The following is a 101,761-nucleotide window of genomic DNA, read 5'->3' as shown; positions in this document are numbered from 1 at the left end:
AACATTCAGTGACTGGAATGGCGATGGAAGTTTATAGGAAAAGTTTTCTGGAAAATACTAGGTGAGATCAAAGAGAGAGCTTCTGCCACCTCGCAGGCATAAAAACCTCCTACTTTGGCCCAGCAGCTTGGCTTCCGATCACACTAGGATTCCTGCCTCTCCCCATGCCCAATCAGAACCAGCTCTTCTCTCTGATGCCAAATACAAAGAAACAGTCAACATTTGCCCCGGCACTCTCCATCCATTAATATGGACTAGAACCCATCTCCCCTACCCCATGTGGATTAGGACTATTTCTACTTCTTCTGCTCCCCTCAATACAGATTAGGACCATTTCAGCTTCTGTTCACTCCCTCCCTCCCAACGTAGGCCAGTGCCTCCTCTGCTTCTGCATTTCATCAGGGACATTACTCAAAATCTGTTTGGAACCAAAGCCCACCCGAGACACGGTTGCCATTGTGTCTATGACTCTAGCTAAAACAGTCATACTCTGGAGCCTGAGCTGGAGAATGGAACTAGGACAACCCCCCCACACACACACACAAGTTTGTGCCCACACCTTGTTCCATCTGAGTGTCTTGGGTTTTGTTTGTTTGTTTTGTTTTTTGATTAATTATTTTTACACAAATGGAGCACAACTCTTCATTTCTCTGGTTGTACATGATGTAGAGTCACAGCATTCATGCAATCATACCTGTATATAGGGTAATAATGTCCATCTCATTCCACTATCTCCCTCACATCTTGTTTTTTTATAACATCCATAACCTGCCCCCCCAACAGTGATCATCAGAGAAGTGAAAGCTGAGAGAAAAGAGAGGGCTTAAGGGGGAAGAGGAGATGAGGCTGAGTGGATTCCTAGCAGGTTGGGGCTCTTCCCCTGCCCTGCAATAGTTCCTTATACAGGAGAGGTAGGTAGTCCTCTGAGCCTACTTTTCCAAGGCTGGCAGTGGGCCTGACCCAGGACTGTCCCTCCCATATACTGTGTGTTTATTTGTGACTGTGACTGAGTGGTGGGAAGGAGAGTGTATAGCAGGCCCTTAGGGACTCATTAAGGTTTCTCCCTCATCCCTGGGGATCCCTGGTGGCGTGAATGTAGTGCCAAGTGGATTGGCTGGCGCCTTTGCCCTTCCTAGAGACAGCAACAGGCCCCCGGGGTATGGTGAGGAGTGACTGCTGGGTTGGTTCCTCCAAAGCCCTGGGGCTCTCGGACCAACCCCCAGAAACAGCCAGAGCCAACAACTACAAAAATAAAAGAGTTTATTTCCTATCCAAAAGTGAGCCCAGGGTGCTGGGTGGGAAAGGAAAGCTGGAGACCAGGGCAGGTTTTTGAGAAGTCCAGGTCCTGAATGAGACCATGTGGATATGGGGAAGAACAGGCTTGGCTGGAGTCTGGGGTTGGGGGCAGGATAGGGAGTGATTCTGGGAATGTTTTGAGTTGCTGGCAGCAGAAGAGACCACCTTGAGTGACAGCCTGTAGAGAGACAGAAACAAATGTTGATAGACCTAATCCCAGGGGGAGAAACAGACATTACTGGGCCCCCCAAACACCCAAAGGGCACAAGACTTGGGAACCTACTCTAAGGTAGGGATTGCAAACTCCAATCACACACAGAGACCAGACAAAGAATCTAAACAAGAGAAGGTAACTAGGTGTCAGGAGATGATCAAGAAATGTGGGAACTGCTATAATCCTAGCTACTTAGGAGGCTGAGGCAGGAGGATTGCAAGTTTGAGGACAGCCTCTGTAACTTAGCCAGGCCCTGTCTCAAAATAAAATAGAAAGGGTGGGGATATAGTTTATGGTAAAGCACCTCTACATTTAATTCTCAGTATAGGAAAAAAAAGAAAAAGAAATGTGGAGCCACAAAGAAATGGGGACTTTAGATCCCATCTAGAGAGAACAGCTGTACCAAACACCAGGTGATTACTGATTATTGATAGATAGATGTTGGCAAAATGTGGCCAGATGTCCTACATTTTTTTTAGAGAAGCTGGAGTACTAGATTTTCATGTGATTCTGTCTTGATTTTTAATGTTGGCAGCTAATTTGTATTTTTGAAAAAACAAAACAAAAAAACCTCTGAGAGCCAAAGAATACATTTCTGGTGGTATCAGTTGGTTTCCTGTGTGTGCTATGGGATGAGGTGAGCCCCTCCAGTCTAGGCTAACAGTGGGAGGTTTAAAGTGTCCTGGGTTGCTTAAATACCAACTAGAATCTGAAACCTAACCCTCTCAAAGTGACACTGCTCTCAGGGTCTCCAGCAAAGGATCCAGGAACTGGGACAGAGACCTCACAGGGTCACTGAGCTGTGTACCAAATGGAGTTCTACTATCTATCTCTCTTGCTGAGTCCTGGACTCGCCTCAGCCTTCGTTTCCCAGATTGGATCTGGGGCCCCTACCCATCCCCACTGCTCCCCAATCTCTACCTGCCTCCAAGTCCTGGAGAGAAAATAGGACATCTCATCTGCCCAGCCCAAAGGCACCACAGTCCATCTCATGCCTGCTGGATTCCACGGCCTCAGGTGGCTCCCCTCACAGAGAAAGACGAGGGAAGATTTGGAAAAGGGAACAGGGTCGAGGTGACCACGCTTTGTTAAAAAGTCCAGAGAATCCAGAGCCAACCAGACCAGCTGGTGGCTGCTGACCCCGAGGCAGGAGGCCAAGGGGCCCAGCTCCTCCCTGGATAGCAGGCAGCAATGCCCACCCCAGATAGGCCTGGGCCTGGGGCCGGGGTCAGTGGAATGTGTCTGACCTAGACTGGTAGCTTTGCCTCAGAAGGCTTGGGGTAGGGGGTGAAGCTTCTGGCGTTGGGGAGGGTCCCAGAGGGTCAGGCTCTGAAGGATAGGGGGCCAACATGGAAGGTCTCAGGTCCATCTCCTCTGTCCCCACACTGGCCGGGCAGTGGACCTCAGCAAGCGTAGTATCCTGGAGGTTGGGTGGTGGTCCAGACACACAAGGAGAGATGTGTGGTGGTCTCTGCCGGGGATAAGGAGGGCACGGGGGCCAAGCTGAGACTGCTGGGTGGCCTGGGGGACCCAGCCTGGCCTGCAGCAGGCCCATCACGTGCCGCAGCTCCTGGCTCAGCTGAGACACTTCCTGGTTGAGGCGGGAGATCTGTTGAAAACACAGCAAATTGTTTCACAGATGCTACAACAATAACCAGACACATCTCCCCTCCCCCTACAGTTTGTAAAGCTCTTCAATAAAAGATCAGGCCATCCTGGGAAGAAAGCAGGTAAGGGGTAATTTTGGACTAGAGGTAAATAACCCAGGCTCTTTCCAAAAAGGATTTTGGGCAGCAGACACTGCAATATTATCCCCTCTCCCTTGCTTTTACAAAATGTAGAAAAATGTGCTCAAAGAGACCCATGTAGCTGTGAAGCAACAGACACATCAAGTGAACCCATCACACGAGCTCAAGTGTTTACATCAATGCTTTTCAAAGTAATGAGTGCAGAATCAATTGAGAAACTTATCAAAATGCAGATTTCTGGGCCTCGCCCTAGACAGCCCAAATTGGGTTCGGCCCTGGAATCTGCATTTTAACAAGTGGTTCTGAGAGATACTCAGGTTTGGGAACCACTTGCCTAGAACCTTACAAAACAGGGGCTGGCCTCACTCAGGGCCCAGGACCCGCCCCAGCCCAGGCTCCACCCTCTGGGGTGCCCGCTGTTTGTCAGAGCCCAGGGAGAAGGAGTCCCAAGGGCTGGGTCTGTTCACTCTGTCGTGACAGCACTGCAATCTCTTGGGGAGGGGGTAGAGGTAACACCTTGACATAGAGGATCTGGGCTCTTCCCTGTCAGGACTCAGTCATCTGGGCCCAGATCCTCAGGCCTGAAGACTTCTTAGCCTCCCTGTTCTCTGGCCCCAACATACACAGCTGCTAGACCCTCATTTCCCAGAGTTGGGTAAGGGAAAAGGACTTGAGTATCAGATATAGTTGGATGGCCCCAGGCAGGAGAGAGTCCTGTGGGGGCCAGGGAGATTGGAGAAGAGGTCCTTTTTCTTTGCAGGTTGGAAACCCTGAGCTGGTTGGAGGGGTCACCAACTGTTACTGAATATCTATGATGAGCCAGGGACTAGACCAGGCACATATGCACTCTCATCCTTATAACTCTGGGAAAAACATGTTATTATTTTTCCCATTTTTTTAGGTGAGAAAAATGAAGTTCAGAGTGGTTATGTGACTCGCCCAAAGTCATCCAGCTAATGTGACTTTCTGAACTCCAGAGCCAGACTTGCTTTCCAATTCAAGGTTGGAGGGGGAAAGCCAGCCCCAACCCACCTCCTGGTTCAGCCTGCAGACCTTTTCCTTCACCTCCTCAGCCTCAGTGGCCAGTTCCTGGCTTGGTCTGGTACCTGCAAAATGAGATGAGGGAATGCAGGCAAGTTCATGAAGCATGAATATCTGAACATACAGCTTGGGTTAGACCCCTCTGTCACCAGGCAGGCAGGGAGCAAGAAAGAGAGAGTTCTGGGGTCAGGGAGCTGACCCTAAATTCCTTAGGCTGGTCGTAAGGCCCTGTAATTTCTCCCACCCTCCCCTGCTCTTCCATGCCTGATCCCACCCCCAGTTCTACACATGGAGCTTCTCTCTGTCATCTGAACAAAATAGTCCTCCGGTTTGCCTGCCTTCATGTCTTTTAACAGTTATGCTGTTCCACCAAAGTCCTACCCACCCTTTAAGAAGCAACTCAAGTGTCCCCTCGTCTCCTATTATACAGTCCTGTTCTTGTCTCAATCACCGAATTTAGCACCTAGTTCTAGAATTGTTTATCTGTGTACACTGGTGTCTCCCCACTAGAAAGGGAGCTTCACAAGAGCAAGGGCCGGGTCTGGTTTATACGTGCGTTCCCAGGTGGCGCCTGACACAAGATCCGTGCCTACTGCATGTGGATGGATGGAGGGATGAAAGGATAAATGGATGGGTGAATGTGAGCTGAAGTGACTGCTGCCCCTTACCTGTAGAGGGGGCCTGCAAGCGGGGCCTTGGGGGCTCAGCCCTCCTGCTGAACCGGAATGTAGGGGCCTCAGCTGTGCTGCCAGAGTCCTCAATGCCATCCACTATCCTGAGGATGGGGCAGTACTCATCAGCCCCGTGGGGAAGGCACAAGGGCCAAAACAAAGCAGGCGGAGAGCGAACGGGGCAGCAGAACGGGGGAGCTGGGAAGAGCAGTGGTCAAAGCAGGATGGGGCTGTAAGCTGTAGTTGAAAGGGTAGGGTGGGCCAATGGGGCAGAGATAGGAAGGAGCGCTGGTTGGAATGCTAGGGATGGAGGCCATAGAAGGTTCTGGAAGCCAGCAGGGATATGGGAAAGGCAGGGAAGGCTGGCATCTCACCGGGGACTGAGGTCCGGAGGTCCAACGGTTCCCAGTGGGGGAATGAGAAGCTGGGGAGGCTTCCAGGCAGTAGTGCACCTGGGGGGGGCATGTGGGGAGGGGCTCTGGCCCTGGCCAGCCAGGGCAGGGGAAGTTGATGGGGACAGGGAAGGAGAGGAGACAAGGGCTGAGAAGGGGGGCAGCTCTTCACCCAAAAGGCTGACCAGAGAGCCCCGGGGCCGTGCTGGGCTGAGATTGGGCAGCAGGAGAGGCCGGCGGGGTCTGGGACCACCCCCAGGCTCCATGCCACCCTCAGCTTCTGTGATAGATGGCAGAGTCTTGTCTGAGGAGGAGCCAAGGCTGTCCGAACGAGGCTATGGACAGAGGGTGCAGCCAATGTCACAAGAAGGTGAACGGACCTCTTGACTAGGTGGTCACAGCCTTTTCACTACCACATGCTGCCTCCCCTTCCCTTTCCCTTCTCCCTGCATCAGAGAAGCCAAGGAAAGGAGGCCTCACTCCCCACCTCTTCCCAGAGCAACCTCACCCCCACCCAGGAAGGAGTGTTACCTGGGAGAGGCGAGGGGATCGGGAAAAACGGCTAAGACCCTGTGGGGACATGGGGGGGATTCAAGTTAACTCCCACCTCCTCAGTTCCCTAGTGCAGCCCCTCCTAGTCCCACCCAACAGTGTTAAGGGGTTGAGAATTGTGGGGTCTTTTTGTGGAATCGAGTCAGACACCACAAACTCTGACTTGGAGGAATCCTAAGTGGCAAAGTGAGACTGAGAAGTAGCAGACAAAGCCCCTACCAAAGGTTGGTAGGAGCTGGGGATATAGCTCAGTTGACAGAGTACTTGCCTCACCAGGCTCTTGGTTCAATCCCCAACACCACCACCAGGAAAAAAAAAAAAAAAAGCCTAGGGTATAAAATCCAGGCCAACCCAGCCTGAAACAAAGTAGGCTCAGGAGACACTGGGACAAGAGTGGAGAAGAAGAGGCCTCAGGGTAGTGGCAATTCAGGGAGGAATATGAAGGAGAGGCATTGTGGAGGACGGAAGTAGTGTGGGGTGAGGCCAAAGGGTGCTCAACAGACATGGGCAGCAGAGATGGTCCAAGGGCTGGGTGATGGCCAATGGAGCAGTGGGTTGGAAGATATTAAGCAGGTAAAGAAGGTGCCTGATGTTGAGAAATGACATTTTCAGGGTAGAAGGAGATGCCTGAGCCTCTCTGAGGCTGAGGGAGATCTGCTTTGAAGGAAGGGAACTTGGAGTGGGTGGAGACCATAAGAGGTCTACATACATTGGTGTCAGAACCCTGGCGCAAGTTGAAGGTAAGGTCCCGGGGCAGGCCAGCCCGGAAGGCAGCCCCGTACTCAGGATACAGCCGCAGGACCTCAGCCAGCCCTCGGCTGCTCAGCTGCTGCAGGCCACAGTAGGTCAGAGCTTTCACGTCAGCGCTGGTCTTCAGCACACAGCTTGGGCCTGCTCCCGACCCAGTCTCCTGCCCAGGCTCAGGGATATCTGCCCCAATCAGGTCCCCCTTCCCTGTGGGTAAAGGATGGGGACAGTCAGCTGAGGCAAAGGAACTAATAGGATATCAGTGGGAGGTAGTCAATGGGTTAGAGATGCTCAGTGCATTTGAAGGATGGTCGAAGGTGGGTCAATCAAGAGGATTGGTGAATATAATCAATGGAACTGAGAAAAGGTTGAATGAAGAATGACTGGTGAGGTTGGGAGAAAAATCTATGGGGATGTGAGCTGGAGGAATGATCAATGGAATTAGGTGATCAATGAAGAATGACCAGAGAGGTCAGTTAAAAGGAAAGGTCAATGGAGTTTTGGGCCAACAGGGAAGGGCAATGGAATTGGGAAATGGTACAACGGTAAAGGATTGATTGACTTGAGGGACAGCCATTGGAGAAAGATGGATAGGTTGAGGGACAGCCAAAGGCATTAGGAGAGAGTGGGAGGGGAATGGTCAAGAGGGACGGTAATAGTGTGAAAAGACCCAGTGTGCTCCTCAATTGCATTCCAGATATCCATTAGAGGCATCCCATTATCTAGACTCCTGGCCATCCCCAAGCCCTGTGGAAAGTTCCATGGTAGGTGGTGGGTGATGGTGGGGTCCTCACCCAGAATGGCCAGCACCATGTTGTCTCGGAGCACCTCCAGCGAGCCGGAGCAGACGTAATAGTGTGCCTGCAGGGCATCCCCACAGCGCAGCAGGTACTCGCCCGGAGCACAAAACGAGGTCTTGATGTGCAGGGAGAGGGCCCGCAGGCAGCCCCTGCTTGCTGCTCCAAATAGCGGTAGCTGCAGGATCTCCCGATTCAGGTGCATAGCAATGTCAGCTCTCAGCTCGTCTGGGAAGTCACGCAGTAACTGCATAAGGGGCATAGGTCATTCTGGCCATCCCCCTGCAACTATTACTTAAGTCTACAAATGTGTTACACTGTCTTCAAGGCAAGGGTGCCAACTTGCCCTGTGCTTTGAAGTCATTCATTAGAGATCTTCAGGAGATTTTCGTGTGTCTAACCTGGCAGGTGCTTGCTGACAACCTTCCAACCTCACTTCTGGGACAGAAACCAGGCTTTATCCCTTTTGTCCATTGCATATGGCTACCTACACACATTGGTCCCTCATGTGTCTTAGTTACTGAACCCCACAAAGTCAAGAGCCATCCCTGGTAGGGATGGCTTCAACTGGAGTCAGGAGACTGAGTCAACTTTGCTCTTAAATCCCTGAGGACTTTGGTCAATTGATTTCCTCTCTCTAGGTCTCAGTATCCCCATCTGTAAAAGGATGATGCTAGATCTTGAACATTACCAATGATCTCCCAGGACCAAACTTACTGTCCATATTTCTGTCCTCATATAATTGCCCCTTGGCCACTCTGGTTTATTGAACTTTCCCTCTTGTCCCCTCTGGGTCCTTGAAGGACTCCCTCCCATTTCTCTTTCCATCTCTCTGGCTGCCCCTTCCTGGTTTTCTCCCAGGCTCCTTGCTTGGCTCATCAGCTTGCTTCTCACTTGCCAAAATCTCCCTGCATCATGGCAACCAGCTCCTGGCTTCCCCTCTACCTGTGAGCCCCAACATGGGGTCCAGATCTATATTTCCAACTACTCTCTGGGCAACCTCCACCTGGATCTCCCACAGGCACCACACCCTCTTCGTGGCCTAAGCCTGGACTCTCACCCTCACTCCTAAGCTCAGTCTTCCTCCTGTAAAGCCTCCATCTCACCCTTCTGTCCAAGCCAGACAACTGGGAGTCACTCTGAGTTCCTCTTCTGCAACCATCTGGAAACCACCCAGTCCTAGGGATCCTTCCCTCAGAAGTATCATACCAACTAATTCCCTTCTTCGTCCCCGTGCCAGGTCCAGCCTAAAGATTCAGCAGGATAAAATTTAAACTCAAGGCCATCCATGCGCTGAGGCTACAGCCTCCCCAGTCCCAGCTGACACTCCTTCCCGCCTCACCCCCACAGCATTCGCACACTCCTGAAGCCTCTCTCAACTACTTGCAGTTCCCTGAAGAAACAAACTCTGCTCTTTCACCAACGCTTCCTGCTCTGTGTTCCCATTTTCTTTTCTTTTTCTTTTTTGCCTGGAATGGCCTTCCTGTTAGAAGGCTGATTTCCTTCTTGTTCTTTATGATGTCCCCTCTTCTGGGCTACTTTCCTTACTCTGGGCCCAGACCCAGCAAGGGCCCTACTGCACCAACATCCTCCTGCATAGTACTAGCCACAGGTTGGTTTTCTGTTTACCCATCTCCCTCTGCCACCATTCTAAGGACAGGGGCTGGATGTAATCATCTCTAACCTCCCTACTTCCTGCACTGAGGCCCCAGAGCAGGTGCTCAGGAAATGTGGACTGAGTGGAGAATGGCATTAGTGCAGTCTAGAGCTCCCTTTTGGCTCCCATATTCAAGTGCAAAGGAAAAGGGATTTGGACTCAGTTTGGGTGCAGTGCCTTTGGGAAGAGCACTCCCCTCCTTGGGCCTTATCTGCCTCCATTCCAAACCTGGAGAGGCAGTGGCCCAGTTCCCCCTGCACTGCCACATGTAGGACCTGGGATGATACCAGGAACCCCAGCTGTACTACCTCATTGGCGTCGATGCCACTGTTGACCGCCCACGTGGTCTGGAAGTATTCAAGCATGCGCTGCTTGAGCGGGCGCGGCAGGCGGTGCACACGGATGAAGTCCTTGAGGTCCTTCATACGACTATGGTACAGCGAGCGGCGCGAGTACATGCGCTGGATGATGGCTGTCACGTTCCCAAACACTACGGCATGCATCAGCGCTGCGGCAGTGATAGGCAATGTGTCAGGGGCCGCCACCCCTGAGGTGGGTTCCCCCCGCCGAGGTAGCCTCCCCATGCTCTCACACCCATCCTGCCCTGGATGGGTCTGCGAGTCCAGGAGAGCAGCAGGCTCCCACATGCCCAGCTGGCATTGGATGCAGGAAATAGGGGGTGGGTCACAGAGGCGTCAAACTGGAGGCTCCTCCATGATCCCCCCATTAAGTCATGAACTTGGGTTTCCCACTGGTTCAAAAGAGGCCACGGCTCTTTGTGGACTCAGTCGTGGGCACTGAGGAAACGTCAGTGAAATGAATACACCACGGTCAGGACTCGGGTGGACAGTTTGCTGTCCCTGGGCCTCAGTTTTCCCATGGGCACACAGGGCTTTGCAGGGACCCCGAGCATGGTGGGCTTCTGTCCTCACCACCAATGAGCATAGTGCAGATAGAGAAGATCTTCTCCGCGTCGGTGTTGGCGCACACATTGCCGAAGCCCACGCTGGTGAGGCTGCTGAGCGTGAAGTAGAGCGCAGCGATGTAGGCGCTGCGCCGCGACGGGCCGCCAGCCGAGCCGTTCACATAGGGCAACTCCAGCCGCTTGCCCAGCTCATGCAACCAGCCTGCGGGTGGAGGGAAGGAGGGAGGCCCGATGGCATGAGCGGCAGAGAACCGAGTGTCCCTGAGCTGCCTGTGCTCGACCTTGGGCAAGTATTTACAGAGGCAGAGGAAAGCAGGGCCCCTTTTCGAGGGTTGCCACAGAAAATAAACAGAGCAGCCTATGCCCGGGCATCGCCAGGGTGAACTGGCTACAATCGAAGTTCAAGGCTACCACTCCCTACACTTCTGACTGTTCGGGGTGCCCCTTCAACTCTTTTTGCTTTGTGCCTCCCTGCCGTGGTACAATCTAGAAGGGATAGAGAATTAAGTAAATCGTCACCGGTTTAAGGAAAGTTACTGAAGCATAGGCTGTGTTTAGAATCATAACAGATGAGGGAGAGCCAACCCAGTCAGCAGTTGGGGGTGGGGATTCCTGGGGGTTACCTTAGGACAGGGCATTTTGCTTGAGATTGCAAGGAACAGAAAACTCACCTAGGTGGAGAAGAGATGAGGGAGAAGAGAGGGCAGATCCCAGGGAGAAAAGCATGTTCAAGGCCCAGAGAGAAAAGCAGTAAGTCCTAGGTCCAGGAGGGAGGCCAGAGTGGCTGCAGCCCAGAAAGCATGGGATACAGGGAGGGCCATGGGAACAGGGGGTGCTGGGCTGTCCAGGGAGTGCAAAGGGTGTGGACTTAATTTAAGGGCAGTGGGAGCCACTGGAAGAGTCCAAGCCAAGGGTGGGGCAAGTCAGCATTGATTCTTGGGAGACCACTTTGGCTTAGAGAGGAGGGTAATTGAGAAGGGATAAGATACGGGCAGGGAGATAGTAGGAGGCCATTGTAGAAGCCCAGGTAAGAGAGGGGGTGAGGGAAGGGGCAAAAAAGATGGAGAGAAGAGGCCAGACCCAAGGAATACTGAGAGGTAATATCTGACATGGTAGGCCGGGTGTGGGGTGAAGGACAGAGAGGTATCAAGGACAATTCCCCAGGATCTGACCTGCCCTCTAGGGGAACACTGAGGGCTAGCTCCTGGTCAGTGGCCTTTAAGCCTAGATAAGGAGGAAGTGATAGGGACAGGCCAAGCTCTTTCTGAATCTTTGTATATGCCACTTCCTTTGTCCAAAATACACTCCCCCACCATCAGAGTGTTTCCCATACTGTGTTTTGGTCACTTATCGCTGACCTTACTTCCCTGCTATGCTGAGCTTCCAGAAAGGCAGAGCCCTTAACTTTATTCCCATGCCTGATCCAGAAGGAGCTCAGGGAATGTATGCTGAATGAATGGGGAATTGTGGTTTGGGGGGTGGTGAGTCCTAGTGGAGAGTATCAGTTTGGGGATCAGGCGGGACAGGTGGGAAGTCTGGGGTTGGTGGCTCACCAATGTCCCAGAGCAGCGGGTCATTGGCCTCCATCTCCCGGCGCCCGATGACATACCAAACGCAGGCCATCCAGTGAGCAAGGAGTGCAAAGACGGACATGAGCAGCGTGAGCACCACAGCGCTGCACTGCGAGTACCGCTCCAGCTTCTGCAGCAGGCGCAGCAACCGCAGCAGCCGCACCGTCTTCAGCAGGTGCACCAGCGAGGTCTGCAGGGGTGAGGGTGGTGGCCCAGGGAGGATGTCAGCAGGCATGCCTCCTCAGAGCCCTCACATAGCCCTGGGTCCCCACCCAGGCCCTTCCCGCAAGACACCCTGGAGACAGGTGAGGCTGCAAGAAGAAAATTATCCCTGATGTCCGGAGAAAATAGCCAGGAAATGCAGTGGGGAAAGAGCATATTTAGCCACCAGGTAAGGACTTCCTGTGTATGCCAGACCCTGTGCTAAGCATCTGTCGTTCTCATTAAAAAAAAGTGTGCTTTTGATTTGATTATCATTGTTCCCAATTTGCTGATGAATAAACTAAGGCTCAGAGAGGCTAATGATTTGTTCAATGTCACAGACAGGAAAAAGAAGCTGAGACTCAGATATTGACTGACTGACAGCAAAGTGGGATGGTTCAGGAACCAGTCCAAATGATCTCTTCAAGAACCCTGCTCAAAGTTCCAGTGTCCTAGGCACCATCAACTGTGGGCAAGAGCTGTTTGTCACTGGTGGGCAACTGACACAGAGAAACATGGTGGGGAGGGAACAGGCAAGAAGTTTCAGGACTAGAAAAGGTTAGGGACCCTTCCCTCTGTGGATCAGCTGCAGATGACAAGGAGAGCAGGGATTGAGGGCTCCTGGGCTAAACTAGAGGTGGATGGAGCCAGTGGCTATTAGTCCGGGTCCTGTGAGCCTTCACTAATACTACCCCAAGTGCTATTATTATGATTATTATTATTTAGCAGTATTGATGCTTGAACACAGGGCCTTGCTGTGCTAGGCGAGTGCTCTACCACTGAGCTACACCCCAACCCCCAGACTCCTATTTTCATTATAATAGTTATTACTTCAATTTGCTCTTCCAATCTTGGAGATGGGAAGCAGGTGGGGCTCATTTTGTGGGTGAGCGCAGCTTGGCAGCTGGAGCTGGAGGCTCTGGGATGTGATGTGAAGACCCCTACTGCCCCAGCAGGGACCTCCAGGAGCATTCCCCACAGCCCTGGCCCTACACTGCTCCTGGACCACCTCATGCCATTTTCTCTCATTTTAGGTGAAAGAACTGGAAAGGAGTTGGCCTTGTTTCTCCCGTGTGAGCCATGGGCTCTCCCAGCCCCCAGAGTTCTTGGCTCCAAATCTGAGTCCTTTAGGGATTCTCCCAGTCACCTGCCCCGGGGCCTCACACCTTTAAGAATCCTCCTCTGAATCTCTTCAAACTGGAATGTCCCTGGTTTAACTCTAAGTCTCTGGATCTGCTGGTGCCTTGCCTACACCTCCTCTATTTCCACTCTCTCTCTCTCTCTGGCCCCTCAGCATTGATTCTCATCTCCCCTAAACCACTCACTTAGGTACCCAGGTTACCTGGGAGGTGGGTATACCAAACTACTAGACTTGGAGTCTGAAGATCTGGTTCTAATCTCCTGCCTGCCACTGCTAACTGTATGACCTCCAACAAATTGCTTAACCTTTTTGAGCCTCTTGTCAACACCTGGAGAAGATAGATAAGAGAACCTTTCCTGAAGAGTTACAGTGAATCTCTCATTTGATGATATGAGTGAAAGTAGTGAACTCTAAAGTGTTCCTGAAGGTATCTGAGAAAGCAGGACTGCATGAGAGAAGGGCAGAGGCTCCTGCAGCTCTGGCTCTCCCCTAAGGACAGCCATCTGCCAGGCTGACACTGCCTGGTGGGCACAGAGGGGTGGATGCATGCCTGGGGATGGGTAGGGAAGCCCTGTTCAGAATGGCCGGAGCCTTGGGGAGACTTACACACACACACACACACACACACACACACACACACACGTGTGTAGGAGCATGCACACACATGTGCACTGCCAGGAGAAGAGGCCCACAGCCCGTTGGCGGCTAGTTAAATCCGGCTGCGTGTAGGTGGTTTCCTGCTATAGCTGAGTGCAGCAGGGAGAACACAGGGAAGCTGCTCTCCACCTCCCCTCCCAACAGCCAAGGGGGGCCTGGGGACACAGGGTGGGACTACCTCACCTGGATTCCAGGAGACCTACTATCTGCTGACCGGGTGTGTGCCAACCACTTAGGGCATCTCCAGGCAGTCCCAGGTGAGGATCCAGGTCCTGGAATGCTGGGTCTCCAAACCCACCCCATAGCCTCTACCTCCTGGGCTTGACTTACTGCACTCCCCCAACTGCTCTCTCTCCTTGTCTCCTGCCAGCCAAATCCTACTCACGGTTTAAGGCCTAGCTCTGCTCCCACCTCCCTCAGGAACCCTGCCTTCCCAGACCACCCCAGCCTCTGCCCAGTGGGTGCTCCTGCCTCCTGGGCACTGGCCAGCTTTCAGATCATGTTTGCACAGGGTCATGTTCCATCCTGGATTTCCAAGGTCAGTCCAGCTCCCATGCAGCAATACCCAGCCCCCATCTTCTACTTCCATTCACTCTCTTCTGTCCCTGATGTCCCCCTCACCTACACAGAGACTTGGAGACTAAATCCTTGTCCCTTTTCCCCACAGTGACCATGCCCCACATAGTGCTTTGCAGACAGCTAAATGCTCATCATTTGTTTGTTAAATAAAAAATGTGAAAAGTACCACTCATCTGGCATCAGACCAATGCCGCCTTGGTAGCCATAGTTAGCTTTTCATTTGTCTCAGCTTCCCTCAAAGATTGTGAGCTGAGCTCTCCAAAAGCACAGACCCTCTCAGATCCTTTCCAGTACCCAGCCCAGTACCTACAGCAGGTGGCTGATGAAAGTTTGCAGATGGGTTGACGGGAAGGAATACATCTGAGTTTGGGATTGATGCTCTATTGGGAGATTCCATGCAGAAGTTCAGAGGCTAGGGCACATGGTTGAATGGGGGTCACTCACCACGGTGATATTGAAGACATAAAGCAGGTCAAAGGGCAGAGCGGCAATAAGATCCACAAAGAACCAGGTGGCTAGGTAGTGGAGGCCAATGGAACGAGGAGCAGAGATCACCTGGCCGGATTGGGACACATAGGTGGTACGGAAGTTCAGGATGATATCTGAGGGAGCAAGAGGTTGTTACTAAGCAGCCTTGGCCTGCAAAAGCAGGCCAAAGGATCAAGGAGCTGGGGAAGATGGAATGAACCTTGGAGAACCCAGTATGGAGGAGGAAGCAGGAATGGAGAAAGATTGGGCTCTGGCTGGTCCTTAGGAAGGTGAGGTCACAAGGCTGAAGGCTAACAGGGGCAGGGCACACAATCAATGAAAGATCCAGAAAGGGATAGGTCTGGGTCCTGCAGGCCCACGATGGAGGGAGGCTGGGTTGAATGGGTCCCCACAGCCCACCCTCCAGGGTCAGCAAGGCAGGGGGTCTGACCCAGGATGAAGAGCATCTCCACAGCAATGTCACTGACAAGGGTGTGTCGTGAAGTGATGGGAGTGTCGTCATCGCCTGAGAAGCAGACGTTGTAGGGGACGGTGACCGCAACATAAAAGGTGGCAAGGAGGATGAGGCCATCCCAGACAGCCTTGGGGACGCTGTAGTGGAGGAGGAGACAGCGGGATCCCCCCACGGAGGCCACTTTGTACTCAGGCACTGATGGCTTTGGCTCAAACACATTCTAAAGGGAGAGAGATGGCAGTTGGGAACTCTTAGGGGGAAAAAGAGCCAAGGCTGGGGGAAGGGAGGGGCAGGGGATGGGGGAAGGGCGATGGTGGGTATTGCAAGGGCAACCATGAGAGTCTGAGATAGAATGTGTGGAGAGAGATTCTGAGGCTAGCACCTGACATTTCCTTCTCTCTGTTAAGCTACTGCCCAGACCCCCTTTTTAACCAGTCATATTTTGTGGGGAGTATCTATAAGGATTGACTCTCACCCTACTTGAGAATGAGGTTATCACAAATTGGACGCGAGCCCTAGCTTGAAGGGTCACTAATTCTCCCTTAAATTCCTCCTGGGTTCTGGGGTCCTGGTGGGTGACGGGCATGTCCCAAGGGGAGGGGAGGCTAGCACCACTTACCACACTCCCTAGATCCTTAACAGACTATAGAGAGGAGACTCCATCCCCTGGCTTTATCAGGATCTTTGGAGGTGGTGCACAGGGAAAGATGCCAGACCCAGAAAAAACGGGGGCTTTCTCCCTAGGACCACAGCAGCTTGTGATTTTAACCATCTCCCTCCGCAGCCCACTGACATAACCTCATTGTTCAGGGTGAGATAATGTAATACTGCTAGAGCCTCATCCCAATCACATCACTGGAGAAATGTCAGTCACCTAAGGAAGCAAGGAGGTGTGGGGGACTATGGGTTGGAGCAGAGGGTAGTATAAGGGAAGTGGGTGGACAGAGGAATGAGCCAGTGGAGAGAGACTGCAGGCAGGGAAACAGGGAGACAGTAGCAAGGAATTAAGGCTGGATGACTTGGCAGATGTTGGATGGGGGGGACTCACATTATTGGCCTTGATGCTTCCCTGGCCCCTGCGACCAAAGTGACCAGTCAGTCGGTGTAGGACAGTCCGGTTCTGCCTCCTGGTGGACCGAAGTTTTGAGCTGGCAGCCCTCCGACCAAGGGAGTTTTCTGTTGGGAAGAAGGGCATGGAGATAGGTTGGGACACATCTCAGGATGCTGTGTGGGAGAGGTCTTATGTGACCTTAGGCAAGGACTTCATGCCTCCTGCCCAGGCTTGCAGTTACCACGATTACTGTCCCCATGGGCTCCTGGAGGGTCAAGTCCTGGGCCTCCACTTTGAGTGATGTCCTTGAAAGAAAAGAGGAACAGCACAACTTCCCCCATCTCATTCTTGATGGGCATCATGTCCAGGAGACACCAAAAGGCTGAGCCTGTGGGCATGGAGAGAGGGAGGGAGGAGTGAGCAGCCTCATGCCACATCTTTCTCCCTGGTCCCCCTTGTTTGCTGGACATAGTCAAAGGCCTTCTTTGGAAGGTTCACCTTCCTTTTGGGAGATGGAAGGGACCCCAGAGATTTTTTTTTTTACCCCAGAGATTTTGTTGGTTAATTTTTTTCATTTTCCAGATGGGGAAACAAAAGTCCAGAGAGGGTTAGGAATGCACTCAGTCCCATAGTCAGCTTGTAACAGTATGAGGAGCGCTCCTAGGCTTCTACTATGCCCAGTGCACTCCGGGTGAGGTCTGGGCAGGGCTACAGGGCTGGTTGGGCCTCTCACCATCCTTTCTGTAGAAGCAGATTTCAGCTCGGTGCTCCTGGTGGCCCTCCAGGGCTTTGTGCAACCGCTGCAGGGCTGGCTCACTGGTCTCTGGGCCATAGAGGAACCGGCAACTGCAGGTTTTCTGCATGACCTCAGTACGGCCGTAGCCTGTGAGTTCACAGAAGCCGTCGGAACAGTAGACGATGGGAAAGCCTCGTGGGCCCTGTGCGTTGGCCAGGAGGAAGTTGCTGTCTGTGGAAGGTAAAGATCAAGGTAAGTCCAGGCCAGGAGAAGAACTAACTTCTGATGGGGCAGCATTTGCCCCAAGTTGTAGGTAGGGGTCACTGAACCAGCTTCCTGGGCTTCCATGTGGTTCCTGATCCTCCTTTGGGATATTCTGAAATGAGGACAAGAGACAGAGCAAAGGGATAAAAACTGAAGCCTAGAAATGAGGCAGGGATACTAGAAGGTTGGAGAAGAAATCCCAAGAGGCCATGTGGTCCATCCCCCTGCCTTCAAGCTGGTGAGCTGTGACTGGAGAAGGCAGCTTAGCATGGTGGGTAAGAGCATGAACTACAGTACACTTCCCTGCCACATACTGACTGTGACCTGGGTTAATTACATTTCCTGTGTCTCAGTTTCCTTATCTGTAAAGGGGGACACAATGTACCTTCTTTGCATGGTTGTTGTGAGAGTTACATCAATTCGTTTGGGGAGGACATGCCCTGGCATTTAATAAGTGCTACTGTGAGAAGGTAAAATGATTCCCCCACATTCACTCAGCTTTGGAAGGACATCCATAGCCACCATCCTGTTATGCTATTATAGGGAGCAGGGCAAAGATTCTGATGACATCACACCCTTTTATTGTTAGGAAACCAAAAAGCAGGAATTTTCCAAACTCATAAATTTCCTTAGTGTGGGGGTAAGACAATGATGAGAAGTGTCCTCATTCCTGTCTTCCAGGAAAGGCCCACTTTTAAGCATTCCTTTAGCTATTTTCAGGGGATCTGCCCCCACTGCTCAAAGTCAGACTGGAGAGGGCATTGAGAGTGGCATTTCAGCAACCTCCAGAAGCAGAACCTGAGCTGGCCCCCTCCTGCTCCAATGGGTGGTAGGTTGTGGGTCATCCAGGGACACAATCATTTGAGGGATGGGCCCTAAGACACAGCTAGTTCTGGGGCCTTAGGAAAGGTGACTTTCAGGGGGTGGGATGGCTGACGGGGACACTAAGGGTGCCTGGGAGGCACTGGGCCCTGGGCGCAGCCTCCTTCTTCCATCCCAGGGCCCGTTGCCTCGGTGATGGGCGCTATGGAAACAAGGAAGGTGTGTGTGGGGGGGAGGCGGGTAGGGCACTGGCGGCTCGATTTCCGCCCTCGGGTACCGTTCCGCCACCCTCCTGATCCAGGTCAGGGTTCCCTAGGCGGGCAGGGGGAGATCTCTGGGCTTCAGAGTAGAGAGAGGGAATGGTGGGAGAAGAGGCCGGGAAGGAGTTGTGTGGCTGTCCAAGGTGCTGAACCTGGGACCCGAGCTCCGGTGGGCGAGCTGGGAGTTCCCTCCATCGCAAGGACCGCCCCCTCCCGCCTCATCCATCTTAAACACAGACGCCCCACGATTTGGAGGCGTGTGACCTTAATCCATGCTAGGTCCTGCCGAAGTCTGATCTTTTCACCTTTTTGTGGGGTAAAAGGGAGCTGGAATCGTCTAGGAGTCGTCCCTAGAACGCCTGGCCACTTCGTCTCACCTCCAGGTCTCAGATAACCCCCCATACACGCCCCCAAGCCCAGCTCTGCCCGGAAGTAGGTGATTCTCAAATCTCCTCTCAGTTTTGCCGCCTATAGAGCCTCTGGTGTCTCCAGTCACACCTCCTAACCTTGACCCTCCCATCTTCCCTGAGCTCTTGGCCCTTTCCCCTCCTCCCCTCAAAGGGCGCTCCGCTCCCTGTTTCTTCACCAGGCTTCAGGAGTCTCTCGACCCTTAACTCCATTCTCTCTCCTCGATTTCACCACATCCAGGAGACCTGACCTGGCCCTAAGGATACTTGGCCCCCAGCTTGAACCTCCAGCCGCAGCCTCCGCCCCACTCACGCGTGCCGTCAAAGCGGGTGGCGATGGTGTCCAGGAAGGTGTTTTGCGGGGCCAGCAACCCCTTCATGACCGGCATGGCCTCGGGGCGAGGGTTCGAGGCGCTGAGCGATCAGCGCGGCCGGGCCGGAGGGGGCGCGCTGCCGGCGGGACCTGGGCACCCCATGCGCCCGCCTGCCTCCTTCCCTCCCTCTCGCCGCCGCTGCCGCAGCAGCCGCCTCTCTGCTCAGAACCCAGTAGCTCTGAGCTTCGCTCGGCGCCGCCCCGGTCCCCCCACCTCCCTGCGGGTCAGGTTCTTTCCCCTGGGTTCGGCCCGCTCCCGCCACGTGCCTCACACGGGGAGGGGCCGCCAGCGATACCAGCACCCCTCCTCCCAGAGGGGAGCGGCCCACGCGCGTCTCTCGGGGAAAGAATTGGAGACACGCCCACCGGGAGGGGAGGCCAGAAGTGGTGGGGCAGGGCTTGGTTAGCAGACACGCCCTCCTGCCATGGTGGCCACGCCCCCACGCGTGGTTCCCTGGCTGTTCCTGTGGCTCCACCCCATGGGTTTCCCCCGCGTGCTGGCCACGCTGGAATTGGTATCTGATACACAGTGCCGCCTGCCGGAGTTGGGATATTTCACAGCATTCCCCCTATGCTCCAGTGTCAGATACCAAGGGTTAAGAGGTTAGTTTTGTGGATGGGAATACACAGGGGATGATTTGGAACCCCAACTCCTAGAAAACGCAGGTAGCTCTTGCCTTCTGCCTCATTTTACGTAGGGCACCCTGGCAAGCTCTACTTCTGAGCACAGCGGGCTGAAATGAAAAGAGTTTTGGAGTCTGCCACATAGAATCCTAGATCTGGACACTATTTGTCTGACAGCCTTTCAGAGACTTGCTTTCCTCATCTGTAAAATGGAGCTCATAATTCTTTTTTTTTTTAATATTTATTTTTTTAGTTTTCGGCGGACACAACATCTTTATTTGTATGTGGTGCTGAGGATCGAACCTGGGCCGCACACATGCCAGGCGAGCGCTCTACCGCTTGAGCCACATCCCCAGCCCATCATAATTCTTACCTTATGCAATTATTGTGAGTATTTTGAAGCTTAATGTCTATCATTGGCACAAATGAGTGTCTTGAAGGGGGAGTGCCTCTTGTTCTTCCTCTTCTTACAGTCCTAATTTAACCCACTTTCCTCTGCTGCCTTTCAGGTGGAAGAGAATCTGGGAGGCAAGTTAGGGACAGCCAAAGGTAGTTTTGAAGTGTAGAACAGAGACACGGTTTGCAAATCTTCAAGAGTGCACAGGTGAAAATTCTTTTTTCTTTAATACCAGGGATTGAACATAGGGTCTATGCACATTCTAGGCAAGCACTCTATCACTGAACTACATCCCCAGCCCATGAATTAGAGTCTTTAATTTTCTCCAAGAGGACCCAGTATAGCCACAAGAGAAAATTAGAAGACCCAGACACAAAACTTTTTCACTACCTAAACAGAAAATTATTGGGAAAGCAGAGTTCTATGGCTGAGTGTGGTTGCTTCCTGGGACAAAGCAGCTTAAGCCAGTAAAAATGGGAACCTGGATAAGCAGTTTAAACACCTCCCTCCAGTCCCCTCTTAGGATTTAAGCTGGGCATTATCTGGGATGTTAGATTGCTAAAAAGTATCACATCTTTTTGTCTTTACTTTTGAATGTCCTAATAGTTTCCTAGGCTGCCATAACAAGTTACCACAAAGCAGGTGGCTTAAACAACAGAAATCTATTGCTTCACCGTTCTGGAGGCTAGATGTTGAACCAAGATCAAGGTGAAGGCAGGGTTGATTTTCTCCAAAGGCTGTAAGGTAGAATCTGTTGCATGCCTCTCCCCTAGCTACTGGCAATCTTTGGTGTTACATAGCTTGTAGATGCATCACACCAATCTCTACTTACATGTTAACCTGGATTCTTCCTGTGTGCATTTCTGTGTCCAAATTCTCCTCTTTTATAACACCACTTATAGTGAATTGGAAGTTTACTCGATCCTAGTATGACCTCATCTTAACTGATTACATCTGCAAGGAACCCTGATTCCAAATACTGTCACATTCTGAATGCTAGGGGTTACGACTTAAACATGTTAATTTTGGGGAAATGGGCATCTTTGGCTAGAGTTGCAGAAAAACCTTGCCTCACCTCTGTTTAAAATCTTTTTATGACTTCCATTACTGCAGAATAAAGATCAAAGCCTGATGATTTGTGAGGGCCTTCACAATCCAGGCTGCACGAACTTATCCACCTCCCTTTTGGTCTGTCACTGCTTTTCACACTCTATCCCGCCCGGCAGCCACTCTGGAAGATTCATTGTTGAAGCTCATATGCCTTCCCTTTGGGGCAGACTGAGTCCCACAAGTTCCATCTGGATTCCAGACCATTCCATCTGGATTCTGTTCTCCTGTGCAGCCGTCTTGCTCTCCCACCCCTCCTGGGTGTCTCTCCTAGGAGCTGCTTCCCAGATCCTCTTGTCTTTTTTTTTTTTTTTTTTTTTTTTTTGTAGATGGACACAATATCTTTATTTTATTTATTTATTTTTATGTGGTGTTGAAGATCGAACCAGTGCCTATTAAGTGCCAGGCAAGCGCTCTGCCACTAAGCCACAATCTCAGCCCCCCACCCCTTTGTCCTTACTCTCCCGCCCCCTGGAGGGCTGGACGTGACACAGAGGAACAGAGACCAGTCACATGAACAGACTCATCTTTATTGCCGTTTCTCTAGAGGCTGACATTGGAGAACAGAGGGGAAAGGATGGGACCAGGACAGGGACTGAAGAAGGGCTCAGACTCCAGACGGTCCCCTGGGAGCGGTAGCTGCGGCGACTGAGGTAGGACAGCGGCGCTCGGGACAGGGAGGCAGCGCTGGCTCTGCCCCTGCGCGGCGGCCCATGGTCAAGATGCCCGCTGCGTGGTTGCCGCTGGCCTGCAGGAGGCGCTGCAGTCGGCCCTGGAGGCCCGGGGGCCCTGGCCGTCGCTTGCCCAGCGTGAGGATGCCGGCTGCGTGATTGCCAGCGCCGTGCAGCAGCTCGTAGAGACGGCAGGAGCAAGTCTTCTGGCGACAGCAGTCGGGCAGAGGCTGCGCAACCGCCCCAGGCGACAGCAGCGCGGGTGGCAGCAGCAGCAGTAGAACTAGAGACACAGCGGCCCCAGAGACCTGGGGAGGTGGAGAAAGGGTGCTGAGGGTCTTCTCTCCAGGTCCACAATCACACCTCACACCCAGGCCCTACACTGCTTGATTTGCTGATTCCTCACTGTCCCTTAGTTTTCCTTGCCCTTGCTGTCTAAACTGGCTCCTTTGCCAGCTCATCCTGAGAAAACCAGGATGATGAGCATTTCCTCGGGAGTCGGCCTGGTCAGAATGAATCTCCAAAGTTTACCACCTGAAGACAGGCATTTCTGTCTGCACAAGAAGTTGGATACTTGGAGAAAACAGAGGCCCTATTTAATGTCACTCCCCTCCCCCAACACACACATTTTGCCTCAAGGTCAACATGTGGAAATTGGGGACAGGCAGGACTCCAAGCTGTTGTCTCCTCTGCCTGCTCCCTTGCAGGAGAAATTGACCACCATGGCATTGAACCAGCTTCCCACAGTCTTCAGACAAGGTTTCCTCACTTGTAAACTGGATAGTAGATAATCCCTACTATTCAGAGCTGCTGGGGGGATGACAAGATGACAGGTGTAAACCCAGCACCTGACACATAGTAGATGGTCAATAAACATGAGCTCTTAGGAAACAGAAAATGACCCAGTGACAACTAAGGCAGATTTACTTCTAAGAGTCTAAGAAGAGTCTCTGCCTCAGAGTCCCCATAGGAAAGATCAACAGTGGAGACACTGTTGGTCTTGACAGCTTTCTTGTCATCCTACAGCGCTTTGAGCAAGCACTTTCCTAGCCTCCCTGGTCCCTGGGTCTTTACCTTTGTGGAGGGAAGGTTCATGGTGTCTGGAGCTCTCCGTGGGGTCTTCTAGAAAGGAGGTGTCTGCAGTGCAGTGGTCCAAGTAGCCAGGAATCTTGAGGCTGTCAACTGCAACCTGCTACCAGGGGCATGGGGTTTATAGTGCTCCGAGGTGGCAGGCAAGGAATGAGTACTTGCGTCCACTCTGGAGCTAGACAAAGGCGAATCTAAGATTAGCATCGGGCAGGGGGGCCGTCTCCAGGCTGGGCCCAAGGAATGGCCCCTGAGGCGTGCATTCAGAGGCCAGCGCTGGATCACTGTGCCACTGGTCTCCCTCTTGCCTGTCTGCCTGCTCCCTGGAGATGCGGTGGTCTCCGGGCACTAATTAGGCCACCTTGCACCCAGGAATCTGAGTGCACAAAAGAGGCCTTGGCTGGGGTGCTGGCCTGGGACAATGGGGGAGGGGGCAGCTGCTAATTAAGGGTTGGAGAAGAGGCAGTGGTGAGACCCACTATCCACCGTGTGTTGGGGGAGTGCAGTCACAGCAGACTTCTCCCCGCATTACTTCGTGTCACTGGGATCTGTCAGGCTCCAGGGCCTTCTTCCTCCATGGAAACGGTTCCTGAGCTGTCCTTCCCCCCCCCCCCCCCGCCCCCCAGCTCTCTTTCCCTTCTGCCCCTTCCACCAGCCTCCGCAATGGAAAACCTTGGAGACTTATGGTGGGCAGTGGGAGGAAAGGAAGCCAAGTCTAGTTTCTGCCAGAAGCTGGTAGAAAGCTTCTTCCTCCCTTGCTGTCTTCTGGGCCAGGCAGCCCAGAGGGGAGGGATGTTATCCCACTCTTCCATCTCCAGGGAGTGAGCCCCCTTGGGCTGAAGGGTGTGACCACCTCCAGGCCCAAGCTTCTCTCATTCAGAGCACTGTTATTGAGCTTCTGCTCTGGGCTGGGCCCCATGTGGACTCAGAAGCAACTGTGTGTCTAGGACATGACCCTGTTTTTAAGGAGTGTATAAGTCCAGGTGGGATAGCAGTCTGGGCATAAGGAAAATTCCATAGAAGGAAGGACTACTGCAGATGTCAGTAAAGTTGGGCCAATTCCTTCCACCTGGGTGGGGTAGGAGTCCTTGAAGGCCTTGAATGAAAAACAGATTTCCTTCAGGTAGGTTGGGGGAGAAGGGATGATGTGAGCAAATACCTGGAAGTGACAGTGCTTCCCCCACATGGGATGTGGATGGGCTGGTCCTCACAGTCCAGGCTTTCTCTTGAGCAAGGGGAAAAAGGTGGCTGGACAAGTGAGAGCCTGGGTCAAGGGTCTTACAGTCAAGTTGATTGGTATTCCATCTATGGGTGAAGGGGAGCCACCAAGGGAGGATTTATCAGGAGTCATGGGATAATGTGGGGGCTGGTTGGGTAGGAGGAGGGCCTGCCTCTAGGATCATGGGATTGAGAAGCAATTCAGAGGCCCAATTAGAAGCTGGATGGCTGATCCAGAGCAGTGGTGCTCTTCTTTTTTTTTTTTTTTGGAAATTTTTAATATTTATTTATTTTTTAGTTTTCGGCAGACACAACATCTTTGTTGGTATGTGGTGCTGAGGATTGAACCCGGGCCGCACGCATGCCAGGCGAGCGCGCTACCGCTTGAGCCACATCCCCAGCCCCAAGTGGTGCTCTTCTTGAGGAGGCGCTGCAGGGCCTGGGGTAAGTCTCACAGCCTCAAGAGGATGTTTCTCCATTGCTATGGACACTTAACCCAGATGACTCTGGGGTTGCCTCCTACAGTGATACTTTGTGATTTGAATTATAGCTCCCCATTGCCTACCATGAAAGTGATTTGTGGGTGCTGGGTCAGGAAAGGGACTGGTGCTAAGGCATGGTAGGGGAAGTTGGGAACAGCTCCTTTACCTTTAGGTTGGGGTAGTGGCAACAGGCAGGGCAAAAGAGGGCTCCGTATCTGCTAGGTTGTCCTAGCCCCTGGTGGGAGTCCCTGAAGGATCCTATGTCACACACTCCTGGGGCCTAATCCAGTCTAGAGCAAAGAGTAGGGGAAAACCCCAGAGCTCAGAGCAGAAAGGTGACCCACTGCAAAGCAGCTAGCAGGCTGTAGTAGGAGCAGCATGAAGGGATCCTATACAGTTTCCCCAAAGCAGAAACAGAGTCAAGAATCTGGGTGCAAATGGTTTATTTGGGAGAAAATCCAGGAAATACAATGAGGGAACAGGGAAGAAGAAGAACTGATAGCAGAAACATCAGTGAATGGGTTATTGCTGTAAAGGACAGGGACACCACCTGGAAGGTGAACCCCAAAAGATAAAAACTGTCCCACTTAGGAACAATGGTGCTGAGGTCTTTATTCATCAACTCCTGTTGCTCCTGGGGCCATGACCCCATCCCCCTACCTTCAGCCCACCCCATGCACTAGTCAGGCCCAAGGCTATAGCCGGAGAGCACTGTCAAGCTGGGACACAGGAAGCACTGAAGTGTCCTTTAGCGGGGCCCAGAGGGATATGGGCAGGGATCTCTGCTATACCCTTCAAACCTTCACTTCAGAGCTGGCCAACTAGGCGAAGGTCTTTCTAAGGCCCAGCAGCTCTGAAAAGCTGATGGCAGGTGAAGGTCTCTGATCAAGAACTCCCCATGCAGGGAGACCCCAGAGGAAAGAGCAAGGCGACCTCCAAAGACAGCCAGGCAGTATAGGTGGGCCTCGGTTAGGACACCACCCTCCTCTGCAGGAACTGGGCCAGATGCCTGTGCCTAAGGACCCGGGGCATCTCAGGAGGGAAGGAGGACGAGGGGCAGGCAGCAAGCGTTGTCCGGAGGGCTCTGAAGGCCCCCTTCCCCACCAGGTGGACTCTGGCAGGGCCCACACTGCCCCGGAACCGCAGGGACTTGTAGTGAGGGGAGGCTTCCTGAAGACAGTGGTCAAGCTGGGGGCAGAATGGCCTGAGTGAGGCTGATGTGTGGTCACAAGGGTGTGTATAAGATGTGCATGACTGCGCCTGGCATGTGTGTGTGAGTTTAGTGTGTGCCAAGAGGGTCGTGGGACCCATCTCTCCCTCCCCAGAGCTCCAGAAAGGAATTTCTCCTCCCCTACCTCCCTCTCCCCATCATCCCCTGTCTCCATGGCACCCTGGGGCCATGCAGTCGGACCCCATCCCTGTCTCTTTTACCTTGTCTCGATTCTCCTCCGACAGATTCCTTAGCCCCCTCAGCTCCACAAACACCTCATAGTGCGGAGCAGAGCCCTCAGAGGAATCTGTGGACAAACCCCACATGCACACACACTTCCTGAGAATAGGGCGCTTCCAAAGCCAAAGCCCTCTGCTCCATCTGTTCTTTCACATTCTGAGGTTCATGGGGGATAAGAGAATTTCTTGGGTAGGGAATGGAGGGGAACCTAGAGCCTAACTATAAATAGAAGACAGACCAGAAAAGAAAATGGGTGGAAACTACAGCAGGAAGGACGGGAGTTAGATATGGAGAGGGACTTTTGTTAGGCATGGCAAAGGAAGCTGAGTCTTATCTCCTTCTTAGAGGTCTCCTAGCACTGTAGGTATGGGTTGAGGGTTCAGCCAACTCAAGAATGGGAGGCAGTAGCGAGTGGAGACGCTTACCCAGAATGCTGCTCTCCACACAGATATGGTCCAACAGCTTGGCTCCTGGCCATTGGCCCACCGCCTGGCCCAGGGCCTCAGAGAACACATTCTCTCCAGTAACTTCTCCTCTAACACTCAGGGCCTGGCCCAGCCTGGGGAGGAGGAAGCATGAGGCAGTAGAGCCCAGGCACAGGGACAACCCCTCAGCACTCCTGGGCTCACCTACCTGTAGACGAACCTGACGATCGGACACTGATTATAGGCACCAACCACTTGTACCACATCACCCAGGCGGCACCTGATGGGGTGGGATTGGGAGGGAGGGTGAGCTCAAGGCCCTGTCCCCAGCAGAGTGCTAATGAGGGCATCAGAGAGCCTGAGGCTGCAGCAGCTGGGCAGGTGGTCACCTGGCAAGCCTGATGTGGTCAGTCAGCACCAGCTCATACTCCTTGTCCCTTTGGGCCTCAGCCAGAAGAAGGGTAGACGGGGCCTCCTCTTGGGCTCCTTCCTCGACTGGAAGCAGCTCAATAAAAGGGGGTCCAGGGGGAAGCACGTAGAGCCCCTGGGGCTGTTCTGGCCATAGGTTTAGGCCCACCACCCCTGTGGGGAGCGAGAGCAGCTCTCTTGTCATCTGGTGGGGCCTCACCCTGGGACCCAGGCCCTGATCCTCTGAGCTGCTAACCTTGTACCCCTCATTCCTGTCTCCCTGGGGCTCAGGCTGCTGCCTTTAGGCCCTAACTAGAAAAGGCAGCGCGTGCAGCGGCTCCGCAGGCAGCTGAGCTGGAGCATGTATTGGTGCTTGCAATACTCCTGCCTGGGGAGCCTTAGAGCTTCTATCAGATAGACGAGCTGCTGAGCCCCACTCCACAGGGTGCTGGGAGGATTAAAAGATGAGCATGTGGGGCTCATACATGGCAGCTAGCTGCATGGCCTCTGCCCCGACCCCACCTCACTGCCCTTGCGTCCAGCTGACCTCCAGAAGCAGCGTAAGCAGGAGAGAAGAAGGCTAGCCCTTGGCACCACAAGGCCCCAAGGGCAGCCACAGCCTCAGCCTGGCCTCCTGCGTCCAGAGTCACCACCACCTGCAGATTTGGCCAGAGCCGAAGGGCCAGTCCTCGGGGTCCCTGCTCTAGAGCCTCCCGTAGCTCAGCTGCCCGACCGGGAAGAGGCACTCCTGAGGTCCCAGCAGCTATGGCCTCAGCCAGCTCTTCACCATCAGCCTCCAAGGCCAAGAAGACGTCCAGGAGTTCCACTGCTGTTCCGGCCTCCAGTGCCTTCAGCCCCGGGGACCTCAGTGCTTCCAGCAGCAGGGCCCCAGGGTCCTTGGTTCCAGGGGGGCTCACCTGGTCCAGGATATGCCCAGGCCAGGGGAGGGGGCTGGGCCATGGGGACGTAGGGGTCACACGGGCAGTGCCTCCTGGAGCCAGCACTTCTGGGTAGGCCTTGTTTAGGGCTACCAGACCCAGCAAAGTGGCCTGGAGGGAGAGGAAAGAGGCTGTCAGCCCAGCCACAGGGCCAGACCCGGAGCCACCAGTTTGGGCATTCTTTGTCTATCATAATGGGAGGCTTTGGCTGTAAGTAGGGGTTTCTGTGGGGTGGGCTCTGGCCATTCCAGTTTACCTGCAGAGAGGCCTCCCCATGGTACTGGTTTGAAGTAGGGGGCAGGAGCTGCCCCCCATTTTCTTCCTCCGGAGCCTGGCTGACTTTGGTCAAAGGGAGATGATTCCGGAAGATGCTCATATCTATACCTCCAAAGACATCAGAAACTCCTCAGGAAGCCACAGTTTCCCAAGAATTTCAAGAAAAATTGTTGAGACCCAGGAATAGGTTTGGAGAGAGGACCTACATACAAGGCCCTGCATGGGAAAACCCATCCTGAACAAGAAAGCCAGTCCTAGGGCCTGGTTAGGTCTCCAGGCCAGGCCACAGGCAGCGTGTTGGAGGCAGGGGAGGGGGCTTCAGGTTCTGGAATATGACTATCCTGTGGGGTTTCTTTCTGTTTGGCTCACCTCCCCAGACCCTGTGAAACACACCTGTGCTCCCTGTGGGGAGACAGAGGGGACTCTGGGCTCTCTGCAGACACCACATCAGGGCCTGCTGCTGGCTCTGGCCCACGTGTAGTGTATTATGTTCCAGTCTCTGCTGCTGCCAGGTGGCTGCCCAGCTCAGGACCCTCCATGCTACACAGTGCTGGAGGCTGGCAAGCCAGGACAGGCCAGCCTCCTGAGACCTCTGTCCTAGCATGGCCAATGGGGGCAGCAGCAGCAGCAGGAACAGCAGGACGAGCAGGAACAGCGGCGACAGCAGCAGCAGCAGCCATAGCAGCATCTCCAAGCAGCTCCTGGGAGGAGAAAGGAGGTCAAGTATGGGGGCATGAGGAGAGACCCATTCCTTCCCCATGTGCTACTGCACACAGGAAAGCCCAGGGAAAAGAAAGTTTGGAAAGAAGCCAGGACCAGGTCCAGCAGGTGATGCAGACAGACCACCAAGGCTTTGGAGTTTCACTGGCCAGAGTTCAGATCCTGCCTCTGGCGCTTGCTAGCTGTGGGGCCCTGGGGAATCCAGCTAGCTGCTCTGAGCTCACCTCCTTATCTGTACGGGGGTGGGGGTGAGGGGGGAGAATAATGTCTCCCTCAGAAGGGACAGAGAGGGCTGGCCACAGGGCCTGGCACATCATGGCTGCTTAGAGTGGCTTTGCTTTCTCTCGGGATCTTCCCTGTCCCAGCTCCGTGTCCCTCTTGAGCCCTGGGTAGTGGTCCACACCCAGGTGTACCTGTCACAGCTCACTTCTGCCTACTGCTAGCACCGGGGCCCCTCAGTGCCTCCAGCTAGACACACATCCGCAGATCCGGCTAGAAGGACGGCGCTGTGGCTTTAAAGGGCTGGGCCCTGATGAGGAAATCCGCCCAAGCAGGGAGGAGTAGGGGGGGTGCTCTTAAAGGGACAGGTCACCTAAGAGCCGGTTGGGAGCTGGCTCAGGCTGGCTGACCAGGGAGTTGGGGCCAGAGTAGCATGATCCTCAAATTTGTTGGGGCAAAGGAAGAGAAAGCTGAGTGTGGAAAAGAATGCTATTAAACAGCTTGAGCTGTGAGTGAGGCACGCTCCATCCGGGAGCAGGTTCAAACTTGAGAACTGTGAAAAACCCAAATCTTCTCCCAATGCAGAAATCCTCTCCAAAAAAAAAATAGTCAAGACAGAAAACACTTTTATTATTGAATAAGCATTAAGCCAGAATGTGATGTGTGTCATAGGCAATCTGTTAAGAAATTGCCAAGACCGAAAGAATTCTCATCCTTTTCTATTGACAAGTGGGTACAATTGATTACACACATTCTGAGAGAAACAACTAGTCCTTAAATAAGACAACTTGACAGCACTATTGGTTACATTGGTTCATTCAGACTTTACCTGGAAATTGGAGTTGTGTTGGCTTATTGGCTTTATCTCAAGGAAAAACAAACTTCCTATATCATTATGATAGGAGGTAATTTTTCAACTTGGAGCAAGGCATTCACAAAAGTGGAGCTCCTATACTCCCGAGTTCAGGTAGGAGAAGCAGAATGCCCTTCCGTCCATGTTAAACCCTCCCTCCACTTGTATTACTGTCTTGGACCCTCAAAATACCCTGCTTCCAACCCTTCACCTCCAGGTTGCTGAGAATCCCAGTTTTCTTCCCTGCTGAATCTCTTTATTTTTTATTTTTTGGTACCAGGGATTGAATCTGGGGGTGCTTAACCACCGAGTCACATCCCCAGCACTTTTTATTTTATTTTTTAAATTTTGAGACAGGGCCAGGCTAAGTTGTTTAGGGCCTCTTTAATTGCTGAGATTGACTTTGAACTTGTGATCCTCCCGCCTCAGGCTCTGGAGTTCCTGGGTTTGCAGGGCGTGTACCTCCACCCAGCTGGCTGAGTCTCTTTAAACAGATCTGCTCTCACCCTCTGGCAGCCCCACCTCACTTTTGCTCATTTTTTTCCCCTTGCTTTTGCTTTCGTTTTTTTTTTTTTTTTTTAAACAGCAGTTTTATTAGATATAATCTAGAGAGTATGAATCACCCATTTGGTGTACAATTCAATTCCAGTATATCCACAGATAACATGCAGCTATCACAACATTTTTTGGGTGTGTGTGCGACTGGTGAAGCCAGAATTAGACAGGCAGTCAAGTATAGATTGGTAAATCGAGTCAGGTCAGATCAAGGAGGCCAATTTTGAGTGAGTGGTTGGGGGGGGGGGGAGTTGGAGACTGTCCCCTGAGGGACTGAAGTGTTAATTCCTTCAGAGCCCTTCCTCCACCCATAACAAGAACCTCCTACTGCTCCCACCTGTTGCTAAGGTAACCTGTCCCAGGAATTGCCCTTCCCTAAAGGGAGATATAAAGTTGATAATTAATTTGTCCTGGGGCTGCACCATCCTGTCCTTCCCCCTTCAGCCCACCTGTTTCCCACCTTTTAGCCACCCCACCAAGCATTCCTGGGCCTAGTCACTACTCAGGAAGGAGGAAGATAAGGGGAAGAGGGCAGGAGAACAAAGGAAGCCTGGGACATATAAAAAGGTCAGAACACCCGCTTCTTGGGATACCAGGATACCGGCGATGGCCCCCTTCTCTCTCCCAGGAGAAGTCTATGTTACCCCTTCCTAAATAAACCCTGCTTTCTATGCTTGCCTCGGCGTGCTTCTCTAGGGTTCAGACTTCAACATTTGAGGGAGCCGAACTCAGTCACCGATAACCAGCAGTATCACTGGGGATCGAACCCAGAGACCCTCTACCACTGAGTCACACCCCGGGTCTTGCTGTGCAATCCAGGCTTGTGATCTTCCTGTCTCAGTGTCCTAAATCGCTGGGATCACAGGCATATGCCACCATGCTGGGCCAGTCAATTTTATAATATTTTCATCATCTCAAAAACAAGCCCTTGGGGCTGGAGTTGTGGCTCCGTGGTAGAGCACTTGGCTAGCACAGGAGAGGCACTGGGTTCTATTCTCAGCACTGCATATAAATATGTAAAATAAAGGTCCATCAACATCTAAAACAATTTTAAAACCCTTTACCTTTTTGGGGGAGAGGGGTATTGAAATTGAAGCCAGAATTAGGCAGATAGGCAAGGGTCAGACCCAGAGAATGGAGGAATTGAATGTTAATTCTTTCAGAGCCCTTTCTTAGCCCTTATCAAGCTAACTGGCCCCTGCTCCAATCTGTTGCTAAGGTAACCTGTCCCAGGGATTGTCCCTCCCTAGAAGAAGTTGTTAATCACACCCCCTTCCTGCCCCCTTCCTTCCTGGATCACTCCTCCTCCGCCACTCCAGCCCACCTGTTTCCCACCTTTTGGCCATCCCACTCAGCACCTCCTGGGCCTAGTTACAAAAGCAGGAAGGAGAGAGATAAGGGGTAGAGAGCAGAGCAGGAGAACAAAGGAAGCCTAGGACATATAAAAAGGCAGAACACCTTCACTTCTTGGGATACCGGAATACCAACTATGGCCCCCTTCTCCCACCAGGGAGAAGTCCATGTTACCTCCTTTTAAATAAACCCTGCTTTATATGCTTGCCTCAGCATACTTCTCTAATGTTATACTTCACCATGTGAGGGAGCAGAACTGATAACCGGCAGAATCAAACTCAGGGACACTCCACTGAGCCACATCCCCAGCCATATTTTGTATTTTATTTAGAGACAGGGTCTCACTGAGTTGCTTAGCACCTTGCTGTTGCCGAGGCTGTCTTTGAACTCGTGATCCTCCTGTCTCAGTCTCCTGAACCTCTAGGATTATAGGTATGTGCCACCACACCAGGCAAAACCCTGTATCTTTTAACTATCATTTCTCCCAAACTTCCTATCCTCTAACCAACCAAAAATCTACTTTCTGCCTCCATGGATTTGTCAATTCTGGGCATTTTATATAAGTGGAATCGTAATCCTATGCATTTGACTTCTTTCACTTAACAGGATATTTTTTTTTAAGAGAGAGTGAGAGAGGGGAGAGAGAGAGAATGAGAATTTTTAATATTTATTTTTTAGTTCTCGGCGGACACAACATCTTTGTTGGTATGTGGTGCTGAGGATCGAACCCGGGTCGCACGCATGCCAGGCGAGCGCGCTACCGCTTGAGCCACATCCCCAGCCCGAGTTACAGGATATTTTTAAGGTTCTTCTGGGTAGTACTGAGTATCAGTACTTCATTCCCTTTCATTGCGAACATTCCAGTTATGGATATTTATTTTGTTTATCCATTCATCAGTGGGTGGACATTTGGATTGTTTCCATTCCTTGGCCATGATATATAATGCTGCTATGCACGTCTGTGGACAAGTTTTTCTGTGGATAAATGTTTTTGTTTTTCTTCTGTAGATACCTATGAGCAGAATGGCTGGGTCATGTAGTAACTTTGTTTAACTATTTAAGTAACTGCCAAACTGGTTTCCAAAGAGACTGTACCATTTTACATCCCTGCCAGCACTATATGAGGGTTCTGATTTCTCTACATTCTTGCCAACACTTGCTATTATCTAACTTTTGGATTATAGCCATCCTAATGGGTGTGAACTGGTGTCTCTGCAGTTTTTATTTGCATTTTACTGATACTGATGTTGCTTATCTTTTCATGTGTTTATGGCCATTTGTGTATCTTTTTTTTTTTTCTTGGTACGGGGAGTGAACTTGGGGGTACTCGACCACTAAGCCTCATCCCCATCCCTATTTTATATTTTATTTAAAGACAGGGTCTTACTGAGTTGCTTAGTGCCTTGCCATTAATGAGGCTGGCTTTGAACTTGTGATTCTCCTGTCTCAGCCTCCCAAATCACTGGGATTACATAGGTGCCAGGTGGTTCACACATTTGTATATCTTTAGTAGAGAAATGTTTGTTCATATAATTTACTCACTTTTAAATAGCTTAAACTTTTAAGCTATTTAGGGAGCAGGAAGTGAGAAGGTGGCAAGACAGGTTATAATTAGAAGGATAGGTGTAATTAAAGCACAATATATGCATAAGTGGAAATGTCACAGTGAAACCTATTAATTCGATAATTTGATTAATGAGTTCATATTTATGATAAAAATAAATTGGGTTGTCTTATTATGAAGTTGTTAGACTTTTTACATATTTACATACAAATGTTTTATCACATATATGATTTGCAGATATTGGCTCCCATTCTGTGGGGTGTTTTTCATTTTCTTGCTAGTGTCCTTTGAAGCACAAGCATTTTTAATTTTGATGAAGTTGATGCTTTTCCCCTAGATCAGGAATATCACTCTCACCGCTTGTGTTCTTTTTCCTCGTCTTATTCCTGATCCTAGGAGAAAGCATCCAGTTTTTCATCATTATGATGTTATGCCAGGTGTGATGGCACACACCAGTAATCCCAGCCAGTGGCTTGAAAGGCTGAGGCAGGAGGATCCCAAGTTCAATGCCAGACTCAACAATTTAGTGAGACCCTGGCTCTAAATATCAAAAGGGTTAGGGATAAGGGTCAGTGGTTATGGTTTAGGTGTGTTGTCTCCCCAAACTCACAAGTGAGACATGCAAGAAGGTTTGGAGGAGAATGATTAGGTTATACCCTTAACCTTTCAGTGGATTAATCCCTTGATAGGGATTAACTGAGTGGTAACTGAAGTGGTAGGGTGTGGCTGGAGGACATGGACATTTCGGGTATGGCTTTGGGGTTTATATTTGTATCTGGCAAGTGGAGACCTCTCTCTGCTTTCTGATCACCATGTGAGCTGCTTCCCTCTGCCACACTCTTCCACCATGACATTCTATCTCATCTTGAGCCCCAAGGAATCGAGCTGGCTGTCCAGGGATGGAGACCTCTGAAATCATGAGCCCCCAAATAAACTTTTCCTTCTCTACAATTGTTCTGGTTGGGTCTTTGAGTCATAGCAGTGAAAAAGCTGACTGAAACAGTGGGTAAGTGCCCCTGGTTCCAAAAAGAAAAGAAAAATAAGTATGATGGTACCTGTGGGGTTTTTGCATCTATTGAAATGATCATGTTTTTTTTGTTTTTGTTTTTAGTATTGGATATTGAACCCATTGACATCCCCATCCCTTTTTGAGACAGGGTCTGGCTAAGTTGCTTAGGGCTTTGCTAAAAGCTGAGGCTGACCTCAAACTTGATCCTCCTGCCTTAGCCTCCCAAGCCTCTGGGATTACTGGTGTGTGCCACCACATCTGGGTTAAAAAAAAAAAAGAGAGAGAGAGAGAGAGAGAGAGAGAGAGAGAGAGAGAGTCCTTGGAATAGAGGATCCATAGAATGTTAACATGCTGTGGTCCATGGTTCATTTGAAACCACACTTGCACCACCGTGCCGGGCTGGTTTTTGTTTTTTATCTGATTGATATGGTATATTACATTAACATTTTTTTTTCCAGGTGAAGTTTAAACTCAGCTTGGCACATGAGGCCCCTGTGGCCTGTTCCCTGCCTGCTTCCCAGTCCTCCCTGCCATGTTTCCTAAAATGTGCCCTCTGGACCAGCGCCCCCTGGCAACTTGTTAGACATATGAACTCTGGGGCTCTACACCAGACCTGCTGACCACAAACTCAGCGGTGGGTGCGGGCCAGCAGCCTGCACTTTAAAGCCCCACAGGAGATGCTGACAGGCACTGAAGTTCCAGAACTTCACACTGAATACCCTTTACTGCAGCCAGATCACGCTCCCCTCGCCTCTAGGCCTTTACTTGCACTAGTTCCTCTGGCTGAATGCCTTCACCTTCCTTAACTCCTCTTTGTCCTTTCAGAGTCAGCTTAGGCTATTCAGGGCCTTCCTGCACGTTCTTTTGTATTTCATGATGATCTTGGGATACCTTTGGTGTGGCAAAAACCAACGTCTGATCATGACAGATTCCCCCAGCACAAGCCTCTCAGGAAGGAACTCTCCTTTCACACACACACAGGGGAGGCGTCCTAATGTGCGGAATTTGGAGAATGGGTTTTCTAACCAGAAGAGTGTGCAGAGGCTCAGAGGTGAAGGCTACATGAACAGGAAGGTAAGAGACACCCCATCTGCCAGGGGGTGTGGGGAAGCACACCTGTAATCCCAGCAACCTGGGAGGTTGAGGCAGGAGGATCACAAGTTCCAGCCTTAGCAATTTAGTGAGACCCTGTCTCAAAAAAATGAAAAAAGGGCTGGGTGCTCGAGTAAAGTGCCCCTAAGTTTGATCCCCAGCACCAGAGAGAGAGAGAGAGAGAGAGAGAGAGAGAGAGAGAGACAGGTAGAGAAAGAGAACTCCCCTATCTGCCACCAAAGCTGAGACACCCTCCAATACTGACTCCCAACTAGTTCCCTTTTCCAGTCATATTGATGACTTAGAACTTTTTCCTATTGAAGTCACCCTCCCTTGCCACATGAAGGAAAGCAATAAAAACAGGGCTCAATATTGTCCTTTGAGAGGAAGCCTTTATTGTGACATAAAATACACAATACTTTTTTTGGTGGCTATATACTATTCTGCCTTGACACTAAAATATGTATCTGAAATAATTTCACAAAGTTTTTTTTAAATTTTTTTTTATTGGTTGTTTCACAAAGTTTTAAAAAAGAAAAATTATAAAAAGTATACTTTCATTTTAAGTGATATCCGCTTTGAGTCTCCCTCCACCCCCTACAAAACCCTGCGCGTGTGCTGAGATGTCTGAGGGCTGGGGGTGTGTGTGTTGGGAGTGAGAGAGAGGTGGGGTCAAGACTTGCCATGGCCTCTTGTGGTTGCAGGAACAGGGCAAAGAGAGAAAACAGAATGCAGACAGTGAGCACACCTTTCAGTGAAGAGCCTCTCCCATCTCTAGGCACAGCCTCAGTAAAATTGAGGACAGCTCAGCGACTGTATGGAAGCCACCCTTCAGCACCCTTCCTCCCAACCCCACAGCCCAACTACAGAATGAGTTCGGAGCTGCCTGTGACTGCCAGGCTGCTCTTCCCTCCATGGGCCGTGGGGCTGTGTCTACCACCAATCTGAAAGTGTGTCAAGCCCCACATCCCTGTCCCTGTCCCTGCCCGGGTTGCTGGCACAGAGATTGCCACTCAGAGGCAGGTGCTGGGAAGCATCTGAGTGACAGCAGGGAAGGGCTCTTTAAGCCTGGGTCCTGGAGCCTTCGGCTTTGGTTTTCACCTGTCCCCAACACACCCACTGTGATTTGAATCGGATCTTGAGGGGGAGGGAGGGCTTCAGGACTCCTCCATCAGCCATTATCGGGTAACCACGGAGGGTCAGCCTGCTCCAGAGGCAGTCTACTGCCTGGCATAGAAAAATAAATCAGTGTATGAAACCAAGCCAAGGCAAACAGCAGCTTTTAAAAAGTCATCTTCCAATAAATAATTTACTACAGAGGAGTATTTTCCTTTAACAGCAAAACACTGATAAATTCAGAAGTTATTTTTGTAAAAAAAATATCTGTTTATTTACTCACATGTATAAAAATAAGGTTTTAGGGCCATCCTCTCCTGGGTGTGGTCCTGCCCTTCTTTTGGAGAGGGGGCGAAGGGGGCCTTGAAGGCCTTACCTGTAAGCTCTACCCTCTTCCCACCTGCCTGCCGCAGCCCCTCCCTTCTGGTGTACTACAGAGGAAACGGTTTGTTTTATTTCTATAGTTTACCAAACTTCCCAGCCAACCTGCTGAGTGCATTTCCCCAATTGCCAACTTCTGACACCAGCACCCTGCAGCCAGTGGCCCACCTGCTGCACAAGCTGGCCCCAGGCTCAGGCCACACTCCTGCTACCTCCTCCTCAAGACATGGTGTGTGACAGTGAAGGGAAGAGGTGAACGGGGTAGGAGTGGCCCAGTACCTGGTGCAGGGAGAAAGAATTTTACTGTCAAATTAGGGTGGGAAAGGGAAAACAAAGAAGACCCAATCCAGAAACAAAAACATCATTAGACATTTGCAAAAAGTCATTATCCAAACCAAGCCTTTAGAAAGCCTGGGTAGGGCCTCCACTCATGCAGAGGAGGGGCAGACAGCACACAGAGGAGCAGCTGCCCGGGCAACGAGGCAACACTCTGGGTGCCAGGCTGGGCATGCCGTGCACTCTGGCCAGAACACAAAGGACATCACCCTGTAAGCTCTCAGTTATGTGACCTTCTTTCCTTTCCTCTGTTTTGCCAAACGTGTCTGTGTGTGTACACACAGAAGAACCGACTGGCAATTCCAGACAGAGACAGAGACAGAGAGACGGAAAGGGGAGGAAGGGAGGAGGGAAGAGAAGGACAAAGAGATTGTTAAGATGGGCTCAGTGCTGTGTAAAAAGCCACTACCCATCAGCAAACCTGTGACTTCCCTTGCCCCATCTTGCATGCTACCCCTTTTCCCATCCCTACCCGCGAATACAGGGGTGGGGCGAGGGGAGGAGGGAGGACTGGCTTTCTCGGTCAAAAGGCAGTTCTCTACATTTTAAAAGACAAGCAGAGATGGTGATGGTATCAATTGCCTGGCAGAGTGACAAAGGCTCCCTAGAGAGGAGGTACCTTTTCCTCCCTTTGTCCTTCTCTTACTTGAACCTCAGCATGTCCAAGTTCAGCCACCCTTAAAACACACGGCCAAGTTCCAGGGTCCACAGAACTAACTGCCTTTTTGCACAAGGTAAAAACAAGCACAGCCTCATTGTGGCCTCAATGCTGCAGCTAGACTCTGGACAGCAAGGGACAGAAACACTACAACGTGCAAACACACACATATACACACACACATACACACACACACTCACTCCCTTCACTGGTGCCACCATGCACAGAAACACTAAAGTCACGACTAGTATTAACACTTCACATTATGAGTATTGTATCCAAGGAGAAGCGGTTCATGGAATTAAAACATCCACAAGAGTAAATCCTCGGGCGAGGATGAAGAAGCTGAAGTTGGCGAGATCGGGTCACGACTGTGCGTGAGGGATCCACTGACTGTCCATGGGCCGGCCTAGGAGTTCTTCCACACGCCGGGCCACATCCATTGTGTCTTCCAGGTCGAAGTCCCCATCCGTGTCAAGGACGGCATCAGGACTTGGGAGGGGAAGACAAGAGATGAAGTTCAGAGGCCACCTTGAGCCCCAGAGCCTACCAGGCAAGTGGCCTAAGACCACCTACTTCCTCAGCCTAGGGCCTCACAGGAAAAGAACTACTTATCTGAACGCTAGCGAGGAGCAGCCTTTGTGGGCAGACAGACCCCAACCCCAATACCCACCCCAGCAGCCCCATCACTGGCTGCCCACACCCAACAAAAACCTACCCAGTTCTTTTAATTTTTTTTTTTTTTTACAGTGCTCGGGATTGAACCTAGGACCTTGTGCATGCGAGGCAAGCACTCTACCAACTGAGCTATATCCCCAGCCCCCCACCCAGTTCCTATATATAGCAAAAAATTTCTCCATTTTTAGAAAGGGGAACAGATGCCATTTGCCCCATTTCACTCTAAAGAACCAATATTTTCTGGTGGAATCTTTCCCTCCTATAGTCCAGAGCCCAGGCCTAGCCTGGTGGTCGCAGACCTAGAGGAGCTCTGGATTCCTTGGTCCCACCAGCCCTCCAGGGCTCCAGCCTGAGGCCAGGGCCCAGTTCCTCCCCATAGACCCCCAGAAGAACACAACTTACTTCTGTGGGTACATATTGTAGTGAGCCTGGGGACACACAGACGGGGAGGGGGCCTGGTCCATGTACGTGGTGCTGGCCCCAGCGTCTGTATTTGCGTTCACAAACCTGCAGAGGGAAGCAGAACACGGCCTCAGCTGCCAGGGGGCCAAGTGGCAGCTGACCTGGGGAGGGGCTCTGGGGCGCCTTTACATCTTTTTTGGTGTATAGAAGGACAAAGTGTCCCACTGGCCCTAGGTCCCCAGCTGTGGATGTGTGCTCCTGGGTGTTGGCCATAGCATGACTAAGCCCAATTTCCTCCCAAGACCTGAGCCAGGCTTACTAGGGGATGGAGATGCTGGCCCAGGGTTAGAGGTGGCAGTGTCAGGAGTGGGGTCGAGACTGGGGAGAGCGGAGAAGTAGTTGGGGGCCTGGCGCTGGGCCCCAACACTTACTCAGGGACGACTTGCTTGATCTGTGGCTTCACGTATCCATCGACTGCTTTAGCTGCCAAGGAGGAGGAACGGTGGTGAGAAGCAAAGTTCCCAAATGAAATAAAAATGTAATCCTCCTTAAGAGTCACATCTTTTCTTAGGACAAGACATAGCCACCTAATTTTATCTTAGGACATGACACAAACACTTCACATTTCCATCTGTTGGGAGATCTGGTGGAGGAGAAGCTCAGCACCCAAACTGAAAAGCCAGGTTGGCTGAGATGTTTTAAAATATCCTTCAACCCAGAAACTATACACTTTTATACAAATCTAAGTCAATTATTAATTGGGTAAATTATTGGTTATTTATTAAAAACCTAAAAACCTTTGAAAGTTTTAAGTTAAAGATGTAGCAGGGACAGGATTTATTCTGCATATCTGGGGGATGGGCAGCATTAGGACCAGCAGTAGAGGCCGGAAGAGGATAAATTTCCAGCCACATAAGGAAGAATGTTACCATAAGTAGAACCGTCCCTCCCTGCAACAGCTGTCTTGGGAAGAACTGCTGTCCGTTCACTGCAGATTGAAGCAGAAGGTGTCTAAGTCCTTCTTAGGGATTACACAGAAAAGCTCAAGCACTAGAGAGCCATAGATCTGACCTGACAATCCCCGAGGTCTATCTCTTGAGGATCTAACTCAGAAAGGAATTTTATCCCTCCCAGCACTGGCAGGTTTGTTCATTCTGTGGTTTCTGCATCTGGGGGGCAATTTGATGACCACTCATCCAGGTGAGAGCTGTCAGTGCCAAGGTTGGCTGAAAAGTGTGCTGATGTGTGTCCCTCATTCTCTGCAGAATCCCCAGGGGGACATGATGGACTGGGGGCAAACCTGAATGTGGCCTGGCAGTAGTTATCTTTTTAAGAGATTGATTGTGGAAATTATGTTAAGTGGGTGAAAAGAATGTGATGATCTGATGTGGGTGAATAAAGTCTTGTTTCTCAGACATGTGAGTGTGGGAAATAGTACAATCTGAATCTGTTAGTCAAGAGAGCTATTCTGATCAACAGAACCAAGGGCTTGTCAGCTAAGTAGCCAAGACAGGGAAATGCTACATGGTTCACAAACCGTTTCTTATCCTAACCTGCTGCATCTTTGGCTTCAAATGTCAAGTGTTACCTTTTCATGACATCTGATGCATTTGTGTTTTACAGTCTACAGAAAACTTTTTAGATTGGCAGAAAAGATAAAAACAAAGGAAGGCCGGGTGTGATGGTACACGCCTGTAATCCCAGTGATTGAGGAGGCCAAGGCAGGAGGATCTCAACTTTGAGGCCAGCCTCAGCAATTTAGCAATTTAGTAAGTGTGGGGAGCCATTCTGACACGTGATTAGGTGACTCCCGTTAAGGGCCTGAGGCACTCTGGCTGTGTCGGAGCTATCCCGACCCTTTCCTGATGAGAGAGCCCATCCGTGTGGGGGTGTGCGTGACCACTGACCCTGGAGACCCAATCACTGACCCTGACCTTGGAGTGCAGCCCCCCCTCAACCTTCATTGGATGGAATTCTCCCCTGAATCTCTTGTCCCCCAAATAAAAGGCTGCTCCCAGGCGTGTTCGCGCTCTCTCTCTCTCCTGCTAGCCCTGAGTAATCCTCGCTGCCCTGCTGGGCGGCTAGAGGCGGGAACCAGGGAGGCGAGCCATCTCGGACCTAGCAATGTAAAATAAGGTACTGGTTTGTGTGTTTTATTTCGATCTCTTCTAACTAACTTAATGCCTAGAACCTCATTAATGAAACCACTGCGCAGGCCGCGTGGTAGAAGTAAGGTCCTGTTTGAAATAAAAGGGGTTGGGGTGGCTGGGGATGCAGCTCAGTGGTAGAGTGCCCCTGGGTCTAATCCCCAGTATTGCAAAAATAAAACAAAAATAAATAAACAAAACAAAGAAAGCTGTAAGAAACAGGATATTAAAGTCTAGATTAGCTGTGCTAACAAAAAAGAATGATGTAAATAATCCAAAATACCTCATAAGTCTAAACATAGAACTATAACCATCATCTTTGACTTTGAGAAGGCAAAATACAAAAGACAGGGGATGGAAATGTAGTTCAGTGGTAGAAGCACATTCTGAGGATGAGAGGTCTTGGGTTCAATCCCCAACATTGAAAAAAAAAATTCTACAAAGGAAAAAGGTTTATAGATTGTACTTCTACAGAAAAAAAATGAGCCTGCATTTCAGCAAAACTTATATGTTAAAAGCATAATAAAACATGGAGAAGACATTTGTTATATATAATAAGGAATTAATATATTTCCCATATAAAAAAAAGCAATTTTAAAAGAAAAATGAGGGGCTGGGGATGTGGTTCAAGCAGTGGTGCGCTCGCATGGCATGTGTGCGGCCTGGGTTCGATCCTCAGCAGCACATACTAACAAAGATGTTGTGTCCTCCGAGAACTAAAAAATAAATATTAAAAAAAAATTCTCTCTCAAAAAAAAAAAAAAAAAAAGAAAAGAAAAGAAAAATGAACTGGGCACAGTGGTGCACACCTGTAATCCTAACAGCTTGGGAGGCTGAGGCACGAGAATCACAAGTTCAAAGTCAGCCTCAGCAAGTTGGCAAGGTCCTGTCTCAAAATAAAAAATAAAAAGGGCTCAAGATAGAGCTCAGTGGTAAAGCACTTGCCTAGCTCAAGTGAAGCACTAGGTTCAATCCTTAGCACTGCATAAAAATAAATTTAAAAAAAAGTATGTCCATCTAAAACTGAAAAAAAAAATTAAAAGGGTGGGGGGGCTGGAGTTACGGTTCAGTGGTAGAGCGCTTGCCTAGCATGCATGAGGCACTGGGTTCAATCCTCAGAACCATATAAATGTAAAATAAAGATATAGTGTCCACCTAAAAAAAACTAAAAAAAAAAAATAAAAAAAAAAGGGTGTGTGGGGGATGCTAGGGATGAAGCTCAGTGGTTAAATGCCATAGAGTTCAATCCCTGGTACCAAAAGAATATATAATAATAATAATAAAAATAATAAAATAAAACAAAGAAAGAAAAATGAGTAAGAAATACGAACATGAACTTCACACTTCACAGAAAAATGCAAATGGTCAGTGATATAGTGGTTAAAAAATAAAGGCTCTTGAGGTGGATTGAGTTCAAATCAAGGCTTGGCCAATTTCCTAGCCATGTGATTTTTGGCAAGTAATTTTACTTCTTTGTGACGCAGTTTCCTTATCTGTAAAATGGGGCTATACCAGTCCTTCTAGAGTAGTTCTGAGGATTTAAATGAAAATGTGTATAAAAAGTACTCAGAAAAGTTCCTAGTACACAGTAAATATTAAATAAATGTTGGCTGTTATTTTATTATTCTATTTATTATCATTATAATCATATGAAAAGATTTTTGAGATTACCTAGAGTCAAAGAAATTAAGACCAATAAGATGCTTTTTTTCTTTTTTTGTGTGGTAATGGGAATCGAACCCAAAGTCACTTTACAATGGAGCCACATCCCCAGTCCTTTTTTATTGTTTGAGATAGGGTTTCACTAAATTACTGAGGGTCTCACTGAATTGCTGAGACTGGCCTTGAACTTGTGATCCTCCTGCCTCAGCCTTCCAAGTTGCTGGGGTTACAGGAGTGTGCCTGGCTCGGATATCATTTTTATGCCAATCAGATAGGTAGACCTGAAATGGATGATTAGCGTCTATAGGTGGCAGGAGGAAGAAGCAAATGTCCAACATAAATACATGGGAGTGAAAATGAATTTTGCTTTCTGAAGGGCAATAATGAAATATGTATCAAAAAGCTTAAAAAGTATATATTCCTTGACACCAGTTCTGTTTTAGGAATTTATCTCAAGGAAAGAGTTGAACAAGATACATGTACCAGGTTATCTCAATGTCAATCATAACCAAAAATGCAAATAAATTATAAATATGCTAACTAACCAACATGGAAAACCACACAGAATCATTATATAATGAAGCTCTCTACAATCATTAAGATGAAGGTAGGCCAGGTGCAGTGGCGCAGCCTGTAATCCTAGCAGCTTGGGAGGCTGGGGCAGAAGAATCCTGAGTTCAAAGCCAGCCTCAGCAAAAACAAGAAGCTTAGCAACTCAGTGAGACCCTGTTTCTAAATAAAACACAAAATAGGGCTGGGGATGTGGCTCAGTGGTGAAGTGCCCCTGAGTTCAATCCCCAGTACCCCCCCACACAAAAAAAAAGGAAAAAAGATGAGGGTGGCTATATTGGATATGTTTGTTAAGGGTGTGTGAGTGTGTGTGTGTAATCAGGGCACCCAAAGATTACCTATGGTCTAACCCAAACCTAAACCTTTCACCCTGGACTCCATGTCAGAGTAGCCCTGACCTCCGCCTCCCACAGCTTCTTCCCTGTTCTGCAGGCTATAGCCTCCTACCCTCACAAAGCTTTCAGATGTACCAAGCTCACTTCCACTTTTGGACTTGGACTTGGCCTCACTTTCTCAGCCTAAGATGTTTTTCCCCTGGATCTTTGTATGGTCAGCTTCCTCACTTTGTTCTGTCCATTCAAATATGGGTTCCTCAGAAACCTCCCCTGACCACCCTGATGACAGAGTGTCACTTCTCTATCCCTGTACCTTGCTAGTTTTCTTCAGAGCATCCGTTGCTAAATAAATCAGTTTATTTATTTCCTTGCTTATTGTCTTCTTTCTCTAACTAGATTGTAGCCTTCACACAAAAAGTGCACAATAAGCAACTGGACACAAGGAAGGAAGGAAGGAAGAGTATCAACCTGAAGAGAGTGGAGGAACAGTCACTAAACTTATCCACAGAGGCTCTTCCCTGGATGAGAGATGTGTGATGACTTTCTTATGCTTTTATGTTTTGTGAAAATTCTACAATAAACATGAAACATTTTCTAGCTCGGAAAACCATAAACCCATCTCCCTTAAAAATTTTGTTTTGTAGTTGTAGATGGACAGAATGCCTTTATTTCATTTATTTTTTATGTGGTGCTAAGGATCCAACCCAGTGCGTCATGCATGCTAAGCAAGTGCTCTGCCACTGAGCTACAGCCCCAGCCCCAAAACCATCTCCTTTTTGAAAAACAAAATTTTACCTTTCTAATTTTATTTGATCTAAACTTTATTAAAAGTAATTCATTCCCTCTGATTTGGTATTTGGGATGGCAGATGTATTTTTGTGTGACTAACAAATGCAGCAAGGGGCTTATGTCTGCCCTGGATAATACCAAAAAAGCAGTGACTGAGTGTTAACTGTGTGAATTTCATGCACATAAATGCCTGCGCACACATCCCAAACTAAACCAAACCGAAACAAAACCGAAGTCACAACAAAATCAAATCAGAATGCGAACATTGTTACCAGTGGCAGGCTCGCATGGAACTGGTGTGTAATATTTGGAGTACACTTCATCTTTTGGCCGATCAGGAAACACGTATATAAGGTAATTCAAGTCCCCTAGACGGTCGGCCAGAGACCGGATGGAGAAGTCTCTGGTGGTAAAAGGCATCAGATTCCAAAACATTCTTTCCTCTAGATCAATAAACAGAACAATCACATTCTATCCATGATTTCTGAACACAGAATCTTAAAATCCAAATATACCACAAATTCAAGCCCTTCATTAAAATTGATCAAATGGAAATCTCCATTTTAAAATAACCACGGGTTGTAGGTAAAGTAGTTTTTAAAAGCATGGATAGATAAGCAGGTAATGCACGCATCACTTCCCTAGAGACTGAATGATCTCAGGTCAGTTCAAGTTCAAGCGGCATTCCATCCCTCTCTAGAAGGAACAGTTCTTATCGACCCCAACTCCTGATTCTCTGTATGAAGGTATATAAGAGAGCTAGGAAGCATGCCCATAGGCAGAGAAAACATAAGAGCTATTAAAAGCTATTAAAATCATTAAAAGTCTCTCTCTCTCTCTCTCTCTCTCTCTCTCTCTCTCTCTCTCTCACACACACACACACACACACACACACACACACAGATCCAGCAAGGTACTTTTATATTATTGTAAGAGTCAGAGAAAAAAATTAACATTCTTGGGTGGAAATGGTCAATGGCAATACCCTCATGTTAATTAGGAAAAGGGAATGATTGAAATAGCACATTATTAGTACTTTGAGGACTCCAAATCATCAAAGTAATTCTTCATTGAAATAAGTTCCAGGCTGAGAAATAATAGGGAAAATATTTCAAAAGGGAAGCAGCTGAGATTTTATAGACTGCTGTATTTCATAGTTATACTTTTATGTTTCCCAAAATTAATAATTATGTTTCCCATAATAAGATTTTTCATAGGCGCCATATTATGAGCAGCCATGTCATGGTTATATGACTATGTTTTCTGTAATTAGTACTGGCCCCAACAAATAATAAGTACTCAATAAACTGTTAAAGTAATTTTGCAACAAAAGCAGCTGACTTTGGATGAAAACCAAGATGTGTCTTAAAAAGGGTGGAGCACTCACGAGAATCAAACTTCCAAGCAATGGTGATGCCGCCAATTTCTGAGTCGCTGAATCTCAGTAGGAAGGTTCCATCAGGCTTGTTAATGAGTAGGTCATGGGCCTGTTGCTTGTTCACAAAACCCAAAATGGCCCTGGATCACAAAGGCCAAATGAACAGAAGCAGAGGGTGATGTGTTAATGCTAGGAGGAAAACTTTCATACTCTACTTTAGACTTAAAAAATAATGATTCTAGCCAGGTGTGGTGGTGTGTGCATATAGGCCCAGCTACTCAGGTCGTGGAAGCAGAAGCATCACTTGAGCTCATGAGTTTGAGACCAGCGTGGGCAACACAGTGAGACCCCCATCTCAGAAAAAAGGAGAATTACCCATCATTCCAATGAGGCTTGAGATGTTTTTTTAACACTTCCATCACACCGTCAAACCATTGCCAAAAAGTATAATTCCGTCCTGGCAAATTCTCCTGGTTGGAGATACAACAATGAACACACAGAGAGAGAGAGAGAGAGAGAGAGAGAGAGAGAGAGAGAGAGAGGAAGAGTTGGAATATTAACTGCATGTACTTTAACTGGAAAACAAATACCTGCACTGCCAGAAGCATGCAACTATTTCTGCCTACCTCAGTTTTACCAAATGGTCCTCAACCAAAAAGACAGAATGAAGAAGAAAAGACAATTAAGGGGAAAGGCCAATGTGCTACTGTCAATACCCAGTGGTCCCTGAGTCTTCCACCTGGATCTGAGCTGACTATTTTTGCTGTGTGGCCTGTGACTAGCAACATCAGCATTGCTCAGGAGCTTCTGAGAAATGCATGTTTTCAGGACCCATCTCAGCTGAATCACAGCTGTGTTTTAATAATATGCCCTGTTGCTTCATAAATTTGATCTGGATTAGATCACAATCATAAGGCCACAAAGATGGTCACATCATACAATGTTTCCAATGGTCATCAGTCAAATGCAGTTACCTGATCCTATTAGAAGGCAGGAGCTTTAGTGTAATGGAAAAGATAGACCATGAGACCTCCTGATTCCCCTATCAAACCTCTTTTGACTACCAGCAAATTGTTGGCCAACTTGTTAATACAAAAACCCAGAAGACCAATAGCTCTCTGAATGAAAGGCATTTAAAACACTGGAGGTGGAAGTATAGGAAAGGAACTCAAGTTTAATTGAAAATCAATCAAAGATATGACATCTGAGTACCAGACACTACAAACTAGAAAATGTTTCTTTCATCAGCATTCTGTTCTGTGGGTTAAGGGTCTCATGGGAGTCTGAACTGGCATTATACATCATGGAACATCAGAGAGTAAGTGAATGGGACAGAGTCATGGATTTATTATCTTAAAGCTTTCTTTCCCATGAGTTATGTTTATGTTTGCTTTCTTTATTTCCTTTATATAGGAAGAAAATGCACTAACTGAACACAAAGCCCAACTTACTTAAAATATGGAAAGATGTGATTCTCAACATGAGACCTGGATAACTCTGAAGTTGGCCATCTATTTAGAAGCTTCTATTATTTTTGGTACATTTTATTATAAATATGAAGAACAGAGGCCTAGGACAGGGAGACTCCTGAAGACATCTGGTTTGGAGGGATTGACCTAATATCAACTGGAGGCCTGGATTCCTCACCCTGTTAAACTGGGACCAGGACACAGACATGCTGTTGTAGTCCTCGAGGTGGGCGCTGCTGCTGTTGAACAATTTCTGCGCCAGGAACACGAGGTTCTCCTTGGTCAGGCCTCGGTTGCTCTGCACTTCGGCCTTGAATTTCATGTTGAGAGCTTCGCACAGCTGTGGCCACAGCACTTTGTCAGGCACGGCAAATGGCACCCTGCCCTGAGAGGGAGAGAAGCCAGATTCTTATGAAAAAAACAGTTGCATGATTGATTCCCTCCAGCCACAAGAGAAAAACAAGGATGGCTGGAAGTAGTTATAAGCACTGGTCTTGCCAAGGACATTCATGCTTCCTTGGGGTATATGGTTCTGTGAGATGCAGAAGGTTCTGTTTTACCTTCTTCATGCATAACTAGAAGCTAACATTATGCTATGTATGTTATGCATAATGAGCTGCTGCTGATCCTGTGGTTCAACCTGAGGTTCTAAATCCATGAATAAAAATAAAAATAAAACCAAGGTCTGGCTCTTATGTTATTAACTCATGGGGAATTTAGAAACTGAAAAGACTGGTAAAGAGAGAGAGAATGTGCACATACATGTATACATATGCACGCATACACACATATGTGCATATCTGCCCTTGACGTCTGCCAAGAACTCTATCACAATGTGAAATAACTTGGCATGGTAGAGTGAAAATTTCAGGTTGGCAACTTAATTGAGAATAGAACAGAATATGAAGTTTTTAAAAAATTTCATCATCAAGTATTATTATCAGAATATGAACTTTCAATAAATTGCTTTTCATTCTATTCAACCATAGTACTTACAATTCTATAAATTTTTTTTCAGATGGACATTTCCTTCACATAATAAAAATTAAAAAAACAAAGAAGTAAATATAGTGAAGTTGCTTTCCTATCCCCATCAGTAAGCCAATTGTTCTCAAATGCATCTAGTGTCTTGTATATATTGCCAAAGATATTGCATGTCAGCAATTATTCTTTTTTTCTTTAAACATAAATGGTAGCATAAAATCCACATATTCTGTATTTCCTCTTTTTTCCACTTAATACTATATCTGGGAAATCTCATATCAGCACATAAAGAAATTCCTCATTTCTTTATGAGAGGAATGAGAAGAGAAGGGGAGGAGGTGAGGTTGGTCACTTGTTCTTCAAGCTACTTCAGTGGCATTCATACAGCATTCAGGTGCATAAGCCCTCAAAATTATATCTGATCTTGCAGACAAAACATCTCATTCTCTCTGAGAGATCTGGAATGAATTAGAGACTGTGAAATCAGGAAAGGACATTGAGTGTCATCCTCATTTACTGGAAAGAAGATGACATGAAGCAATGCCTCTGCTAAACTAATTTCTAGAAGGAGCCTGGGAGTCCCCTACCCCATTCAGGGTATCCCCCAAGAACTCAAAAATATTTACTGACCATGGGGGTTGTGACAGTATTTCTCTGTTATTCAATGTAAGCATCCCAATAGTGCCATTATGCTTCTGTTGCCGGAACTGAACGGAAACTCAAGCTCAGAGAGGCAAAGAGAACATTCCTAGATCACAGTCATGATCACAGTGAGGAGGGGGTAGAGCCTAACCCTGGCCTGACATCAAGCCATGCCCTTTCCATATTTTCTATTCTGCCTTTAACTAAGGAAAATAAAATTTTTCCTGTGATTTTTAAAAATTTGTTTTAGTTGTAGATGGACAGCATGCCTGTATTGTATTTATTTGTTTGCTTCTTTGTTTGTTCATTTACTTATTTATTTATTTGTTTGTTTATTTTGGTGCTGGGGATTGAACCCAGGGCCTTGTGCATGCGAGGCAATCATTCCACCAACGGAGCTATATCTCCAGCCCTTCTATGCTTTTTGAGGGGATACCACATGGAAAAAACTGGTGACACCATTGTGATCTTGAGACCCACAGGCCCAAAGGATCCACTCACAGGCTCTGCAAAAGCATTGTCCCAGAGGACGGTAGCTGTCGCGTTGTTGTCCTGGCTGCCGTGCACAATCACCACCACCGGGAGTGACAGGGTCTAAAAGACACAGGAGAAGGGCTGAGCACCCACAGCCTCAAGTTCTTTCCCTTCCTTCTTTTTTCCTTGTCATTGCAACACTATCATTCAAGTGTCAATAAGTGACTCCCTAAAATGCAGAATGGGAATGGCTCCTGGAGTAAGGTGACTTTTCACAATACTGGCACAACTTTAGAAATTTTCAGATATTTTAAAGGCAATATTGCTTATATGTTTCTGAAGGACAGAGTAAGTTTCTTGAAGTTGTAAGGAAAATGATAAAAAGAAAGAGCATAAAGAGACATTTCTGGAAAAAGAAAAATGAAATGTTTAAAACGTACTGTACACTCCTCATGCTGAGTAACACTTCCTATCATTCATTTTTTTAATCTATTCCTCCAGCCATTTCAATTCATTATTGTTTATTCATGACTTAATAGAATCTAAGAGAGAGCACCTGTAAGGATGAGGTCTCCCCATTTTCTGTTTATCAATGGTTAAAAAGAAGATACAAGGTGATCACCATTCTTTTTTATAGTTGTATACAGACATAATACTTTTATTTATTTATTCTTTTTATTTAATGTGGGGTTGAGGATCAAACCCAGTGTTTCACACGTGCAAGGCAAGTGCTCTAACACTGAGCCACAACCCCAGCCCATGATCACCATTCTTTTGTGATATAAAATGCACAGCACACGTGAGCATGCATACCCAGCTATGGAGGGGGCTTTACCTTAACTTGAAAAACCAGCTCATTTCCACCAACACTAAACTGTGATTCAAACAGGATTGTGAATTTTTCTTCTGTCACGGACTCTGCTCCACGGCGATCAGACCTCTTAATTCGTTTCAGGGACTGCAAAGGAGGAACATGAGATGACAAAGCCCTCAAACACAGAGGGAGAATGCATCTTTCCTCTTCTCCCCTCCTCACCATGTTTCTGAAGTGGGCGCTGAGGGTGCCCGTGGCCTGGTGATACTCCATGACACAGCAGTTGTTCAAGATCTCACCACTGTAATCACTGCAAATCAGAGAGACCAGCTCCAAATCTATCTGGGTCTCAGTACACATGGGACAAAGAACATGTTTGGGGTAGGAGGAAATAATACAGAAGGCTGCTAAAAGCACATATCATTTAGGGAAAATGTTAGCTATATTAATAAAACATATAGGGGTTGGGGTTGTGGCTCAGAGGTAGAGCGCTTGCCTACCACGTGTGAGGCACTGGGTTCAATGCTCAGCACCACATTAAAAAAAAAAAAAAGATATAGTGTCCACCTATAACTATAAAAATAAATAATTTAAAAATAAATAAAACACACAAGTAATTTTCATATCCCTACTGAATGAAACTATACTATCTTCAAAAAAGAACCCCCTTATATTCATTCTCTGATCCTCAGAACAGGCCAGAGGGTGAGAAAGGATCTGCAGAGATGGCAGAATTTCTATCTTCCCATTGCAGGGACCTGAAGAAAGAGCCAGAAAACTAGAAACTGAGGCACACTCACTTGCGGGTGTTCTCGTTCTTGAGCAGGGACTTGGCCTGCTGCTCACTGATGATGGTCGCCTTCACCTGGGGGGGGTTCATGTGCACATTCAGCTTCCCGCCCACCAACAGGCGCACGGTGGCCGCAAACTTGGTCTGCGTCTTCAGGACCTGAGGGGGCTGCTTCTCAATGATGAATGTGCTGCAGGGGACATGAGTGACCAGACACACGATGAGATGCAGGCGTGGGAGTGGGGGAAGAGTCTCTCTCTGAGGAAAGGGACCTCCCACAGGACTAGCAGGCGAAGGACAACACGAGGCTTCTGTTCCCAGAAAGAAGGGGAAGCCAAGCAGAGGCACCTCCCTCAGTGTCCACACCAGAAACTGGGCCAGGGCCGCCCCAAGCAGCCAGAGCAACTGGAGATGCAGTGGGAGAGGATTCGAGGCACAGCCTGTGGTCTGGATGGCACCTGCGGCCTCCCACATGCCAACCCCAAGAGAACTGCTCTGCCCTGGGCACGGTGGAGAGGCAGCAGTCACCTGGTGACCAGGGCAGAGATGATATCTGTGATGGTGGCATTGACTTCGGCCAGCATCTCCTCCACTGGGCCAGGGATGGGCAGCTGTTGGCAGAGGTGCTCGGCTCTGCGGATCTGCTGCCGGTTCTGCCAGATGATCTCGGCCAACTTCTCACACCTGCGAGGAGTCCCAGGGCCCACATGGGAATGATGGCTTCTTCCCCACCCTGGGACAGAGCCTGGGGGCTCCCAGCCTAGGGAGACCTCCCCCCAACACAGCTGCACCTGCACAGCAAGGACCCACCCAGGATGGCACAGCAATTCCCCACCCCATGGTCCACGGGTACACAGGGCACTCCTGCCTTCCAGAAGTAGAGGATGCACCGGAGGCCACCCTGATTTGGGTCCAATCAGCCCAAGAGTCACTGCATACCAAAGCCCTGTCCCTTTCCCCAACATGTGACTGACTGCGTCCCTGGGGAAATGGAACAGGGAACAAAGTCCATATCTAAACCAGGACACTGGTGAGATGAGGGCTGTCACAAGACAGAAGGAGCCTGCTGCTCAGGCCAAGGCAGGAGGCAGAAGAGGCAGCTGGCAGCACACCCTGAAGCTCTGCCACCCTGCTGCCTCCCCACAGCCCTCACCAGGACTGCAGCACGTCCAGGCTGCCCTCGGGGGGCCCTCCGTTCCCGGCCAGCTGCTGCCGCCGCTTCCACTGGATCAGCTCATCATCCAGGATGATGGTCTGTTGCTTCCGCAGCAGCTGCAGGGTCTTCTGATGCTTCTCGGCCAGCTCCTGTGGGAAGGGGGACAGCAGCCCTTCTGGGCTCCCAGGGAACAGCCCTGCAGGGCCTCCCCTACAATCCCGGGGAGCCAGGCAGGCCCAGCAGTCCCTTCCCTCTCTGACCCCTGCCCTCACAGGACCCCAGAGAAGAGGGTCTGGCCCCCTGCTCTCCCTGGCTCTGTCCCTCCATCCAGTCACCAGAGAAGCAGGATCCTACTCACCACGCGGTACTGCTGCAGTGTCTGTGCCTCCCGCTGCAGCCAGGCCTCCAGGGACACCTGCTTCTGCTGGAGGGCCGTCTCCCGGCTCAGGCGCTCCTGGGGGTTCAGCTGGGCCAGCTGGGCAAACTGAGCTGGAGGAGGAGACACGACACCCACCACCATCACTCCTGGCATCCCCAGGAAGCCCATAGCATTCCCACTCACTTGTTCTGGAGCAAGACCTCCAGGGTCAGACACCCCACTGATGGCAAGTGGGGCTTCCTACCTACAGTCGCCGGTGCCCAAAGATGAACACGCTCCCTCAGAAGGCAGCCTCTGGGCTCTGGTCACTGGCCTCCTGACCCAGCCTCCCTTTTGGGCAGTGGGTGCTCAGGACCCTGCTGGCCCCCAAACCCCTCTGGGAGAACTCTGCAAATCACTTTCTTTCCTGTGTCTCCGCTCCCCACGCGTAAAATGGGAGAATCCTGGCAAATGCTCAGTGCCTTGCCGTGGACTTTAAAGGAATGACGATGCAGAAAATGCTCAAGGAGCAGCCAGGCAGGCCTGAATTCTATGTAGATTGGTCCTTATTGGTGACTGGGGGGTAGGACGAGAATAAAAGAGTGACAGAGACAAGCAGCTGCTGGGTCCCACCCTCATGTGCAGGGGACCTTGTCTGGGAGGCCCTGCTCCCTTATTTTGTCTCATCCCTGAACTGGCAGTGCCTCCCCAGTGGTGAGTCTCACTAGGGGTTGCAAAGCATCTGACATGTCTGTCCAGGGTAGGTCAATGCAAAGGGACGGGGAGAGAAGGGGGTGAGAGGAGGGAGGAAATCAACAGAAGATGGGGACAATACCCAGGGCCTCCAGGACACAATTCAGCAAGATTCCCTTAGAAAGGGAGGGTGGAGGGAGGCATCACCAGCTGCTGGGAATCCCACTGATGGCAAGAATAGGGAGGGAGGGAGGCCTTCCTACCTTTTTTCAAGATATCTCTAAACAAATCCTTTTTTTTTTTTTGAATTTTTTAATATTTATTTTTTAGTTTTCGGCGGACACAACATCTTTGTTTGTATGTGGTGCTGAGGATCGAACCCGGGCTGCATGCATGCCAGGCGAGCGCACTACCACTTGAGCCACATCCCCAGCCCTAAACAAATCCTTAAGACATGGTGGAGGTAGAAAGAGTAAAGCAAGATATACCTGAGGATCCATAACCTCAAAACATGCCCATAGTTAAAGCCACCTGTGCATCTCCCCAGTTTGCAAACCCCTCTGCCTCCCCAAGAAAACAGTCTCCCCAGTGCTGGGATTATTACTCCCTTCCTATCTCTCTCTCTCTTTTAATATTTGTTTTTTAGTTTTAGGTGGACATCATATCTTTTTTTTTATTTTTTAGTTGGACACAATATCTTTATTTATTTATTTATTTTTATGTGGTGCTGAGGATCGAACCCAGGGCCTCGCACATGCTAGGTGAGCGCTCCACTAATGAGCCACAACCCCAGCCCCCATATAGCTCTTTTTGTTAAACAGCCCAGCATCTTTACTCAGCCTGAATCAAGATGTGTTTGTTGGTATGTCTTGGTCAACTTCCTGGTTAGCTTTGAAGGCCATGTCACACCAAACCAGTCCCCGCCCCAGGAAACATACAAGCTAGGACAGATAAAAGCAATGTTGAACAGCCAGGAAAAGCCCAGAACTAGAAGTTGGAAATACGGTATCTCTCATTGGAGGGTACTGATTGGGAAGAGTAGTCCCAGGCCTGGAACATAGCAAAGGGGCCTGATGGCTACCCCATGATCCTGCTGGCCCACAGGGCAGGGGACTGGTGATTTCAACACCTACACCCAGCTTCTCCATGCAAATGTCCCACTTAGATCTCTCCTAGTCATTTGCAGTTTTTTTCTGGGAAGGAGCCAGGTAGACTTGAGGCAATGGCTATGTTTCTCAGGAGTTGGGCCTTCACTTGAACAAACAGATCAACAGTCTGTGGTTTTAGCCAGGCATGGTATCCAAGCAGCTCAGAAGTTGAGGAAGGAGGATCCCAAGTTCAAGGCCAGCCTCAGCAACTTAGTAAGGCGAGACCCCCATCTCAAAATAAAAATTTTGGGTTGGGGCAGTTGTTCAGTGGTTAAGGGGCCCTGGATTCAATTCTCAGTACCAAAAATAAATAAAAATAAATGTGTTTTTTTGCTCTGTGTATATTTGTGTGTAGTTGTGTGGTGCTTGAGATTGTACCCAGGGCTTTGTGCATGCTAGGAAAGTGCTGTCCCATTGAGCAATTCCACCAGCCATAATCTGTGATTGTAATGGTGAGGCTGACAAATGAGACAGAAGTGACACCATGTGATAGGTGTACACCCATCCAGAATCCAAACCTAACCCATTCACAGGCTAGTGAAACCCATATCCAGGATCATAAATGCTGCTGACAATGGACTTGGGTAGAAACCACAGCCTAAATCTCTGTTTCCACTGCAGGAATGGGCTATTCCTTTTCTTTGGGTGAATTCAGTTGGAGGAAGACATGTTAGAATTATCCTGTCAACACTGACATTTCAGTCATTGTGCTGTCAGGGTATAGAGATAAAAGACACAAACCCCTCTTAAGGATTTATAGTCTGGGAAGACAGAGTCAAAAAATAGTGTCAATAAAGTTCTAGTCTGGGAAGACAGAGTCAAAAAATAGTGTCAATAAAGTTCTGAGATGGAGCCTGCCACACACACTCTTACAGGAAGGCACACTGTGTGAGTGTGTGTGTGTGTGTGTGGGGGATGGGCACTGGCTGCCAAGCCATCACTCCTCTGAGATTCTGAGCAGTGGCTGCCAAGCCATCACTCCTCTGAGATTCTGAGCCATCACTCCTCTGAGATTCTGAGAAACCGTAAAAGTTCAAACTGCCGACTTCCTACAGTGTCAAGAGGGGGCGCCAGTGGGGCTCCACAGCCTCAAGACTGACAATGAAGTTTCTGGATGCCTCAAGCAGCAAGCAGTATATGGTGCTAGGGAGATTTGTCCACAAGGATGCACTGAGGCACAGAGTATATGCAGTCACAGGAAGCCCTCTCTGAATAATTACACAGAATATTAAACACTGGTCACCAGAAACACAGTCCCTTGGCCCTTATAGAATCCTTGCTTAGAGAGACTTTTTTTTTTTTTAAAGGTGATTTTTTTTCCTTCTTTTTTCTTTTGGTGAAGCTAGGGATTGAACCCGGGGCCTTGCACATGGTAGGTAAGTGCTCTTCCCCTGAGCATATGGTTTTACATTTTCTGTTTACTACTCTAATAAATGTGCATTTATAAAATGCTTATTATATATAAAATATTACAGCTGGTGCTGTTTACCTACGACTATGAGCTCCTTCCCAAAAAGGAAATGTCTTCCCCAGCTACCTTGGCACTCCCCCAGGGTGCCCGAAGCCTGACCCCACACTCTCCAAGGATAGGTGACATATCTTCTCCCCTTCCTAAGTCTCATCCTTCTAATGCCAAGGGAAGATAGATGCTCAGAATGAAAAATGGGTTTTCTTACAACCCAACTTGAGCAGCCTTCTAGTCCTTACTCCCACCTGCACACCTCCAAGACACAAACAGCTCCCTCGGCCCCTGCAGCCCTAGCCTCACCTTGGAGCCTCAGGCTCTCCTGGTACTGGATGATGAAGTATTCTTGGGTCTGCTGCAGCTTCTTCAGCTCATTCTCTGTGTCCTGGGTGACCAGTCGCAGTTCCTCAAAGGTCTGGTTGATCTGAAGGTGCTTCTGGGACATGGCATCCACAAGACTTCCAGCTGGAGAGCTGCCCTGAGGAGAGATCAGAGAGACAGTGCAGGGCCGTGGGGTGGGAGGAAACCTTTGGTCTTAATCCCTAGGAAAAGCCAACCAATGCCAGATCCTACTTTGGGCTAAGACTCCCAAAAGCTAAATTTTGGATCAGAAGGAATCACAAACATCATCTGTGAGCACTGGGGTAAAATGGGAAAATGGAGAAACAAGTGACCTGACAGAATATGGCACTACCATAGTGGAAACTAGTACTTCAGATCTGGCTTCCACCAGAGTACCAAAACAGGGCCCAATAATTCCTGTGGAGAGACTAGAACTCAACGTGTTCTAGGCATCACCTGGGTTTTCCTTTTAATGGTGATGACCCACATTTTTACATTTATTCACTGACCTAATACGGCTGTACTAATGTTAGGCACGCAGTGGGGAGTGTGGCTTTGTGAACGCACATTGTCTGTGTGCTCACTCAAGACTTTCTTGTGATGGAATAATTTGCTTCCATTGTGGAAGAAGCTGAACCTTTCACAGGCATCCTGAAGACTACCACATGAAAATATGGGGGAGGCATAAACAAGGCCTCTGTGGATCCAGCTATTTAAGTGACCTGGTTTGACCCATTCCTCCAACACCTGGCTTAGAAGGGATTGAGAAGTTTCTCCCAGGTAATCCTACCTGAATATGAGTGTATCTTTGCTAAAAAACAATTCAGCTGGGGTTATATTATTTTGTACTTGTTCATATTGCTTTGTGGTTGCAACCTCATTAAGGTTATAAATCTATTAAGATCAGATCTCTAAAAGGACACCAATAGGTACACACTGAGTGACCCTGACAAAGCTGGGTCCAAAGAGAGGTAGATAATAAAGGAATCCCCACTCCTCTCCTCACACCCACAGGACACTCACATTGTTGGCTTCTCGGACCAGCCTCTGTTCATTGTACAGAATGTGCCGGATACAGCGGACCAGCTCCATGGGGCAGCGGTCATATGTGTTCTGAAAGAATGCAACATCAGAAGTGACTTTGTTCCATTCCATGCTCTGGGACCTAACCCTGGCCTGCCTTGGGACAGGCAGCTCTCACAATGCAGAACACTCCTGGAGATGTCATGGCCCAATCATGGGTAATACTGCGCACCTCCCCCCCATGTCAATGAGAATAAGGAAGTACATTACAAAAGGCCCAATTACAGTAAAAAGGGAAGGTTATTTTATTTCTTGAATTTTAGTGTATCTAAGTACTACAGCAATATTTTGAAACCCAGATAAGTAAAGTCCATACCAGATGAGAAATAGGATAATAAAAGTTTTTGACTGGGTAATCATAATTATTATCACTAGTAAGGGGAAGATGGACACCATATGTCTCTGGATGTGATACCCTGACCATACCACTCATTTATAATTCTGACCAGGGATGTGAAATGTGAATCTAATCATGAGGTAACATCAGACAAACCCCAAAATGAGGAACATTTTGTCTTTAAAATGTAAGGAGTAGACCTGGGGTTGTGGCTCAGTGGTAGAGCGCTTGCCTAGCATATGTGAGGCACTCGGTTCAATTCTCAACACCACAAATAAATAAAGGTCTGGAGCTGAAGTTGTGGCTCAGTGGTAGTGCGCTTGCCTAGCATGTGTGACGCACTCAGTTCAATTCTCAGCACCATATACAAATAAATAAAATAAAGGTCCATCAAAAACTAAAAAATATTTTTAAATAAATAAATAAATAAAGGCCCATTGACAAATAAAAAATATTAAAAAAAAAAGTAAGGGGTAGTAGATCAGGCATGGGGATATGTGCCTGTACTTGAGAGGCTGTGGTCAGAGGATCCCTGGAGCCCAGAAGTTCCAAGACAACATAGTGAGACCTTATCTCAAAACAAAACAACAACAAAAAAGGTAAGGGGTAGGTCAATTATTTTAAAATGTCAATGTCACAGACAAAGCAAGGTTGCAAAATGGGAGATTAAAGGGATATGACAACTAGATATGATATGTGATCTTGGACTGGATCCTGAACTGGAGGGGGGGAAATGCCCTAAAGGACACTGTTGAGTCAGCTGATAAAATGGACATATAGACAGAAGATTAACTAAAAGTAATGTATCAATGTTAAATTTACTAAGGTTGATAACTGTATTATAACCATGTAAAAGAAGGTTCATTGGGGCTGGGGTTGTGGCTCAGTGGTAGAGCACTTGCCTAGCATGCACATGGCACTGGGTTCGATCCTCAGCACCACATAAATGTAAAATAAAGATATTGTGTCCACCTAAAACTAAAAAATAAATATTTTAAAAAAAGAAGGTTCATAATCTTATAAAATGCACATTGAAATACTTAGGGGTAAAGGGACATGATGTATGCAACTTACTCTCAAGTGACTAAATAAAGTGTGTGTGGAAACAAAGGGAGGAGGAGAGTATGATGAGGCAGATTAACAGATAAATCTGGGTGTAATGTAGGACTTCTTTGTATCATTCTTGCAAACTGCTATAAATTCAAAATTATTTTCAAGTAAAAAATTCTTAAAAAAAAAAAAGAGCCACAACCCCAAAGTCAAATGATCAGAATCTTAAGCATGGAACACATGACTCAACAATGCTGGCTGACAAAGAGAACGAGACTCTATAGGAAGTACTACATGAAGGAAGAAGCCATCCCAGGGACAAGAATTAAGTGTGACCCAACATTCACACCTACCTGGAGCTGCGTGGCATAGTGCCCCAGCTTGATCTTCAGCAAAAACCCATCTTCCCCCACCTGGTGCTCTGCCTTCTTCTGCAGCTCCTGCACCAGGCCCTCCAGGAGCTGGGTGGCCTTAATATTCTCCTGTGGATTATCAAGATCTATTGAGTCCCTAGGGGAAAAAAATTACATAATATGTATACATACATGCACAAGAGCCTGTAAAATGCAGCCTCTACACATCAAGTCTTTCTTTGACTAAAATGATTTCTTTCCTTTATTTCTGGGCTTGGAACCAGAACATGCTAGGCAAGTGCTCTACCATTGAGGTACTCAGCCCTAAAGTGATTTCTCCTTAACACTCGTGGCAAATGTTAAGAAACAGCTTAACACAAATTGACTAAATGCCTACATTACTCTATTCACAATCTTCTAATTACCCTAGTGGACTGTACAGTATTTTCATTTCTTCTTCTTCTTTTTTTTTTAAACTATGTACTGCCCCTCTCCTTTTTGCTACTGACTGGCTCTGGGGCTAATGCTATCTACTCCTATAAACAAAAGGAAAAGGAACATGCTTCGCATTCTCTAAAGGAAATAAGGGCTCTGATAATTTCCTATTTATAGTCTTCTCAAGGGTGTGAAGGGGCACAAGGTCAAGACTGTCCTACATGTCCTTCCCAGCCTTAACCAGTTCCATGACCATGTTGCAAATTCCACAGGTAGTATTTCTTAGAGACAGGTGAAGGAATAATACTGCTCTTTCTAAGGAGTCCTGGAAATGAAGCAGAAGATGCCTAGCATTTACACAGGCGAGACATTTGTATCACTAGTTGCAGATCTGGGACTTTAGGCAATGCCAACTTTTCCAGCAAACAATAAAAACCAGTTTACAGACTTTATATTAATTCAGAGCCATTTAACTGGTGACAGGTGTTGGACGGTCTCTCTCCCTCTCTTCTCTTTTTCCTTTATTTCTAAAACTTAAGCAACAATTGCTATTGGGTAGTACCAAATTTCTTAGCCTGCTGAAGAAACTGAACAGCTGTCAGACTGAAATAACATCCAATTACTGCTGACCAGTCTGGAGCCACACAAGAGATCTAGTGGTAGCTAAATGGCTCTGTCATCTCCTAATCTCTGACGTTACAACTAATTTCAAACAGAGACACAAACATGTGTATCAAAACATTGAGACTTTCAGAATAAAAAAAACAAAACACTGAGACTATCTCATCAAAGAGCATACCCAAATATGTACTGGAGAAGTCAGTAAAGAAAGCCAAATTTTAAATATATATGCTCTATGAATTAAGTATAATATATATTAAATAAAAACCTGCAAGGATTGAGGCAATGATGCTTCTTGTTTGGGAACCCATGCTTGAGTGGATCCCATCTGAGCAAAACTCTTGGAATTCTGACACTGGTTCTTAATGTTCCTGCTAATAAAGAGATTTGCATGGATGGCTTCAACATGAAGAACTGAAGATTTTTCATTAAAATCTTTACATCTTCTTTTTTTTTTTTTTTAAATCAGGGATTGAGCCCAGTGACACTTAACCACTGAGCCACATCTCCAGTCCTTTTTAATATTTTAATGAGGCAGGGTTTCGTTAAGTTGCTTAGGGCCTCACTAAGATGTTAAGGCTGGCTTTGAACTCTTAATCTTCCTGCCTCAACTTCCGAGCTGCTGGAATTACAGGCGTGTACCATGGCACCGAGCTAAATCTTTATCTTCTTAAGAAAACCAAACTACATATAATTCAGATATTCCTTAATCAACACAAATCTTTTAGAACTTATCAGTAAGCAAATTACATGAGAAATCTACTAAAGGAAAGCTTATTTGCTTTTTGAGACAAGATCTCACTATGTTGCCCAGGCTGGTCTTGAACTCCTGGGCTCAAGTGATCCTCTTTGGAGCAGCTAGGACCATGGCCTGTTATCACTGAGCCAGGCTAAATGAAAAAAAAAAAAAAAAATTTTTTTTTTTTTTTTTAACAGGGCTGGGAGTTGTACCCAGGGCCTTGCACATGATGGATAAGTGTTCAACCACTAAGCTACACCCCCTAAATGAAATTTTAAATCAGCAGAAACTTTCTACTAATGTTTTTTAAACCCTCCAAATCATTAAAACAGAAAAGAAAATGAAAAGGGAATGGAAAAGCACTAAACAAGGTGCACCTGACATTCTCATATTTAGCAGGTTTTTTTTCCTCACTTAATTACATGAAGCTGAGATTTTTTTTAAATTGCCTAGAAAATTGTCTGCCTTTGGTGCTCTCTGGCTTCCGAACAGAAATCTGCTACTAACAATAATTTGCAATTGCAAATTATTCCATGGCAATAGCACTGATTGGAAATACGGCCATCTTCCAACAGTAGCATCAAGGCTGGCTTCTACTGAGGTCTGTCAAAGAGGACCCCTGGCTACAATGGAGAGGCCGAAACCATTTAGAGAATACGTCAGATCCACTGACAGAGCCCCTGCTTCAGAGCAGAGCGGAGCTCAACCTGCTGCCAGTGTGTAATAACACTGTCACTTAAAGAAACTAAAGAGCTGGTGGTGCAGCTCAGTGGTGGAGCACTTGCTGAGCACGCAGGAGGTGCTGAGTTGGCCCTAGCATTACAGAAGACAAACAAAAGAGCTGCTTTGTCAGTCGACTATACTGCACCAATTCTAAAGGAATTTTAGAACGATGCAAGTATATAACCAATAATTTGGGAAATAAAGATAAAAATGCTTGTTAAATCCACTGAAATGTAATTTCTGTTAATATTTTGGTATATTTCCTTTTAGATTTATGCATTTATGTGTAAAATACATATGAATGAAAAACACCAATGTATTTACCGTTAAATTACTTATCTGCTCCATCAAACACTAAATTCTGTGGGGCAAGGACTTTCATTTCTTCCAACAAATGCTGCTATCTACAACAATGCTGGCACCCTCAGGCACTCAAAACATATTAGTTGATTGCTATTTATTAGCAGCAATATGCTAATGTTATTAGTAGTACTAACTATTAAAGGGAACAATGAATCCTGTTTTTAAACCCCAAGAGTTATTCCATCTCCATAAATCAGATGGGATTAAATACCTTTTCATGGATCAAATAAAAAAAATTTTAAGCACATAACTTTTTAAAAATTTTTTTTGGTACTGGGGATTGAACTCAGGGGTACTCGACCTCTGAGCCACATCCCCAACCCTATTTTGTATTTTATTTAGAGACAGTCTCACTGAGTCGCTTAGTGCCTCACCACTGCTGAGGCTGGCTTTGAAGTCACAAATTCTCCTGTCTCAGCCTCCCAAGCCACTGGGATTATAGGTGTGTGCCACCATACCCAGCCTTAAGCACATAACTTTTAAAGTCTCCACCATGAGATTTTTCGAATCAAACTTTTTTCTCTTCTTTTTTTTTTTTTTTTTTTTTTTTGGTGGTGCTGGGGATTGAATCCAGATCCTTGCATGAACATTCTGTGCTCCACAAAATATGATGTAAAAAGCATTGTTCACCTACCAAGCTTGGCTTTCAATCCACTGGGATAAATAATGCCGCACCTCAATGGGGAAATGCTGGCCATATAAGGCTTGCATCTGATGAAGGGCATCTCCTTGGAGCTGCTGAGCTTGTATCCACACAGCCATGGTTCACAACCTGTTAAACAAACAATCTGTGGTTTAGATTATTTTTTAAATCTACCAGAGTAAATATTCATATAGTTAAAATGCTAACACACTATTAGCCCTTTAGGTGAATTAAAGTGTTTTTTTTTTTTTTTTTTTTTTTTTTTTAATTTTGCTTACTGGGAATTGAACCCGGGGGAAACTCAACCACTGAGCTAGTTCCCGGGCTTTTCATTTTGAGACAGGGTCTCACTAAGTTTCTCAGGCTAGTCTTGAACTTGAGATCCTCCTGCCTCAGCCTCCCCAGTAGCTGGTATTACAAGCATGTGTCACTGAGCCTGGTTTTAAAAATCAGTATTCTTTAAGTGAATTTTAGCTTTAAAATGTTTTCAAAATGTAGACATTCAATGTGGTCTTGGGAAGGTAACCAATCAGATCTGTGAATTCCTGCCTATAGATATACTGAGGTCCTATAAGTAAAATCACAAAGCAGCATTAGGGAAAGAAATGCCTATAACTTTGATATCATTACTTTTGTTCAAAATTGTCAGTAATGGTTAGCAGCATTTCAACAGTCATAAAAAATGAGCAGAAAGACTTTTTAAGAACCATTTTAGATTTGTTACTTTGGCTTTAAGAACTGAAATAAACATGCTGCCATGTTGGAAGAGCCCAGTAAAAGAGAGCACACCCATAATCCCAGCAACTCAGGAGGCTGAGGCAGGAGGATCTCAAGTTTGAGACCAACCTCGGCAACACAATGAGACCCTAAGCAATTTAGCAACACCCTGTCTCAAAAAAAAAAAAACAAAAACAAAACAAAACAAAACAAAAGGTTGGGGATATGGCTCAGTGGTTAAGCAGCCTGGGTTCAATTCTCAGTACAATTAAAAAAAAAAAAAGTGTTCTCTGCTTCCTGATGTGATGTCCAGAGCTGCTTACTTCTGCCACACTCTTCAGCCATGATATTCTGCCTCACCATAAGCCCAAAGGAATGGAGATGGCCATGATGGATTGAGACCTTGGAAACTACTGCAGCTCCTTAAGGACAGAGGTTCCAATATCATCTAGTTCACTACTGCACTGAATAGCACCCCCCCACACAACACACTGTCTCAAGAATACTTACATTCTGACCTTATTAAGGTCTTATAATAAGAAAATTTTAGCCCAGTTTTAAATAAGTACTTATACAAATGGTGTCACTGCACCATTTATTCAAGAAACTTGAATCAAGTCACATTAGTGTTCATTAAGGAAAAAAAAAGTGAAAATATCTAAAGCACAGATGGAACCCTATGTATTATCACTAATTACAGCAACACAAAGACAAAGGATTATTTGATACCTTCTGAGTTATTCCTACAGAACTTATGATGCAATATTCTGTTAAATTACATCTGGTAAAAATCTTCCACAAAAAAGAATACATTTCAACTAAGAGAAATGAGACTGAACCATCATATTCCAACAGTGAGTAGTTTTTTTAAACATGCTTTTTTTTTAAATATAAAGAATACTCACTGCAGCATTCTTTTAAAAAAATTGTTGTGTTGGACCTTTATTTTATTTATTTATATGCAGTGCTGAGAATCGAACCAGTGCCTCACACATGCTAGGCAAGTGCTCTACCACTGAACCACAATCCCATCCCCTTAAACATGCTCTTGATTTCAGAAAAAAAAAAATGGCTCTCTAAAATTACCAGGATGCCTCCTCAGACTCACCTGAGATTTTTTATTATTATTATTTTAATTTTTTCTGGTACTGGGGGATTGAACCCTGGGGTGCTTAACCACTGAACCACATCCCCTGTCCTTTTTATGTTTTAAGACAGGGTCCTGCTAAGTTGCTTAGGACCTTGCTCAATTGCTGAGGCTGGCTTTGAACTTGTGATCCTCTTGCCTCAGCCTCCTGAGTGATTAAGATTATAGGCAGGCACCACTATGCCCTGTTCTCACCTGAGAATTTTTTATGCATTCAGAAGAGACTCTCTGGGATTAATCAGATTGGAGCAGCAATGTTTTTACTTTATATAATGAAGGCCACTAAAACTGAATCTTGCTCTAACACTATTTTCCATAATGTAGAATCTGGGGTAAGACAGGGCTATCCTGAACCCCATCCAAGTGACCTGGCTACTGATTTGCACATTCTCCTAAGAACCTGTTACAGTTATGGTCCAGTGAATTGGACCTGGATTTTGTTGACTCCCAGAAATTGCACATGTATGTCAGGAAACGAAAAACCCTCCTGTTAGTTGTAGCTGTCTGATCGCGTAACACTGAGCTATTTATGGGACAAGTCAGTTAGCCAACAATGAGGTGTGGGATGGGAGCCAGTTACCTATTTTAGACTTGTGCAATGCTATAGAACACTTGAACGGTGTACAATTTTATTTAGGGCTTTAAGGCTAGGATCACTGTAACATCACCAAAGACATCAAAGTTCAATGGCTGGGGGCTGGGGATGTGGCTCAAGCGGTAGCGCGCTTGCCTGGCATGCGTGCGGCCCGGGTTCGATCCTCAGCACCACATACCAACAAAGATGTTGTGTCCGCCGAGAACTAAAAAAAAAAAATAAATATTAAAAATTCTCTCTCTCTCTCTCTCTCTCTCTCTCTCTCTCCTCTCTCACTCTCTCTTTAAAAAAAAAAAAAAAGTTCAATGGCTGTGAGCGCACCAGAAGAAAGACAAGGATAAAAGTGCTCTCTCCAAAAGTAATTCCTCTTTATAATCAAACATCTGGAAGATACTAAATTGTACAATATACCTTTTAATCAAATGAATCATAGCCCAAGAATTTGAAGAATCAGATAACAAATCATGATTTTTGGAGGAAGGATAAAGCATGGAGGGATGAGAGTACTTATAAAAGTGGGGTGAAGGAGTGAAGAGTGAAGTCTTTCTTAGTGGTACAGAATAAAGCAGTGCAGGACCTTGCCCTAGCTCCATTCATGAACATGAGAATGACACCCACACACAAAATTCCCGCACCCATATTCATTAGCAAACTGACCCAGAGACAAAAGAAGGAAAATGGTGGAAAAACCTTGATCTCCTCACAGATCCCCTTCCAGGCCACCCAAATAAAATAGTACCATGGCCACCTTCTGTGCTCTTACTCTGTTTTTCTTGTCATTTCCTCATTTCTTGACACGCATCATATTTTGCTTACCGACTCCCCCAAGGTTGAAATCACCGTGAACACAATGATTCTGTTTTGTTCACTGCTCTTTCTCTGGGGCCCAGAACAGCGCCTGGTATATAAGCATAAACTTTTTGTCATGTTGTTGTTGCACAAATAAATGTATGCACATGATTGGGATAACCCTATCAGCTTTTTTTCAAATTATTATGAAACAGGATATCAGGATGAAATACCAAGGCATGGAAATGAGACAGATTTCAATTTAACTGATCAATTATAATTTTATAATCTGAGTCTATGTTGACAACGGTCTACTTGTTCCTTACTAACACTGGCCATCATTTGTAATTTTCCCTGTAGTTTTTGTTTATGTTCTCCCATTGAACTCTTAAGAGTAGTAAGTGAAGGGAGCCCATCTCATTCAGTGTGGTGTTCCCAGGACCCAGTGCAATGGCTTGCCAAGGAAAGTGGTCCATAAGTCTTTGCTGTGTGAATAAATATATGAATAAATATTCATATGTGCTGCTGGCCAAGGATATAACAGGAGCCTATTATTGTTTAAGAAAGAAATACTACGGTGATAAGCTGGGTTTGAGGCTCAGTGGTAGAATGCTCGCTTAGCATGCATGAGCCACTGGGTTTGATCCTCAGCCTCACATAAAAATAAAATAAAGATATTGTGTCCACCTAAAGTTAAAAAATAAATATTAAAAAAAAGAAATACATAGGGGTGGGAGGGAAAGAGAGGGAGAAGGGGAATAGCAAGGATGGTGGAAGGGGATGGTCATCATTATACAAAATACATGTATGAAGATGTGAATTTGATGTCAACATACCTTATATATAAACATTATGATAAACTGTGCTATAAAGGTATATTAAGAACTGTAATGCAAAAAAGAGCTCATGTATAATGGCATAATTTGGCATGAACATACTTTATATACAGAGTTATGAAAAATTGTGCTGTGAAAGGATAATTATGAATGTAATGCATTCCACTATTGTCAGGTATGTAAGACATTAAAAAAAAAGAAATACTATGGTGATATGCCACATGTACAGATACTAATGTAAACACAACACTTTAAGTTTTATATTAGTTGGGCTGGGGCTGTAGCTCAGTAGTAGAGCGCTTGCTGAGCATGTGTGAGGCATTGGGTTCGATCCTTAGCAACACATAAAAAATAAACAAATAAAATAAAGGCATTCTGTCCATTTACAACTAAAAATTTTTTTAATGTTTTGAATTAGTTCTTAGTATTGACTGAAGTGTAGACTGCTGAGCTCTTAGAATGTCAGAATATTTTTTACAATTCTAATTATGAACATGTCACAATAGTTATTTTCTAAAGTAGTATGACATTTGAAGGGTAATAACTGGTAAATGTAAAGCAGCAGTTGCCTTATTTTGATAAATACAATATAATTTCACTACATAAAAGTGCTTTGTCAGAGCTAGAAAGTAGATTCTGCTTATTACTGGTCAAAGTGTAAAAATAAATAGCTAGCAGAGAGGGTTGGTTTTCAATGTTCCCAACACAAAGAAGTGATGTGTTTGAGGTGATATACCAATTACCCTAATCTGATCATTAGTTTGTATGCATGTATTGAAATAGCACACTGTATGCCATATGTTGTACAATTTTATGTCAATTTAAAAAATTTAAACATTATAATGTAGGGGCTGGGGTATAGCTCAGTTGGTAGAGTGCTTGTCTTGAAAGTACAAGGCCCTGGGTTCAATCCCCAGCATCTCCCCTCTCCCCAAAAAAAAAAAAAAAAAAAATATATATATATATATATAATGTAAAATAAAAGCATATTAAATAGTACAGAATTGTATGTATTTTACTTTTAAACTAAGATCTATACACATATGGAATATGAGATGAACACCATGTAGCCACTTTATTTTTTTAATACATTTTTCATTGATTTTTAAAAAATAAATGATAGTGGAATGCATTACAATTCTTATTACACATATAGAGCATAATTTTTCATATCTCTCTATATAAAGTATGTTTGCACCAATTCATGTCTTCATACATGTACTTTGGATAATAATGTCCATCACATTCCACATCCTACCCTGCCCCCTCCCTTTCCCTCCCACCACTCTTTCCTATCTAAAATTTGTCTATTCCTCCCATGCTCCCTCTCTTTAACCCACTATAAGTCAATCACCTTATATTAGAGAAAACATTTGGCATTTTTTTGGGGGGGGGGATTGGCTAACTTTACTTAGCAGTATCTTCTCCAACATCTTCATTTACCTGCAAATGCCATGATTTTATTCTTTTTTATTGCTGAGTAATATTCTATTGTATATATATGCCACATTTTAAAAAATCCATTCATCTACTGAAGGCATCTAGGTTGGTTCCACAGTTTAGCTATTGTGGATTGTGCTGCTATAAACACAGATTTGGCTGTGTCCCTGCAGTATGCTGTTTTTAAGTCCTTTGGGTATAGACCGAGGAGAGGGATAGCTGGGTGTATAACCACTTTAAATACTCAGCTTAGACAAGATAACTTCCCCCAATTTATATGAACAAAACCTAGAATTTAAGCAGTGTTTTTCTTTGCACATGTCAGGACACTTCACCCCCTTTGTTAGGCTACTTCCATTCCACCTAAGCTGATTCCCTGTCCCTCTCTCCAGTATCTATCCAGTCATCAAAAGCTTCTGAACCTACAGAGTGACTGCACCTCTATCCGCCCTCCTCCCCTGCTTTTTTACACGCACTCCATCTTTAATGTGTGATGTTCTCACAAGGGAAGTGGTCTGTATCTTTGGTAAGTCATCACAGGGCTTCTCTAAAGACTGGGAAATGGATTCGCTGTCATATTTTTAGGCCAAAGATGAAAAATAATTGAGCTCTGTGCAGTTGTACTTTCAGTGTTCACAAGCATTCCGAAGCCTCCTCAAACAGCCTTGGGTGCAGAATATTGTACTTTCTGAAGCACAAGGCATTCACATCGACCTCCAAAATCTTAATATATCCAAGGGCAAGGATGGCCAAATACAGTGGGCCCTGAGGCATTTGCTAATACAAGTCTCAAGATCTGTAAACTTACAATGGTACAGGCTTACTGAAAAACCATGCAAATAGATGTCTACTACCATCAATTAATGATATAAGTGGGAGAGATTTAGTGATAACTTTATCTCAATAATAAATACCTTTTTATCAGAAGCCTTCTCTTTTAAGAAATATGAAATTTTGCAAAGAGAAATATCATTTTTTCTGAAGAATTCCAGAACACTTGGAGCCCAGGTCTTGTTGTAACTCAAGTGTGGGGTAGAGAAGTACAGATCATCTGATTCTAGAAGGCTCACAAAGCACATTTGCCAATGGAGTGAATGAATTCTAGCTTGGGGTAAGAGCAGGGGCTTAAAATGTATGTAGAGAGATTTAGTTTCTGGATTCATGTGGATAATTTAAAGCATTTTATAATTTCTGTTCTCCATCTCACATCACCACCACCCATCTCACCCCATCCCATTCCAGGGCCAAAATTTCTAAAAAGGGGTTAAAGTTCTGGAGATAATGCTGAACTCTCCTAAATATAGCTCTGCAAAAGATCTGAAATCTTTGACCTCTCTGTGTCTCAGTTTTCTTATTTATTAAGTGGGAATTATAATACTTAGGTTCCTTGGGAGGTTGTGGTAGGAATGAATTACTATGTGTAAATATTTATTCCAGCAGAGACTAAGGTGTCAGGGCACCGTGCCTTTCCCTACTCCTTCCAAGGACACATCTAAGTCCTGCTAGTTAATAATGTAAAAGGCAACTAATAAAATTTGCAGCTTCATTTATTATACTGCTTTATAAATTATTAACAATATTCTGATTTACCTAATAAATACATTTCAGAATAAGGTTGAGAAATGAATTAAAATAACTTTTACTAGTGTAGTTATTATTGTCTACCGACCAGATTTAAGAGCTAACATTGACAGAGCACTCACATTATGCTTTTATGAATCTATTCATTTAATCCTCACAAAAACCCTATGAGGTAGGCATTGTTATTATCCCCACTTTATGGATGAGGAAAGAGGTTCAGTGGGATTAAATATAATTGTGGATGGTGTAGCAACTTTGGAACACCATCTGACAGATCACTAAAGGTTGAACATAGAGTTACTATACCATCCAGCAGTTCTACTCCCACGGATATGTCTAAGAGAACTGAGACATGTCCACACAAAAACCTGTACACAAAAGTTCACACAAGCAGTACTCATGACAGCCCCAAAGTGCAAACAACCCAAATGTCTGCTGATGAATAAAGAGCTGGCTGTGGTGGCATACAACGGTAATTTCAGCTACTCAGGAAACTGAGGCAGGAGGACTGCAAATTCAAGGCCAGCCTGAGCAACTTGATGAGACCCTGTCTCAAAATAAAAAGGCCTGAGGGTACAGCTCAGCGGTACAGCACTTGCCTAGCATGAGCAAGGCCTTGGGTTCCACTCCACGTTTCACAAACAAAAACAATATCAAAAATGCAAAGGAACGAAATCCTAATGCATGCTGCAATATGGATGAACCTTGAAAACGTGCAAAGGGAAAGACAGACACATAAGGTGACATTGTGATTCCATTTCATGGAATGATCAAAAGAGGCAAATGCACAGAGAGGGGAGATGGTGAAAGTGTTTTGAATTAGCAAGTGGTGAACAGTGTTATAACGCTGACTCCGAAGAACCACTGAATTGTACACACTTTTCTAAAAGGGTGAATTTTATGATATGTAATTCTAGCTTGATAAAATATTATTTTAAAAGACAGAAGAGGTGAAATAGCTGCCTCTGATCCCACAGTACTAAGGCATTCCCAGAGCTGGATCCACCCCAGAGCCTGTATTCCCACAGCTGTGCCACACTGAGTCCTAAGGACCTGTGCGGGGTTGTCATGTTATTCACTGCACTTTTCCCTATGTGTGTTACATTTCGTAATTTACAGAGAAAAATAACAAGAAATGAGAATAATATTAAGAGTCTCTGATTTTGGCAAAGACTAGGGCTAGCTGGCAGATGAAGCAGAAGACATAAATATTGTTTCTGAGCTGAAAAGTACAAGGCAAGGAGCCAGCATTCAAAACTGTTGAACACGTCAGTACCTATTAATGACTAAAGGGCTTTGGACAGAATATAAAGGGCCATTTCCCTGGTCATGTTTACTGCTCAATACCAACATTATTAAGTGGTGGTGCTTACCTAGTAGGAGGGACACTGAGGGACAGAAAAATATTAATAGCAGTAAAAAAGGATTAAGACTTTGTTCATATTAAAATTGGCTTGACATCAAGAAAGAAGGTTATAGCAAAATTACTACACCTAGAGATAAGTCAATAGCTGGACATGGTGGCGCATGCCTATAATCCCAGCAATTTGGGAGACTGAGACAGGAGGATTGCAAATTCAAAGTCAGCCTCAGCAACTTAGTGAGATCCTGTCTCAAAATAAAAAGGGCAGGGGATGTAGCTCAGTGGTTAAGTGCCCCTGGGTTCAATCCCTGGTACCCACCCTCCTCAAAAGAGTAGGTTAATACCAGAGCCATCTGCTTAAAAAAAAAAAAAAGTGGACATTATAAGCAATTTGGGAAGACAGTTCTTTTTTGAAAAAAAATTATTAAACAGATAGGAAAGAAACAGAGCTGGGTGTAGTAGTGCATGCCTGTAATCCCACAGCTCAAGAGGTTGAGGCAGGAGGATCTCAAGTTCAAAGTCGGCTTGATCCATTTAGTGAGGCCCTAAGTGACTTAGCAAGACCTGTCTCTAAATCAAATACAAAAAAAAAAAAAAAAAAAAAAAAAAGGCTGGAAATATGGCCCAGTAAGTGCCTCTGGGTTCAATGCCCAGTCCAAAAAAAAAAAAAAAAAAAAACAAAAAACAGAAAGAATAAAAGCAAAGTGTGTTTGGCCCAACAAACAAGGAAAAATTTGCTCAGGCAACACAGAGATGATAACATTCTGGGAAGATAGTCATAAATCTTCACATCACAGCCAAAACATTACATGTCACTTTGGGAAGAGAGAAAGAAGAGGGAGAAGGGGAGTGCAAGAAGGAAGGAGAGGGGCTGGGGCTGGGGCTGGGGCTCGGTTGGCAGAGTGCTTGTCACTGTGTGAGGCGCTGAGTTCCATCCTCAGCACCTCATAAAAATAAGAACAAATAAAAGAAAGGCGTTCTATCCATCTACAACTACAAAAAAGAAAAAAAAAGGAGGGAGAGGGCAAGGAAGGGAGCCACTTGCTAAATACAAAAATCAAAAACCTCATCAGTGGATTAACATTTTAAACTCTCAAAATACCTCAAAAATTACTTATTATTCACAAAGGGGAAAAGGTACATTCCAGAGTATATATTTGGTAGACAACATCTTTTTTTTCTTTCTTTCTTTTCCTGTGGTGCTGGGGATTAAACCAGGGCCTTGTGCATGCAAGGCAAGCACTCTACTAATTGAGCTATATCCCCAGCCTGGTAAACAATATCTTAACCACAGGATCAAACATCCCCAACCATGAGACAAAGTGAAATTATGTGTGTTCAGATGTGATGTGCTGAAAAGAATACAAAAAACTAACTTATAAGAAAACATGAAGAAACAATCTACAATCAGGTAAACCCAAAAATCCAAGTTATGGGACTCTCATGAACAACAACAACAAAAAGCAGAACTGCTCTAGATTAAAGGAGGCAAAAGAGACGTGATAATTATCAAAAGCATAATTAAAAACAAAAACACAGCTCTAAAGGACATCATTGGGCTAATTAAAATAATTTAAATATAGTCTGTACATTCAATGTTCTTGTGTCAGTGTTAGATACCTTGAGAGTGATAATGGCATTGGGGTGTACAGGAATGCTCTTGATCTAGCAGCACATACTCAACTATTTAAGGGTGAGCAGTCCTATGTCTGCAACCTACATTCAAAGGAGGGAAGAGTAGCGATGGGGAGAGTGATAAAGCAAATGTAACAGCTGCTCATAGTTGGTCCATCTAAATAAAGTCTGTGTGAGTGTTTGTTGCTCTATTCTTTCGACTTTTCAGTAATTAATTTTTTTTTTCAAAATCAAATTTAAGGGCATAAATTCCATAAATAAAAAAGAAACCAAAGCAATGAAAGTGGAGATTTAATTCTCATCTTTTTTTTTTTTTTCCTTTGGCAGGGGACGGGTACTGGGGATTGAACTCAGGGACACTTGACCACTGAGCCACATCCTCAGCCCTATTTTGTATTTTATTTAGAGACAGGGTCTCACTGAGTTGCTTAACACCTTGATTTTGCTGAGGCTGGCTTTGAACTCGTAGTCCTCCTGCCTCAGCCTCTGGAGCTGCTGGGAATACAGGCTTGCACACCAGGCTTAATTCTCATCTTGATACTGTCCCTAGTCATAGATAAAGATCTGGGCTTCTCAACTTCCTTGCATCTGGTAAGATGTCAGAGTCCCTGCATGATTATCTCCATGTCCAAATCCAATAAGCAACTTGAACAACCCGTTAGAGAAGAAGTTACATCAATACCATTTTCCAGACGACTGAAAACATTTGCTGTAGCCCATAATAATGACCATCTGCGTTATGAAAAAATAAGAAACATGTTCCCAATATTTTCCTCATTAAATCCCACAGCCTCCCCCTTACCATTAAGGATTGCAGTATTAAGTTCCCATTTAGAAAAATTTGCTTTGAAGAGTGCCTTGCACTAGGTCAACTCCCAGGGACAACCACTAGTTAAGTAGTACGATACACAATTAGAAGAAATTGGAAATAATCGAAGTGTCCAAAATAAAGGAATGGTTAGACAATAACACATTAATCTGATAGAACAGTGTGCTGTCTTTAAAATTTCATTTAAAAAGTTATGTTGAAACACAAATACCATGTAGACATATCCTCTTGAAGTATTAATAATGTTAGATCTATGTACAATATGTATGCTAAATGACAACTATCAGAGAAAAATCAAAGAAATGTGAAAATACCTGTTACACCTAGGTGAAGGAGTTTTGGTACTTTTTTTGGTAAAGTTCTTTGACTTATTAAATTTTGCTTAAAACGTAAAATTTGAGGGCTGGGAGTATAGCTCAGTGGTAGAATGTGTGCCTAGCATATGCAAAGCCCTAGGTTCAGTCCCTAGCACTATACCAAAGATAAACAAACAACCTGAAATATAGAATTAATACTCATGGGCAATTGGTATTCCTGACTATTCTACACCACGTTTAAAGGGAAACACAAATGCATAGGAAGAAATTTTTGTCAACATGACAGTATCCCAGTTATGGGACTATAATACAAACCAGATAGCCTTGATTTAAGCAGGACATGAAACAGGAAAAATTCAGAAACATGAAATATTTTTTTAAGAAATGTAATTCTATCACTTTCAAATATATAGTAACTTTAATGTGTTTTCAAGAAGTGGTTCCAAGGGCTGGGGATGTGGCTCAAGCGGTAGTGCGCTCGCCTGGCATGCGTGCGGCCCGGGTTCGATCCTCAGCACCACATACCAACAAAGATGTTGTGTCTGCCGAGAACTAAAAAATACATATTAAACATTCTCTCTCTCTCTCTCTCTCTCTCAAAAAAAAAAAAAAATTAAAAAAAAAAAAAAGAAGTGGTTCCAAGACCAAGGTGAAGATTAATTTGTTATTATCTCTCTCTCTCACACACACACACACACACACACATTTATATAAATAATCTGGCTCTTTTTTCATCTTTTATATGACTAAGTAATTTTGTACCATCCATAAATAGAATGAAATATACAGAAAATCATTCACAACAGTACAAGAATTCCTTTAAAGAAATACACTTCTCATAACCTGAATCATACACCTGGAACAACTGGCCTATCTGCAGGCCCTGAGAGTTCAAAGATAACAATTCAAGAAAGCTCTGGGTACAAGAAGAGGTCACAGAAAACCTCGGCTGTTGGCTCCTAACTTAGCTCCTATCCAAAAGGCCAGAAGAACTAGGGAGAAATTTTCCTGTTTCATTGACATCAACCTATTTTGTACCAAGAACTGATACCTAAGACCAAAGCAGGGTTATATTGCTTCTGGATTCTTCCCTACCTTAGGGAGGCTGGACAGATATGACCAGCTTCCATGAACACTCTAGGTCGATCTTGCTAAGGAAGCCCTGGGGCGATCCTCCTTATATTATTCTCTACATTTTTTACGCACCTCAGCATTAATCACCTAACAATTTGTGCCATCGACAATACATGTAGAAAAGAGACCACTGCTACATTGGAAAAGCAAACCTATCCACTGAGCCCAAGTTATATGCAGAAGACTGTGGCATTTTGCCACTTCTAACACTTAGCTGTAGCCTTGCATTTACTGTGAACTATCGTGAACTTCATGTTTGCTTACAATCAATATATAAATGCTTTCAAATAATAAAATTAAAAAAAAAACGAAGCTAATATGTTTTGGTTAAAATACTAGAAGACTAAAATCTCCTCTTTTAAAAGAGAAATGCCACATCAGCTGGTTTCTTTGTTTACCTCTGGAGTGACATTCCATCTGCAAAGCCTGACTATAGCTTTCTGAAGATCATGTCAATGTGTGTGGTATGATACCACCTACACATAGGTAAAACAAATCCAGCAAAAAAGGTGGCTCCAACAATGACTGCAAGTGGGTTACGAAGCTAATTCAAATTCTGAGAAGAAATGACACTGGAATAAGAGCTCATGTCTTAGAAAACCAAAAGGTCTATCCTGTCAGGAAAAATATTTTCCAGCTATGAGAAGCAATGCTGTTATGAAGACGTTTAATGTTAGGATGAATTAAAATTGTACACGAAGCAATTACACATTTACTACAGCATTAATACTGGACTTTACAATAAAATACTTTTTTTTTTTTAAGAGAGAGTGAGAGAGGAGAGAGAGAGAGAGAGATAATTTTTAATATTTATTTTTTAGTTCTCGGCGGACACAACATCCTTGTTGGTATGTGGTGCTGAGGATCGAACCCGGGCCGCACGCATGCCAGGCGAGCGCGCTACCGCTGAGCCACATTCCCAGCCCAATAAAATACTTTTTTTAAAACATACCACTTTTCCTGGAAACAGGTTTTCTCTTGCTACACCTACACACACACACACACACACACACACACACACACACACACACCTTGGCACTGTGAACTTGAGTGCATGTTTCTACAGCACACAACAGATGTGCCACAAGGCTCCCACCTCTTTTTTTTTTTTTTTTTAAAGAGAGAGTGAGAGAGGAGAGAGAGTGAGAGAGAGAATTTTTTTTAATATTTATTTTTTAGTTCTCGGCGGACACAACATCTTTGTTGGTATGTGGTGCTGAGGATCGAACCCGGGCCGCACGCATGCCAGGCGAGCGCACTACCGCTTGAGCCACATCCCCAGCCCTCCCACCTCTTACTAGCATAGTTATGCTGGGATAACGGCAGAACGATTCTGTATGTGTGTGCGTGTGTGTGTGTGTGTGTGTATGCGTGCGTGCACGCACACTTTCACAGGCTGCACTGTTACAGGAAGAAGCAAAGAGCAGCTATTTCCTTCCAAAAGGTCAGCTGCCTCAGACAGACCAAACAGAAAGCAGTAAATTCTTGCCAACTTCCCCTCCTGCTTCTGCAGCTAGTACGCAACAGCATTTGGTTTCCAGTAAAGCTCCAAAGAAAAACAAAGCAAATGTGAGACCCAGAATCTGTGCAATCTAAGTGTCTCACTTGCCTCAATTTAAAAGGTGGTAAGATCACACTGAGCTACGCTTTTCAAACAGAGAGAGAACTGTGAACCGGTGAGAACTGTCAGGTTTAAGGTGAGATTAAACACGAGGAAAAGGACAGGACAGGAACCATCCTAGATTTTATATCAATGGTCCAGAAGTTTCCATCTAAAAATAAGATGGCATTTTGGCAATAATAAATGCAACAGCATGTAAGGTCTCTAATTGACTGACATAAAAATAAATTTTTAGCTTTTGTCTTCTCAAACTAAACTCAAAATAGAGGTCCAACATGCTAGAATATTTGCAGGGTTCAATGCTGACAACCACAGAAGCACATATACAATGAATACATAGTTCCTTAGCTTAGACGTCGAGAAAAGAATATAAAACTGGGGCTGGGGATGTGGCTCATGCGATAGCGAGCTCGCCTGGCGTGCGTGCGGCCCGGGTTCGATCCTCAGCACCACATACAAACGAAGATGTTGTGTCGCTGAGAACTAAGAAAAAATAAATAAATATTAAAATTCTCTCTCTCTCTCTGTCCCCCTCTCTCTCACTCTCTCTTAAAAAAAAAAAGAATATAAAACTGTAATCAAAAGGGGAAAAAAAGAGTGCGGGGACAGAAAATAGGATTTTAAATCTTCTTTAGATAGTAACCCCTAATAGTTGTGAATAATATTGAAAACTTCATCCTGACCCCCCAAAAAACAACATTATATTCTTGAATAAACTTATTTAAGAGAGCATCAAGGGCTGGGGTTGTGGCTCGGTGGTTGAGCACTTGCCTAGCATATGTGAGGCACTGGGTTCAATTCTTAGCGCCACATATAAATAAAATAAAATAAATGGTCCGTTAACAACTAAAAGAGAGAGGGGGATGGGGGGGAGAATCAAACTATAGGAAAGACTATGCATTGAGTCTTTTTAGATGGAGCAAAACTAGATTCTTTTGAGTATGAAAGTGAAAGAGAAGGAAAAAATGTTTTAAAAAGTTTTCTCTTCAAATCATGTCTTCGTTTTGGTATTAATGCATGATTAAATGAAATTTTATGTGTGTTAAATTGAGTAGTACTACTGTTATTTGAAGCTTCCTGTTTCTTGGTATTGTATAATTGCAACTGTACATTTTGCATTCAGTGATTATAATAATTATTATTTGGGGGCTGGGGGTACAGTCAGTGGTAGAGCACTTGCCTAGCATGTATAAGGCCCTAGGTCTCATCCCCAGCACTGCAAAGAATAAAAAAGAATAAAAAAAAAAGTTTTCTCAACCAGATCGGTTCCTGCCTTAACCATCTACATGCAGCTTGCAAGAAAATGTGATGGGTCCCTCCAACTGGCTCCCACAGCATGCCCTAGGGCTCTATGTGGTTTCTAACTCATCACTTTCAGGTTGTGGTGGCAACAGACACCAGGCTTTTTGTAAGATGAGCTCTTGTTCTAAAGAGTCTGGGCTTTGATGATGAAGAGTACTGAACCCCTGTCTGAGAACATCTAGATTGAAATGAAGACAGTTCAGGGTTCAAGGAAAAAACTCCTGAGTTTGTGAATAGGCTAAATTACAATACAATTTCATGTTGGACACAAATTAAACTACTTAATTTCCAAGGCCTTCCTGTACTTATTGCCAGAATTAGCAAAGGAGAAGCAACCCCGGCAGTAGTAGTAACAGTAGTGATATAAATATTCACGGAGCTCTTGCCACATGCACTGTTGTGGGCACTTTACATGCTTTCTCATCCAAGCCTCGAAAGACAGTTCTAATATTTTCCTTAGGCTACAGATGAGCAGACAGGCTTAAGAGTTGAGATATCTCTCCAAAATCCCATAGCAAGGGGGGAAAAAGATTTAAATGAGACTCTCTTCCCTAAGAGTCTGAAAGCACCAAGATGACAAACAGAGAAAGCCATAGTAGGGTTTGGTGGTTCACCTTCATTCTTCTAACTCAATCAGAAATTAGCTAAGCTTCAGATTATAAAAGGGAGTGGGAGGAGAATAACGAGAACTGTCCTGGAGGTGGGTAACTTTCCAATAAGGCCAAAACCTAGATCCTGACCACTTGTGGTCAGAATGAGCAATGCGACATTTCCCATAAGAGGCACAGATGTTACATATGTTACATTTGTCCCCAAATTCCTTATTGGGTTCTCGTTAGTTACATTATAATCCATCACCAATATTTGTCATGGATCATCCTAAACTAGTTTTCCAATAGCAGAAAACATTTCTCATAGAGGGTCAATATCATTGATACAAATGAGAAAACATTTGTGAACTATTCAGTGGGTAAGATGATAGTGAAGGATCCTGAAGTCATCTGAATACCTATTTACATTATACTAATAAGTCAATATCAACTTACCTAATACTGATATATGTATGATATTGCAGACAAGTTATAAAGTCCTGTGATAATAAATGTTAATATGAAAAGTGTAGAAATTACTTTTATATGCTCAGTATACATTAAATGTTAATTGCATGCTAGGAGATCCCCTGGGTTCACCACCAAACCCTGCTACAAAGAAATAGATACTCTGATATGGAAGACAACTTCTGATGTTAACAGTGTGTATGACATGTTAAGGGGAAATTTGGTTCAAGGACATCTGATAATTCCACATTCCTAAGAAAAGTGTCCTGTACAACAATCTTTAACTCCTTAGCTAGAAAATAAATAAATAAATAAATAAATAAACGCAACACTTATATCCAATGCCTTTTATAAGTTTGATCATCCTATTTTTAAAAGATGGAATGCTTTGCTTCTCTAGAATTAGAATGTACCTCACACTCCAGGATTGAGAACCATAGAAATTTTGAGTTATCTGTTGCTCAACTAATAGACTGTAAGCTATCCTAAGGCGGGAACCATGTCTCGTTAATTCCAATTTCCTTAACCCAGTACTTAGTACTTGGTAGGTATTTAGTAATTGTGTTATACAATCTTGGTAGACCTCCATGTTTTTTTAAAAACAAAAACAAAAACAACAACCGTAAATTGGGGGAAATGAATGGCAGGTCAGTTATTTCCTTCAATGTGTTATTTTTAACACTGGAAATCATTAACTTGAATCCTTATTACAGGAATAATGGGAATGAATCACACTTTATAGAAATTTTGTGACGGAGATTTTGACTCATCATTGGTGCTAATCAAGGTAAATATAATCGCAAGCTGTACCATCCACAAACACCATGACAAATTTGTAAAAGAGAGCTAACACCTCATTGCAGCGATTTCATAGAGAAGAATTACATGAAATATGTGTCTAATACGATCTGAAATTCCAAAGAAAGCTCCTTCTCCATGCAAACTAAATTGTTTCTTTTAATTATGTCTCAAGAAAGAAGTTATGTATAAATGGAAAGTACAACATTTATCAACAATCCATTCCTTCAGTTACCACGTATGTGGCTAAATACCATCAAGAAAGATTTTATTGTGCCCAATGTTAGAAGGATGACTCAGGACTAATGATATAATTACAACAGATACTGAACCTATTTTATTATATTTTTATCTCCCAAGAGTTCTTCAACTATAGGACAGAGTGCCAACTCAAGATATTTCAGAAAGTACCGCCACCTATGACTACAGACTATTTTTTATTCAAGTTGTATTTCCATGTAGCAAAGTAAATTTAGCAAATGAAAATACAGTCTTGACTTGCTATGGATGTCCCTTATCCCTGCCAAAAATGACAAGCTGCTTGCTCAAAAGCTGTCACTAATTAGCAGCTGCTGCTGTAAAGAAAACCAAAGTAAGTGCCAATAAAAGCATATTGAGCTGAAAGAGGGCCCCATGAAAAGGAATAGGAAATGCAGGAATCTATTTGGGACTAGTACACTTTATAAATATGGACAATCTAAATTTGGGGAAAGTGGGGGTAGGGCAATAAGGGCAGTATATGTCTATTCCTATTTAAACAGGAATGACTGGAAGATTCTAACATCCGGAAAGTTATGGAGAAAAAAAAAAAAAACGTGATACTGATGTTACTGAGTTCCATCACTACCATTTCTACCTTCCCAGAAGGAGCAATCTTTGGTTTGGGATAATTTTTCATTATCAAGACTTCTGTTCCAGGCACATTTACACCTGCATTTGAAGATATCATCAACACATTTTAAAAATACTTTTCATATTCTAATGGCTTCTGCCCAAATGCTAATGGTTCTCAATCTAATTATTGACCTTTTATTTTATAGGTTGAAAAAATGGAGTCAAACAGAAATGATCTGCCCTGATGTAAATTAGGAGGGAACACAAAGATGGAAAGTCACTTCACTAGCTCTACCATTCAATGTCCTGAGAGTTCACAGCCCAAGATCCTGTTTGAAAGTTGGAGTTTCACAGATTACTTTTCAAATTGCTCTCCAAGGCTCTCCCTCTCTCTATTTCTACCAACCAGACCAATATACTTATCTTTTAACAAGCTAATTGTTTTGTTTTGATTTTGTTTTTGGTACTAGGGATTGACCCAGGGGGAATTTACCACTGAGCTACATCCCCAGAAGTTTTCATTTTTTATTTGGAGACAAGGTCTCACCAAGTTGCTAAGACTGGCCTTGAACTTGCAATCCTCCTGTCTGAACCTCTTGAGTTGCTGGGATTACAGATGTACATTATCATGCCAGGCACAATTTCTATCTTTTAAAAATTAACTATGTATATGTCTGCCTTAGAGCTGACTATGTTACTTATATTTGAATCCACAGGGTCAGATTTTGACTGTACCAACTACTTAGAAAAATGAAAACGAAAAAAGAGAAGGAAAGAAGGAAAAGGATGGGAAGGGAAACAGGGAGGAAGGAAGAAGTGATGAGACTTAAAAAAGAGAGAAAAGAAAAAAACTATACGCATATAATCTTTTTTTTTTGTACTGACTGAATTCAAGGGTGCTATACCACTGAGTTATATACCAAGTCCTTTTTAAAATTTTGAAATAAGTTCTCACTAAGTTGCAGAGGCTGGCCTCAAATTTGTGATTCTCCTGCCTCAACCTCTTGAATCACTGGGATTACAGCACCACCACATCAGGCCGCATATAATTTCTTAATGGAGCTTCAATTAAAGCCTGTCCTGTAGCTGAGGTCCCCTATGTAGAGTATGTCTAAATATCTGTATAAACAATTACAACAATGTACTAGTAATTTTCCAGTTCACAGTCAAGTTACAAGAAGGAGAACAATTTGTTTTATAAAACATGGAGAAAGACTAATCTCTGATATTACTGTCAATGCAGGCTTATCAGCAAGACTTGGAGAGATAAGCCTAGAGACATACAGATTAGGAATCGAATTTTCAAAGGTTTAATAACCCCCTAGTGGTATGCAATGAACTGATGAATCAACTTGTCTTTGAACACTTACTGTGTATGCATCACTGGCTTTGTCTCGGTACAAAGCAAAAACTAAATAATCAGGGGAAAGAAAAACCATCAGGTCTCCACAAAAAAGGTCATGTAAAAAAAAAAAAGAATAAGCCAAACATAAAGGGGCAAATGGTATATGATTCCATTTACATGAGGTACACAACATAGTCAAACCCATGGAAACAGAAAGTAAAATTGTGGTTGCTAGGGGAAGAAGAAGGGGTAAATAGAGAATTACTGTTTAATAAATACAGAGTTGTAGTTTTGGATGATGAGAAAGTTCCAGAGTGGACAGTTATACAACAATGTGCATACTTAGTGCCACTGAACTGTATGCTAAAAAAATGGTTTAAAATAGGGTTGGGGCTGGAGTTGTAGCTCAGCGGTAGAGTGCTTGCCTTGCACGTGTGAGGCACTGGGTTCGATTCTCAGCACCACATACAAATAAGTAAATAAAATAAAGGTCCAACAACAACTAAAATATGTTAAAAATAAAATAAAATAAAATAAAATAAAATGGGGTTGGGATGTAGCTCAGGGAAGAGTGATTGCCAGGTATGCATAAGGCCCTGGATTTAATACCTAGCACAGCAAAAAAAAAAAAAAAAAAAAAAAAAAGTTAAAATGATACATTCTGTTATACAATTTTAAGAATAGGGGAGGAATGTTTCTATCTAATAAACTCACATTCCTTCTATCTTTAACTCTGAAATCCAAAGGAAACAAAACTTATAGGCTTTCCCCTCTCTTTGTTGCACAGTAAAGGACATATGTTCAGTCCATTGAAGAACTGAAGCTCTCTGGAATATACACTTTATATTGAGGTAAAGAAGAATAAATGGAATCAAGTTATCTTCACATCAACCAATGCTTATTATCAGAGATGAGCATCTGCCTGTCATAAACAACTGTAACTGTATAAACCATCTGATAGAAACTGTGTTTATGTAACAAATACTCATTGAGCACCTATTATATGCCAGGCTCTGTTCTAGGTACTGAGGATACAGCAGTGAACAAAGCAGACATACCTTTATGAAACTTTGATTTTAATATTAATATTAAATATCTTGAAGTCTAAATAAATAATAATACTTGTTTTTTTTTAAATTTTATTCTTTTTCTTTTAGAGGAAAAAGATAGCACTGACTAAAATCTTATACATAAACAAAGTCTGCATGCAAACCAATATCTGAAAAAAAGTTTTAAAAGTATCTCAACAACATCAGAATTATAGGGAGATTACCAGCTTTTGTGAAGCCCTGGTGATATGAAAGCAATTTCTAATAAAATCAGGACATCTGTTCGTCCCTGGTAAAAGGGGATCATCCTTAAGGAGCTATAGTATGTGCAGAACAAATTGGGTCCAATCAAAGATACCACAGAGTGGAATTACTCCAGCTTTTTTCCAGGACAGTTTTATTTACAGGATAAGTTTCATGCTTGTCACAATCAAATCAAATCCTTTATCTTTCAAAGATGATCTGCAGATTCAATCTCTACAAGGCACATTTTTAGATTTATAGAGCATGAAGGTAAAAATTCACAATGGGGCTGAAGTTCCTACCCACAAACAGCAGCACAAAGAGGGAGGCAGCTAGCAAGAGTTAGTTTCTTCTTTTTCCCACAGTATAAAATTATATATATATATATATATATATATATATATATATATATATACACACACACACACACACACACACACACACACACACACCATCATAGTGAAAATTTAGGTATCACAAAAATATTTTGAAATACTTGAAAATGACCACATATTTCTCAGTTTAAAACAATATACATTTGTGGAAACAATATAATAAAATTTTAAAGCAAAAACATCAGTTTCTTTGGAAGATACCAACTTATATATGCATTCTTAAATGTTTGCCTCACATGCATAAGGTCCTGGGTTTAAACCCCAGAACAGCAAAAAAAGGGAAAAGAAAACATTTTAAATATTCTAAAATAGGCTGTTATAATTGGAAGAAAGGGATTCCTTTTCCCCTTTACTGAAATTATCTCTCAATTTTATGGAGGGATAATTTATATTTAACAAACTACAATAGAATGTTTTAAACATTACAATGAATCTACTTTTGGCACCACTAAAATAAAGGGTCCATAAAACTTACCTAGTAAAAGCTACCATGTATTTTATTTACTATTTTAAAGCCAACTGATTTGGTTTAGGTGTGAGGCAAAATTCAAAGCAACACAGAAGCTCTATCCATTTCCTCAAAAGTTCTTTCAGAGGTATCTAAAAAGACCATTAAGATGAACTAAGTAGGAAGTAGGCCTGAAGAATGGAGAGGAATAGGGCTTGTGTTTTACCCAGATGCCAAAATCTCTCTACAGGTGGGTCTGCAGGAGCTCTGTTCTGTTTTCCACACTGGATGGAGTTGGCAGCCATCTTGCAATCTGGCAGTTTAGGGAGAGTACTATCACCCCATCTACATAGAACTAAAAATTACTCCCCTCCTTTAAGTGTCTTCTAAGATTAAAGTAACATGGTGGGGGAATGTCTTTCTTCCTTTCTTTTTCTTTTTTTTTTTTTTTTTTTGGTGGAAATGGGAATTGAACCTGGGAGGTTTCTACCACTGAATTACATTCCCAGCCCTTTATATTTATTATTATTATTTTTTTGTTGAGATAGGGTCTCACTAAGTTGCCCAGGCTGTCCTCAAACCTGCCATCCTCCTGCCTCAACCACCTGAGTAGCTGGGATTAAAGGTGTGCACCTGCACACCTGGCTGGGGTAATTCTCTTTCAAAAGAAAGCTTCTTTTGTAACTAGATCTCAAATTTCAAGCAACAACTTTATGTATTTCATAAAGACAAAGAGTAACTAATACCAAAAGGTAAATATGATTCTTTTCTAGGCAAACTCAGTTTCAAAACCAAAGTAAAACAACACATACATTCATATCCTGAAACAAAACAAAAATAACAACAAACCCTGCCTGAACTCAATGTGAGCTGGGTGTGGTAGTGCATGCCTGCAATCCCAGCTACTTTGGGAGGCTGAGGCAGGACTGCAATGACATTTGGGCATTATGACACTGTGTTAGGCTACCATGTAAGGGTAGCTTAAAAACAAGTATGTGATACTATAACAGCTGATCTGATAACTAAGATGCCTACTAAGTGACTGCAGGCATGTAAACATGGATATGCAACCTGGGCAGCTTAGTGAGACCCTGTCCTAAATTAAAAATAAAAAGGGTTGGGGATATAGCTCAGTGGTAGAATGCCCCTAGATTAAATCCCCAGTACCACAAATTTTAAAAAAAGTGATTTGATAGTTGAGGTATACCTAAAACAGGATGGGTTATTTTAGTCCCAGAATACAAGCAAAGCCGTGTGTGCAACAAAAGACAATTAGGTTGATGCATCAGGTTCAATACTCAAGTCCTTGTACCTTTTTGTAATAAAAACATCAGGCAACCATCAGCCTCTTCTTCTGCCTTACAAATGGAGCCATATTTCAAAACTCATTTGCACATATGTTGTTTAGAACAGAGACTATTTTACCACAGAAATAATATCATAGTTGGGTGTAGTGGCACATGCCTATAATCCCAGGGACTCAGGAGACCAAAGCAGGAGGATCACAAGTTCAAGACCAACCTCAACAACTTAGAAAGACTCTGTCTCAAAATTTAAAAAAAGAAAAAAAGGTAGAGATGTAGCTCAACTGTTAAGAGCCCCTGGGTTCAATCCCCAGTACCAAAAAAGAAAGAGAAAAAAATATAATAAAGATGTGAAAAATTCCTAGGGTGACCCTAGGTGAACCTTGGTTGAGTTACACTCCTGAAAAACCTAATTACCCTTTATAGTTTTGTTTCTGAAGAAAAAGTACTAGAATTTCTAGGCAAGGAAACCATACAAAATAAAATACCTCTATCCTTTCCCCACTTTCCTGCCACCTCTGCAGAGCAAGTGACCTGAAAGCAGGAGCTGGGAGGATTTTCCACATAATGCTTCAACCTTGTAATAGGACAGCAGTTTCCAAACTAAAAAAGTATATGTGTGGATGTTTTTGTGTGTTTAGGGGTGAAGGTCCCGTGGGAAGCTTTAAGGGTATGGCCTTTTTCAGGTAAGAGTAGCTTTTGCTCTTAGTGGCAATGGCTGCAGTTCCCAGAGGGCCTATTAGTTCCCATAGAGACCCTATTTATGTTTGCTGTTTGTAAACCAGATGTTATAAGCAGGAGATGGTCCACATTTATTTTATTTCATAGTAGCACTCCTTATTTTCAGGAAGAAAATTGCAAGACCCTTTGTGGATGCCTGAAACCTCAGTACTGAACCCTATAATATATATGCTATACTTTTTTCCTTTCCTAATTTATAAATTAGGATTGCCAACAATAGTAAAATAGAAAAATGATAATAATACACAGCTTTTGAAGTTATATGAATGTAGTCTGTCTCTCAAAATAGCTTACTGTACTATAATCACCCTTCTTGTGATGACGTGAGATGATACAATGCCTATGGGATAATAGGAAGGAGGTGAATGATGTTTGGGCATTATGACACTGTGTTAGGCTACCATGTAAGGGTAGCTTAAAAACAAGTATGTGATACTATAACAGTTCATCTGATAACTAAGATGCCTACTAAGTGACTGCAGGCATGTACAACATAGGATATGCTGGCTGAAGGGATATACTATGTGGGACACACCAGAATGGCATGAGATTTCATCAGGATACTCAGAGCAGTACATAATTTAAAACATAAATTATTTTTTCTAGGATTTTCATTGATTATTTTTGAATAATGGATGACTATAAGTAAAACCTCAGAAAAAGGAAGATTACTGTATTTTTTTAAAAGGCTAAAATGGGCTGGGATTTGGCTCAGTGGCTAAGTGCTTGCCTCACACATATGAGACACTGGGTTCAATCCTCAGCACCACATAAAAATAAATAAATAAAATAAAGGTACTGTGTCCATCCACAACTAAATTTTAAAAAGCTACAAATGTACTGTCTGCTGGGGTAGTAGCTAGTACAACTAAGGAACTGAATACTAAATTTTATTTTAGTTAACAAATATAAACTTAAAACTCCTGCTCTGGAATAGGAATGTAGCTGGGTGGTAAAGCACTTGCCTAGCATGCATGAATCCCCATGTTCAATCCCTTAGTACTCCAGTACCCCAACAAAAATAAATAAATAAATAAAAATAACTCATGCCTAGTCTAGTACAGTCTAGTTATGGGAAAACCTTTAAGTATATTGGAAACAAATTGGGCATATAAATCTACTTGATCAACTAAAAGTTTTATGAAATCTTAACAATTCATGCATTTACGGTGAAAATTTTGCAACTAAACTGAGATATTTTTAAGTGTAAAATATATAGATTTCAAACCTTGGTACAAAAAAAGAATAATTTTCATATTGATTATGGGTTGAAATGATAATATTTTTATATTTTGGGTTACATAGACTATATTATTAAAATTGATTTCACCTGTTTTTTTTTTTAAAGGTGGCTACTAAAAAATTACATTTGAGGCTCACATTATATATGTATTGGACAATGCTGGACTATAACATAAATAATTTACATATTCCTACCCAACTCTTGCTTACAGTTTTCCAGTTCACATATATTACATCTTAGCAGTAACATTTAACTTTCCTTCTCTGTTGTGCTTAGGAGAAAGCAATTCTATGCAGTTATTACTATAGTTACTGAAATGTCAGAATGAAATTATATTATTTGAGTTGAAAGTGTACACAGTATTATTTTTAAAAATTACTATTGTTACATAATCTCTATGGAAAGATGTTTAAGAAGAGTAAATCTAGTGATTGTTTAATGGAACAACTGGTAAGTATCTGCCATCTGTTCCATGAATGTGATACTCATCTTGAATCTCTTTAAAAATCTATACTAGGGCTGGACACCGTGGTGCATGCATGTAATCCCAGCAGCTGGGGAGGCTGAGGCAGGAGCTAAGCAACCCAGTGAGACCCTGTCTCTAAATAAAATACAAAACGGGCTGGGGGGGCTGAGGTTTTGGCTCAGCAGTCTAGAGCACTTGCCTAGCATGTGCAAGGTGCTGAGTTTGAGCCTCAGCACCACATAAAAATAAATAAATAAAAGGTTAAAAAAAAAGGGCTGGGGATATGGCTCAGTGGTTGAGTGTCCCTGAGTTCAATCCCCAGTATCCCCCCGCACACACACACACAAAAAAATCTATTATAGGGTATATTTCATAGAAAACCCATGTAACACTCTCATCTTTGACTCTCTGAAAAAAAATCATCAATTCAAACAAAATGTCTAGTTAAAATAATACAGTATATTCAGAGACACACTGACCTATGGACAAGAAGCAGATCTGAACATAAAAGAACTTGGTATATGATAAAATGGATTTTCATATCAGTGGGGAAAAGGAGGAGATGATGGTAAGTAGTAGATTGGGAGTATAACTGGCAAGCCATCTGGAATTGATTTAGGTCAAAATTGTTATTTTTTATTATTATTTTTTAATACCTTTGTTTTATTTATTTATTTTTATTCGGCGTTGAAGATTAAACCCAAGGCTTTGCACGTCACAACCCCAGCCCAATTTTTTTTTTATTTTTATTTATTTAGTTGTGGATGTACACACAGTATCTTTACTTTTATTTTTATGTGGTGCTGGGAATTGAACCCAATGCCTTACGCATGCAAGGCAAGCACTTTACCACTGAGCTACAGCCTCAGCGTTGGTCAAATTGTTAACATATAAAACATTTAGCTAATCACTTGGCACACAGTGTCAATAAATATTAATTACTGTTGCCATTAGAAAAAAGTATGCTAAATTCCTATCTCACTTCTTATATAGAAGTAGAAAAAATAGAATCACAAAATATTCTAAAAGAAAATACAAATGGTCAGGTGCAGTGGCACACACCTGTAATCCCAGCAGTTCAGGAGGATGAGGCAGGAAGATAATGAGTTCAAAGCCAGCCTCAGCAGAAGCCAGGTGCTAAACAACTTAGTGAGACCCTGTCTCTAAATAATAAAATACAAAATAGGGCTGGGGATGTGGCTCAGTGGTTGAGTGCCCCTGAGTTTAATTCCTGGTACCCGCCCCCACAAAAAAATGAAATTTTCATATTCTTTAGGTAGGGATGGTTTTTACAAGCATGCCAACAAAGACTATTTAACTAGATGACATAAAAATTTAACATTTTTATAAAAAAAATTATTGAAAGTTAAAAAAAATGGGAACATTACTTGCAAAGTAATATGAGACTAAAAGAGCTTTGGGAAAACTTGAATACCTATAACAGAAACAGGCTAATTATGTAAAAAAAAAAAAAAAAGCAAATCACAAAGAAGAAACAAAATATGAAAGCATATGAATGTCCAACCTTGCTAGAAATCAAAGAAATACAAATAAGAGAGACTTGCAAAGACTGAAAGGTTATTAATAATTGAAAAACAAAAGTTATCAATACTTAGTCTTGGAAATGGCCACTACATTCTTCATGCATCATTTGTTGGTGTGTAGGCAGACTGGGATAGTATTTTTGGAGAAAGTTTAGCATTATTAATGCAAATGACTCAGCAGTTCCACTTCTAGAACTTCCAGTAAGGAGATGGTTTAGTAAAGGTGAAAAAGATCTACTTGGCCTAAGAGTCTCTACCAGTGTTGTTAATGAAAGTGAAAAGCCTGAAAATATACTAAATATCTATTAGTTATTAAGTTAATAATATATAAATTATTAATGAATTAGCTGTAAGTATGGTATACAGTGGACTACAGACCTTTAAAATGTTGAAGGACATTGATATTCATTAATTTCCCAGGGAAATAAATCCCTACTGAGCACGCAAATAACAAGATCAGATTAGAGATTTGTTTTAACATAAATTTGGATTATTTATTATCTCTCCTCCATATTCTACCTTATCACCTTTGTTAGTGGACAGCTATTTTAGGCATTTTAACCCCTTAGAGTATATGCAAATATTTTTTGCCTACGTGTTTTTTACTGGGAAGATAGTCAATAGTTTCATTAGACTCTTGAAAAAATCCCCTAATCCCCAATGGTAAGAACCACTGGAATATATAGTTTAATGGGTAAAGTTGTTGGCTAACTTGGCCTTAAAAAACATGTGACTGTACAGCCTAATCACTCACTAGTCAACACACAGTACTAAGACTTACCTTCATTGGTACCATAATTAACCAAAGTTTGGGGAAAATTTTCTTCACTCACTTTGAAAGTATTTGCACACACATACATTATATACAGAATCCCCACTCATAGCAGCTAAGGGATAAAAAAAAGCAAACTAAAGAGTTTCAAAAAACATTATGTCATTAACTTCTGAAATATATTAAGTCTTTTGAATCTTACTTACATTTGAGCTTTTTTATTGGAGATAACCTTAAGATTTACAGACTTAGAAAAAGACTCATCTTTGAAGTGATGATGATGATGATATCCAAATTCTCAAAATCAGATAAAGACTAGAACACCACTGGGGGTGTAGCTCAGTGGTAGAGCACTTGCCTAGCATGCTCAAATCCCTGGGTTCAATCCCTAGTACTGAATAGCAACAACAAAAAAGACTAAAACACAGTCAAGCAACTATCTAAATAAATAAATCAATAAATCATTTTATATATTAACATTTAAAATGTGTCCTATAATTTACTGATGCCATATTATAAAATATATCATGCCAAGTACACGGCCCCAAATTCACATGATTTTAAATTATCTCATCATTTGATAAAAATTTTCAGACATTTAACAGAAGAAAGTAAATTTTAACTGGTCACAATAGTATCCTATCAATAACTCAGATTACAGAGAAATTATGAACTACAACCAAAGGAAAATATAATTTTGATTTAAATGAGATTATCACATTGTTAGGAGGTAGAAGAGATACATGATGAAAAACAAAAAAGGATTAAAAAAGTCAACAGAATAATATATTTATGCAGGCATACAGAGCAATACATACATAAATAAATATATATTTATCTAATACAAATAAATATTTATTAATCATCATGCATTTTAATTAACTGCTTATGGATTTAGGTTTAAAAAGCACTACCGATAATAATATGATTTCTTTTGTTTTAGTATTCCCCAAATTAGCTTTAAAAAAATTCTATTATAGCAAATTCTATTACATTAAATGACAAGGTGCAACCCAAGTTAAAGGAGACTTTTTAAAATTTTTTCTTTATTTGTTTTAATTAGTTATATATGATAAAGCAGACTCTTAATTAATTAAATTTTATAAACTTGTTGTTGTTGTGGCTGTTGTTGTTTGGTACTGGGGATTAAACCCTGGGATGCTTAAGCACTGAGCTATAACCTTAGCCCTTTTTATTTTTATTTTTATTTTGAGACAGGGTCTTGCTAAATTATTGAAGCTGGCTTTCAACTTGTGGTCCTCCTGCCTCAGCCTCCCAGGTTGCTAGGATTACAGGCAAGCACCACCTTGCCCTCCTAAAAAAAAAAAAAAAAAAAAAAAAATATATATATATATATATATATATATATATATAGAGAGAGAGAGAGAGGGGGGGGGGGGGAGGAACACACAGGATCTTTATTTTTAAATGGTGCCAGGGATAGAACCCAGTGCCTCACACATGGGAAGCAAGTGCTTTACCACTAAGCTACAGCCCCAGTCCCCTAAAAAATATTTTTAAGGTTATAATTTTACTTGCTCTACAAGTAAAATTATAGCTCTGCTCCAAAATTATCCTAAAACATCAACTTGTAATTTATTTTCATTTCTCTTCTTTCAATTCCTAAAAATATTAAGATACTTTTAAACATTAACTGTAGTTACAAAGAAACTATTTGATGTGAATTCAATTAAGGAAAAACACAAATATCTGGAATTAACAATGACATATACCCAAGAGAAAGTATCTTTCACTAGAGGTTTCCTTCACCAGATATTCCCAAGTGAATATCATAATAAACATTTAGAGAAGTCATTAGGTATGACTAATGAGATTACAAGACAAAGAAATCCATAAGTTTAGCAGCTTTCGTATGTATCATCATGAAAGAGAAGGCAGTACAAGGGCAAATGCAAGAAATACATTGAAATAATACAATGTCAGGGTTACAAGAAACTAAAATAAACTAGACCAATTTTTTCAAAAGTTGAAAAAGCACAAACACATCTTCAATATGAAATAATTGGTAACTTAGCAGAGCACATATACAGATAAAACAATATAATTTCTTTATTATCTTTATAAGCAGTATAATCCTCCATTGGCTTTTATATAAAAATATAGAACATTCCATCAAGTGTAGACAATAACTCAGTCCTCAAGTTCAAGTTCTTTTAACTTTGAAACCGTTAAATACAATTAAGATGATTTTTCCAAATATTTTAGTTGTAGATGGACACAATACATTTATTTATTTATTTATTTATTTAGTATTAAAGATTGAAACCAGTGCCTCACATGTGCTATGCAAGTGCTCTACCACTAAGCTACAATCCCAGTCCCAATTAAGGTGATGATTTTAATTTAGTTCTTTAACTGTATCAAAAGATGTCACAGAACAGTACACAGTAATATTTACTACAAATATTAGAAACTATTCATTTTCCTGCTCCTAAAAAAGAAACACTAAATGAAAACAAAAAAGCAGGTTTTATATTCTAATTTCAATGAATACATAAGTCATTTGGAAAATATTTTTTCCCTGATTACAAAAGTATTCCCTGATCATTATCTGTTTACCACAGAAAAACGGGAAGATACTAGAAAACATGCACACACACACACACCCCTAGAATCCCACAACCTAGAATTTTTTTCAATGCCTATTCTTTTTTCCAAGCAAAAGTGTATGATTGCTTTGTAATTTAATTTTTAATTTAGCAATATAGTGTGAACTTACATGAGTCATTAAACATTGTTTTATAACATGATTTGAAATAGCTGAGTAATATTCCATTGTATAAATACACACAGATGTAGTGAACAGCTTTGTTCATTAATCCTCTAAAGCAGAATATCAATATTATTTCCAATTTATTGTTATTTTAAATAATACTGTGAGAAACATCTTTTTATACAAATCTCTAAACATATTTCAGATTATGTTCTAGGTTGAAATTTATCTAAAAGGAATTGCTAGGTCAAAGTCTATGCACATTTTTAAGGCAATAAGTCAATACATATATCAAACTGCTCTCCAAGAAAAAGCACCAATTTACATTCTGACCAATTACTATGAAGGTGCCAGTTTCCCCTCATTCCCAAATACCATTCTTTTTATTTTTTGTCTTTGTAAGTTTGTAAACTGAAAAAAAGCTATGGCACTATTTTTATTTTCATTTATTGAATTCTAGTGCAGTTGAACTTCATTTTACAGAATTAATGGCCATTTATTTTTCTCTTTTTGTTCATTTTCCTACTGTGGGAACCCTCTTTTTCTTACTATTTTTATAAATTATGCATATATGAGATTATTAACTTATATCCCTTTATCAAAATGATGAAAATAGTTTTCTTATTTCGTTATTTTTGGCATCAAGTTTTTAGTATTTACGCATTTATATATCAATATTTTCTTTTATGAGTTATTTCAGTAGCTTACTGACAGAGCTGTAGCTCAGTGACAGAGCACTTGCCTAGCATACTAGGTTCAATCCCCAGTACCAAAAAGCAAACAAACAAAAAACCTTTTGTGCTATTCAAATTTACCAACATAAATGGAACATAATGTTAAGTTCAGTTCAAATCAGACCTCTTCAGATTTGGATAAATTCAAAACCATAAATTTTGAGGATGACATATTTTAAGACAAAATTTAAAATGCATGCTTATAGTAGTAGGTTATCTTACTTAAGCATCCATTCCTTTAAAATTATGTGCTTTGCTCTGGTATTACAAAATCAAGGGATCATGCTTCATCACCAACTCAGCATGTGAATTGTAGCCATGTCATTCAGGAAGCCAAATGTTTTCTATTTTGTTTTGATACCTTCAACAATTAAGGAAGAAAGCCAGTTTCTCTACATATTACAAAAAAAAAAAAGTTAGTATTTTTATTTGATATTTAAACTCAATGCAAGATAAATTCATATTTAAAATATAACTACAATTGAGTTTCCAAATAAAGTGACAAACTGAAACAATAACCAAGAAAGTTTTTAAAAGAGGGGCTTATATCCCTATGTGAAGCTTTCCACACTTTTGGAGATGAGGCTCCACAATGTCCAATTCTGCCCATAATTCTCCCTCCCTTTCTATCAGAAACCAAGTCCTAAAACATTAATTTTGTAAAAAAAAAAAAAAAAAAAAACAAAACAAAACTGTATGTTTCTGTAGATTTCTAGTCAGCTACTTTTCCCAAGCCTAAAACATGACTGAAAGATTTTTAGACACATTTAACAAAAACGAAATATTTCTGGGAGAACATTTTCCCTATTTAAAACTATAAATATCTTACTTGCTTTATTATTAGGCTGAAAAATTCCAATATTTAAAACTTAAAAAGTTAAGTGCCCGACAGTTTCTTGTTCTACATAATACAATGACATTTGTGAATATAGCTTATTTAAAATATTTGGCTCAGGTTCATTTTAAAAATTCCACTCTTCCCCAAAACGATCTTGTCACCAGCTATAGGCTTTGTGTTTTAGACAACACAAATAGTTTTTCACAAACTTTCTATTTTACCCTGGCCTAAAAGGCTGGAAAACCCCCCAGTGAAGCTTTGAAAACTCATCAGACAGAAGGAAAAAAAGAAAGAAAACTCATCAACCTCAGAAGAAAAAAAAAAAGAAAGTAAGAAAGAAGTAAGAAGTAAAAAAACAGCTTTAGCTGTAGGATCTCACTGACACAAACATAAGGAAATTCTGAGTTATAGATACCTCACATTAAAAGTTTTCCACTGACATTGTAACTTCTGTCAACATTCAAAGAAAATTCAACCCTGGTCAAAGGTGACAGTTTGACAATCCTGGAAGCTAACATCCTCTGTTTGTTTGAACAAGTTTATGCTCTCTGCACAGGGAATTAAAGTTTTTCTTGTCCATGACTTGATCTCCCAAATTGGAATCACTACACGTTAGGGTTGTGAATTCTGTTTCCAAGATTTAACTTCACAATCCATTCCCAAGGAGAGTGGTGCTGAGAGAAAATAATCATCATATACGAAAAGGGATAAATTTCTAAGACTACTTTCTAATAGCCTTTGTGTAGCTCTAAACATACAATAATCTGTTCAGCTGCCTTAAAAAATAAGCCCAGCTAAGTAAAATTTCTAAATCTCTGTATTTCAGAAATCATAATTAATAGCTCTAAAAGAACTTCAATAAAACAAGAAAAGGATGACATACCCATCCCTTCAAAATAAAGTTATAAACAAAATGAGCTGGACACTTGAGTTCACGGTATGAATGCATGTGTCACATGAACTGAATTCACCACAGTGGTGCAGATGATCCTTTTTGTTTTTTTTGTAAATAGAAGCCAAGGAGATAGCTTATAGCTCTTCTCTATGGACTACAAATAAAGAAATATAAGCCTTAAGAAAACCAACTGTCTTATTACTGAGATGGAATTGCCACTGGCCTTTGTGGCACAGTTGTTAAAGATGTAGCCTTTAGAATCAGTTCTGTCTAGGTTTGAATCCAGCCTTGCCATGACCCAGCAATGTGACCTTGGACAAGTTACTTAATTTCTCTGTGGTCATTTCTTCATTTTCATCTGGGGATAATACCCACTCCTCTGAGGACCATAAAACATGGCAAAAGCTGAAAACAGTGTCCACTTGCACATAAAGTGAATAGTATTAGGTATGATTTTTATTATCTTTATGCTTTAAGGCACTGGAACATTTTCTTGAACTCTGGCTTTGGGCACAATTTGGAGTACTCTTTTTTTATTTTTTATTTTCTGTTCACTTCTTGAAAGAAGGCATAATAATTATTATACAAATAATTAGAATATCTACTCAGATGAGCCCATGGTAAGTAGTTCTGTAGCCTAGAATGTGTTATTTTTTAAATAAAAATCATGGATGTGGCTGTTACTGGTAACTTTGGCTTGATTTCCCATATGCAAAAAAAAACCCTACTAGGGGAAAACAAGAAGTATTAGAAAACACTTGGGTTTGTCCTGTTATCATTGCAGGGTAAAGCCAAATTCACATTTACTAACGTGATTGATGGGCACTGAAAATATTAGTCACCAAATTAATCCCAACAAATAACAATAATTGATTGGCTCACTGATGTATTTCCCCTTGTCTTCCCCAACCTTTAACTAGTCAGAAAGGAAAGTTTTCATATTTTCTGAGAATCTCATTACTTGCTCTCAAACCATGCTCTCTATCTTAGTATAATTTTAAAAATGAGTCAGTACAAGCACCTCAAAAAACTAGCAGTGCATAAAATACGGAGCTATTTCACTTCATAATAAAAATGTGCAAAAATGTTGAAAAGGGTTATTCAGAGTGCCAAAGGTAATGGAAGAATAAATGGAGAGTGTTGCAGTAGATTTTGCAAGCTAGCTTCCAAAAGCAGGTAGAAAAAGATAAATGTTCTGAATCAATCAATATATTTGTTTTTTATCTTAATGGTATGATACACGAGGAAATGGGTATAATTAGTATGAATAAACTCAAAGGAAAAATATCCTGTAAAAGATCAATTGTAACTTCTTTCTTGACTACAGGGGTGGAGGGAATGGGAGGTCAAGATAGTCCCGGTAATAACTTCACTTGCAAATTACTTATGCACAACTGTGCCCATCCTAATGTAGTATTGCTTTTAGGACAGATTCAAAAGAAAATGCAGAAGAGGTAAATGCCCCCAAACTGCAAACAAATCTGAATGCCAATTCAATTAGGAGTCTATTTAGTTATTATACTTCTTAGAATAAAGTACATTAAAGGCTGGGAAAAGATGACTGGCTTTAATCACTGAAGCAATACTACAGGGCTCCACATAACTCATTTTCTAACATTTACATTAAAAGTGACCCTGCAAAGCTGGGGATACAGCCCAGGAGTAAAGAATTTGCCTAGTATACTTAGAGCCTTGGGTTCAATCCCCAGCATCCCCACTTCTGCCTCCCCCCGCACAGTCCACTTAAAAATTATTCCAGAGGGCCAAAGAAGAGTTTTAAGACTGAGGGTGATTGCTCTACTACCATAGCCTAAAATTTCTCCTTGTTCTTATTAAGTCTTCCCTGACACCATATATGGCTTTTAGATAAGGTCAGAAAACCCACTAGAGCTACTGCTTTATAAATGAGCTTCTATGTCATACAAACTTATGGCAACTCTTTTTCAGAGTGCTGACAGACAAGCATATAACATGTTTCTTCTCTATCTTAGTGCTATAAAATTTTCTGGTACCTGGAATCAGAGCAGGAGTCCTGTTTTTTCTGTTAATTGTTAAGGTTCCCTTCCAAGGCTGCTAAACCTTGAAGAGAGTTGGGAGAAGATTCAAGTTCTTGCCTTCCCAATTGGACATTCAGGCTTAGCCCAGTGACACTGTCCTGTAAGCAGAACAATGGGTCAAAGACAAACCACGCCTTATCTGATGTCTGTCTTTGTATGTTGAAAATAAAAATGTGATACTACAAGAAGGTTGACACGTGGACCTAATTTTGAAAATATAAACAGGAAGCACCCCCACCCCAATATTACCATTAAAAAAAAAAGGAAACCAAACCTCAAAGATACCTTCCAAGGAAGTCATGGGTGTGACCAAAACTAACAAAAGTAATAAATCATCATCTAAAACCCTGAAACCACCAAAAGTGAGGGTCTTATTCAATCAACTAAAAATCTAACATCTGTAAATTACTCCCCTCTTTTGATGGGTAAAAATAGTATAGATTTAAATATATAAAATCATATCTAAGGTGGCTTAGGTTTTTAAGTAGTAAAGGATCATCCTTAATAAAACATCCAATGTCAATATTTTCCTTCAAATAAGGTCACTATAATTAAGAGTGAATACAATTAAAAACTCTTATCACTGAGATGCTTAAAATTTAAATGTGGAAAAACTGATTGCTCCGTGTTGCGGTGCTGGCCTGTAATCCCAGCTATTCAAGAGGCAGAAGTATATAAGGATGGCAAGTTCAAGGGAGGCCAGCCCAGGCAACTCAGTACAACTCTGTCTCAAAGTAAAATAAAAAGGGCTGGGAATGCAGCCCAGTGCTTCCTCACATGTGCAAAATTTTAGTTTCATACCACACACACAAAAAAAACAAAAAACAACAATAACAACAACAACAAAAAAAAAACCCTGTCTGATCAATGGAAACTAGATTGTTAAATCTGACTTTCTTATTCCCAGAAATAAGCATAAAACAGTTGTGTTTACAACACTGTAGGGGGAAAATACTTCAGATTTTGGAACAGCTCTATTCAGAGCTTAGATTAAAAGAATTTTTTTAATATCACGCATATATCTGGAGACAGTGATACCTTAGGGCTAATTTTTAAACATAATTTTCATTAAGAAGTTTCAAAGTCAACGTATTTTCATACTATATTATATAGAAAAAGGATAATCTTTTGAGCTCAGTAACCCTGATTTCCAGGCAACTTTTTTAAACAATGTTTCAAATGCTAAATAAATAAATAAATAAATAACACACACATGCAAATAGCGGCTTTTTAAGGGTTTCATGCTTTCTTTTGTAGGAATGATGGGTAATCTATTCTCTAATAGAAAGGGGAAAATGCATCATTGATGGAATGTCCATGGATCTATAAATAACTTTATAATGTACATACATGCCTTGTAAGACACTACAACAATTAGGCTTCCTTTGATTCCACCTTAAATTTGCCTTTAATCTTGAGCAAGTTATTTACCTCTATAGCCTCTTCTTTTTACAAGAGGATCACCTGTCTTACCTACCTACATAACCATAAGCCAAAGGAACCACACGAAGCATATTCATAAATATAAGTCTAACACAAATCACAAATAATCTGAATACTAACAATAATATGAAAAAAATTCAAATAAGTACCCCCAAAATCAATAAATGACACCTTTAGTCTTGATATGTTTTTTGCATATGTAAATAAAATAAAAACAAAATTACTTGAGAGGAAGAAAATGGAGGTGAAATGAGAAGTCAACAGCATGATAGGAAGTGTTGGCCAAAATATTTATGTTGTAACACTCCAAACAATGATAGCACTTTTTCCCCTACTATCATACATATTATGAAGTACACATTTAAGAAACATATCTACCTTACACTTAACATAATCCATTTTAATATCCTGTTAGCAAAAATATGTAAACTAAAAAAGTAAGAACTAGTGAGAAGGTGGGATATTTTATTCAGTTAGGTATACAGCAAAGATTTTGTGGAGAGTTTAGCTCTAAATTATGCAATAACCAAACTGCTGGTGATAGATAAAACTTTTTTTTTCCCCTGATGGTAGCTTAAAAAAAAAATCTCTCCATTCCTTCTCCGTATCTCAACCTGGTGTTTGAAATTTTTATCTTTCAGAGCAAATCATCTTACCAGATGACAACTCACCAAAGGTGGTGTTTAAAATTATTGTTGCTGCATTGTAAATTTTTCTTAAAATCAGCAGCCACTTTTCCTACTTAACACCATTAATTCTAACAACTGTGATCTTGCATGAGTTAGAAATTAGTATCCAAATAAAAAAAACCCAAAGCCTTAAGACAAAGTTGATCAATAGCATTCCCCTCATTTGTAATCAGAACCAATCTAATGTTCAGTGTTACAAAATAAATTAGAGAAACATGAAAGGCAGACTAAATCAAATACATCTTCTTCTAAGAACTGTAGATAATAATATAAAACAATAGAACATAAACAAATGAATAGTAGAATGTTGAGAAAAGATGCAAAGTTCTATTATCTTAATTGAATGATAACAAAATTATTTGAGATAATGTAGACTCAACAGCTGAAAGCTTATTATGGCCCAGGCGGCAATCCAACGGCTTTGGAAACCTAAGATACAAGATGATAAACACTTGAAGACTGACAAAAATGACATAGGCCCAGTGTATTATTTGGTGACACACCAGTCCTTTAAAGGGCCCAAGTACATTCCAGAGACAATGTATGGAACTGTACTTAGGCAATGATCTATAAACTTCTCTATGTTTTGAGAAGAGAACAGATGTGAGAGTCCTCAGACCCAAGTTTCAGTCCCTGAACTACTAAACAAACAGCCTTGTGAATAGAATAGGTCACCTACTCCACCTATCTGGGCCTTAGTTTCCCCGTTTGAACAATAAAAGTATGCAGCATAATAATGGGGGTCTCTTTCAGCTCTAAGATTCTATGACCCACTTCTGCCATTATTTACTTGATACAGGTATGATGGGTTAAGAACAAGAACATGAGCATGAAAGAAAGAAAATTTGGGGAAAGAGAATCGGTATCTCTTTTTGCCGTTAGGATTCCTGTGGTTTTCATTAATCCCATCTTCCTAAAAGCTGGCGCTTGTTTTTCTTCCGTGCCTTTTTCATCACTGCTGGCTACAAGTGTTTGCAAACGCCTTTTGCTCCACACAAGTTCTTTCCTCTTTGATCACCCTGACCATCTTGCCAGATTCCTTTAGCCTCAGACCAGTTTCTGTGATAAGACGACTCCCCTTCCGACTCTCCATATCTACCCCGGACACCAGGAGCACTTTGCTCTTTATCCCTGGCTTGTAAAAAAGAACACCCCGCATCCCACCGCCACACGTACTGCCCAGGCCTGACGGGTCCTGATGTGGGATCCCGCAGCCCAGAGCCTTATCAAAATGTTCGCATTTGTCGTTGACTCCTTATAAGGCGCTGTTTCTTGGAGCTTTGCTAATATCCCCCACCCCACCCGACACCCCCAGGCTCATCTCATCCCCGGGAACCGAAGGCACCTCTTTCGAAGCGAGGGAAAAAAAAGGGGAAAGCAAGCAAGGGCCGCGCAGGGACTCTTCGGAATTGCAACTGGAAGGTGCGAAGTGGCGGACAGCAGCCTCCTTCGCTGTTGGGGATCCGGCGGGGGTCCCTCACACACCCACTCGAACCCGCGAGCACGCAGCCTTTGCTCTGCACACCCTCCGCTCCGCCGCAGCCTCCGCACGAGCCCTCTCGCGCGCCCCACCCCGGCCCCCTCTGCAGCCCGCCACGGCCGCGTCCACCCCAGGGCTCCCCTCACCCAGTGCGCAGCCACGGCGGCCGCCTCACGGCCGGGGAGCGATGGCGGCGGAGCGGCCCTGCCGGGCGTTTTGGCGGCTGGAGCGGGGGCCCCGCCCGGCCCTGCTCCCGGCCTCGCTCCCCCGGCCCCGGCTCGTCCCACAGCTCCTACCTCGCTCGGCCCCTCTGGCGCCAGCGGCTACTCCGGCCCCACGCTCTCGCTCGCCCGCTCGCCCGCCCGCCCGCTCGCTCGCTCGCTCCCTCCCTCGGCCGGGCCGCCGCGCGTCGTCGCCTGCGCACGGTCCCCGCCCGGGGTGACGGCTCCGGCCGCCGACTCTTCTCCCGCCGGGGCCCACGGGGGCGCGCGCGCCTCTCTCGCGCGGAGACCCGGGGACGCGCGCCGCCCGCAGCCCCGAGCGCGCCCGGCTTCCTGGTTCCGCCTGGCGCGCGCTCGCGAGCCCCTTGGTCTCTTGCGCCCCCTCCGCGGCCGCCCTACCGGGACGCAGAACCCCCTCGCGCACCCGCGGTGGCAACGCGCTCGACCCGGCCTACTCCACGCACACCAGCTCCTTGGCCAACTGAGTGTCTGCTGCCA

At 44.0% G+C, this 101,761-nt stretch overlaps 4 protein-coding genes across 7 annotated transcripts; all 4 read right to left on the bottom strand.

Annotated features, from left to right (window-relative positions):
- Positions 1–1,332: 1,332 nt before the first annotated feature.
- KCNH4 (potassium voltage-gated channel subfamily H member 4) lies at positions 1,333–19,366 on the bottom strand. The gene is made up of 17 exons (XM_081271329.1): positions 18,986–19,366; positions 16,917–17,150; positions 16,425–16,571; positions 16,181–16,308; positions 15,109–15,352; positions 14,634–14,791; positions 11,594–11,801; positions 10,048–10,242; positions 9,424–9,623; positions 7,456–7,705; positions 6,624–6,868; positions 5,894–5,932; positions 5,345–5,697; positions 4,968–5,074; positions 4,291–4,364; positions 2,432–3,119; positions 1,333–1,474 (listed from the first exon to the last, which is right to left on the bottom strand). Exons 1-16 carry the CDS (start codon positions 19,059–19,061, stop codon positions 2,739–2,741), a joined length of 3,039 nt encoding a protein of 1,012 aa, XP_081127455.1. The 5' UTR covers positions 19,062–19,366; the 3' UTR covers positions 1,333–1,474; positions 2,432–2,738.
- Positions 19,367–21,752: 2,386 nt separating this feature from the next.
- Positions 21,753–23,104, bottom strand: HCRT (hypocretin neuropeptide precursor). Its single transcript, XM_081271423.1, has 2 exons — positions 22,919–23,104; positions 21,753–22,152 (listed from the first exon to the last, which is right to left on the bottom strand). The coding sequence occupies exons 1-2, from the start codon at positions 22,937–22,939 to the stop codon at positions 21,781–21,783; spliced, it is 393 nt and encodes a 130-aa protein (XP_081127549.1). The 5' UTR covers positions 22,940–23,104; the 3' UTR covers positions 21,753–21,780.
- Positions 23,105–25,464: 2,360 nt separating this feature from the next.
- GHDC (GH3 domain containing) lies at positions 25,465–29,380 on the bottom strand. 3 transcript variants are annotated; one of them, XM_081271387.1, is made up of 9 exons: positions 29,261–29,380; positions 28,521–28,828; positions 28,108–28,235; positions 27,461–27,962; positions 26,895–27,087; positions 26,714–26,785; positions 26,506–26,639; positions 26,062–26,147; positions 25,465–25,818 (listed from the first exon to the last, which is right to left on the bottom strand). In XM_081271387.1, exons 2-9 carry the CDS (start codon positions 28,813–28,815, stop codon positions 25,600–25,602), a joined length of 1,629 nt encoding a protein of 542 aa, XP_081127513.1. In that variant the 5' UTR covers positions 28,816–28,828; positions 29,261–29,380; the 3' UTR covers positions 25,465–25,599. The 3 variants fall into 3 exon arrangements, with proteins under 3 accessions (XP_081127513.1, XP_081127515.1, XP_081127514.1); XM_081271389.1 differs by having other exon boundaries at positions 28,108–28,229; XM_081271388.1 differs by having other exon boundaries at positions 29,275–29,360.
- Positions 29,381–36,857: 7,477 nt separating this feature from the next.
- On the bottom strand, positions 36,858–101,478 carry LOC308636169 (signal transducer and activator of transcription 5B). Of its 2 annotated transcripts, XM_081271352.1 has the most exons (19): positions 101,339–101,478; positions 62,618–62,755; positions 59,103–59,259; positions 57,303–57,392; positions 56,241–56,415; positions 52,632–52,762; positions 52,271–52,422; positions 51,646–51,801; positions 51,128–51,307; positions 50,550–50,637; positions 50,349–50,471; positions 49,541–49,633; positions 47,592–47,798; positions 46,320–46,414; positions 45,954–46,084; positions 44,839–45,009; positions 39,495–39,546; positions 39,064–39,168; positions 36,858–38,475 (listed from the first exon to the last, which is right to left on the bottom strand). In XM_081271352.1, exons 2-19 carry the CDS (start codon positions 62,743–62,745, stop codon positions 38,349–38,351), a joined length of 2,361 nt encoding a protein of 786 aa, XP_081127478.1. In that variant the 5' UTR covers positions 62,746–62,755; positions 101,339–101,478; the 3' UTR covers positions 36,858–38,348. The 2 variants fall into 2 exon arrangements, with proteins under 2 accessions (XP_081127478.1, XP_081127479.1); XM_081271353.1 differs by lacking the exons at positions 36,858–38,475; positions 39,064–39,168; positions 39,495–39,546; positions 44,839–45,009 and adding an exon at positions 45,038–45,302.
- Positions 101,479–101,761: the final 283 nt, after the last annotated feature.

The sequence above is a fragment of the Spermophilus citellus genome, assembly GCF_964194105.1.
Source record: "Spermophilus citellus genome assembly, chromosome: 17".
NCBI lineage: Eukaryota > Metazoa > Chordata > Mammalia > Rodentia > Sciuridae > Spermophilus > Spermophilus citellus.
The sequence above is the reverse complement of the archived record's forward strand: the minus strand, read 5'-3'. Positions and strand labels throughout refer to the sequence as shown.

Excerpts from the sequence above, each read along its gene's own strand:
- HCRT (XM_081271423.1), bottom strand. The coding sequence starts at position 22,939 with ATGAACCTTCCCTCCACAAAG. Across the intron at positions 22,153-22,918 it reads TGAACCTTCCCTCCACAAAG|GTCTCTGGGGCCGCTGTGTC; the intron begins GTAAAGACCCAG and ends CCACCTCCCCAG.
- LOC308636169 (XM_081271352.1), bottom strand. The coding sequence starts at position 62,745 with ATGGCTGTGTGGATACAAGCTCAGCAGCTCCAAGGAGATGCCCTTCAT. Across the intron at positions 59,260-62,617 it reads TGGATTGAAAGCCAAGCTTG|GGACTCAATAGATCTTGATA; the intron begins GTAGGTGAACAA and ends TTTTTCCCCTAG. Across the intron at positions 46,085-46,319 it reads AAGCCTCATTGGAATGATGG|GGCCATTTTGGGTTTTGTGA; the intron begins GTAATTCTCCTT and ends TTTGTGATCCAG.
- KCNH4 (XM_081271329.1), bottom strand. The coding sequence starts at position 19,061 with ATGCCGGTCATGAAGGGGTTGCTGGCCCCGCAAAACACCTTCCTGGAC. Across the intron at positions 9,624-10,047 it reads CTGCACTATGCTCATTGGTG|CGCTGATGCATGCCGTAGTG; the intron begins GTGAGGACAGAA and ends TCACTGCCGCAG. Across the intron at positions 5,075-5,344 it reads CCTCCGGACCTCAGTCCCCG|GATAGTGGATGGCATTGAGG; the intron begins GTGAGATGCCAG and ends CCCCATCCTCAG.
- GHDC (XM_081271387.1), bottom strand. The coding sequence starts at position 28,815 with ATGCTGCTATGGCTGCTGCTGCTGCTGTCGCCGCTGTTCCTGCTCGTC. Across the intron at positions 26,640-26,713 it reads ATCGTCAGGTTCGTCTACAG|GCTGGGCCAGGCCCTGAGTG; the intron begins GTAGGTGAGCCC and ends CCTCCTCCCCAG. Across the intron at positions 26,148-26,505 it reads TGTGGAGAGCAGCATTCTGG|ATTCCTCTGAGGGCTCTGCT; the intron begins GTAAGCGTCTCC and ends GTTTGTCCACAG.